Source organism: Calliphora vicina, chromosome 1 (genome assembly GCF_958450345.1).
Source record: "Calliphora vicina chromosome 1, idCalVici1.1, whole genome shotgun sequence".
Lineage (NCBI taxonomy): Eukaryota > Metazoa > Arthropoda > Insecta > Diptera > Calliphoridae > Calliphora > Calliphora vicina.
The window spans coordinates 172271896-172405386 of record NC_088780.1 but is presented as its reverse complement, the minus strand read 5'-3'; the positions used below and the strand labels follow the sequence as shown (position 1 = coordinate 172405386).

Below are 133491 nucleotides of genomic sequence, written 5' to 3'. Positions count from 1 at the left end.
AAGAAATTTAGTTTTGAGCACACAGAAAAATATACATACTCCCACTGTTGGTCAACGGTACTTTTCAAGTAAAAGCAACTTATGTATGTTTTTTTCTGCGTTATAATTCTACATTACCTTCACTTCGTAATTAACAAGTTTTGTAATCGGTCGCTTTTATTTTTTGTAAAGGTAGGATCACACGATTGCCGCAATGCACCAATTATTGGTCTATTTTATACGTCAATCGTGTGATTTCACAACTTATTGGCTCATATGTCAAACCACAACAATATTGTGCTTATTTGGCCCAATCAAATGCAACCCTGGTACGGCAATCATGTGAATGCTTGATAGGCAACATGCACCAATAAAAAAGTTAAAAATACACCAATATTTATTGTGTTCTAGTGCGGCAATCAAAGAAGACAATTAGCGCCAATATTAATTTTTGTAAATGAAATATTGTTTTTGTCAGCCACTCTCTGACCCACATACATCTTTTAACATTTCTTTATTAATTTTTTTATATGATAATTAAGGCCGACGCAATTTTCTTTTTTTATTTAACAAATATTTTTTTCAAAAATAGATTGTTTTTACATTTATGTAAACAAAACAAAATTTAAAATCTAGCACAACAGCTGTTTCTCTGAGTTGCCGTAAACTAGAACAATCGTGTGACTGAAATGCGACAATTATTGCCACTAAATCGCTTTGCGCCAATTTACGACAATCAAATTTATATAAAATGAAGCAATCATGTGACTGCAGAGAATTTGATTGGGACAATTTCTTTATTGGGCCCCAATTCAGCACAATAAAAATTGTATTAAATTGGTTCATTGCGGCAATCGTGTGATCCTACCTTAAGAATGAGTCCAAAAGTTAAAGAAATTAGCTTAGATATAAGAAATCTAATTGTGCAGCATCAAAAAAATGGAAAATCGTTGCGCAAAATTTCTGAAATTGTTGGCTACCCAAAATCTAGTGTATAAACCGTGTTAAGAAATTATAAAACAACAACAGCATAACAAGTAGACCAAGAAGTGGCCGTCACCCAAAAATTACAACGCATAAAGCGACACATAATAAATGAAATTGAAAAAATCCGAGAAAAACGGCTGTTGACATAGCAAAAGAGATGGAAAATATGTCCATAGTCACAGTCCATCCTGAATCAGTACGCAGTGTATTGAGAAGTGGAGGTTATCATAGCCGCGTGCCGTTCATTAGTGAAATTAATAAAGCCAAGCGGTTGGAATTCGCTAAGAAGCATATAAATAACGATGAAAGTTTTTGGAAAAATGTAGTCTTCAGCGACGAAAGTAAGTTTAACTTATTTGGATGCGATGGGAAACAAAAAGTCTGGCGCAAAAAGAATGAACAGCTTCAAACTAAAAATCTGATCCCCACAGTAAAACATGGTTCCGTTATGGTTTGGGGATGTATGTCGGCGGCAGGGGTTGGTAATTTAACTTTTATTGAGACAACGATGGATCGTTTTATGTATTTGAACCTATTAAGAGATAATTCAGTATCCAAAATGGGCTTGTCTGGAAGCTGGGTCTTCCAACAAGATAACGACCCCAAACATACTGCGGCCATTGTAAAGGAATGGCTGCTGTACAATGTACCAAAACAGCTGCACTCACCACCTCAGTCGCCTGACTTAAACCGGATTGAAAATTTGTGGGATGAATTGGACCGTAGAGTAAGAAAAACAACGATTAAGAGTAAATAGGACCTAAAATATTCTCTAATCAGAGAATGGTCGAAAATTTCTTCGGAAACAACCAGTAAGCTGGTCTATTCCATGAAAAGACGTCTAAATGCTGTGTTAGAGAGTAAAGGAGGTGCAACAAAATATTAATAAATCATTTTTTTTTTATGAAATAGAACTTTAATGTATAGAGTTTGTTTCTGAAAAAAAATTTATTTTGAAATAGTTTAGTTTTTTTGCAGGGAGTGGTACAATATAAATTTTGGTAAAATTTTTTTTAAAGTTTTGCATAAATTGCAGTTTCTTAGGAGGATGTATAGTTTTCTGTGCGACTGTATGTATGTACATTTCAAATAAGGTTATTTAAACCATTTGTTGTTAAAAATTTGTAGATTAGTTTTATATTTTTATCACTCGTGTGTCTAAGGAGATCAGTTGGATGAATTGTATGTAGGGCACTCGTCAAGAATATGGGCTGTATTAAGGTGTGTGTTACAGGAGGAACATACTGGTGCTTGAGTTCTTTCGGAAATATGTTGATGGGAAAGTTTGCAATGACCGATTCTAAGGCGCACAAATAAAGTAGTTTCATTTCTAGGGCAGTTTTTGGGATATAATGGTTTGTCTCCCGTTGAGTTGATGTGTTTGTAATTGTGCTGGTAATCAGCCCATTTTTGTGCTTTTGTAGATGTGAAAAAGGTATCGATGGTATTAAAGATATCACCAGTTTCCCTAGTCGGATATTTTATCAAAGGCTGTTTCGCTTCTTCAGCGGCAGAGTCAGCGTATTCGTTGCCTATAATGCCAACATGGGAAGGAACCCACATGACTTTGATGTTATATAAATTTTGGTTGCAAATATTTCTTATTTGGTTGATAATCGGTAAATCGTACCGTGAATTTTTGACGGCGAGAATTGTTGAGAGACTGTCGGAGCAAATTACAAATTTGGAAATATTTTTTGTCGCGTATTGTACTGCAATGAGGATGGCTAATGCTTCAGCTGTAAAGCTGGAGCAATAATCGTCGATGAAACCGGTGTTTATGAGACTGCCATCTTGAGTAACTATGGCAAAGGAGGTGTAGTCAGTTGATTTGGATCCATCTGTGTAGAGAAATTTCCAGCTATTTGCAGAAAGTGATAGCTTTAAACATGGTTTTGTATATGTGGGAAGAAGTAGTTGCCTTAGGCAGGAATGTTCATTTGTCAGCCATGGTGGTTCATCATGATGGGTCATAAGTGAAGGGCGAATCTGTAAGTTTAGTTTTTTGGAGAAATCTATGCATCTTCTGATGGAGGATTGAAGTCTAGGTGTTCTAGTTCTATTTATAGTTTTTTTAACTTCTTCCAATAACATTTTATTGCGGCAATTGAAAAGCTTGGGGATAAGTTTATATGTTAAATAGCTAGTTCGTTCCATGATAGAAGGCATACCTGCTTCTGCCAAAATAGTTTTTGTGGGGCTTGTCGGAAAAGCACCGATACTTCGACGTACTGCGGCATGATACGGTGATTGTATTAATTTGATTTGCGAATATATATAGGAAGTGTGTAATCAATTTTTGAGAGCATAATTAACTGCGTTATGTTTATCATAGTGGTAATATGAATTCTAAAATTTTTTGACGTTAAGTATATTATAATATTTAGTCTTGAATTTAGGTTTTTTCGCAGTTGTGAACAATGTTCCTTAAAAGTAAAGCCTTTGTCGAAAACTATGCCAAGAATTCGTAAGTTATTTACCCGTTTAATTATTACGTTCCTGTACTCGACGTCAGAGAACGTGCAATTGTGTTTTTACAGATGTGCAGAATATTGCATTTTTCTATAGAGAGTTTAGCTCCGGAATTAAGACACGATTCATCTATTTTTTTAAAGTATCTTCGAAGATCATTTTAACTTTGTTGTTGTCGTTAAGTTTTGTAAAAATAACTGCATCATCAGCATAAATTGCATGTTCTATGTGTTTTTGAGCAGATACGATTTTACTAAATTCGTTAAACGCAATAATAAATAATATCACTGACAATGGTGATCCTTGAGGAATGCCGTTATTTAAAGGTGAACTTTTAGAAAGCACGCCGTTGATTCAAACTTTAAATTTACGGTTACATAAAAAGTTTTTTATTGTAAAAAACTTGTTTTACCTATTTTCCATTTATCTAGTTGCTTCAAAATTATGTGAACACCTATTCTGTCGAATGCTTTTTCAAAGTCCGTGGATAAAATACTGACATGGTTTTTTCTTTAGCTATAAAATGTTGGAGGTAAAGAAGGACATCATCTGTACCTTTCTTTTTCATAAATGCCACTTGATTTGGTGTTATAAAATTATTTGATTGGACGAACCACATTAATCGTCTAGCAATAATTTTTTCGAAGATTTTGCTGACACAAGGAAGCAGAGAAATCGGTCTGTATCCAGAAACCATAAGGTGATCTTTGTTTGGCTTTGGGATTGGGATAACAATGGCAGTTTTCCATGGTTGTGGGATAATATTGCATGTGAGTATACTATTGTATACTGAAAGTATATGTCTTTTAGTTGACAGGCATAGTTTTTTTAGCATCGCATATGAAATACGGTCTTCCCCAGGTGTTTTACCATTTGCTGAATGCAAGGCATCTTCTAGTTCAAGGATGCTGATGGGATTTTCTATTTTTTGGCATGTTTATTATAGTTTTGGTGGTTGTAAAAGTGGTATGTTGAGCTTGCTTTGTTGTCACGAAAAGCTGGAGAAAAATTTCTATCTTCTGATTGTGCAGACCAATGTGTTGCAAAACAATTTGAAATTTCTACTGAATCTCTGATGCGAATTGAACCTGATTGTATGATGTTAATTATGTTAGTATTTTTTGCACCTGTTACACGTTTGATATCATTCCAAATTCGTTGTGAGGAAGAGTTGGGGCTAATTTTGGCAGTGAACTTTTGTAAGCATGCGGCTTTACTTTCTTTAACAGCTCTTCTAAATAAGGCGTTATATTTTTTATATTGAGTTAGATTATAATCGCTTCTATCCCGCTTAAAATTGTGCCATAGTCTTTGTTTTTCTTTGCGTAATACGTCAAGATTTGAGTTCCACCAAATTATATGGCGCTTAATGCATTTATCACGAGTTTGGGGAATACTAACTTTGGCTGCTGATCTAATGCATTTGATCAAAAGAGCAGCTTGTTGGCTTTTGATAGATGTTCTTTACATTTTTCATTAAATAAAGGCCAGTTGGCGCAATCTGTTTTGAATTTGGGTATAAAATTTGTTTTTGTATGAGGTAGACTTTTTTGCACTGTTATTAGGATGGGATAGTGGTCGCTGCCATAAAGACTAGATAGGGTTTTCCAGGAACACATAGGCGCTAGTTGGGAGGAACAAAACGTGATATCTATATGCGAAAAAGTGTTATGCGTGGAGAAATGGGTAGGAGATCCATTGTTTAGAACGATGAGGTCTTCATTAAGAACGAAATTTTCAATTATTGCGCCACGAGGATTGGAGTTTAATGAACTCCAGATCGGGCTTCGTGAGTTGAAATCAACTGTGATTAAGAATGGGTAGCTTAAATTGTTGATTATTGTTTTTAAGTTTCGTTCGGAAACATTTTGTTGGGGTGAAATATATATGCACGCTACACTGAATTTTATACCGATATTAATTTGTATAGCAATAGTGGCTATGTCACTATTAGTATATATAAGACTATTCGGTATGTTTATTTTTTTGACGAGGATGCCAATTCCTTGCTTAATTGATGTGTTTTCAGCTAAGTTGTGGAAGTAGCCGTTGTACTGTTTCGGGAAGATTATATTATTCTGATTAACTGGATTGTGAGTTTCTTGTATGGAAATAATGTCCGGATTAAATTCGTTTATAATAAGTTGTAATTCGTGGTAGTTATTTATAAGTCCATTCAAATTCCACTGAATTATTTTTAAATCCATGTTTATTTTATAGTGAATAAATTATTCTTCATCTACGAACATTATTTCCTCTTGTTCATTGTAAGAAGAGCTGTGTGTTTGTCGTTTAGGTAAAGCTAGAACCAAAGAATATAAAGTATAAAAAATGTGCGTTTTAACAAATATTGGAATATTTTTCAAAAATATTTCATGTCGCGGGGGGAAAGATAGAAGCAAGCGAATTTATACAAGGTGGAGTCAGTCAATCAGCTGATTACTCTTTTTTCGCTTGTTTGGTTCTAACATCTGTCAAAGCTTGTTTTTATACTTCAATATCTATATATTCAAAGCTAATTAACAAAATATTTATATTTTGCATAAATAAGTAAAGCTCTCACTATTAAATTATCTAAACTATATTTAGTTTTAATACATATTTGTTTAATTTTTAATTTCTGTTTTTTGACATTTGTTAAGACCATTTCAAGGTGCATTTAATAAGGTGCCATCGGCAGCACAGCTGATTATAGAAATAGCACGCACAAATGTCAAACTACATATATAAAAAATATCCTCCCGTTCGCCCGTATGTCAAACTCTATATATAAAAAATAAGTGAATTCGCCTGTATTTATTTCAATTCGCCACTGCTGTCACCTTGTTAAATACGCCTTGGACCATTTGTTGTTTTTGTAGAACTACCACCACCATGTATAAATTCGCCTTGGATTGAAGGAAAGGATACAGAAACAAAGAGCGTAACAATGCTCTCGATCTCTTGTTGTTTATGAGATCTTTTAATTCTCATTTATCAGCCTATACATCAGGGAAAGGCAAAACATGGGCGCCGCGTTTTTCATTTACTCTTCTCTTACGTACGTGTGCACACGCATTGTAGAGAAATAAACAACTTTTAACCAGTCTAGCACAAAGTATACAGAGGCGACACGACAAAAAAAATATATTTGTCTCTTTCGCTCGAAACAATTTCAACTGGTTTGGTTTTGTGCTTATTTATATAGTTGTTTGTTTTAACGCACTGTCTGTATTAAACCGCAAATTTGTTTTCTCTTTCTATCGAAACAATTTCAAAAAAAGCTGATTTTAGTGTTTTTGAACTGTCAAATTTGACGCCTCTGTATACTTTGTGAGACTAGCTTGAGAACTCAAACAAGCAGGTTGTGTCACAGAATATACAGAAGTGTCAAATTTGACGTTTAAAAAACGCCAAATCAGATGTTAGGGCAGTTCTCATAAAAAGAGATAGCAATATATTTTGTACTACAATATCAGTGATGTGTTAAAGAAAAACGCTATATACAACACGAATTTGGTAGACAAAGAAATGTGAACAAAACAAACAAATAAATTCGTAAGACAATTTTTTCGTAGTCTGTGGCACAAAATTTTTTAAAATGGAAAATTATAAAAATGTGTGTATTGTTTACGTGTAAATTTAAATGAAACAAAATTCTTGGTTGTTTTTTACATTTGCAAAATAAAACTCCACATGTACAATGGCAATTAAAAGTGAAATATTACAAAAATAAATGATTGCACCAAACTAAATCGGAAAGAAATTGAATTATTGCGGCAGAAAATTAAGACTAAAACAAAATGAAAAGGGCAGTTACTAAAAATGAAACAAATATAGAACTATATTATTTTCTGTCTTGTGACGCCTCTGTATACTTTGTGGTTGTGTATCGTTTTTTTATCGCACAATTTAAGAATCAGCGTTGCCAGTGAAAAAAAAAAATGTCCCAACTTTTGAAGATGTATGATGAACAATATGAGATTTTACATTTTTAATTGCGGAAAAGAGACGAAAGTTTACTGGCAACACCGATTCGTGGTGAGAGCGGAGAGAGTGTATAACTAATACAGTCGTAAAATGCAATAGTATAGGCAAGGCGTATTTAACAAGGTGACAGCAGTAGCGAATTCAAATAAATACAGGCGAATTCACTTATTTTTTATATATAGAGTTTGACATACGGGCGTACGGGCGAATATTTTTTATATATGTAGTTTGACATTTGTGCGTACTATTTCTATAATCAGCTGTGCTGCCGATGGCACCTTATTAAATGCACCTTGAGTATAGGTTGCCTTTCCCTGCTATACATACCCAGCGGGAAAAAGATGCAGTAAAGAGGCCTTCCTAAAGGCCTTCTTTTGCAGACACAAGGACTTCTAGCCGCATTGCAAAATCATTTCAATTTTACACGGCGTGTCATTGCGAGCCAAGGCCTTGCACACTCGCTGCTGTTAGAGGGCTGAGAGAAGGCCTACTTAGGAAGGGGTACTAGAAGGCCTACTTTGCAAGGGCTTCTAGAAGGCCTAATTAGAAAGAGCTATTAGAAGGTCTACTTTGGAAGGGCTATTAGAAGGTCTACTTTGGAAGGGCTATTCGCAGGGCTGCTATATGGTCTCATGCCTGTACAAAAACCTGTTATTGCTGATCTAATGAAAGGCCTGTAGAGGAATGTCATATGTAATGCCTAGAAAGGTAGGACTACTGCAAATCCTGCAAAGTCTTATTGAAGGGCTACATGAGAAGGCCTAATAAAGTGCCTAAAAGAGAAAAAAGCATTAAAATAAGACATCAAAGGACGGCCTATGAAAAGTCGTGCATTTTCAAGTTTTATAGAACGTCTACCATGGAAGACCTGTTTAAAGTCTTATTAGAAGATCTAAAATAAAAATAAGAATTATAATGAAGTTGTTTGTTTAATTTTCTGAAACATGATAATTTCTGATTACATACTTAAAAAACAACAAAAATAAATAAGAAGCCACATCAAGCAATTTATTGTTGTAAATTTTGTAAAGAGAGTTAATCAAAGAGATGCAGAGTATGTTATTTTTTGATGTAGACTATTTTTATTTAACCACTTGTTATTTGAAGGGGATTCATAGGCCTTCTTGAACACCTTCTAAGAGCAGGCAGTGTGGAATGAGTATCGGATCTTTTAGAATGTGTAAGTATGCCTTTTAGAAGGCCTACAAACTGAAGTCCTATCATTTTTTCCCGCTGGGTATATGTGCTTGTGTATGTATGTGAGTAAAAATAAAACGAAAAAAAAACGTACAAATAAAACAAAAACCTAACAACCAAAGTAAATTAATAAAGTAGCGACAGTACTACAACAAATACAACATTTACAAAAACCACAAGCAATTTTGTTTTTGGTTTAAGGTCTGAGCTGTCAAAGTTGCCTGTTGTTGTTTTTGCTTTTGGGCTTGTTGTATTTTTCGCCACAACAACCACAAGTGAATTGACAGTTCAGACCAAAGTAAAAAAAAATAGTCAGCTGTTCTACTGAGTCTACTTTATTAATTTACTTTGCTAACAACAGAATTTTTGTTTCTTGCAATTTTTGTGCAAATAACCAAAGTAAATTAATAAAGTAGACTCAGTAGAACAGCTGACTATTTTTTTATTCAGTCTGAACTGTCAATTCACTTGTGGTTGTTGTGGCGAAAAATACAACAAGACCAAAAGCAAAAACAACAACAGGCAACTTTGACAGTTCAGACCTTAAACCAAAAACAAAATTGCTTGTGGTTTTTGTAAATGTTGTATTTGTTGTAGTGCTGTCGCTACTTTATTAATTTACTTTGCAAATAACCAAGGTGCATTTAATAAGGTGCCATCGGCAGCACAGCTGATTATAGCAATAGCACGCACAAATGTCAAACTACATATATAACAAATAGTCGCCCGTACGCCCGTATGTCAAACACTATATATAAAAAATAAGTGAATTCGCCAGTATTTATTTCAATTCGCCACTGCTGTCACCTTCTAAAATACGCCTTGCAAATAACCTTCTTAAAAACAAATGTGACTGATTGTGTAATTGTAGGGCAAGAGCAAGGCGAATTCATACAAGGTGGTGTCAGTTCTACAAAAACAACGATTGGTCTTAACAAATGTCAAAAAACCAAAATGAAAAATTAAACAAATATAGTGTAGATAATTGAATAGTGAGGGCTTTACTTATTTATGTAAACAATAAATATTTTGTTAATAAGCTTAGAATATGTATATATTTAAATATAAAAACAAGCTTTGTAAGTTCTTAGAACCAAAAAGCAAAAAAAAAATTATCAGCTGTTTGACTGACTTCACCTTGTATAAATTCGCCTTGGGCAAGAGTATGTGTTTTATTGTTGTACAGATAAAACTATATCAATTCGCACCGAAATGAAGATGCTGTTTTTATCTAAAAATAAAGGAGTATAGGAATATAAAAAAAATAACAACATAAACTGCCTTGTTCATAAAAAATATTTTATGTTTATTAAATCGGCATGGCCACACAATGCTTTTGGGGTCTTTTGCAAACCATTTTGAATATTTATTTCACAGCTGTGCAGTACAAATATTCTTATTAAAGATATTTAAATAGAGATTAAAATAAAACATAAAATTGTACTTGACCGACATTTTTGCTTTTTAACATAAATTTGTTGATATTTTATAATAAATTGCATTACAATTGCATTGGATAATGATTTTGTGCAAATATACAATAGCCCTATATTAACCAATCATTCAAGTTTAATCAACAAAATCTGAAACGTAAAAATAAACATAATTAAATATGCATTAACATTAAAGCATTTCATCTGCTTCAAAAAATGCAGTAAATTTCGAGCATATGTTTACATTTTGTGGCTGATAATCATAAAATATACGTAGAAAATTTTCCCAGGAAAATTACAAACATTTTGAAACAACATAAAAATATACATAAATGAAAATTTAATATTTTTTGTCATGCCTCCTTATTATTTCAAAAGAAAATATATGAACAAAATCATACTATTTATGAAACTATTTATAAATGTTATGAATTGAAAATCAATGGAAATCAAATCATACTTTTTATGTAGAAACTATTTTCTACATTCAAAATGAATTAATTCAAAATTTAGCTAATTCATAATGAATTAAAATCAAAAAAGAATGATTCATTTACAGCTCTGAAATGTATTAATGTACAAACTGTTTTATATAGTTTATTTCAATTATTATTAAAAGTATTCGAATGACGAATATTCTGTGATAAAATAAACATCACTGTTATATAATTTATTTTTATTGACATTTTGTTAAATTTTAACAAAATTTAATGAATTTCTATGTGGAAACAGACAGTTATAATTCCGGATTGGGTATATTAGATTGTGTGGACCTTCTTCCACAATGTTTACACATTTTATTACTATATAGCGTTGCAGGTTAAAAGTAAATGACAAAAATGCCAATCAAACTCACTTGTGAACCTCATGTACCTCACTGAAGGAGGAATATCAAACAAAATCATATACTATTGAAATGGAACTTATTCGCCAGCGGAGTGGAAATTGTGTTTAGCAATTGCAATAGTATCGTCTGTTATTCCAAATTTATCCTTAAAATCCTCTTTTTTAAGATAAAAAGTAAAAACAATTCCTTAAAATAGGTTTAAAGTAGGGTGAACCATTATTAAATTTCATATATTTAACAATGGTTTACTACAGGTGTTTTAAGCTAATTTTCGTTTTTGGATATAGAATTTAGCTTAACAACGGTTAGTAAGCATGTTGTAAGTTTTTTTGCATAGTCCCCTTTTACAATGCAGAAATTGAAAGGCAGACATTTTTTTCATTCTCTTTTGAACTAACCTAAACCTGTGTAAAACACACTCTACCTCTTTAACCCCTTGCCCACAAACTTCGTCTGTCTGCCTTTCAATTTCTGCATTGTAAAAGGGGACTTAAGACTGTTATTTTTTAATTTTTCATTTTGGTTTTTTGCCATTTGTTACCCCAGGTCTCCACGTAGCAATATTTATTGCTGCAATTGTCAAATTTGATTGCGTCAATGAAATTTGCGAGTGTAGACGGCAAATTGCCATATGTAGCAATCCATTGCGCAATGATTGCTCTACTGATTGCCTGAGCAATTATTGCTAAGCAATAAGCTGTCATTTCAGTTGTCATTAATGTAAAATTTCTTCTTTCTATGATTCGGTGCGATTAATTTATACATATTTAATTTATTTAAGTATCAAAAGTAAAAAAAACAAAGAAATTAGTGAAAAAAATCATTCAATACAGAATATGAGCAAAATACAACACAGTTTTTCATAGAACTTCTCGCGTTGAAAATTTTGTATTTGTGACGAACGTTTTCTCCACCTAAAGCAATCAGCAATCACTCTGCTGTTGTTCTGCCGACGTTATTGCTTGTACTTGGCAATAAAAATTGCTACGTGGAGACCTAGGGTTAAGACCAATCGTTGTTTTTGTAGAACTGACACCACCTTGTACGAATTCGCCTTGTGTGTGTTGTTTAAGGTATTTATAGACGGCAATACTGAGTATTAACACTTTTCAAGTTTAAAATATTATTGAAATCTTTCGGTATGTCAAGAAATCGTTTCGAAAAATATATTTCTTGTTTACACTTGTTTGATATTTTTCTGCTAACTTTATTTTTATATTATATTTTCTTTACATTTTTGTTTGCCATATTTATTTTTATAAATACTAGAGCCCTGCATGGGTGACTCTATTTGTCACACACAATGAGTAATCCATTGCTTTGTACTCAACTCATATGTTGTTTTGAATATTATTTACAAAGTGTACGTACTTTTGATTTTAATAATTCAAATTTTTGTTCTACTCAACCATTGCGAGTATTATTATGTATGTGTACGTCTACATTCAAATCGAGTAAGTAAACAACTTACGTATATAAAAAGAATACAAAATAAATATTCTGAATCGAGTGAATCGAGTTTTAAATGCCAAAAGAAAAATAATTAAAGCAAATAATAATAAAAAAACATGAAATCCATCGTATACAGAATATTGATTTAAGAAATATAACTGCTGTTTTCGACATAATTCGACCCTTTGAAGAAGCCTCGAAGATACTAGAGGGTATTTCTTAGGCTTAGGCACTACTTGGAAACTGTCGTTTTTTCTAATTTGACCATCTGGCATCGAGTTGCACTATTTCTGTTCCCACCTGCAAACAAATTGCTAAGTTTCTCTGAAGAAGATCGAAATCTTATACAATTGAAATGTATTGAGTTGATACAAAGCCTAATACAGAATTGTGAGCCTATGACAGAACCACAATAACAATCAGTAGCTCCAATCTCATCGAAAAATTTAGAACTGTTTTCAGATTTTATTCGATCATCTGATTTTCATACCAACGAGGATTCAGTGGCCTCAGAGTTGAGACGATACTTAACAACAGAAGTGTCCTTTTTTGATGATTTCGACGCACTTAAGTGGTGGGATTCGCATAAGAACGAGTTCCCCTTTTTACACAAATTGAGCTGCCGAATCTTAGCAATACCTATAATTATTACATGAGTTAGATTAATAAAATATACATGTAATCAATAATGCGCATTGTAATCTCGCTATAAAAATTCATAAGAATAGTAAATCGTTCAAAGAATTTCATTATAATTAAATCACATAATAAAGCCCTCTATGATTCGATTCACTCGCTGTTTTGCACTCGATTTGAAACACAGAAACACTCTCAATACTAGACTTGCCAACCGTCCCGTTTTCGACGGGACAGACCAGTTTTAGAGTCGAATGTCCCGTGTCCCGGCGATACTCTGAACGGGACGCCATTTGACCCGTTTAAAAAAAAACATAACTTTTTCATTAATTAACACAAAAAATATAAAAAACTCAAAAATTGGAAATACCGATAACCAAGGATGCTTTATTTTCTGAAATATAGTATTTTCTAAAAACTGAATATCACTATTTAACAATATACATACATAGGTACTTAGTGCATTAACTTCTATGAGTTTCAATAAACTCATTAGTAAACATTATTTAACTTTCATGAAAAATAAATGGCACGATACTCGCTCTAGGATGCTTGTACCTTTAGTTAAAGGTGAGTTGTTGGTCCATTGAAATGGATTGAGTTTGTTGAAGTTATTACTTCAAATAATAATAAAAAAGCTGATAAATGCGATTAAAAATATAAATTTAAAATTATGGACTGAAATAGGTAAACTTTATTAAATAACCCGCTGCGCTTCGTTACTCCTACGTAGTAAAATAAGAAATTTTAAATATTTTTTTAATGAGGTAAAACAAATTAGGTAAAATTATAAAAAATAAATTTTCAGACAAAGTTTAAAGAATCTCGCAATTTTAATTATACAGATATTCAAAATTTACTATGTACTTTGAATGGAAAGTTTCACACCCACTGTTCCGATCTAGACCATTTTAGCTAAATTCTGTACAGTGATAAGAATTTGATTCATACAAAGTTTAAATACATTACAATTAAAGTACTCCAGATATTCGAAATTAACTATATACTTTGTATGGGAGGTGTCACTCCCACTAATCCAATCCCGACCATTTTACAGCCAAACTATATAAAATGATAAGCGAGCTTTCGGACAAGTTTGAGGAATCTCGCAATTATAGTTCTGAAAATATTTATTTTCCTTTGTGTGGTAGGTGACTTAAACCTTGTTCCGATTCTTCCCAATTTGGTTAAAATTCATGTCGTGATATGAAATTGATTCATATAAAGTTTGAAGAATTTCACAATTATAGTACTCCAGATATTCGAAATTAACTATTTACTTTGTATGAGAGATGCCACGCCCACTAACACAATAACATTTTCACCCAAAAAATTTAGAATAGCAAGGGTGATATTAGGGCAAAATTTTAAGACTTCCACAATTATAGTTCTCCAGATATTCGAAAATAACTATTATATAAAGTTCGAAGACTTTCACAGTAATAGTTCTTCAGATTTCACACAATTGAAATTAATGTGTTATTGTTGATTTTAATAAATAAAATAGGATAATAACACTGCTTCAAAATAACACTATTTGTCAGAACTTGAAAAGCGACCTAATGGAGGTTGTATGCCTAGGTGAGGACATGCTAACACAGTTTTCAAAGATTTTATTAAAAAAGTCAAATTTTTTTTTTATTTTTTTTTTCGTAATTTTTCAAATTCAACAATAGTTATTTTAATTTTTTTCTATGAAAACCAATTTTTTTTTGCACAGTGCTTTAAAGACAATTTTATATAGACAAAAAGGAGATATTACTTATTAAAATCGGTTTATATATTTGCAAAAGTTATTAAACTTTTTCGAAAAAAGTTCGAAAATATTTACCCTGTTTTTTTTATATTTATATGCGCTGTGGGAGAAAATACTCAAAAAGGTATTAATGAAAAGTTGAATAACTTTTACAGTTTTCATCCGATTTGAAAAATTAAAACCATGTTTTATTAAGAACTTTTCTTTATACATTGATATAAATTTGTATAAGCAATGAAAAAATAAGCAATGAAAAGCGACACAAATCAAAAAAGATCGTAACAAAAACAATACTTATAACTTACAAATGTATCAATAAATGCATGTCATTTTGAAGCGTAATGAGTTTTCTTTCCCAACACGTTAAAAAAAATAAAAACTGAACAAAAACTGACTGAGTTACAGATCCATAAGTTGAAAAACATCACTGTAAACGGTTTTTTCAGAACAACTTCTGAATTTGAAGGTGTTTCTAAAATAGTTTGACACAATTTGTAATGTACTCAGCAAGTCCTATAACCCACGCTAGGTCATTTTCCATGTTTTTTCCATCGTTCTCTGATCATTTAGTGGTGTCCCGTTTTAGAAATTTCAAAAGGTGGCAAGTCTACTCAATACATTCATGTATTTTGCTTTATTTGAAATTTTTGTCAAATACGTTTTTGTTTTGAATAAATTATTATATTCATTCAAAAAACAATGAGTGAGTCAAAAACAGTGCTTGAAAAAAATTAAATGTTAAAATATTAGGTCTGTTCATTTACTTTCCCAGTAAATACTTGCAACGAGAGAATAAAATCAAAATTTACAAAATTACTCTCTTAAATTCTCAAAAATGGTAAAAAGTAAATGAACGATTTTCCAGTAACAATTGTTTTATACACACAATAAATACATACATACTAATAAATCTAATCTAATAAATACATACATACCCGATACATATGAAAATAAAAAGTTTTTGAATTGTTTTAAACAAATTTTCAATACCGAACGCAAATCAAAAAAATCATTTGTATTTTTTGAAAATCTAATACAAATTTTGTTTAGACGATGAAATTGTATTATGATACTTGAGTTTTTGACAAATATTAATACTCAGTATTGCCGTCTTTAAATACCTTTAAAAGCAGTGTGTTGAATGCATAAAGAATAGACATAGAGCGGAAACTCTCCTGTCAAAGACCTGACTCAGTTGTCAGAAACCTAAGTGGTGAGAATGTATTAGTAGAAAAAACTATGTGAAAACACAAACAACATTATTTTGAGTAATTTTTTTGTTTGAGTTTTTTCTAGTTTCCACTCCATGTTTCTCTATGGTGGAAGCACAATAAACTAGGGTTCTATAGCTGAAACAAAAAGTCGACTTTTCGACCTTTCGACTTTTTCCGTTTTTTAAAAAGTCGACTTTTCGAACTTTCGACTTTTGGTAATTTATAAAGGTCGACTTTTCGAACTTTCGACTTTTTAGTTAAATAGACTTTTTTCGACTTTTCGACTTTTTTAGACTATTTTCGACTTTCCGACTATTTTCAACTTTTTACCATTTCTTGTAACAAATACATAGTTTCTACTTTTATTGATGCGCCTTTTGTAATGTTTAGCAATAAAAATGAAATTTATCAAGGCGATAATAGTTAGAAGAATGTTGTGTAGAAAAAACTTTAATTTATAAACATTTATTTATTATTTATATTAGCATACACTACAAAAAATGCAAGTGTACCAAATTGCAATAGTTTTAGTGTAATGTTGCAATTAAATATTTTTTTTAACATTCTAAAAGACTTTTATCGACTATTCGACTTTTATCGACTATTTTCGACTTTTGAGATAACATTTCGACTTTTTTTCAGCAAAAAGTCGATTGTTCGAATAATCGAACAATCGACTTATAGAACCCTACAATAAACGTTGTCAAATTGATCTTGTTAAAAATGTATGCATGGCGTAATGATTATAAGGTGTATGCGTTACGCCAACAAATACAACAATACAAAAACAAATAACTTTTATAGTGTCAAAAACAACTGACATAATGTATACAAACTACAGCAAAAAAAAATTTTGACAAGATTGAAGTTGTAAACAAACTCGAGCAAAAAAATAATCAGCTGTTTGATTAATGTCACCTTGTATATCATTACACCATTAATGTATGCGTATTTAAACATTGCCTTTTTTCTGTACTCAAGAGGTACAATGGCCGGGAATGGGTTAATTGACCAATTTAATACGTATGTATCTTGCTCATACATATCTATAATGTTTATTAATTGACGTTAAATTATTAAAACATTTGAAACCTAATTTAAAAACGAAAACCTTGGGACTACTAAAGTCCTAGGAAATGAGTTTGAATGATTTTTAACTAATAATGAACAATATACATATCTGAATTATAGTTAATTGAGCTTGAGGTAAAATTTATAAAATAGTTTGGGTTTTTTTTCAATATTTCGCTTCTTTCTGAAGATGCTACATAATTGTTGTTGTTGTTAAATATTAATAACAAAATTATGAACGATAAAAAAAATGCACCTAGCACCGGCAATATCTCAACTTCGTTAACGAAATTACTCTTTATTGAACAAGAAATTTCAAAATCATTAAATGATAATTTTTTATCCTGGCTAATTCGTTGTCTTGGGAGACTCTGCAAACTCTTCAAATTTATTTTTGGCCTTTTTTAACATTTGACCAGTGTAACAAGGGAGCATCTCAATAAAATTAAATGATTTTTTAACACCCTCGTTGTAATAGTGCTTCGATACGAAACAAATTTCTCCAGTCTGTGGTAACGCAGGAAAATCAAATGGCATTTGCTTTTCTAGCCTTTGCACATGAGGCCGTAATTCATTTTTAATATCATTGTAAAGTATTTCGGTATCATTAGGACTTCCCCATACACCTGCTTTTTTAGTATAATAAACTGCACCAACCAAGAAACCAGAACGTATTAAAAATCTGCAAAAAAAATATATTGTTTTTGTATACACCAAAAAGATTACGTAAACCTCAAATAAATTTAATATTTCATACTCATATGAACTTACCCTACAACCATTTTTAATTAGGCAAAACAAATTAGACTTGAAATAACTGGATCAAATATTTTATGTAAATTTTAATTTGATGTAATTTTATTTTTCCAATATAGAGTAAACACAACAGATACCTAAGCAGACTAAATTTCACCACGGCGGCAGCTGACTCAAAAATAGGTCCAAGCCGATGGGAAATAATCGGCGGCGGCGGATTGAGCAAAAATTACCGGCGGCGGCTCTAAGCCGGCTGAAGCCTATTTTTTATATAAATAATTAAACAACTTTCTAAAATAAACTATAAAACGCTTAAAGCTTAAAGCATTAAAATCCAAATTTAGAACTTTAATACAGTTCAGAAATAAGGACTATTTTTGATTAAACATTAAATAAAGATTTTTTATTTAAAAATTTCTCAATGATTTTAAAAACTTTAAATTTAGTTAAGAAAAAAGATTATTTTTGATTCAAAAACTGTACAGGGAAACACACCAAAATTTTCCAGACTTTTCTCCATTGTTTTTGATTAAATTGGGAGTGCTGATTACTATGTCATTATTTTCTAGCAGCTCTAGTTTTAAAGATATAGTGACATTTAATATTTGCATAATTTACACCATTTGTTTTAATATTCGCTTAATATTAAAATCTCCTTCGTTTGAGTACCTAGTCACATTGATGAGTATATCAGGATATCTAACTTGTATAGCAAGGATGTTAAAAATTATTTTAGGTTAGTCCTTAAAAATAAAATAAAAATAATTTTCTGCAAGTTTAAAAAAAAATTTATCTTCACATAAAAATAAAATATTATTTCAAAATTTATTTTTCAGCCAATGTGATACGTACACAATGTTCTTTTATACGATTTTCTTGAATAAAAAGTCTGCTTAGCGAATTTAGATATTTTGAGTTTTAATATAAAAAATCCATTTTTGTTCTGAAATATGAGTGATCACAGATCGAGTTCCTTTTCTTGATTAAACGCTTATTGTCCAAGTTAATAGCGAATTAAGATATTTTGAGTTTTTATGTAAAAAATTCATTTTTGTTCTGATCGAGCTCCTTTTCTTGATTAAACGCTTATTGTCCAAGTTATTAGCGAAATTAGATATTTTGAGTTTTTATATAATCGATTTTTGTTCAGAAATATGAGTGATCATAGATCGAGTTCCTTTTCTTGATTAAACGCTTATTGGCCAAGTTAATAGCGAATTTAGATATTTTGAGTTTTTATATAAAAAATAAATGTTTGTTCTAAAATATGACTGATCACAGATCGAGCTCCATTTCTTGATTAAACGCTTATTGGCCAAGCTATTAACGAATTTAGATATTTTGGGTTTTTATATAAAAAATCAGTTTTTGTTCAGAAATATGAGTGATCACAGATCGTGCAGCTTTTCTCGATTAAACACTTATTGGCCATGTTACTAACGATTTTAGATATTGTGAGTTTTTATATAAAAAATCGATTTTTGTTCAGAAATATGAGTTACTTTAGATATTGTGAGTTTTTATATGAAGTAATTAGCGAATTTAGATATTTTGAGTTTTTATATAATCGATTTTTGTTCAGAAATATGAGTGATCACAGGTTGAGCTCCTTTTCTTGATTAAAAGCTTATTGGCCAAGTTATTAGCAAATTTAAATATTTTTTTAGTTTTTATATAAAAAATATATTTTTGTTCAGAAATATGAGTGATCACAGACCGAGCAGTTTTTCTTGATTAAACGCTTATTGGCCAAGTTATATTTTAGATATTGTGAGTTTTTATATAAAAAATCGATTTTTGGCCAACGCAAATACTTAGAAGCACTCATCGTTTCTCGGATGGACCTAACGCGTCGTTGGAAAATAAATGGGGGAAACCTGGAACTGGAATTCCTTGTTTCCGCCTTTGAAATTTCTTTGACGATTGATTCCAAGTATATGGCAAGATATTAGCATTTCGGAGTATAGCAGGTTCGGGCCATGTCACTACCTTTGGTCACATATTTAAAACATTTGATAAGTGGTCGTATTATTGGGCGTAAAAAGCTTTTGTGTGACTATTGCGAACATTTAAAAAAAATAGCCAAATCGTAATTTCCAGGCGTTATGCATATTTTAGATATATCGGAAAAAAGGTGGTCGTGGTAAATTTTTCTTACGAATTTTACTACGAATATTTAAAAAAAACTAGCCGATTTTAGATAAAAACAGTGGGCGTAAAAGTGGGCGTGGTCAATTTTTCCTTCAGTAAAAACATAAATTGGATAACTACGAACATTTAAGCAAAAAATTACCTAAATCGGTGTAGCCGTATTCAGATTTTAGATAAATCGAAAAAAAGTGGGCGTGGTCAATTTTTCGTTCCGTAAAAACCCAAGTTGGACTACGACCAACATTTAAAAAAAAATTGTCTAAATCGGTCCGGCCGTTCTCAACTGATGCAATTACCAACGAACGACAATTGATTTTTATTTATATAGATTTTTTATTTTTTTTTTTAATATTTTTTTTCGAAAGATTGAAGAAAGAGCTATCTAAGCTATTTGGGACACATTTTGCTAAGAATAATAGGTAATAAGATACATGGATAAGAAAAAACACCTGCTTGGCCAAAATGTTTGCTCTCACCTCACAGGCGAATTCACTTATTTTTTATATATAGAGTTTGACATAGGGACGTACGGGCGAATATTTTTTATATATGTAGTTTGACATTTGTGCGTGCTATTTCTATAATCAGCTGTGCTGCCGATGGCACCTTATTAAATGCACCTTGACAGCAGGCTTCACGAAAACACGAATTCAAATGCTGCTGGCTGAAGTTGCAGTCGTGCGGCACAACGCGTATTCATTAGGGATGCCAATCCCGAAATCCCGATCCCGAAAATCCCGGGATTTTTCGGGATCGGGATTTCCCGAATCCCGGGATTTGTGAAAAAGAATCCCGGGATTTTTCGGGATTAACAAATCCCGGAATATTATGAGATTTTTGATATTTTAGGAAGATTTTTGAAGCACCCAAAATACCTAGAAAGCTAAATTTCAGCATATTTATAATTAGTGACCGAATTTTACAGTTGTGGGTACAATATTTTGTAAGGGGTAACTAAAGTTTGGTTGCCTCAACTGAAATTCTTCTTTATCAACTGACTTTCTGTTGTTAGAACTGAAAAATTCTATGTGTGCAACCGAATCATTCGATTGGCAACAAATTCGGTTGCTATCACGAATCTGTTTTCTCTGTGTACTAATCTCGCTTCAAATCCAAACGCAGACAGATTTTTTCATTTGAATCAGGGAGCAGCACGTCTACCTTGCATTGACAGACTTTTACACAATTTACACTTTTTCGAAATTTATGTTCTAGTTATTTTCTGAAGGGGACTATGGGCAAATGTAGCCCGATTTCCGCAATGCTTTACAGTATAATTTCAGAGTACTTACAACTTATTTTGTGCAAAATTTTATAGGGATATTTAGGACTGCTCAAACAGTACTCCGGGGGATAATTGTATGGATGTAGGGAAAATCATGGACCATTATATTTTAATTCAATGCATTAGTTTTAGATTTGTTATATTTTTACTTAAATATATTAATGAAATTAATAGTTTTTATTCTTGAATTTGATGTTTTTGACGTTTAACTAAAATCCCGAAGTCCCGAAATCCCGGGATCCCGAAAAATCCCGGGGTCCCGAAAAATCCCGGGACCCCGGGATTTACATTTCAAAAATCCCGAATCCCGGGATTTGTAAAACCCAGTCCAGTTTGGCATCCCTAGTATTCATACAAGGTGGTGTCAGTTCTACAAAACCAACGATTGATCTTAACAAATGTCAAAAAACCAAAATGAAAAATTAAACAAATAAGTATTTATTTTCAACGACGAAAATCGGAAAAAATATTTTCCGAAAATATTAGCTGAAACTTATTCGAATGAATTATAAGTTGACTTGTAAAACCTAATCATTAGTTATTCAGCTCATAACTAACTTATAGTGCCCTCATACTTCATGTGCCACAATCTAAAGGCCTAGTTAGTTTGTACGTTCCGTTCCGAATCAGCTGTTTTGTTTTTAGCATAGGGAAAGTTGTGTATGTCGTTAGTTTTTCTGTAACGTTGCCGTTCTGTTGCGGATGAATCTGTTGAAAACAGAATTTTGTCCGCAACGTTAAGTGACAGCTAAAACAGCTGATATCATATATACACAAAAATGCCAACAATATGAAAGCAGTGGTGCCAACATTATTGAAAGGGAAATATTTTTTATTAAAAAAGAATAAAAAATATAATATTTTCAAAAAAAACATTGAAATTTAATAAAAAAAATAAATTTATTTTAATGTATGAACAGAACAGAACAGAAACGTTACAGAACGCAAAGACTAATGGAGCCTTAACTCATAATGAGCTAGCTTGTGGTTAGCTGATACCTATGCATAGTGAGTGAGTACTGACTCGCTCTGATGACACTACATGGAAAAACTGAATAGGAATTTACAAGGGAAATGAGCTAGTTTTTTAGTCACTTGTGACTCATTTCTGATTGATCATCGATTTTTTATATAAAAACTCAAAATATCTAAATTCGCTAATAACTTGGCCAATAAGCGTTTAATCAAGAAAAAGAGCTGGATCTGTAATCACTCATATTTCTGACAAAAAATCGATTTTTTATACAAATACACAAAATATATAAATTCGCTAATAACTTTCCCAATAAGAGTTTAATCAAGAAAAAGAGCTCGATATGTGATCGCTCATCTGCGATCGCTCATATTTCTGACCAAAAATCGATTTTTTATGTAAAAACTCAAAAATCTAAATTCGCTAATAACTTGGCCAATAAGCGTTTAATCAAGAAAAAGAGCTCGATCTGTGATCGCTCATATTTCTGACCAAAAATCGATTTTTTATATAAAAACTCAAAATATATAAATTCGCTAATCAAGAAAAAGAGCTCGATCTGTGATCACTCATATTTCTGACCAAAAATTTATTTTTTATGTAAAAACTCAAAAATCTAAATTCGCTAATAACTTGGCCAATAAGCGTTTAATCATGAAAAAGAGCTCGATCAGTGATCACTCATATTTCTGTCCAAAAATCGATTTTTTTTATATAAAAACTCAAAATATCTAAATTCGCTAATAACTTTCCCAATAAGAGTTTAATCAAGAAAAAGAGCTCGATCTGTGATCACTCATATTTCTGACCAAAAATAGATTTTTTATTATTAAAATGCAAGCTGTTTCGATGATCTTGATTTATGACCAAAATTATATTATTCAACATTTTCTATAGGAAATTCACCAAAAGGATACCAAAAGTCTTTTTTGTACAGAACTTTATATAACAAAGTAATGTAGTAAAAGTGGTGTAAGTGGGTTACACTTGGGTTGCCAGATAACAAAAAACTGGACCATAAGACAAATTTAACTGGATTTTAAAAAAATAACTGGACAATTTAAAAATTACAAAAATAAAAAAAATAACATTTTTTAGGCAATCTTTATGAAAATTTAATAAATTACATTTTTTAATTTAAATAAGTATCAATAAAAAATCCTTTTTTATTTAAGATTTTTTTCATACAAATTTATAAATAACGCATAACATAAAGTGCACTTTGAAAAGTGTACTTTTTTATAAAATATATTAATAGTGTTATTGTAATCCAAATTTGAAAATTTTGTTTCAATATCACAAGTAGTTTTAATTTTATTTATATCGTTTTTTGCTTCTTCTATAAACTTGTAAAGAGTGATGTTACGTTATTTCGAATTTTTGGTGAAGATATGTATATTAATTAATAATATAGAAAGTAAAACAATTTTATTTGCCACATACTATTGAGGGATTCAAACGGTCTGCTATTATGTCGTATTGTCATAATGTCGTAAAATATTGTTACGTTTTAACCTTCTCAAAACGCTAGTTTATTTCCTTTAAATAACCCGGATACTTTTGATTGCAAATAAAAGCCGTTTAGTAGTTTGAAAATTGTAACAACTCTTTATTTATTTTAAAATGTACAACAACAGAATTAAATAGTCACTCAATGTTTTTTTTTATACACGTTTATAAATTCTCAGTAATACAGACACAATTTATAATGTAACGCTGCTACAGCTGTGGATAATTTGTCTTCTGTATAAAATTTAATTATTCAATATACAAAATTATAAGTTTAAATAAAAAATAGTTTGGTAATAAAATAACGTATTTTATTCACACAACAACTATATTGGTGACCCCGAGTACAAAGAAACACTACGATTTTCAAACAGATTGTGGCGAACAACAAAAAACATTTTCTTAGAAGCAGCGCAGCAGCAGCGTATTTGAAATTTTAACGTTCAAAAACACAACGGAATTAGTTTTGCACGAGCAGGATCATTTTCTGTTTATGAATTCTAACAATTACAATTTGAGAAGTAAAAAAACTGTTCTCCGTAAGGAAAGTTCTTCAAGTAGCGACGGAACTGAATTTTTTGAGACATCAAATTTGTTACGAGAACAGCGGGGACTTACGAACGAGACGTCGAGATCAAATCTTCAAAAGGTCCATATTCCCAAGTTTAACAAGAATAATCCTCACTTATGGTTTGCTCAGATCGAAAGATCATTTTCTTTATGCAACGTTACTTCGGATACTGATAAATTTGATTTTGTGTCTGTTCATCTAGAAGACGATATACTTCTATCTATTGAAGACTTAATAACAACCCCACCTGGGAGTGAAAAATTTAACGCTTTAAAGGAAAGATTGGTATCAAAATTCGCTGAATCGCCCGAATCAAAACTGCGACGTTTATTACAAGGTGTTGAAACTGTAGGTATGAAACCAACCGAAGTTTTAGCTCACATGAAGCGTCTTGCACCTGGTAAAGGTAATGAGACAATTATTCGCACACTTTTTCTTGCCCGATTCGATCCGACCACTTTTAAGTATTTGGGAAGAAGACGATTTAGACAAACTCGCAAAAACGGAAGATAAAATGCTAGATGCAAACACGAGAACGGTGAATTCTGTATCACAAAATTGACATGGTAAGTCAATTTTTACCACTCTTGATCTCACTAAAGCATACTATCAAATTCCTATGGCCGACGAGGACATTGCGAAAACTGCATTGTGTACCCCCTTTGGATTGATAGAACTTTTATACATGCCTTTTGGCCTTCGAAACGCCACGCAGACTTTCCAAAGGTTCATGGACTCTGTTCTAAGAGGTTTTGATTTTATTTATTGCTACATCGATGACATTATTATAATGTCGGAATCAGTTGAGGAGCTTCATCGTCACTTACGTTTAATTTTTAATTTTTTTTTTTTTTAAAGAAGCTGAAAATGCGTTTGACGCTTGTAAGAGGAGTATTAGTGAAGCTACAATGCTAACGCACCCTGCCCCAAACTCAAAATTAACTCTGGTTACGGATGCTTCAGATACAGCAATCGGAGCTGTACTTGAACAGAAGGTTGGTGAATACTGAAAGCCGCTGATAGGGAACTACTTGCAATTTATGACGCAGTAAAATATTTTCGACATATGTTGGAAGCACGTCATTTTGTCATAAAAACTGACCAGAAACCGGAAAAGCCGACCCCTCGTCAATTAAGACATTTGGATTTTATCTCACAGTTCACGACGGAAATTATTCATTTATCCGGTTCCGAAAACACTGTTGCTGACGCATTATCTCGTTTAAATGCAATTTATGACGCAGTAAAATATTTTCGACATATGTTGGAAGCACGTCATTTTGTCATAAAAACTGACCACAGACCACTGATCTACGCATTTTCTCAGAAACCGGAAAAGGCGTCCCCTCGTCAATTAAGACATTTGGATTTTATCTTTCAGTTCACGACGGAAATTATTCATTTATCCGGTTCCGAAAATACTGTTGCTGACGCGTTATCTCGTTTAAATGCAATTTCGATGCCGTCAATTATTTCAAATGAGGAATTACAATCTGCACAGGAAACAGACGACGAATTGAAAACCTTGCTTGAAGGAATCAACTCGTTGAAACTTCAAATTGTCCATTTTGACAACTCAACTATATTTTGTGACATATCAACTGGCTACGTTCGCCCATACGTTCCAGAAAACCTGCGACAACATATTTTTAACTCAATACACAATCTTTCACATCCTAATGGTAAACCTACACTTGAACAGATCCGTAAAAAGTACGTATGGCCCGGAATGAAGAAACAAGTTATGAATTGGTGCCGAAATTGCATGCTTTGCCAAAGAGCGAAAATCGTCAAACATAATCGTTTAAACCATGTACATTTGGATATAGTGATAATGCCACACAGCTCATACAGTTGCAACAGCGTTTTGGAATCATTGGATATCCCGTTTTGGTTGCCCAAAGACCATAACAACGGATCAAAGAACCCAATTTGAATCCGCTCTTTTCAAATCATTGGCTAATTTTACTGGTTCGAAACGCACTAGAACTACTGCCTACCATCCACAATCAAACGGTATGATAGAGAGATGGCACAGATCGTTTAAGGCAGCTCTCATGTGTCACCCTGACACATCTTGGGTTGACATACTGCCTACGGCCTTACTTGGTCTCAGAACAGCCTTCAAGGATGATCTCCAAGGTTCTCCTTCGGACTTACTTTATGGATCACTTACGCCTCCCAAATGAATTTTTTGATAATTCAGTAAACTCTACTGATTCCGGTGAATTTATAAGGAAACTTCGTCATCATTTTAATATACTTCGACCAACACCTACGTCTCATCACAACAAGAACAAAATCTTCGTGATGAAGAATCTTAATGATTGTACGCATGTGTTTCTTCGCACGGATGCAGTTCGGCAACCACTTGAAGCTCCTTATACTGATCCATACGAAGTCATTCAACGTTTATCCGATCGTTTATTCACCATTAGAATCAAAAAGAATAGTTTGGTAATAAAATAACGTATTTTATTCACACAACAACTATAGCATTATGCTACTTTTAAATCAGCCCTTAAAATCGTTATATTTGAATTCAAGTACAATTTCGTAACAATATTTTTTTAGTTTAAACAAATTCTTGTTGTGCTGCAAACAAAGCATTGTTGTTGGTTAGTTTTTGGACGAAGCATAGCAAACACACGCTTTTCAATTACAATTGAACACAAAACAACAAAGTCAGAAATTTTGATTTGATTTTTTCTTATTATTTCATCCAGAGACCGAAAATAACGGATTCACTTTCATTTCAATAGTAAATTCTCATTCGCAGCCATTTAAAAATAATTTTTTCTGATATATTACTGAGAGAGTGATTTATTAGAGAACATTTTAGGTTACGGGTTGAGAGAAACAGAAAAGAAACAAACACAACTAATCAAAGTAAATTAATAAAGTAGACTCATTAGAACAGCTGACTATTTTTTTTACTTTGGTCTAAACTGTCAATTCACTTGTGGTTGTTGTGGCGAAAAATACAACAAGCCCAAAAGCAAAAACAACAACAGGCAACTTTGACAGCTCAGACCTTAAACCAAAAACAAAATTGCTTGTGGTTTTTGTAAATGTTGTATTTGTTGTAGTACTGTCGCTACTTTATTAATTTACTTTGCAACTAATCTAGATAAGTGATTTATAATTTATTTTTTTCGTAAAGGTTAGCTTGTGACTTTTATTTGCGAACATGAAAAATAAATCGCAAAAAATCATTTGATGCAAATCAAGGCTTAAATATATAAAATTTATCAAAAGATTTATAACAAATTAAAAAAAACAATCTTATTTCTGTTACTCAGAGTTCATTACTTCATACTTATCATATTATTTCCATAATTTGTTAAAAATTACTAACAATATGTTATTGTATGTAAATAAAAAAGAAAGTAACAGTTATTAAGAACAAGAACAAATGAATTGTTTATCTCACACCAATCCATTAAAAACAACAAAAACGAATAAAGGTCATTCATACCAAACCATTTAAATAAAATTCATTTTATAACTGTTATTTTCAGTGATTTATTTTTATCACAAAAATATAAATCACAATATGGGTTTTTTTGTATATGGACGAGTTATTTTCGATCTCTGATTTTATCACATTAAAAAGTTCGCTATATTTTAAGCTGAGGTACATAAATGAAAAACCGAAACGAAAAATAAAAAACAATAAATTTAGAAATCATTTATTAACACTTTTCATCAATGAAAAACACAGCAGTTCACGACCAACATTATCTAAAGCTTATGCGCAGTTTTTATTTATGGAAAAAGTCATTAATTTGAGGTTAAGTTATAATTATACGTTTTGTTAACAAAAGCAATAACGTCCACCAAAATATTTAGTTTTTTTGTAATTACTTACTATCCCCTCTCTTTACCGTATTACACAGAAAAAACTGAAATGTGATTTCAATTACGAAAATCACATTTTCAATTATTTTTTTATTAAAGTTCAACCAATGACAAAAATTGTATATTCAATTATTAAAATTGTTTGTAATTTAAGAAAAAGTTTCAATACTAAGTATAATCAAGTGAATTATAATTGATAATTGAAACAAACGAAATAAATTAATCACTGTTTCAATCAAAATTTTTAAAAAAGTAATTGATTATTGGACAAAGAAGCAATTATTATTTTTATTGGTGGTCAATAAATAATTGATTATTTTCAATAATATAGGTATTTGAAATGTCTAATCCATATTGAAATAAAACTATTATTTGTTTTTATTTAAATGTTTATTTTATTTATATAAATTTTTAATGAACAAAATTGCATTATAGATTGTATTTAGGATACTAAATTACATACAGTATGTCAAAAATGAGTTTACACATTGAAAATAAATTTATATTTTCGAGTTTGATTACATGAAAATACCACTTATTCTTTCATTACATATATTTTTTTGGTTTGTTATGAATATATAGAGTATATACAAAGCTTACATAAGGAAAAAGTTGAATTACAATGTAAAATAGACGGAAAAAAAGTCAAAAACAAACATTACTTAATTTTGGTAGTGTCAATTAACTCTTTTCACAACCACTTTTATTTGTGTTTTTTGGTACACACTTAATGATCAATGGTAATTTACAGATAATTATGATCTGTATTCTTCTTCTCTATAAATTTGTTAGTTAGTTCGCGATCGATTTTTTGTTTTGTGGTCATCATTATGTAAAATATTGTTAAGAAAACTTCCAGGAAGAAGAATATCTTACAACGTGACTCTGCTAATTTAAAGTATACAGGAGTTGTTGGGGATGTTTTTGGCAACACGAAATATAATTTATAGTGTTTGAGAACGAGCAGAAATGAGGGTAGAGGAGCGTTAAAATGTAGAGGTAGCCCTAGACCTAAAATAACTGAGCGCCTAATGTCAGACAACTTCATTAAAACGCTCAGATTTCAACCAGAACTCCTCCGAGGGAACTTAAAGAAGAATGTGATGTAGTCATTTCCCATGAAACAGTTAGACAGACCATAATAAAAAACGAATATTCAACCAGAGTAACATATAGGGTTTTTATCCCGGGAATGCCCGGTACAAATTTCCCGGGAATTTTGCCAATTTTTCACTACCCGGAATTAAAAACTGAGTAAATACGTAGAAAACAAGTTGGAACTCTATTTTTTTCACCAATAATAGAGCGCTATTATTATTATTTATTTTGGGTTTTTCGTATGAAAATTTATAAAGTGAATTCATTATTTATAGAAGTTATTTCTTATTGAATCATTCTAATTTCTTTAAATTTCTTCTTCAAATCCATAACAAAATAGGTTCAAAAATTTATTAAATGATTAAATTTTTCTTCAATTCAAATCTAGTTTAAAAAGGATTAAGACAATATTTTCAATTAATTTTGTAAATGATTTGATTAAACAAAAATTTAATCATTCAAAGTTTGAATAAATTCTGTTATTAATTAACTTTAAAATTAATTCAGTTTAAACAAAGGCTTTGTAATGAATCTAGAAAATTCAATATTATGAATGGATTTATGGAATGAAATGCTTAATTACTGATTAAGATTTTAGTGAATTAAGCTCAAATTTATATGAAATTTGGCTATAAGATTCCTAATTTACAGTATCATTATATATGTATTTCGGGAATAGCCGGGTACCCGCTGCTACTTTTTGTTGGGGTGGAAAAATATAATGAAAATACCAAAAAATGGCAAATATTTTTGATTCTGTGAAAAAAGAAAATTAGCATTATATTACGAAGGCAATTGAAAGAGTTAAACATTTGTTTACTTAAAATATCAAAATATAATTAACTATAAAATAAAAAATCTACTTGTAATTCATTGTTACCTTCATTAAAACGTTTTTACAACCATGGAAGATGTAATTTTTGTTTTCAAATAATGAAATATTTTATTTTCACAAAAAGACCATCTCCATTTTAAATTCTTTGCCATCGGGAATTTTATTTCAAAGTCTATGTTAATCTGAATATACGAAAGGAATTTATTAACTGTAATTCATAATAATAAATAAAATCTTACCAAATTGGTAGCGGATGACTTTGTGTACTCCGGCCATTGTTCCATCAAGTTTTTGGTTGATTCAGACTCTTTTATTTGTTTAAAACGGTATTGAGCAGACTGCATCCAGTAAATGTCAAATTCTTCATCAGTAATGGTTGGAGATCTTAAATTATTTAAAAGAAGTGGTTAGTTTTCTTCAGGCTCTATAAAAAATAATTAAATACTAAAATTATTAAAATAACAAATTGTGAATATAAAAATACCAAATGCATCTGATTGATTATCATCTATACTCTGTACTCGTTTAATATTCGACAATTTATTATAAATTTTGCCTCTTTTGCCGGATTGATAAAATTCCTTAAAGGAATATACATAATATAATGAAATGTATAGTTTCCAATTTTGTATCAAAAAATAATATTAATAAAAAAGACTTACAAATTTTTCTGTTGGGAATAGAGAGAAAATTTCCTTTTCCAAATCGGAACAATGTGAAGCCGAGCATTATTTTGTGTAATATTTTAAAATTACTTTGTGTATTATCCAAAATATCGCTAACGGACAAATGGTTGCGAACAGGAGTGATTTTTTCTTGATGACAAACTTCGTGTTTATTTATTTTCCGCTTTATATTTATCCAAATGATGTTCAAACAGAGCCTATTCATCTATTTGACCATTGGAAAATATTTTGCTGATGTGGTGTTGCTTTAATACTTTTATAACTTCTATTGTAATGCGATGCGTTTAATTGACTTATCTTACCATGAAGAATATCATATAGATGTGGAAGATTCCAAGATGTTAGTAATTGGTTTTATAAAAGGGTTTGAGTTTTATGAATGATCTCTCTTGAAAAGTAATAAAAAGTTCAACAGGTGGCCCAACTATGTCTGATAAATTTAAAATTGTGTTTTCATTTAAAACATTTCCACATTCAAAAGACGCGTAATGGTGATTGTAAATTTTATATATTTCATTACAGCAAAGAAAAATTTGATTACTTTCAGTTTTTAGAATTGAAACTATGTTAAATAATTTGAAATTGTTATCAAATTTAGCCACATAATGTTGAGTACTATATGTGTATCCCCATATCTCTGCCTCAAAATATATAGAAAATGCCTGGCATGGAATTTGTAGTTTATTTCCAATTATAGTCTTTATTTATATCCAATTGTGGTTTCTTGAAAACAAATTCCTAAAGTGGCTTTTTTTCTAATAGAATATTTGAAAAGTACATCTGCTGCTTATAGGAAAAACTTAGCATTAGCATATATTTTAAATGGTTTGAGCTTTCCCTCATATTTAAAAGACCACAAATTCCTTAGTGGTCCTGATTTATGAAATTTGGGTGTCAATTTTTTCATAAATAGTACTTGATAGTTGTTGTTTAAATTTTCAGCTTTAATTATAGAGGGAAATAATGACAAAATGATAGCATTTGCTTAGCAGACATTTTAAGTCTATGCTTTTTTAGCTCGTTAATGCTAATACTATTTTTTTCATTTCCTTTATTGCTGTAATTCATTACCTTTGTTTGCTGTAACTTGACAAGTGTAATCCAAGTGTACAATTTAATACCAAATTATCTCCAAGCAAAAGTCCCATTACATAGTGAACCCTTTATTTTTGATGTCAATTCCTTCAATCTCTAATTTTTTTAATCTGTTAACTAAAGGTATTGTCTAAACCTAAGTTTAGACAATAAACATAATAAACATAATAAAAGAATTTTTATATTTTATCCTTGAATTGAAAATTGTATGATTTAAATTTTGTAAAATTATATATATGTATAGTACCATATATGAATTCCAAATGTACTATTTATCTAAACATATATTTGAATTGTTAACTGAAAAATATGTATCACCTTAATTTAATTAACGAATTTGAAGTTGCTAGCAACATATAGTAACGGGAATGTTCCAAAAATTATTTGTATTTGAGAACAGAAAATGTTGAAACATAAAATATAATTATAAATCGGTCACTTGGCACTTAGCAACAGGCTGAACAACTTCAAATTCGGAATTTCAATATTTACCTGAATTTTACTATATTTATATATTCAATTTTTTAAATACTTACCGTAAATTTAAATACTTACCGTAAATCTAAATACCGTAACCTTAAAATATATACTTACCGTAACTCTAAATCATATACATACTTACCTTAACACAAACTTGTACTTGCCACAATTGAAGTTCTTCACCTACATATAAAACAAAACAAAAGGTAACAAAACCCCTGAAATAAAATCATTATAACGTTTTGAAAAGAAACTATTAATCTCTTTTTATTTCTCTTCAAAACTCTATATAATTTTAATCAGGTATATAACCAAGGTTGCCAATTTAGCCATTTTCCGGCTAGATCTAGCGATTTTATTTTCATTTAGCCATAAAAAAATGGCTAGATTTAATCTAGCCGGAAGATCTTGCCATTTTATTTTGTCTTAGCCATTTTTATTTTATAATTTTCTTAATCATTTTTGGAATTTTTTAAAAATAAAACAATATTTTTTATCAAATGACAAAGAAACTTTTTAAACAAATTCGTCTATTGATGATTTATTATTGATTTTATTTTACTTCGAAATTGTTTTCAAAGCAAACATATCAGGATATTAATCCTTATCCCCATTTTCTCAATCCCCATTAACACGAAGTCGGTAAAAATTATTTTTGAAAACTGTCAGTGTAAATGTAACACATAACCAGACTTCGTGGTAATGGGGGCAAGAAATGTAATATTTATGAATTTGTATTCAGTTATTTTTGGGTTTTAGCCATTTCTAGCCATTTTTAATTCAAAATCTAGCCATTTTCTGAGCTGAAGAGTTGGCAACCTTGTATATAACATTCATTTTTATACTTTTTTATATCCGATGATTTTAGAGAGCATGCATGGAAAACTTCATTTAATTTAGAAGATTTTTTTCGGAACGCATGAAAAACTGTAATAAAAGTTGCACATTGAATGCTTGTTAGACTTAGCCCCAAGTGGGTTATTAATACCGAAGTCGTCCGTATAAAGAAAGTACGGTATTATAATCTTATTCGGGTACAACAGCTTTTTTTGTTTCCACAAATCACCCTGAATAAAATTAACACAATTAGTGTTTCTCTCTATATTATGAATATGTGTTAGAACATCATCCAAATAGTTGTTTTGCTCAAATAGCTTTTTAATTTGAAGTTACAGCGGCATTATAACTCCTTTAGAATATGAATTAGTATGTATTACATGGTTTTTTCTAACATGAATTCAGATCTTACATCTGAAAAAATATTTTTTACATCATCATTCATACATTCTTTGATGAATTCAACGACGGGGTTTAGCACTAATTCTAATACCGAATTTCTTATGCAGTTAATGTCCGATCGCGAAATGTTGTTGAAAGAGTTTAATTTAATTATAAACTTATGCCCAGTTTTTGACTTGTTATTTAAATACGTATTTAGTTAATTTTAACTTAAAATTAAGTTGTATTTAAATACAGTTTGAGTTTTTCAGTGCTACATAATTTGTCTTATTTAAATAAGATAAAAGTATGGTAGCACTACTAAATATCAAAAATTTATCGATAGTTTTGCTTAAAACAGCTGTTCAACCAAAACAATAATTGATACATTTTGCCCAATAAGAAATAAAAGTTTATTAAACAATAAAATATTGGTAGGAAAATGCACAAAAGAAGCTCCAATTGCCCCGCATCGGAATTGTAGTTTTTGCAAGACGCTTTTTTTAGCAAGACGCTGTTGTTTGTTTTTTTTTACTACAATAGAGTGAAAAAAAATCAAACAACAAAAGTCAGCTGTCAAAAACATATGGTAGTATTTGACGATTTTTTAAATCTAAATGCCGATAAATGCCGATTTTTTTTCACAAAGGTGCCGATTTTCCTTCAAAATTATCTGGCACCCCTGCGTACATGTGAAAACAAAAACAAGAGAGCTCATTTGAGAGCTCACTGCAGCTCGCTGCACTAAAATTTAGTGACTAAATAAACATTTTTCAGCGAATACAAATTTTCATTAAATTCAATGTTACGTTGGGCCACCACGGGCATATACAAGCGTCTGGGCAACGAAGCAACTATATTTTCCATTCTTCTGGAAGGTTCTCATTTAACATTGGTGCACAAGTAATAAGATGTTTTCGGATCTTCCGTTGTAGAATTTCCCACACGTGCTAAATAACATTTAAGTCCGGGCTTTGAGGTGGTGTGTACAATTGTCATGGGGCATGGTAGAGTAGCCAATCTTTGACAATTTGAGACCAATGTTTCGGATCGTTATCTTGCTGAAAAATCCAACTTTAACCAAGAGTTAAAATATCAGCGGATGCTCTCAAATTTTGTTCCAAAATGGATTTGTACTGATAACGATCCATATTATCCTCAATAAACACTAACTTTCCCACTCCAGAAGCAGCGACAGTACCCCAAACCATCACACTGCCAACACCATGCTTAACTGTAGCGAGTAAGTTTTTCGGATTCATTGCTGTATTTGTTTTGCGCCATCTCTCCCATCTCATCCAAATATGTTATACTTCAACTCATCAGTGAACAAAATTCGCTTCCAGAATTCCATGTCCTTTTCAAAGTGCTTTTGGGCGAATTCCAAACGAAGTTTGCGATCCGTTCGCTAATTTACGAGGAGTTCTGCTTTCATTATTATTTAAGGTTCTTTGAATTGTTCGTGGATGAACCAATTTTGTGGTATTTACTTTTGAGTTTTTGTTGACTTCTTTTAAAATGAAGATCACATCTCTACGATGTAGTTTCTTTGGGCGACCACTTCGCAGCTTGTTTTAACTCTTCCAGTGTTTTCAAAGTTACTGAATATTGTTTGAACTGTAGACTTAATAAATTGCATACTTATCTCTTAGTATTTAAAAAAACCAGGACATGCTGTGGTCGTATGTAGACTTTTGTCAATGTTTTTTTATTGTTTTTTATGAATAATTTTGCAAGTTTACATTGCAACAACATTTCTTTTGGTGCATAGCAATAACAATAGATTTCAAACAAAACTGCATTATTATTTTTTTATTTACCGGGTTTTTAAAGTGGCAAAAATTGTGGTCGTATGTAGACTTATGTCGACCACTGTATATATACCTTTTTACGTCGATGATATTTTGATAGCTACCAAAAATAAGTCAATTGATAATATTGAAAACTTACTAAAGGAAAATTTTTAAATTAATAATCTTGGAGAAATTCGTCATTATCTAGGTTTAGAAGTTGTAAAAGATAAATATGTATTTAAATTTTTGTATTCGACAGAACAATTACATCAAAAACTTAATTAAAGAATACGGTTTGGAAAATGCAAAAATATCAAAATTTCCACTTGATCCTGGTTATGGAAAATCATGATCTGAAAATTTGGCTTGCAATGATGATGAATACAGAAAATTAATTGGGTCTCTATTGTATATTAGCGTAAACACTAGACCTGATATCACATCCAGTGTTTCAATACTTTCCCAAAAGGTTTGTTGTCCAAATAAAGAGGATTGGAATGAAGCAAAACGCGTACTCCGATATTTAAAAGGAACCGCTAAATTATATCTAAAACTCAGCGATAATAAGTCAAATTACAATTGTCTAATAGGCTACGCAGATGCTAATTGGGCTGAAAATTATACTGATCGTAAATCTAATACTGGATTTATTTTTCAGATTAATAATGGCAGTATTAGTTGGTGTTGTAAGAAGCAAACTTGTGTATATGATAGCTGATATGCTCACCAAACCCCTGAATTCAACAAAACTAGAATGTCACAGAAACAATGTTGGTATTCAAGTCGTTTGGGGAAGGGTGTTAACAATATTTGTTATATTAAATAGTTTTACAAACAACTTGTATTATAAAATACTTTGTTAAATAATTTTATTTTAAATCATTTTAGTTTTGTGAAATTTATTAAACTTTGTCAAATATTTTTCAATAAATTGTTCAACCCATAGATAAACACATAGAACGGAAGGAGAGAGTAATATATATTGAAAAATTACTCTCTTTTCACACATACGGGCGACAGCGTTGCCGCTTTGGTCTAATAGGACCAAAAGTGGTAGATTTTATTTACAAGTACAACGATTGGTAGTTTGGTTGGTTTGTTAAATTTTTTTTAATATTTTGGTAGGAAATACAATTAATATTTTTAAAATTCATAGTTTTTAAATTTAAAGATAACAAATAAAAAACATGTGTGAAATAAAATAGTTGGAAAAACCTGATTATTGAACTTAACGCCGTTAAATGTATAACATCTTTGCATTTATATGAAAAACATCAAAATCATAGTGTCAGTGCAAATTAAATGTAAACAAACACTTGTATTTCTTAAACAAAAGGCCGCAAAAAAGTAATTTTTTTTTTCAATTTTATTTAATAGTTAAAATATGTAGTATTTTTAGATGTCTTTCAAAAACTCCAAGACTGGCAATTGATGCTGATGGAGAAAACCAAACATCAAACGGCAATGATAGAAAATAAATATGAATAAAATACCTATAATTTTACTTTTTTCTAGTGAATAAAATTGCAAAACAAAGCGGGAATTTAGGAGTGAGTGGATTCAACTTTTTGATTGGTTGCAGGAGAAAGATGGAAGTTGTTTTTGAATTGTATGCTTCAAAACAATCTTAAATCACTGCTCCCACATAAATAATGGAATTTGCTTCGGCTAAGTGATATATCTTTAGATATTAATTCTCGCATAAATTTGTTCGGGAAAATGTAAGCACACACACAAAGATGGATTCAATGAACTCTGTTATAGTGACATATGTAATTTTATTTTTAATATACTTTAACTTTAACTTGCTGCTGCAGAACGAAAACATAATTTATGACAAACCCTAATATAATAGCAACTTAACGACATATATAAAAATCGATTAATTATTTTCGAATTTATTCACAATTAAGTGAATTCGCTCATTTTCACAAAATTTTACTTTTTTGTTTGATATACATAGAACTGAGTAGGTAATGGTTCTTATTTCGATTGACTGAATTTTGAAAAAAAAAAATATATTTTTTATATAAAAATATCCAATTTTTTGTTAAGAATTATTTCATTATGACAAACCCACATGTAATAGCAACAAAATGATTTTGTTGCCCTGTGTAATCAAATGCTTATATTTATTTAAAATTAAATTTTTGGTAGGATAGGACAGAATTTGGTAGGTTTTAGAGTGTATGTTGGTAGGAACAATATTTTCTTTGTGGCAACGCTGACGGGTGATACAATAACAAAATACATACAATACATTCTCATGAATTAGGTTTTTGGCTCTCAGTTACCTATCTAGTTGTTGTCTATGGTTCAACCCTTGAAGAGAATAGTTGTGTCTTAACATAATACTTGTGTGTCTTAACAAATTGTTAGTGCAAAAAATTATTTTTGGCCAAGATATTGGGTCAAATTACCTAATGTGAATGAAATATGTATGTTAAGTATGTAACAATTCTCTAAGTAATTTATCTATAAAATAAAAAACAGGTTTTGCTAGGGTGCATTAACAAATTTTAATATGTAGAAGTTTTTATTAGGTTATAACTTTTTTAATTCTTTTATTTACACTTATAAATTTCTTTTGTTTTAAATTCCGGTTTAAAAACCTATTCGGAAAAATGTTCTTCCTAAGACCATTTTTTTGGTTAACTTTGGTTACAATCTTTCGAAAATAATTGTAATTTTTTTTTCGAAATATTGAAGAAATAGCTATCTAAACTATTTGGGACCCACATTGCTAAGAAGAAATGGAAATAAGCTACATGGATTAGAAAAAAACACATGTTTGGCCAAAATGTAAATGTTTGACCACCTCTAACTCAGAGAGTTCTTGATCAATCATGTTGAAAATTGTGCCTGAATTACTATCCAATAGGACTATCATTGGTGCAAATTTCATCACGATCGAAAGACATCGATTTCAAAAGTTGGTTACTTGACATGAAATCCCCCATATATCATGATTAATAGATTTGGCAAGTGAAGCATTCATATGTCAGTTAATCATCTAAGCAACGACGCTGTCCTTATTTTGTTTTTAAAAAATATGGTCATATTCTGTAAGTAAAACATAAATATATTTTAGTGTACATACTTAATTGTTTATTGTCTAAAATTTATAAAAATCCAGAACGATTTTATGTAGGTAAGCGGCATCATGTTTTGATTTTCAATTAGTATATCTTTGTCTTAATATCACAACACAGCTGCTATATGTTTTTATACCAAACAAATTTAACAAGGTTATTATCCATGTTCGTATATTTAAATGGATAGCAATATAATAACGGAAAGAATACCAGCCAAAAGAAGTACTGGAGATGAAGGTAGTCCAGAATCCGATGATATAAAAGAAAAAGAAAAAAAGTTATATTAATTTAATGTTAATATCTCATAGGAAATATTGCAGTTGTTTAATAATAACGCGTGCTACAGTGATAAATACTTGCCAATAAACGAAAGTCGAGTACTTTTTTTTCTCGAAAAATTTCGAATAAAAATCACCTACAGTGAGTGTCACTCCAAATCGTACAATATATATTTTTTAAATATTATGAAATTATACAGGCAATAATAGGTGATTATATAAAAAATTAAAAGTAATTTTATTAATTGGAACAAAAAATATGTATTTCAACAAAAAAGTTAACAAAACCTCAATTCGTTAAAAAAAATATTGATGAAAATTAAAGAACATCACAAAATACATATTTCACTTAAATTCGTACAATTATATTAAATTATAATTAAAACTTTAAAAATTAAAAAAAATGTTAATATTAAATAATCCTAATACTTTGTAGGGTATCATTTGCTATTTTTTAGTGCCTTTACAATTTTAAATGAAGCGTTGATATTCTGGGCACTGACAGTCTTACCCAATTTTTTTTATTTGTGGATAAGGGCAATTAAAATTATACCCAATTGTCTGATAGGTAATAGCACTCACAATATAAAAATAGCATTTTAAAATATTTCCAAAATATCAACTTTCTAAAAGTAATGAATAAAATTTGACTACGATGGTGTACGATTTTAAGTGACATTCACTGTATTATGAATTAATGGCTAATTAAAAAGCAGCTATGGCGTTATTCTATAATTGTTGTTGTTCATTTGCTGGTACGATGCTAAGACCCCTTTCACACTAGGCAATTTAGTTGCGCAAGTCTCTTGCCCAACAACAAAACAGCATTTACATTTTTCTTCTCCTTAACCCGACATTACCTCTGTCATCAACAAACACAAGAGACTTGCGCATATAAATTGCCTAGTGTGAAAGGGCTCTAACTATATCTTAAACCAACAGGCCCAACTATAACGTGCATAAGCTAGCTTAAGTCAACTTTGCGAATACATGTAATAATATTGTTACGTTGTACCTTTGTATAAACCGGATTCTTTTAAATTAAAAATAAAAGCCAAGTAGTATAACAATTATAACAACTCTTTATTAAAATTTACATAATAACAGTTTAAATAGTCACTCTGTGTTTTGAATCTCAAATACACTTTTATATTTCACAAGAATAAACACACTTAGGGCTATTATTACAACTTGCATTTAAGTTCGTAATAGTAAAAGTTAGCTTTAAGTAATAAAAAAGGTACCCTTAAAGTTAACTTTTACTATTACGAACATAAAAGCTAGTTGTAATAATGGCTTGATATTGACTCAATCAAAATTCACGATTGGTTGCTCGCGCTTCATGTATTTATACAACAGTGACATCTCCAAGTAGTTTAATGAACTTTATAAAGGGAAAAAACTCGAATGTTCTATTTCCACAATGATCACCTAGAGCTTATAAACAATGTTAAATCAGCGTGTTATCATCGTTGTTTATAATTTCAATAGAAAAGTTTTTAAGTCCCCTTTTACAATGCAGAAACTGAAAGGCAGACAGACGAAGTTTGCCGAGGGATTGAAGAGGTAGAGTGTATGGTACACAGGTTTAGGTTAGTTCAAAAGAGAATAAGAAAAATGTCTGTCTTTCAATTTCTGCATTGTAAAAGGGGACTAAGCATCATGAATGTTGCAAGCAACCATTAAAGACCGTTAAATTCAGACATCTGGTTATCGTTATTTCAAACCAAGATGACCACCACCAGACATGTCTTCCAATGAAGTCCTTTCATCACTCGTTCCATTAAACGCTCTAATGCGGCTGGAGCATTGCGGAGTCCAAATAGCATCACATTAAACTGTCTTATCCCATCAATTGCGCCTTGTATTTTTTCGAAATCTCTACTTGCCAATAACAATTTTCAAAGTCCAATGTGGAGAACCATTTTGTTCCATCATGGGTGTCGTCAATTCTTGGTAGCGGGTAGCTGACCTTCTTGTTAACGTCGCAGAGTGGGTTGAATAGCATGTAAAACTTGTGTTTAACCGTCCGTTAGTCGCAATCATTTTCAATCGAGACTTGCCACAATATATCAAAATTGATATCAACAAAAGAAAGGCACGTTTGAATAATCTCTTCACTTTTAATTTGGAAAACATAAAAACAATTTTAAATTTAAACCCCCGTATTCATAAAAAAATTTTAAATTTAAACAATGTTTTAAAGCAAAATTTCCATACAAAATTTGATTTTAAAACGTTGTTTAAATTTAAAATTTGTTTATGAATACGGCCAAAAGTATTTAAAAGAGCGACAAAAGTAAAATCGCAGTAAAAATATATTTTTATCAAAAAATAGCTTAAAATTTAGAGTGTTTAAAAAAATGTACAACAAAAAAATGTTTGCCTGTATCAACCAGATCAGTTGCGACTAACGGAAGGTTAAAGTACAGGTCGCAATTTTGAAGATATTTCGATAAAATTCGGTACGTGACTAAATCGGTCCATTTCCTCCATAGTACTTACGTTGTAGTGCAACCATTATGTCATCATAAATATTTCTATTGCTAATTTGTACGCTTAGAATTACAATAAATTTCGCTTAAATACACCTCGTTACAAAAATTTAATGAAATAATATGAGAAATAACAGTTTTACAAGCAATTGTATTAAAAAGTTACATTTTGACAATACAGTAGTTTATATTATTATGTTTTTATCTTCTCGTGTAAATTTCATATTATTTGAGTTGGGACTTTCTGCATGACACCAACGATATGCAAGTCCGTTAGAAAATCAGAAGTAAAATATGTTATTAAAAGAAAAAAATCAAAATGATTATTGGGATATTTTTGAACCATGGCAGAATCAACCTGGTTGATTCTGCCATGTTTTTGAACTACCTATTTGTAGGAGAACAAGACACGGACCATTGATTTGTTCCCAGTAGCAGTTTATACTTTCTTAATTTTTTTTCTGTTAATATTCACCGGCATTGCTGAAATCACTTTTTCTGTATATCATAATATGTATCCTGAATTACTGTCATATACCTAAATTCAAAAAGTATAATAAAAATAATAAATAAAAAAATTTAATATAATAAACATTTAAATTTTCTCTCCGTTCTGGACTAAAATACATTTCCCTGTCAGACGGATTCGGATTCTATCCTATTTGACCTATATTTCTTCTGTACTCTGCCAACATTTGAATAAAAAGAAACATGAAAAACAACGAGAACACACATTTAGTTCAAACAAATGAATCGTTGAATTGAACTAGTTCGTTCATGAACTACCCAAGATTAGTACGCAGCTTTATAATAATTTTATGCTCTAAATTGGTTTGTAGTGCTTACAATATAAAAACAAATTTAAACATACCATCATATAAGTCAAACTTCTCAGTATGTAAAGAGAACACTTCGTCCATGATAGTTGATTTCGGGCACACAAAATTTATGTCTGTTGCAAAACTGTACCCGATTAATTGCGGCAATATGTTTCGTATATGTAGTGTTCTTGGTGTATAATAACATTAATGAAAAATTAATTAAATACTAATTTTATTTTAACCACAATTAAAGAAATATTACATATCTAACTTTTACTGTTCTTGTCAAAAGTGTAAACACGATGCAATTTGTACTAAATATATCAGAACATCTGAAGGTCTGATGTAATATTTATTTGAAATCACATGCTTTGTGTTGTAAATAAACAATATTTGCTAACAATTACTATTTCCTTCTAATTTTACAATATGATCACCCTTTGTTAAAATTTAGAATGTTCTTAAATATAATACTAATATTTTTCTCATATTTTGGTGTTTCTTTTGATGTTTTGTGTTATAGATTTATATTCAAGACGAATTTATAGAAGGTGACGAAAGAACTACAACATGTACAAAAACAACAGGTACTTTCAAAGTAAATAAATAACGTAGCGACAGTACTACAACAAATACAACATTTACAAAAACCACAAGCAATTTTGTTTTTGGTTTAAGGTCTGAGCTGTCAAAGTTGCCTGTTGTTGTTTTTGCTTTTGGGCTTGTTCTATTTTTCGCCACAACAACCACAAGTGAATTGACAGTTCAGACCTAATAAAAAAAATAGTCAGCTGTTCTACTGAGTCTACTCAAAGTAAATTAATTTACTTTGAGTCTACTTTATTAATTTACTTTGCGTACTTTGTTTTTCTCAAAAGACAGTTGACGTTGCTGTTCAAGGTGCATTTAATAAGGTGCCATCGACAGCACAGCTGATTATAGAAATAGCACGCACAAATGTCAAACTACATATATAAGAAATATCCGCCCAAGGTGCATTTAATAAGGTGCCATCGGCAGCACAGCTGATTATAGAAATAGTACGCACAAATGTCAAACTACATATATAAAAAATATTCGTCCGTACGTCCATATGTCAAACTCTATATATAAAAAATAAGTGAATTCGCCTGTATTTATTTCAATTCGCCAATGCTGTCACCTTGTTAAATACGCCTTGTTGCTGTTTTTGCTTTTAGGTTTGTTGAATTTTTCGCCACAATTTAATTGACAATTCCAAGGCGTATTAACAAGGTGAGTGCATAAAATCAGCTGCTTGTTAATTCGCTGTGGTTTTATGTACACTATATGTCAAACTTTGTTTATGTTTACATTTGTTATTGTAAATAACAAAGTAATATTTTAATTCGCCTTGATTTTGACATTTACGTTCATTTTAACAAAAACAAATTGCCTGTTGTTTTTGCATTGTTGTATTTGTTGCCGGGACACACTCACCTTGTTAATACGCCTTGGAATTGTCAATTAAATTGTGGCGAAAAATTCAACAAACCTAAAAGCAAAAACTGTATCAAGGCGTATTTAACAAGGTGACAGCAGTGGCGAATTGAAATAAATACAGGCGAATTCACTTATTTTTTATATATAGAGTTTGACATACGGGCGTACGGGCGAATATTTTTTATATATGTAGTTTGACATTTGTGCGAGCTATTTCTATAATCAGCTGTGCTGCCGATGGCACCTTATTAAATGCACCTTGAACTGTATGTACGGTAAATGTCAAAATCAAGGCGAATTAAAATATTACTTGTTATTTACAATAACAAATGTAAACATAAACAAAGTTTGACATATAGCAAGGCGAATTCATACAAGATGGTGTCAGTTCTACAAAAACAACGATTGGTCTTAACAAATGTCAAAAAACCAAAATGAAAAATTAAACAAATAAGTATTTAAACTTAATATAGTGTAGATAATTGAATAGTGAGGGCTTTACTTATTTATGTAAACAATAAATATTTTGTTAATACGATTGGAATATGTAGATATTTAAATATAAAAACAAGCTTTGACAACTGTTAGAACCAAAAAGTGAAAAAAAAATTATCAGCTGTTTGACTGACTCCACCTTGTATAAATTCGCCTTGACATATAGTGTACATAAAACCACAGCGAATTAACAAACAGCTGATTTTATGCACTCACCAACAAGGTGCATTTAATAAGGTGCCATCGGCAGCACAGCTGATTATAGAAATAGCACGCACAAATGTCAAACTACATATATAAAAAATATTCGCCCGTACGCCCGTATGTCAAACTCTATATATAAAAAATAAATGAATTCGCCTGTATTTATTTCAATTCGCTACTGCTGTCACCTTGTTAAATACGACTTTCTCACCAAGGTGCATTTAATAAGTTGCCATCGGCAGCACAGCTGATTATTGTAATAGCACGCACAAATGTCAAACTACATATATAAAAAATATTCGCCCGTACGTCCGTATGTCAAACTCTATATATAAAAAATAAGTGAATTCGTCTGTATTTATTTCAATTCGCAACTGCTGTCACCTTGTTAAATACGCCTTGGCTCACCTTGTTAATACGCCTTGGACAATTCAAACTTATAAACAGTATGGCCAGGTCTCAAAAATTTTTGCAGGTAAATCCTAGCCAAAATAATGCTAAAAAAATGCTAAATGGATTTTTAAATGCCAAAAAAAATGCTAAATTTTTTTTTTAATAATATTATGAAGAAATTCTTCACTATTTGTACCGTTGTTTCTACAAATTATGTTTGATTATATAAATAAAACAACATCGAACTCAAAAACAAAACAAATTATTTATTCTTGTGGATTAATTCTTTAGTTATTTGAAAACTTTGGCAGCATTTATTAAATCTTTTCAATTCACATCTTCTATAGAGGAGTGAATTCATTGTATTTAATATTATTCTATTTCTTATTTTATTTTTTAAAAGATTCATTCAGCTAAATACACGTTCAACTTCTGCATTACTAAATGGCAAAACTAAAAATTTCATAACAAAATGGGAGGGGTAAAAATGAAAAATAAATTGAAGCTAGAAAATGCTAAACAAATTATTAAAAAATGCTAAATCTGGCTGCAAAAATGCCAAAATGGTCATACTGCATATAAACAAGTGAACAAGGCGTATTTAACAAGGTGACAGCAGTGGCGAATTGAAATAAATACAGGCGAATTCACTTATTTTTTATATATAGAGTTTGACATACGGACGTACGGGCGAATATTTTTTATATATGTAGTTTGACATTTGTGCGTGCTATTTCTATAATCAGCTGTGCTGCCGATGGCACCTGATTAACCTAGCGTTTACACATGCAAGTAACAGTTCGAAAAACACAATACATACATACTTTTGCACTAACACAATCACACATGCAGCCACTTGCAGCTCACTGCCTACTGAATTTAGGTGGACAGTGATTTTCGACACTTTCATACAAGTGATGACAAATAGAGTTGCCAATAAATAGCTTTTAAAAAATTTATCAGAAGGTGGTAAAATAATAATTATATTTTTAACTTATTTTATGTATTTTTGTAAAAGAAAATAGTACAAATGACCACTAATGCTTATCGTTTTCGTAAAAATAGAAATTTCATTAGTTTTAATAAATAAAATTGTTACTAATATCTATAAAAATTGTTAACCTAACATTTTCCCCAGAAATTTTTATATTTGAATATCATGGTAACACTTTATTGTTATGAATAAAAATAATAAAATTTGGTTTCAAGCCGCAAATGGACTTAAAAATAACAAATGCTGATATATAAAAGGTTTATTTATCGAATTAGCTGTAATATTCTTATATTTGTGGCATTTTGAAGACATCATTCTCCTTCGCTAACATTTACAAAATGAACTTTTACTTGCATGTGTAAACGCTCAAGCAACTTGTAGACATTTCGATGTATTTTCGACATTTTCGATAATAATACGTATTATCAACTTTCATCAATCTACTTGCATGTGTAAACGCAGCGTAAATGCACCTTGCAAGTGAACAAATAACAAATCTAGGCGTATTTAACAAGGTGACAGCAGTGGCGAATTGAAATAAATACAGGCGAATTCGCTTATTTTTTATATATGTAGTTTGACATAATGGCGTTCCGGCGAACTAAATGTAATAAACATTATTTAGTTTATTAAAAATTTATTTTTTTTACAATTAATGTTTTTTATTTTAAAACAACAGCAAAAAAAGTGTTGACAAGATGAAAGTTGTAAACAAACTGCAGGGCACACTTAGAAAGGTGACTGCGATGAAACAGCTGATTATTTTTTTTATTCAGTTTGAATTGTCAATTCAATTGTGGTTGTTGTGGCGAAAAATAAAACAAACCCAAAAGCAAAAACAACAACAGGCAACTTTGACAGTTCACCTACTTTTTAACAAAAACAAAGTACCTGTTGTTTTAGTATTGTTGTAGTGATGCAGTCACCTTTCTAAGTGTGCCCTGACAAACTCGAGCAAAAAATAATCAGCTGTTTGATTAATGTCACCTTGTATATCATTACACCATGGTCTTAATCATAAATTTTTTCGATAAGTTACAACTCTGACAAAATATTACATCCATTTAAATACAACATTGTATAATAAATGGTAATACATTTTCAATTCAACCCTGCTTGGAAATATGTTCAACATATTTGGTGAAATTGTGGAGAAATTCACCATGATTAGTGCTGATATATTTATACGTAGTTAACTGCTCAGTGAGTATATGGCTCGTTGGTCTAGGGGTATGATTCTCGCTTCGGGTGCGAGAGGTCCCGGGTTCAATTCCCGGACGAGCCCAAACTTGTGAATGTTTTGTTGAGCGGTTTTTAAAAATTGACAAAAAAAAATATAATATTTCTTATCATGGTTTTTATTTTCATAATTAGTTTGTAACAAAGCAGTAAAAAAATGATATAAAATTATTTTTCAGATTTTAAATTTCATTGGAGTCAGTCACCAATCTATTCATACTCCAAAATATTTTTATGATAAAACAGCAAATAGCTAAAAAAAAAGAAAATGGGTACACAACATTATAAACAATTTATAAAACATTAAATTTGTATTTACCCTTCACTGTCTAAGACCTGTTTTAGAGTTGCTGTGGTTATTATATGGTCGTCACATTTAACCCATGTATCCTTGTGATGTCTGACATAAGCGGTATAATGACCGGCATCGATAGTTCCAACATGATTTACCACCGCATACAACGAATAACGAAAATCACCATAGGCATTATTTTTATCGGACATAAATGGAGTCATATCAAATTCCACGGGAAATGATATGAAGGTAGAAATTTTCTTATCTATGAGTGACGAATGTTCGAAGCGTTTTAAATGAAAACTAGCCACACTGGGTAACGTACGCAAGCTAAACTGCTTAGTTGACTCTTGATAAGATTTACATGTTGAACACTTTATCTTTGCACTTGACCCTAAGTGTTCTGCGCGGGTATAACGTTCTAAACAATCAATCAGAGACTTTGGTGTGGCACCACCATGTGCCGTTTCACCCAAATCTAAGGAAATATCCCAAAATGGGTCGATGGTTGTTGATACTCCATTGCAAGATTGGCAAACTACATCACTTTGCAACATGCCAGTAAAAATTTGATCTATTATACAGTTACACTGTGTTAGACAATTCGTATGTGTTGTGGACGAGGTTGATTTGTTTGCACTCTCAGACTCAGATTTTGCTTTTAAACAATGTCTATGTAAGACGTCCAATGTTGCTATAAAGAATTCATGCGCATCTTGTTGTTCGTAGCCTGCCAAATGTTTGGCGTGATTCCATATTAAATGCAATAAGCGATGTAATGATAAAGGCGATCGCGAACCAGAATAAAATTCCTTAAAATTAAGAATTATTTTTTATAAACACATTTATTAAAGGCTAATTTTACCTGAAAAAGTCTCGATACTTCACAAACTAAACACTTCAGGGATGATTTTGCATTACATTCGTGACGATCGGATAGAAAGTAATCACTTAACAAAGGAGTGTGTATTAAAGCCTAAAAAATAAAGTCACCATCATTTGCAAACAAATATACATAGATATGTAGTAAATCAAAATTCATATGGATGCCTCTTTGGCAACATGATTAACACAATTAAAATGTTTTAGATTTTAGTTCTTAATTATTTAAGGTCTCAAAAGGAACTTTCTTCAAGTAATTTTTAACAAAATATTTGAATAATGAAAATAATAAAAATATTTAAAAAATGTAGATTTAGAAAACTTTTAAAGTTCTTCTTGTTGTTATATTATCATAAAAAATCTAAGTTTCTAAGATCTTATCTCAATTTTAGTATCTTCTCTAATAACACTGTGAACGAAATTGACACTTTTTTGTTGTCAGTTTTTCCAACTTGCATAGTAGCTTGACAGTTTTTCCAACTAGCACAGTGTAATTAGCCAACCACGAAAAAATCATCAAAAAGGACTTGAATTGGCATTTATAAGATATGATTTTTTTGATAGTTAAAAATAATTATGATTTTAGGTTTGGCGACTGTGAACTCTCAGCAAAAAGATTCGTATTTTAAATATGTTCTACTTTTTAATTATATGTAATATAATTACTAATTATATGTATAGTTAAATATTAATCGAATTATTCGAATAATTTAAATTTTTTTAAAAAAGTAAAGAATGAAGTTTTGATGTCGACAATGGATCATAAGGTCTATTTAGATAGACATTAAAAAAGGTCCAAAATTGCGCCCTATATTTTTAAAAAAGCGGACCATGGTATGGCAAAATTTTAAAATTTGAAATGCCTATAACTAGGAAATTATAAGAGATAATAGCACACGCAAGCATGTTTTTTCAAGATCTAGCCGAGCGCTTTCCAAAAATATAAATCGGATGGGAAACAAAAAATGGCACGTGTTTAAAAATTTTATATGTCGAAGGTACCCTACTTTGAGCCCCCATACCGCCGCCCCTGGAGCATTTGTAGGGCCCATTTTAATAACTTAAACTCGAATACTCCTTGGCTACGCCTAATTCAAATTTAATTCTGCCCCACTGTGCATTTTAATGAAAAATCTTACCTAAAGTGATAGCAAATTGGGCATTGAAGATGATTATATATTCCTGCAAGATAACGACCCAAAGCATACTACACACAACACAAGGCTTTGGTAGTTGTTTAATAAAACAAAAACAATTGAAAACTCCTCCCCAGTCACCAGACCTAAATCCCATAGAACATTTATGGGATTTGCTGGAGTGAAAAATACGAAACCATGTAATAACATTGGAATGGAGAAATATTAGTTCCAAATACAGCGAAAAACTGGTTTCATCAATGACAAAACGCCTTCATAATATTCTTGGACGTCGGGGTTATCCAAATAATTATTAAAATACAGTTTAATTTATAAAAATCAGTAATATTTTTTTTATGTACGCAAACTTTTTTACCTACATGCGGAATTGAATTTTGACCAACCTATATGACAAACAATGTCATCAAAAGGGTAGTCTACACACTATCCGCAAATTAAACTTCAATCGTATATACTATTTTGGCGCCCCAACCAATTGCACTAGTGCAACATGTAAATCAAACTCTAAATGTAACTCGAAACAACACGACAGCTTACTAAACAACACTTGATGAATTCACAAACATAAAATAGTCAAGACAGTCTCATAAAATCCACAACAACAGAATGAAAATAAATTAACATGACAATGACTAACAATGCAGAAAATCATATGACAATAGAAAAAAATCCATTAACAATGTTTACATTAATTGCCCCATAAAGAACCACGATTGATAGTAGTCAAAAAAGCATAAGCGGATCAATGATAACCAAAATTTTATCATTGCCAAATTAGAGTTAATATCTACAGAATATACCAACATATTAGGAGCAAAAATAACTGAAAGGTTGTCTTTCAGTTATTTTTGCTCCGGAAAATAAAAAAAACCGAATAAATTACAAGAAAACAAAGCAAATGACACATGACTATGAACAAAGAAAAGAACAACATTAAGATTAGCCCGTCAAAAACTTAAGAATGAGATAGCAGATGGGAATGACATTATTAAGAGTGCCAGTCCTGATGATCAAGACCATTCCCTCTCTATAATCAATCTGAGTTTAAAAAAAACATTAATGAAATTTCCACAAACCAAATGATGAAAACTTTTATGTGCAATAGATATCAATGAAATGTTATCTGTCTCCAGTGTTGCCATTTCATGGCGAACAAAAAGGGCTAAATACTTAGAAAAAAGTGGCTAAAAAAGGGCTAAAATTTTTAATTAAAAAAATATGTACATACATTTGACACAAAAAACAACTTGGAATGTTACATTTGGCTATGCCGAATAGACAAACAAAAATGTATGAATATAACACACGTTCAAATACAAGAAAATAAGAATATTTATTCCTGTATGTTGATCCTTATCATTAAAATAACGTAATATGGAGCCACACGTACATATATCATATGCCGATGTTTTTAAAGCTTCGTATTTATCACCTGGCCTGCAAAATGCTCCTAATTAGGCAAATTTTTTTATATGAAAGACAAATTATGTATAAAGTTATCCTTTGTGATAACTTCGATGGAGAATATGTTGATAAGTGAATATATGGCAAATATAACTCTCAATGCAGAAAAAAATATTCTAAAAATTTTACACGTCGCCGGACAAAATTGATTTTCATTGGCAAAAACATAAATTTTGCCATTAGTTAGTGAACATATCAAAACTAAGGTAGCCAAAATATGTAAACATAAATATTTAATTTAATTTTGGACAAAAGTTAATTTTCTATATTTTATCAGATAAAAATTATCATAGCTAAATTATTATCGATAATGAACTGAATTTTTCATTCTAAATTGGTTGGATTGTAGTCTTTGAAAACGGTATACTACATAGCATGTGTTATAAAATATTTGTTAAAGTACTATATTTACGTCAATACATCGCCCAGATAATGTTAAAAGTATTCTCTTTAACCTTATATATGATTTTATAAACGCCCGGACCCGCGCGTAAAACATTAACATATTTATTAACAATTTTTATTCAAATAACGTCCATTTTCTCTATATTAGTTATGGCATTTTTTTTAATGTATGGAAGGTCCAACAATTTGTATGTGCTTAAATTGTTTACTGGTTCAACATTTTTAGTTAATTTTTGTCATAATATCCCTGACAATTTTTTGAACTGATTTTACTAATTTTCAACAGCAAAAATTTCAGATCATTAGAGTAAATATATAATTTTCATTAGAGTAAATGTATATGGCTAAATGAAAATAAAAAAGGCTACAAAAATGGCTAAAGGCTAAATTAATTTTTTTGTGGCTAAACAAGATTGAAAGGGCTAAATTTAGCACATAAAGGGCTAAATTGGCAACACTGTCTGTCTCTATCAATATAAAGAAAATGTTTGAAGCAATAAAAATCAACTCACAAGTTTATTACAATGATATAATCAATTATATGCAATATACAATACATTCACTCAACACAACCAAATCCACTTGTAGTAAATCTTTATATATATTTCCTATTACTATTATAAACTTTGTTACTTTTAATTTAATACTCATTGAGATTATGAATTTTGTTAATTATTTTTTTATCACATAAATACATACACATCTGCTCAAAATAATAGATACACCTAATTGGAAAAAATTTAAATGGCGGTAACATTGAAAATTTCCTCGCAAGCGTTAAGAATACATCATATTATTAAAATTTCTATCTGGCAATGTCATGTCAGTCAAAAATCTGGCAACTATTTGCTTTCATGTTGATTTTTAAAAACGAATTTATTTGAATTACAAAAAATTATTTGCTCATAAAAATAGATACACATCAGTAATTTGTAATTTATTTATATACAATTTTTTTTTTGTGCAATTTTTTGTTCCTATTTACGTGAAACAGTAAGTATAATTTAAATTTTAGCAACAATTTTATAAAAAATAGGACTCTTTTGAAGAAAATGGGACGAAATCATCATTGTACCGAAGATGAGAAAAAAATTGTTCAAACGATGAGAAATCAAGGAAAATCATTACGGGAAATAGCAAAGAGCATAGGAAGATCTTTACATTTTGTCCAAAATGCTTTATCTAAAAAACAAAAAAAAGAAACTCGCGGTAGACCAAAGAAAACCAGTCCAGAAACAGATAGGCGGATCGTCCTTATGGTTAAAAAAGACCCTTTCATATCATCGAAAGCTATTTCTGCGGAGCTATGTAACGAAATCAGTCCACAAACAGTTCGTCGTCGTCTTTTACAAGCTAAATTGCCGGGAAGAATTGCCAGAAAAGTGCCACTAATGCGCCAAAAAAATATCAAGACAAGATTAGAATTTGCTAAAGAGCACTTACAATGGTCCGTGTGTGAAGGCGAAAAAAATGGAGAAATATTTTATGGAGCTACGAAACAAAAATAAATTTGTTTGGAAACGACTGCCAAAGAAATGTACGCCGACCAAAAGGAAAAGAATTCCACGTTAAATTTACAAAAAAGACGGTAAAACATGGCGGGGGAAACATAATGGTTTGGGGTTGCTTTTCATGGAATGGTGTTGGTCCGATATTCCGAATAGAAGATACCATGAATGCTAGTGGGTATAGAGACATATTGGAAAACGTAATGCTTCCATATGCATCGGAAAATATGCCATTAATATGGACATTCCAGCAGTACAACGACCCAAAACATAGTTCAAGATTAGTTAAAAACTGGTTCTTGGAGAATAACGTACCTGTTTTAAGCTGGCCCAGCCAATCCCCTGATTTAAACCCAATAGAAAACTTGTGGAGTGAATTAAAGATAAGGCTTTCGAAGGAAGTTTTCAAAAATAAAGACGATTTATGGGAGAAAACGCAAAAAATATGGTACGAGATTCCATTGGAGAAGTGTCAGAACTTGATATCCAGTATGCCCAGAAGAGTGGAGAAAGTTTTACAAAACAAAGGTGGATATACTGGATACTAGCTTTACTTTAATAATAAACTAATTTTTTTAAGATAAAATTTATTAGCTTTTGTTTAATAAGAATTTTTAAAAATGTATCTATTATTATGAGCACCAAATTTTTCGAAATTTAAGAAATTTAATTTACTTTATAATATTTATTATTAATTATGAAATATTTTGTTTTTGTTTTTTACTCTCCTTTTAACTATAAATAAAAATCGACTGAATTTTTTTATAATTTTACAATATACCATTATTTTTTTTCGTTTTTAAAAAATAAATTTTGGTGTATCTATTATTTTGAGCAGATGTGTATGTAAAAATTTTCATTCGAAACTATTTCTCAAACATATAACATTAAAAATATTATTTATAAAAAATATAAATATTAATTCTAATCATTAACCCTCTAACCGGCAAGGCTGCCTTTAGGCGGGTATGTTAAATGTATGTAATGCTGCTTTATTTGGTTATTTTTCCCGTTATAACGGTAAATATGTGTAAAGGACAAACAATTTAAGCACGTAAGCACGAATTTGTAAAAGCAATTTTGAAAAAGAAAAGATCAAGATCCAGAAACATATTTCCCTGCCTCAAATTTAAACTGAATATCATTTAGAAAAATCAAATATATATCATCAAACGAAAATTTATCAAAATAAGTATACTTTCCATATCGTAATTTCCTTAACATCATTATTAATATAAACTCATTACTAAAAAAAACTCACAAATTTGAATACCTTAGTATATTGTTATTATTTGTTCACGCGGAAATGCAATTTGCAACTAAAAGAGTAACACAAGATACACCTAAATATGAATACATTATTACTGTGTTACCTCAGGATGTTATCATAACTGTACTTGATTTAATTCAAAATCCTCCTTCAGGTGAACGTTACGAACATTTAAAGAAAATTCTTATTGATCGTCATTCCATGAGCGAAACCAGAAAATTGGATAAAATCTTATCTGTTTCTGAGATCGGAGACCGTAAGCCATCTGAATTCTATTGATCGTTAGCCTTACTTGCTAATTCAAATTTTAGTTCAGACGTTCTAAAGAAACTGTGGTTAAGAAAATTACCAACAAGTTTAAATGTTGCCTTGACTGGTTCGAATTTGACAGATATTTACGAATTAAAACGTTTAGCTGATAATATATGGGAAGTATTGCATGGTAATGAAATTGCTTGTGTTAGAGACGCTGCTCCTACACAATCCAATTCATCGAACATAGAAAAAAGTAGTTGGGAATCTGGTACAACTACTGCCAACATTTGTAATAGCTTCAATAATCTTTCATTAGATATCACCTCAATTAAAAACAGTTTAGATGGTCAACAGTATAGACATTCAAATACACGTTTTAGTAGAAGTAGAAGTCGATCTCGTTCTAGATCTAATAACAAAGACTGGGTTTGTAGATTTCATTATAGATACGGAAGTGAAGCAAGAAAGTGTGAACAACCTTGCTCTTCAAACAAAAAGATGATTCAGCAAACTAATTAGTTCCATTATCGGAGCGACAGATAATTGGAATTTGGACTTATCGTTTACGACAAAAGCAATAAAATTAAATTTTTAATCGACAGTGGAGCTTTTCTCCCATCTTCAAAATTTAAAAACAAAAGACAGTTTCTGACATCATACTAACGGCTGCTAATGGTTCAAACATATCAACTTACGGTAAGAAAATGTTGCATGTAAATTTAGGATTACGTCGCGAGTTTCAATTTGTTTTTATCATCGCTAATTTCTTCGAAAAGAAAGATAATGGTTTTGGAATTCCATTTTGGATTTGTTGTAGAACACTACCAATTGCTATATTAGAAAGTCAATTCGGCTTCGTTATTAAAATGATTTAATAAAATACTTGAAGCTAATTGATCTTTAATGATTTCTAAAGCCATACAACTCTCATTGTCCTATTCTACTAATTTATTTTTGTTTTTTAATGCATGTGTAATCATTGTTTGGATTGGACTAGATAATTCTGCTAACTTTTGAAAATATCTATGATAATAATTTACCATTCCAGTTTTCAAAGAGGATTTAAAAGCAACTTCCGCCGAAATGCTGTACGGTCAACACATAAGATTACCTGGAGAAGTTGTAGTTTCGAACATGGAAGAAACATCTTTTAACTTTTTAAATAATTTAAAAGAATATTTTAGAAATGTTCGTTCTAATTTATCACATCACAAAAACAATAATTCAGATGAAAGATCTCTTAACTTGCAAATATGTATTTGTACGCGTAGACCAAAAAAGATCCTTACAACAACCATTTGAAGGACCGTACAAAGTAATTGAAAAAGATAAAAAAAATTTATGTTAGATATGGACGGAAAAATCAGAACGATTTCTATCGATAAACTGAAACCTGCTTATACCGAAAACCCAAATACAGAACAGACTTTAAATAGAACTATAAAGAGAGTAACATTTAATTTATTAAATATTAATCTTTCCGAAGGGGAAGTATTGTAGTAGATCTTTATATATATTTCCTATTACTATTATAAACTTTGTTACTTTTAATTTAATACTCATTGAGATTATGAATTTTGTTAATTATTTTTTGTCATATAAATATATAAAAATTTTCATTCGAAACTATTTCTCAAACATATAACCATAGGGTAACATAGAGACGAGACGTCATTGTCAAAAACCTAACTCTTGCAACAACAAAATACATACTAGTCAATGTATTTTGTTGTTCTATCAGACATATGATTTTTTGTATTTTTGTTTGACAAATCGGAGTGTCTCGTCTCTATGTATAATTCTCTATGCATACATTAAAAATATTATTTATAAAAAATATAAATATTAATTCTAATTATTATTTTATATAAAATAATATTACCCACACCACTTTTACATAATATTGGCAGTTGCTAAATAATTATCAAATAAGGAAGAAAACTTCTGTAATAGCATCAATGAATTTAGATCTATATCACATTCCATTATCAGTAGTGAACATCGCATAAAACTCAAACCAGGAACATATATTCAAAAATGTTAAAAACCAAAACAGTGTCAAACGGCACTCAAATGTAATTGAACTACCACCACATAACAACCTGATAAACTGACAACAAAAAAGATATAAAATTTGTAGCAAAGAAAGTGTTAAGACTTACTGAAGCAACATTTAAGGAAATCGATTGAAAGTTTTTATTCCTTTAAAAATTTTACTATTTAAATAATAATTTTTAAACGTTTGAACAATATAGGGTGAATACTAAAACGCCGGTTTGCAAAGTAACCCAAAAATTTTTTTTTTTTTTTAATTTCGAAAAATGTATAAAAGTGTAAAAAAGATTTTTTACATACATACATATTTAACAAAACGTTCGCTTGATTTGGTAAAGAATGCAAATAATTTGAATGTTTTGGAACTATCTAATACTTGGAACTGTTGGAATTTTTCGTTATTTTACTCATAATTTACCAGGGGGTTACTCCCTAATTCGATTCGAAAGAAAATCTTTTCGAATTGCAATGCATTTAGCACACATTTTCGAATTCGGATTGAGTTACGCATTTCTGTGTTTAAAATAGTAGTTTACAAAACGTTTGCATGCAATAAATCAGTTAAACTATGTACTATAGAATAAAATAAGACCCACCCAAAGCAAAGTTACCTGTACAATGCAATTCATGAAACACGTAGACCCTAAGTTGATAAGTCCCCTTAAGCCAACAGTTTCATTAGCTCTAACATGTCTACGCCTTGGATTGGCCAACATTAGATTCGTTTCTTTTGGTGTTGGTATCCATGGTGTCCAGCTAAGACTCTTTTGCAAATCCTTTGTCTCTAATTTTCTGTTAATTGAAGCGATTTCTCGACATCTTGCATCATATATAAAATCACGACATGAACTGCAAAATAATGTGCCGTGGGAAAGCTCCAAAGCTATTGAATGTTTCTTTGCACGTAGATGAGAATTTATATGTGAACCGCGACAAGCAAAGTATATGCAATGGAGACAGGCCAAAATCTGTATACCAAAACTGCCACATTCGAAGCAGCAACAAGTTAAAGCCTGCAATAAATAAATATTTAGTAATTTCGAATATTTGTAATTTATATCTTACCTTTTTTTCTCTCGCGTCTCTATTTATGCAAGCGGAAAAGTATGCATCTATTATTCTGTATGTGTCTAAACCATGCTCTTTGACAAATTGTTGAAAATGTTTACATCCTGTCTCCGACATTTCGTTGTACTTTTACTGCATCAGTTGTATTTATATGTGGCTTAATATATATCCAGCAGTCTAAATAACTATTTGATATTATTCTTAATTTGATGTATTCATAAGTCTTACTTGTTCTTTAAAAATTTAGACGATAATTCAGTCAAAATTTTCAATTTCGCTAATTTGTTCTTTTAGTTTTAATGAAAAGACATTTGGATGATTCAATTGTTATAGTCCAATTTTGTTTAAGTTGATGTGAATTTTAGTCTCGAACTGAAATCTTTTTTGAAAATTATGTTAGGCCCATACAAGATTTTTTTTCTTTGTCGAATTTTTAGTAAGCTTACTGTAATTACAATAATCTAAATAAAATGCTAAAGAAAATTGTTAAATAAATCTGAACAATTTGTTAAATTATTATCCACCCTAAAACAACAAGAAACACTTTCTGTATATAGCAGGGAACCAAAGTAAATTAATAAAGTAGCGACACTACTACAACAAATACAACATTTACAAAAACCACAAGCAATTTTGTTTTTGGTTTAAAGTCTGAGCTGTCAAAGTTGCCTGTTGTTGTTTTTGCTTTTGGGCTTGTTGTATTTTTCGCCACAACAACCACAAGTGAATTGACAGTTCAGACCAATGTAAAAAAAATAGTCAGCTGTTCTACTGAGTCTACTTTTTTAATTTACTTTGCAGGGAACACTTAACAAGATGCAAGGTGCCATCGGCAGCACAGCTGATTATAGAAATAGTACGCACAAATGTCAAACTACATATATAAAAAATATTAGCCCGTACGCCCGTATGTCAAACTCTATATATAAAAAATAAGTGAATTCGCCTGTATTTATTTCAATTCGCCACTGCTGTCACCAAGGCGTATTTAACAAGGTGACAGCAGTGGCGAATTGAAATAAATACAGGCGAATTCACTTATTTTTTATATATAGAGTTTGACATACGGACGTACGGGCGAATATTTTTTATATATGTAGTTTGACATTTGTGCGAGCTATTTCTATAATCAGCTGTGCTGTCGATGGCACCTTATTAAATGCACCTTGGCTGTCACCTTGTTAAATACGCCTTGACAAGATGGTTGCATTTCTACAACAAAATATACATATCAAGGTGCATTTCAAGGCGAATTTATATTTCAGGTGGTGTTCAAGGCGAATCTAATAAGGTGACCTCACGAGAAAAGCTTATTACAGAACTAACACGCGATAATGTCAAACTGCATATATAAAAAATATTCGCCGGAACGCCATTATGTCAAACTCCATATATAAAAAATAAGTGAATTCGCCTGTATTTATTTCAATTCGCCACTGCTGTCACCTTGTTAAATACGCCTTGGTGGTGTTGATAGCACAGCTCAAGGTGCATTTAATAAGGTGCCATCGTCAGCACAGCTGATTATAGAAATAGCTCGCACAAATGTCAAACTGCATATATAAAAAAATATTCGCCCGTACGCCCGTATGTCAAACTCTATATATAAAAAATAAATGAATTCGCCTGTATTTATTTCAATTCGCCACTGCTGTCACCTTTTAAATACGCCTTGGCACAGCTGATTAATGTTGTTTAGATCAAAGTAAATTAATAAAGTAGACTCAGTAGAACAGCTGACTATTTTTTTACTTTGGTCTGAACTGTCAATTCACAATACAACAAGCCCAAAAGCAAAAACAACAACAGGCAACTTTGACAGCTACTTTATTAATTTACTTTGGTTTAGATGTTTGAGCTGTCAATTATTTTGTGTTTGTTGCGGCGAATGCTACAAGAAACATAAAAGCCAAGGCAAGGCGTATTAACAAGGTGAGTGCAAAGTAAATTAATAAAGTAGCGACAGTACTACAACAAATACAACATTTACAAAAACCACAAGCAATTTTGTTTTTGGTTTAAGGTCTGAGCTGTCAAAGTTGCCTGTTGTTGTTTTTGCTTTTGGGCTTGTTGTATTTTTCGCCACAACAACCACAAGTGAATTGACAGTTCAGACCAAAGTAAAAAAATAGTCAGCTGTTCTACTTAGACTACTTTATAGATGTACTTTGGGTGAGTGCATAAAATCAGCTGTTTCTTTATTCGCTCTGGTTTTATGTACACTATATGTCAAGGCGTATTTAACAAGGTGACAGCAGTGGCGAATTGAAATAAATACAGGCGAATTCACTTATTTTTTATATATAGAGTTTGACATACGGACGTATGGGCGAATATTTTTTATATATGTAGTTTGACATTTGTGCGAGCTATTTCTATAATCAGCTGTGCTGCCGATGGCACCTTATTAAATGCACCTTGCTATATGTCAAACTTTGTTTATGTTTACACAAGGCGTATTTAACAAGGTGACAGCAGTGGCGAATTGAAATAAATACAGGCGAATTCACTTATTTTTTATATATAGAGTTTGACATACGGGCGAATATTTTTTATATATGTAGTTAGACATTTATGCGTGCTATTTCTATAATCAGCTGTGCTGCCGATGGCACCTTATGGCACCTATATATAAAATATAAGTGAATTCGCCTGTATTTATTTCAATTCGCCACTGCTGTCACCTTGCTAAATACGCCTTGAGCAGTGGCGAATTAAAATAAATACAGGCGAATTAATTTATTTTTTATATATAGAATTTGACATACGGACGTACGGGCGAATATTTTGTATATATGTAGTTTGACATTTGTGCGTGCTATTTCTATAATCAGCTGTGCTGCCGATGGCACCTTATTAAATGCACCTTGGACACCACCTTGTATATAAATTCACCTTGCACGCGCACCAACACAAACATTGACAGTTTGGATAAATCAGCTGGGCTAATGAGGACACCTTATATGAATTCGCCTTGCCCCTGTCCAGGGCACACTTAAAAAGGTGACTGCATAACTACAACAAATACAACAATACAAAATTGTGAATTGACAATTCAATCTGAATAAAAACAAGTAAGAGTGCTATATTCGGCTATGCCGAATCTTATATACCCTTCACCTTTGTTGTGGATGCATTATTATTTTTTTATAATTAGTATATACAGTCAGCGTCTAAAGAAAGTGTACAACTTGTTTTTACATTTAAAACATTTTATTTACATATTAAAAAACAATTTTTTCTCCAAAACATTTAATTGTTCTCTTGCAACAAAACCAAAAATACTCCATTTTTAACGCGTCAGAAAAAAGTGTACACATTTAGAATTGCAATAAGATTTTTCTAGCTACGTAAAAAAATATATTGTTATTCTTTATTTTTGCCTAGATTATAATTTTTTGTGGATCTTGCTGTTAGTCTCGAGATTTTAAGATAGTAGCTTTTCTTGTTTGATCGCGAGAACTTTAAAACCAAAATGGGAAAACAAACTGCAATTGAAACAAGAAAGTAAGTCATAAAATTTAAAAATGAAGGCAAATATTCACGTGAAATCTCCTCTGTAATAGGAAGAAGCCATAATACTGTAAAAAAAAATTATAGACAAACAAAAAAATTTAGAATTTTAGAAGATCAGCAACGTGCCGGAACACCAAAACGCCTTAACAACCTTGAAATACGATCGATTGTGAGAGCAGTGAAGAAAGTATTCACACTAAGTGCAGTAAAATTATGCGAAGAATTAACAGATTCGTCTGGAGTGAGAGTTAGTAACAGTACGGTTCGCCGAGCGCTACACCCAAATGCTCTATATGGTGGAGTTCCGAGAGAATAACCCCACATTTCCAAACGAAATAAAGAGCGACTTCGAGAATTCGCAAACAGGTATAAAAACCAAGAAAATTGTTTTGGAATAATGTGCTGTTTACGGACGAAAGCAAGTTTGAGATTTTTCGAAGTAAAAAAAGGAGTAAAATTTGGAGAAGCAAAAATCAAGAGTTCGACCAAAAAATGTACTATCCACCGTAAAGCATGGTGGTGGTTAGGTGATGGTGTGGGGGTGTATGGCTGCAAGTGGCATGGGAAAACTCATATTTATTGATAGTTTGATGAGCAAAACCGATTCTTATAGAAAATATGGAACCCATCATTAGAAAATTAAATCTAGATCGAATCTGGATCTTCCAACAGGACAACGATCCGAAGCATACTTCTTAACTTGTTAAAGAATGGTTGTTGTGTCATACACCGAAACAACTGGAACACCCCCCACAGTCACCGAACATTAATCCCATTGAACATCTGTGGGAGCATTTTGACAGACAGATCAGAAAATGAAATATTACCAGCAATGACTCTCTACACGAAATCCTGAAGGAAGAGTGGTTCAAAATCCCAACATAGGTGACATCAAAATTGGTAGAAACAATGCCAAGGAGGCTTGCAACTGTTTTAAAACCCAAAAGATGTCAAATAAAATACTAAACACGTTTTTTCTTCTAATTTCCCTAAACTGTACACTTTCTTTTGACGCGTTAAAAATGGAGTATTTTTGGTTTTGTTGTTACTGTTTTTGTTGCAGTTGAACTAGTTTAGTTTTTCGTTTATATATTGCAAGAGAACAATTAAATGTTTTATTAAATATACTAGAACTGGAGAAAAAATAGTTTTTTAATATGTAAATAAAATGTTTTAAATGTAAAAACAAGTTGTACACTTTCTTTAGACGCTGACTGTATGTATGTACATTGCCCACTTTCAGCGTACATCATCCTAAATTTATCAAGAACACAAAAAACAACAACGCCAAACGAAACAAAACACCAAAAGAAAAAACAAAATACGCGAGCCAATGAAACCAAAGTAAATTAATTTACTTTGAATGAAACCAACACACATCCAAACATACGTTTAATTGTTTAAAAAACAACAACGCCAAAAGAAACAAAACACAAAAGAAAAACAAAATACGCAAAGCATGCACATCCAAACATACGATTTGTTGCTGTTTTGTCAAAAAAACCAACACACAACCAAACAAACGTTTAGTTGTATAAAAAACAACAACAACGCCAAAAGAAACAAAACACAAAAAAAAAAACAAAATACGCAAAGCATGCACATCCAAAAACATACGTTTTGTTGCTTTTTTGTCAAAAAAAACCAACACACAACCAAACAAACGTTTAAAAAACAACAACAACGCCAAAAGAAACAAAACACAGAAAAAACAAAATACGCAAAGCATGCACATCCAAAAACATACGTTTTGTTGCTTTTTTGTCAAAGCATGCAATACATTGTGTTTTTTGATGAAATTTTCAGAGGTTGTCTCGGATTTTTGCTCATATCTCCGTTATTTATGGACGGATTTTGCTGATTTTAAATAGCAAAATTCTCGAAAGTATGTCTGACAGAATTGTTGAAGATTTGGATCCCGGAGATATCTGGGGCCTTCAGAAAATTGATTTCAACAGACAGACGGACAGACAGACGGACATGGCTTAATCGACTCCGCTATCTATAAGGATCCAGAATATATATACTTTATAGGGTCGGAAATGAAAAATGTAGAAATTACAAACGGAATGACAAACTTATATATACCCTTCTCACGAAGCTGAAGGGTATAAAAATAATCAGTTGTTTCATCGCAGTCACATTTTTTAGTGTGCCCTGCTATTGACGTTTATCATGATAAAAAAATTATCAGGTATATGTGAACGTGGTCACGTTACTACTATTTTATACTACCGTGATTTCTATCATTTTCTAATATACCGGTACCAAAGTAAATTAATATAATTAATTTACTTTGACCTGTACTATTTACATTTATTATTATTTATTACATCAACCACATTTATTTCAGTTACATTGTTTAAATAAACTTTAAAATATAAATTATAATTAAATAAAACCAATGTTTTATTTAAAGTATAAATGTTTTATTTAAAGTATAAAGTATAAAATTTTTTTTGCTATCCAAAATTAGGGCCTAATTACAGACGATCATAAAAAATTATAATAACACCAATAGAACCGAAAATAAGCCAAGATCTGGCAGACCTATTCCTAGCTCTAACTAGGCAATGACCCATAACCAGGGCAACCAAAAATATGCAATATCATATTTTTTGCTGTGCGTCGTATAAACATATGAGTTAGTTATATATCCGTTTCAGTCAATTTTAAGAATTTTGGCATCTATTTGTTAGTGCATATTTTGCTCTTTACTGCATATTTTGCGTTTTATAGCATATTTTTGCATATTTAACTCATAACTGCATATTTTTGTTGCATATTTTCTTTTATTTTTCATTATTTTATTTTCCTGATATAATTTTATTGTTTGTATTGTAATTTTTCATTTCTATATTTTACTATTTTGTTGAGGTCCAATGATAATTGGTCTAAGCTACTTAAATACAAAAATAGAGTACCCATAATCGACTTATCTTCATAGAATTTTCGTTGACTTAAGGGTGCTTAGTTTACATATATTTCAATTAAATTATAAATATACACACACAAATATTAATATTTAACAAATAGTAAAAATACGTAAAAAATTAAAAGAAAATTCCAAAATTGTATGTTATTATGGGCAACTTCATAACAAATTTTTGGATACATTTAAAAGAAGGAATTTAAGGCAGCTTGAGACAGCTACATATTTATTTTTATTTATTTAAAACAGTAATATAAAAAGCCTCTTAAGGCCAATAAACTTATATTACAAAGATATACTCCTGAATAATAAATAACAATTCAAAGAATAATTAGTTTACACAACATTTAATCTGTGGTTCCCAAACCTAAAAAAGTAAAAGTTAGATGAAAGAGTTTTTGCAAAATAATCCCAAAACAGCGTAAAGGCAAATTAAATAGAAATAAATATATATATATCAATATCCGAATCATAATTTGACTATATATTAGATAGAATTAGAGAATTGACTACAAATTAATAAGACTTTGAGACAACTTAAGACGAAAAGCATTGTTAGAGTGAGAAAACACACGGAGTTCCAAGGGCAAATAGTTCCACCGACGAGCCACTCTTACAACAAATGATCTTTCAAAAACGGAGTTATTAATCCTCGGTATAAAAATCTGTGGGTTTCTAGACGAATGCAAAAAATTAAATCTTGAGCAAAATTGTTGTGGGACCCCTCTTCTAATGGCCCTGTTGAAAAAAAGCAAATTACGCAAACGCACAAAATTATCAAAAGTACAGCCAAGAAATCGTTGCACATACCCCGATATATGGTCACGCCTACGAATACCATAAACATATCGTACAATCGTGTTTACAATGCGATTCAATCGAGAAGTAATAGAGATCAAAGTACCCGAAACATTCTCAATGCCATATAAAATCTGCGGCATCAACACAGTACGTGCCAAAAGTGTTCTAACACGACAAGGCAAGTAAATGCTCGTTGAATAAATTCTACGCAAAATACCAGAAATACGGAAACTAATATGATCAACATGGCCAGCAAAATTTAAATGCCCATCAATATATATACCTAAACATCTCATCCTATTAACAATATCAATGATAGTTCCCCCAATAGAAATATCAAAGCCATGAAAATATCTCTCAGAATCTCCAAACAAAATAGCTTTAGTATGGTTGGGCAGTAATAGTTTACCACTAATGTAAAATTGAATAAGTATTCAACAGATGTTCAGAATATTAAGATCCATCGAAAATTTCGCGTTCAAAACCCATTGATATATGTATTTACATAACTTGTAAAAAAAAGTTATTAAGAAATCATTAAAAAACAATATACGTGGATATCGACAGACGATACAATGGATAAGAAAGGGAGAAACATGGAAATTTTGAGTCCCAATGTTAAAACTTGAATAAAAAGTTTTTTATATTTTATTATTGCAGTCATTCCACTATTGTAAGGCTTTTTTATAATTCTATTTAAATTTTAGAAGCCGTATTCAGATATTAATAAAGTTTAAAAGATGAGACAAATCAATTGATTAAGATTGTCTAAGAAACTCGGAAATCTAAAACAAAGATTTAGTTTAAACATTTTAAAACTTAAGTAAACACATAGTAATTTATTGCTAAATATAATAAAATGAATTGAATCAAACTATTTTCATGTAGTTCCAAATTCACACAGTTTCTAATTATTAATAGGAAAATAGTTTTTTTAATAGTTTAATATTTTGTGGAGTAGCCTATCCTTTTAATGACTTCTTTTAATCGTCTTGGCATTGAATCGACCAATTTTTGGTGACGTCAGCTCCAATATTTTGTCATTTTTAGAAGCCGTATTCAGATATTAATAAAGTTTAAAAGATGAGACAAATCAATTGATTAAGAAATCTAAAACAAAGATTTAGTTTAAACATTTTAAAACTTAAGTAAACACATAGTAATTTATTGCTAAATATAATAAAATGAATTGAATCAAACTATTTTCATGTAGTTCCAAATTCACTAAAATCGAAATTAAATCCTATAATAACCAATTTTAATTTATGAGCTCAATATTTTATTTACTTCATATATATTTTTTTAATGAAATTTTGAAATCAAACAATAACCAACTATTTTTAAGTGCATATTTTTTATATTTTAATAGCATATTTTTCGTTTTTAAGTGCATATTTTATGCGCATAAAATACTTTTTTTAGAGCATATTTATGGTTGCCCTGCCATAACTATACCTATGATAAACCTAATACATACTAATTTCGCCCGGTAACACTCTGATACCTGCCGTTTAGTTTTTACCAACAAACATTTCAATAATTGGTTAGCCTTTAGCTTAGACTTGCCACCTTTTGAAATTTCCAAAACGGGACACCACTAACCCATACAAAGTAAATAGTCAATTTTGAATATCTGGATAACTAAAATAACGAGATACTTCAAACTTTGTCTGAAAATTTATTTTTTTTCTTTCACATTTTTTTATTTTAACGAAGCGCAACGGGTTAAGCTTGTAATTAATAAAGTTTAATTATTTCAGTCCTTAATTTAAAATTTATATTTTTAATCGCTTTTATCAGTTTTTTTATTACTATTTGAAGTTATAAATTCAACAAACTCAGTCCATTTCAATGGACCAACAACTCAGCTTTAACTAATGGTACAAGCATCCTAGAGCGAGTATCGTGCCATTTATTTTTTATGAATGTTAAAAAATGTTTACTGCTGAGTTTATTGAGTGCGTTTTTTCGGAACTCATAGAAGTTAATGTACTAAATATATTGTTAAATATTGATATTCAGTTTTTAGAAAATATTATATTTCAGAAAATAAAGTACAGGTAGGCCTCCATTTACGCGGTTTGTTGGGCCCAAAAAAATAGCGTGTAAATCAAATTCGCGTAAAACGAGGTTCTAATTTAGAACGAAATGCTTTTGTGGGGCCAATAATTTTTTATTTCGCGTAAAACAATACAGCAGTCACATAAAAAAGAAATTGGGACAACTCAGCTTTAACTAAAGGTACAAGCATCCTAGAGCGAGCATCGTGCCATTTATTTTTCATGAAAGTTAAAAAATGTTTACTGATGAGTTTTTCGGAACATAAATAGTGATATTCAGAAAATAAAACATCCTTGTATTTCGGTATTTCCAATTTTTTATTTTTTTATATTTTTTGTGGTAATTAATGAAAAAGTTATGTTTATTTTCAAAATGGGACAAATGACGTCCCGTTCAGAGTATCGCCGGGACACGGGACATTCGACTCTAAAACTGGTCTGTCCCGACGAAAACTGGGCGGTTGGCAAGTCTACTTTAGCTAAATCTCCATCAATGCATGTGGTAGTGTTTGAGTGGTGGTTTCACTAACTCCTCCGTCACATATAAGGATAATTCCGAATTTTTTACCCTTTTACAACTCAGAAATTGAAAGGTATACAGACGAAGGTTGTTAGCGAGGGGTTGAAGAGAATGAGAAAAATGTCTGCCTTTCGATTTCTGCATCGTTAAATGGGACATTAATTTTGATTAAAATATTTCAAAGAAACATAGTACGTATTAGTACCATATTATTAATGTGTATATTTAATATTAAGACAAATACAATTAGATTATTTAACATTGGAATTCGAAAATATATAAAATGTAGAATATCCTAAATTAAGAGAAAAATATTCTTATTCAATCATTGTTCCTCCACAATAAATACATTGCAGATTGCAGTTACTAATTTTTAAAACGTTACAATAGTTGTAAATTCTTTAACATGTTTCTATGTGTACATATACTTCAAGATTACTGCAGAGGTTCTTAAGTATTGCGTATTTTTCCGGGAACATAATTTTTATCGATAACACTCTCCTGTAAAAACATATGAAGACATCTTTCATTCTGAGCCAAAGGGTGACCGGCTATTTTGTTTATAAACGCCTCTAAACCTTTGCGTCGTTCTTCGATAAAATTTTCGTCAAAAATTCCTTCGTCGTTGCGGAACGGCATTTGTCTTTTCCAGGCTTTTCCAGGCAATGGAGGTACCACGATCTAAAAATAACACTAAAAGTATGTAAACATTTTATTAGTATTTGAAATATCGATCTTACTTTGCTATCACGTTCCAACTCATTTCTTAGCCATTCGAAATCGCTATAGCGACGGCGAACACTAGAATCCTTAACTTTGAATACAGGAAGATTTGTCTGAAATATTAATGAAAAATAAATTACTGAAGTTAAAAACATTCAAGATGTAATGATAAATTTATGGCATTTTCAGAATACACTAGTTTTCTACTTTATTCAGATTTTGATAAAATAAACGAGTAAGAAAGTATAGTCGATCAAGCCCGACCATATGATACTCTACACCAATTTAATTATGGACCAATCGCCATAAAATTAGGTGGCATGACAGAAATATGAAACCTATTTGTGTTGAATTTTATTTGAATACAATCACTTTTAAGAAATCGATACTCATTGAAAAAAGTCGGCATTATATGGGAGTTATAAAATTTAGTGACATGACTTTTGTATATACAGTGCCGGACTTAAATATTCACACAGCATACAGATTTATCTTTAATCTTCCATATTTTTTAAACGAAGGCAACAACTTTCGTACGGGTTTCAAAAAATTATTTATTTACGTATAACTTATTGAAATATATGGAAAAACTAAACATAAGTTGGAACATTTCAGAAAAAAAATTTAGCTAATGATTCGATTTTAAGGGGACAAAAATATTCACACAGTTTCTAATTTTTAATAGGAAAATAGTTTTTTTAATAGTTTAATATTTTGTGGAGTAGCCTATCCTTTTAATGACTTCTTTTAATCGTCTTGGCATTGAATCGACCAATTTTTGGTGACGTCAGCTCCAATATTTTGTCATTTTTGTAACAGGACTTCTTTAAGTTGTCTAATAATCTTACTAATAATATGGTGCTTTCCTACACGTTCGGCAAATTTATCCCACAGATGTTCTATGGGATTCATGTCAGGTGATTGCGGAGGAGTCGGGAGAATGTGGGGAACATGATGCACCATTCATATTCGGACGTCATGGGCTGTGTGTTTGGGCTCATTGGACTGTTGAAAATAGAACCGTTCCCAAGCTTTAACTTTAGAGCGCATTGTAGTAGGTTTTCTTTTAAAATAATAAGGTACACTGTTTTGTCCATTGAACCGTCGATGAAAACTAAGTTTCCTACACCAGATGCAGCCATACAACCCCACAACATGACCCCTTCTCCACCATGTTTGTCAGTGTTTACTACATTGTACTTTCCCAATTCAGTGTTTGGCCTTCTCCAAACTGTTACTCTGCTGTCCGATTAAAAAATATTATCTAAGAATAGTATTACGTTCCAGAAATCTTCAGATTTATTTTTGTAAGATTGTTTGTAAGTATTTTTCAATCGGACGACAGAGTAAGAGTTTGGAGAAGGCCAAACACTGAATTGGAAAATAACAATGTAGCAAACACTGTCACTCTCAATTTTTCTACAACAACAACTTCTCTCTCTTCTCACATACAAGTATGTGAATCAGAGATGTCCGAAGCTAAAACTGTAGTTGTGTTGGTGAGCGAAAGAGAGATCCACTGAAAGAAAAGTTTAGTGAACTAAATAAAAGATTTTTAAGGCTTTATTTGTTAATAATAATAAAGTCAACAATCTTAATCAAATTGTCGGCGACATATTATCATAGCTAATTAATGGAGATTTCGATATTAATCATTTTCGACAAATTTGTAAATATTTAAAATATGAAAAATATTTTTTGCTTATTTTATTAAGTTGTTTCAATTAAAATCATTTCAAATCTGAAAAAAAAATTGTTCACGGAAGTAAATGGAGGTGAAAAATAGACAAAACTTCAATGATTTTTAAAAGTTCAAAATATATTAAAAAAATCCAAATATTTCTTTCAGTGATCATGAACAAAAATTTAAAATAAAAAATAGTAATACATCCACCTAGCTGTTCATTCGTCGCTGTCTCAGTGACTACTAAATCAAAAGGAATAAGAATCTGTGTGTGGTTAGCTTGCAAAATTGTGCTATGAAATCGGCCTCTCTGATGTGAATACAACACACTTGAGAGAGAGATTTAACTTCAAAACTTTTTCTTGAAAATTGCAATTCTAACACACTCTTTCACAAACACTTAATATTCTTTTATTTTTTCCACACATTTAAACCATTAAAGTAACCGAAACATGTACAGTTTGTCAATAAATTGTTTTCAAAACTGAATATATTCAATATACACATCTGCTCAAAATAATAGATACACCTAATTGGAAAAAATTTAAATGGCGGTAACATTGAAAATTTCCTCGCAAGCGTTAAGAATACATCATATTATTAAAATTTCTATCTGGCAATGTCATGTCAGTCAAAAATCTGGCAACTATTTGCTTTCATGTTGATTTTTAAAAACGAATTTATTTGAATTACAAAAAATTATTTGCTCATAAAAATAGATACACATCAGTAATTTGTAATTTGTTTATATACAATTTTTTTTTTGTGCAATTTTTTGTTCCTATTTACGTGAAACAGTAAGTATAATTTAAATTTTAGCAACAATTTTATAAAAAATAGGACTCTTTTGAAGAAAATGGGACGAAATCATCATTGTACCGAAGATGAGAAAAAAATTGTTCAAACGATGAGAAATCAAGGAAAATCATTACGGGAATTAGCAAAGAGCATAGGAAGATCTTTACATTTTGTCCAAAATGCTTTATCTAAAAAACAAAAAAGAGAAACTCGCGGTAGACCAAAGAAAACCAGTCCAGAAACAGATAGGCGGATCGTCCTTATGGTTAAAAAAGACCCTTTCATATCATCGAAAGCTATTTCTGCGGAGCTATGTAACGAAATCAGTCCACAAACAGTTCGTCGTCGTCTTTTACAAGCTAAATTGCCGGGAAGAATTGCCAGAAAAGTGCCACTAATGCGCCAAAAAAATATCAAGACAAGATTAGAATTTGCTAAAGAGCACTTACAATGGTCCGGGTGTGAAGGCGAAAAAATGGAGAAATATTTTATGGAGCGACGAAACAAAAATAAATTTGTTTGGAAACGACTGCCAAAGAAATGTACGCCGACCAAAAGGAAAAGAATTCCACGTTAAATTTACAAAAAAGACGGTAAAACATGGCGGGGGAAACATAATGGTTTGGGGTTGCTTTTCATGGAATGGTGTTGGTCCGATATTCCGAATAGAAGATACCATGAATGCTAGTGGGTATAGAGACATATTGGAAAACGTAATGCTTCCATATGCATCGGAAAATATGCCATTAATATGGACATTCCAGCAGGACAACGACCCAAAACATAGTTCAAGATTAGTTAAAAACTGGTTCTTGGAGAATAACGTACCTGTTTTATGCTGGCCCAGCCAATCCCCTGATTTAAACCCAATAGAAAACTTGTGGAGTGAATTAAAGATAAGGCTTTCGAAGGAAGTTTTCAAAAATAAAGACGATTTATGGGAGAAAACACAAAAAATATGGTACGAGATTCCATTGGAGAAGTGTCAGAACTTGATATCCAGTATGCCCAGAAGAGTGGAGAAAGTTTTACAAAACAAAGGTGGATATACTGGATACTAGCTTTACTTTAATAATAAACTAATTATTTTAAGATAAAATTTATTAGCTTTTGTTTAATAAGAATTTTTAAAAATGTATCTATTATTATGAGCACCAAATTTTTCGAAATTTAAGAAATTTAATTTACTTTATAATATTTATTATTAATTATGAAATATTTTGTTTTTGTTTTTTACTCTCCTTTTAACTATAAATAAAAATCGACTGAATTTTTTTATAAAGAATTGAATGTGTTGGTGAGAGGATTTATTTTTGCGAACCTCTGAACTAGAGGCGCAACTGAGATTAAATAAATACTCTCTTCACACGTACTTGTGATATGTGAATTCAGCATACTTGTGAGAAAATTAAACACATACAAATACTTGAAATTTTAACTTCGATATTCCGATTAAATAGAGACCGAAATAAAAACAATGCAATTAGAAAAAATTAAATTAACTCACGAAAACAATTCCTGATTAACGACACTATTTGCAAATAAGATTTTAAGCATTGCCATATGTTTTAACGTTTTTAGTTTTTTAAATATTACATTGCGTTTTTGCATTAACTGACTGGATTGCAAGACGAACAAGAATTTTTGATTCTTTAATTTTTAAATTTAAAAAAATAAAAAATTTATCATATTTTATTCAATAAAAGAGATACCAAATAATAAAATTTTACCATCCGGCATCTCACAAAAACAAGAATTTTCCGTAACCAATGTGACATATAAACAGAGAGTTAGTTAATTGCAAATTATTTTTATTTGTGAATAGGCTACGTATAAACGTAGTAAGAAAAATGTGATCAATAGCTAAAGGCCCAACTATAATATGCATACACTAGCTTAAGTCAGCTTAAGCAACTGTGCGAATACATATAAAATGTATGTGACAAACTATAATATACTTAAGAGAGTTTCGTCAAGTTTCGTCTAATTTTATTTGCTTAAGCAAAGTGCGAAGCTGGTCGCACATTCCGTACGGAATCAGCTGTTTGTTTATTTTATACAAAGAAAATAGAGAAATAAATGAAAAGGATGAAGAAAATGAATTTATTTTGATAAAATAATAAGAAATACGTATTTTTTTAATTGCATGTTGCACATAAATGTGCAAATGGAGCTAAATTGTTTTGAATGCACGTAAGTACATTATGGTCATCTAAAAGTTTCTTCGGATTTCCTTAAGTATTTGACAGACTTTTCGTTCGGTTATGACATTACCTTAAGCTAGCTTATGCATATTATAGTTCGGCCTTAAGTGTAGTTTTTAATCTACATTTTGCCCGAAAGTAACGGTATCTTTATAGTTATTCGCGATGAACATTTGTTTTTATTTAGAAATTTTTGAACTGTTTCATGCGAAACAGATAGTCCACATTAATTTTTAAGATCCTTTGCATGCCTGTTTGTGGATTTGTTTCAATAGTTATTATTTTCTTTCAGTTCGTTTTGTATGAGCTTTTTTTCTGCAAGTTGATTTATTTAATTCTAGTTATTCTTCCTTCCCAGCACGGTTTATAATGTTATACACAGCTCTTAGTTGCAAATAAAACATTTTCTAAAGTTTTTTTAGGAGATTTTCCTTATAATATTGATAATAAACTTATTGAATAATTTTCAAAAAGGTTCGCTTCCTGGCATCTTTATATTTTATTTTTTTGTTACAAAACTTTGTTATTTTGATTGCTGTAGTTCAAAGTTAATGTATGTCAATTGGCGTCATCAGTATTGTACAAATATGAAAAAAATCGAATTAAAATTGTCCGTGTAACAATTTGAAAACAATTGTTTGACACAATATTATTGATGTTTTTTTCCTATTTATCCTCTTTCTTACAGCTTCGTTTTGATAATAATTTATTTTTTTCGCATATTTATACTTAGATAAATAAATTAAAATCATACTAAGATGAATAATAAAAAAACTTAATACCTATTTGTTAGTGTTTGTCTTCATTCAAATTAAATGCTTAACAATATTTTTGTTTTGAAAACAAACGAAAAATATTTTTTTTTAATTTTTGGGTGTTGAAATTAAAACTGAAAAAAAAAACACATTTTTTTTTTTTATTATTTATTTTCAACCACCTAGCCTATTGGCCATAATCGGTTATAAATTTATGTGGGTGAAGTTAGCTACGAAAGTTAGCTCCGTTTTTTAACATTTCTATGTTAATGTATAAACTAACATAGCTCCTACTCAAAGACTGTTAAGTTAACAGAGCTGCTTTATATTACACTCAGTAAACATTTTATCAATAAAAACAAAAAAAAGGGGTTTACCGATCAGCTTTCAGCTTTAATATATAATAACATTTTTTTTTGATAAAAAAAAATAAATATTTATTATGAAAATGACTTATTATGAACTGAAAACGCATTATACCCTATAGGTCTTTGAAATATCTATCATTAGATATCCATATTGTCTATATTAATGACTTAGTAATCCAGATATACATAGGTCAGAAATAGGTAAAAAATCGATGTTGTCCTGTATTTTTCCTTATATCTCAGCCATTTGTGGACCGATTTTCTCGATTTTAAATAGCAACAGAGCCGGAAGAGATATTGATGTATGAATCGTATATGTAAGTGATTTGGGGGCTTCAGAAAGTTGATTTCAACAGACGGACATGGCTTAATCGACTCCACTATCTATAATGATCCAGAATATATGTATATACTTTATAGGGTCGGAAAATTATATTGTCGAAATTACAAACGGAATGACAAACTTATATACAGTGACCGACAAAAGTCTGCATACGACCATTATTTTCGTAACTCGGACTTCTAAACCATAATAAGTAAAAGTAATGATGTAGTTTTATTTCAAATGCATTTTTAGTAATATAACAAAAAAATATCGCTAAATTTATAATTAATTTAACTTTTATTCACAAAAAATTAAAAAAATATGTTGACAAAAGTCTACATACACTAAATAAAAATTTTTCTGTGAATACAAATTTTCTTTAAATTCAATGTTTCGTTGGGCCACCACGGGCATATACAAGCGTCTGGGCATCGAAGCAACTAAATTTTCCTTTAACATTGGTGCCCAAGTAATTAGATGTTTTCGGATCTTCCCTTGTAGAATTTCCCACACGTGCTCAATAACATTTAAGTCCGGGCTTTGAGGTGGTGTGTACAATTGTCATGGGGCATGGTCGAGTAGCCAACCTTTGACAATTTGAGACCAATGTTTTGGATCGTTATGTTACTGAAAAATCCAACTTTAACCAAGAGTTAAAATATCAACGGATGCTCTCAAATTTTGTTCCAAAATGGATTTGTACTGATAACGATCCATATTATCCTCAATAAACACTAACTTTCCCACTCCAGAAGCAGCGACAGTACCCCAAACCATCACACTGTCAACACCATGCTTATTGCTTTAATTACCATTATTATTTAAGGTTCTTTGAATTGTTCGTGGATGAACAGTAACTTCTGATCTTGTTGCGAGTTCATTGGCCAATTTTGTGGTATTTACTTTTGAGTTTTTGTTGGCTTCTTTTAAAATGAAGATTACATCTCAGCGATAACGATAAACCTCCAATTAACATTTGTTTGTATGTGAACTGTCAGTTTATCGTCACGATAAAAAATAACCAGAGTTTGAGAAAATGGGGGTTAGTCTCCATTTACACTTTAAGATTTTACTACTATTTTATTATTCTTCTTTAAACTTGCATTCGCGTTTACACACAAAGATTTTTATTGCAGACAGTTTGCACATTAATGTCAATGTTTGTGTGTATGTATGTAGGTATTACGAACGAAAACACAAAACGAATTGCATGTAAATCAGAGTGGGAACCCCTTTATATTCCTCTTGCCTCTCTTGCCAATAAAATAAACTTTCGTGCGAGGAAAATCTGCATGTGTAAGAGACGCGCGGCGGCGACTTAATAAATTGCATGCTTATCTGTAAGTATTAAAAAAAAACTAGGACATGCTGTGGTCGTATGTAGACTTTTGTCAATGTTTTTTTTTATTGTTTTTTATGAATAATTTTGCAAGTTTACAACATTGCAACAACATTTTGTTTAGTGCTAGCAATAAAAATAGATTTCAAACAAAACTGCATTATTTTTTTATTTACCGGGTTTTCTCTAATAAAGTGGCAAAAATTGTGGTCGTACGTAGACTTATGTCGACCACTGTATACCCTTCTCACGAAGGTGAAGGGTATAATAAATATAACAACCCGGATTATTTAAACAATAAAGTACATTACAATATTAGTGTTTCTGATTTTTGTTTTGTGATTTGTAAAAAAAATTTATAAAAAAACTAAATATTAGGGTATTCAATCGATTAACCGTTAATCGGTTAACCGATTAATTTTGGACGGTTAACTGTTCGAATAATTTAAAATTGCCGATTTTCAAATAACAAATAATCTGATTAATTTGTGTCGATTAACCGATTAACCGAAATTACTTTTTTTACAATTTGTTTGTATTAATTTTTACCTATCAATTCAAATACAAATTTCATATTAAAATTAGATATTTTTTGAACATCCAATAAACATGATTAGTGAGTAGTATAACAACTGACATACATATATAATTTACATGTCTTTGAAACTTTGAATTTACATTTTTAGACGAACATTTTTTTGAAATGAGTCTTTTATCATTCATAACTAAACGGAACTATTAAATAAATCAAAATCTAAAACAATCCAAAAAGGAATATTCTTTATCATGCTTTTGATTTCTGAAACATATACAATCAGCGAGAGTTTTTTTCCAAGAAAAGTTTTATTAAATCTAAAGAAAAAAATCGTTTAAATTATATTCTTTTTAGGAAAGATTATTTCAGAAGATCTCACTAAAACCATAAAAACTCAAAAAAAGTCGTTTCGAGAAAAACGTCTTTGAATATTTTATGACATTTTACTATTTCTTAAATAAATTTTCAACAAGTCATGCGATTTCAGAAATATAAATAGTAGATGACTTTCTTTCTAATCTGTATTTAACCCAAATTTTTATCTATCAAATATACGAGAAAACATGAATTTTAATTTTGATGTTTACAACAAAAAACACACTGTTGCAGCAAATAGTCGATATGTTTACAAAAATGATCTCAAATACCTTATTTGCTTTTTTTTATTTATATTTTCAATTTAAAATTAAAATAGGAATTATTTGGTTAATCGAACAATTTTATATTAACCGATTATTAACCGAATAAATCTAAACCTCGATTAATTATTTGATCAATTAACCGATTAAACCAGAAACCCGATTAATTGAATACCCTACTAAATATTAAAGTTTAAAAAATGAGTTTCCTGCTTGTTTTTTCTTTTGTATGTATGTGTTTACATTTATTGTGTTTTGCAACTAACTTCACTATTAAACGCGCTGTGTAAATCGGATTTTCCAATATCATTTAGGCAACTGACAACGCAACTGAAGTTCGGTTGCCTTCCATAATCGACACATTAGGTTTTTGACAACAGTTACCTATCTAGTTGTTGTCTATGTTCATAGGCTTTCAAAACTAAAATTTTGTTTACATATCGCTCATTTGCTGCAACAATGTCATAACTCAAAATCCGGGTGTTTGGTCTTTCATATAATAGTTTTATCAGTTTTAAAAAAGGTCAATTATTTTTTGTATGAGAGTGTTTTTTGGGTTAAATATCTACTATCTAGATATAGTTTCCTCAAGAAACCATAGGTCTAAAATCAAATCCTATCTTGCGCATTTCGTCTTTTACCCAATAAAAACAAATTATGGGTATTGATAGGTAGGATTTGATTTTAGAATTATGGTTTCTTGGGGAAAATTTCTTAGAATTTTCAATAGAATGCGTTTCTGCTATACGATTTTTTGTCAAAAAAAATCGACCCGCCCTAATGTTCATATTTGAATTATGTTTACATTAAAGATAATAAATTGAAATAAAGACTGGATTAGTTTAGTTTTTAATTATCTTTGCCTGCCACTGATTACAGTCGAAGAATGATGATGACTAATATTTTACGGAAACAATTTCTATCACAACATTTTGTGTATGATTCTCAAAATCAAAATACACTTATCAGTATTTTTTGTATTAAACGTCAATACGCCCAACCATAATAAAATTGAAGTGTTTTTTAGTGAAAATCACTGACAGGAAATATATATTTTGTATAAATTGTATTGCTTTGGCATTTTTAATTCCATTACTCCTTTCAAAATGTTCCCTACATAGATATGGTTCTGTATATGTATTCATAGAAAACTTACTCGCATTTTAACTTCATAATCGGTGTATCTTTTCTTTCCTGCTGTCATGGTAGTTTGAGGATTCACAACATCTATTTCCAAAAAATTCGCAGGCACCGCATAAGCATCGTCCAGCGTTTGCTTTTTCACATTAAGTCTGCGAGTAGCATCAGTATTACCATCAGATTCCACCATCATATCGTAATCGTTAAATCCCAAATCTAATATCTGATTCTTTTTGTAAAAAATATATTTTCATAAAAAAATATTTTCCAAAACTTCAAAGTTGCTTTTTTGATTGGATATTTGTTTATAGCTGCAAAACAGATATTATTTTTGCTGAGATTATTAATGTTAAAATATATTAAATGTTTAGTAATTATTTTACATGATTTGTTTTTCTGTTTCTTTTTTAATTAAGAAATGAAATTTTTGTATTTTTTTGCTAGTGATATAAAATATGGAATAACGAATGAGTCGAGCTAAAAAAATACCATTTTAATCTCATAAAAATATCCCGCAGTGTTGTATTAAGAACAGAGATGTCATATTTTTTAAAACAAGTAATACACTGAAATAAAACGCATTCGAAAGAAACGTACATAAAGAAACGTAAATTAATTGCTGCAGTATACTAAAACTAAATATGACAGAGATCGAAAATAACTCGTCCATATACCAAAAAACCCAAATTGTGATAAAAATAAATCACTGAAAATAACAGTTACAAAATGATTTCTATTTAAATGGTTTGGTATGAAATTTATTTGTTTTTGTTGTTTTTTAATGGTTTGATATGAGATAAACAATTCATTTGTTCTTGTTCTTAATAACTGTTACTTTCTTTTTTATGTGTGGGAAAATGGGAAAAATATAGTTTTTGTATGAAATTATTAATTACACTATGCACTAAATTGACACTTTTTTTCTGTCAAGAGGAGCACCCAGCGGCATAAACTAATTCGGGTACGCTGAATTCAGTGGTGCTAACCCTTTTTTTAGGTTAGCTCAAGGTGCATTTAATAAGGTGCCATCGGCAGCACAGCTGATTATAGAAATAGCACGCACAAATGTCAAACTACATATCAAGGTGCATTTAATAAGCCGCCATCGGCAGCACAGCTGATTATAGAAATAGCACGCACAAATGTTAAACTACATATATAAAAAATATTCGCCCGTACGTCCGTATGTCAAACTCTATATATAAAAAATAAGTGAATTCGCCTGTATTTATTTCAATTCGCCACTGCTGTCACCTTGTTAAATACGCCTTGCTACATATATAAAAAATATCCGCCCGCACGCCCGTATCAAACTCTATATATAAAAAATAAGTGAATTCGCCTGTATTTATTTCAATTCGCCACTGCTGTCACCTTGTTAAATACGCCTTGCTTTGGATGTGAACAAGGCGTATTAACAAGGTGAGTGCATAAAATCAGCTGTTTCTTAATTCGCTGTGGTTTTATGTACACTATATGTCAAACTTTGTTTATGTTTACATTTGTTATTGAAAATAACATAGTAATATTTTAATTCGCCTTGATTTTGATATTTACCGTACATTTTAACAAAAACAAATTGCCTGTTGTTTTTTCATTGTTGTATTTGTTGCCGGGATGCACTCACCAAACGTAAATTAATAAAGTAGACTCAGTAGAACAGCTGACTATTTTTTTTACTTTGGTCTGAACTGTCAATTCACTTGTGGTTGTTGTGGCGAAAAATACAACAATCCCAAAAGCAAAAACAACAACAGGCAACTTTGACAGCTCAGACCTTAAACCAAAAACAAAATTGTTTGTGGTTTTTGTAAATGTTGTATTTGTTGTAATACTGTCGCTACTTTATTAATTTACTTTGCACTCACCTTGTTAATACGCCTTGGTCTGAACCAGGGCACACTTAGACACTATGACTGATAAGAGACCTAGTGAATTGACCAATTGACCTTGTAATTTTTAAAAATTGATTGTTATTATGTTTAGATTTTACAACACATAAGATTAATTTGTAGTCACTGATCACGAAATCATATTTTTCAAATTAAATAATTTTTACAACATTTTGAATGATTAACGTCTTATATACATTAATAGGCTTTTTACACTGAGCTTCATCTTTCATCTCTCATCAATTGGCAAGATGACAACATCTTCCCATAAGAAATATACAGAGCAAAAAAGCGTCATCTTTCATCATCTTCACAAGATGTTCCTATCTCATTTTGTTCCAATCATCATCTTTCGATAATTTTAGTGTCATCACTAAAAAAATGACATTTGTTTATATGTATAAAAAAAATAAACGTCACAAAATGAGCGGGACTGAACAAAGTATGTAAATTTTTGAATATATATAAATTAATGAAATAAATATTTTAATAATATTTTTTTAATATTTTATAGCGAAATAAATACAGGCGAAATCACTTATTTTTTATATATAGAAATAAATACAGGCGAATTCACTTATTTTTTATATATAGAGTTTGACATTGGTGCGTGCTATTTCTATAATCAGCTGTGCTGCCGATGGCACCTTATTAAATGCACCTTGCGCCTTGCTTTGTTACAAGGTGCCATCGGCAGCACAGCTGATTATAGAAATAGCACGCACAAATGTCAAACTTCATATATAAAAAATATTCGCCCGTACGCCCGTATGTCAAACTCTATATATAAAAAATAAGTGAATTCGCCTGTATTTATTTCAATTCGCCACTGCTGTCACCTTGTTAAATACGCCTTGCTTTGTTAAATACGCCTTGACTCAGTAGAACAGCTGACTATTTTTTTTATTCAGTCAGAACCAAGGTGCATTTAATAAGGTGCCATCGGCAGCACAGCTGATTATAGAAATAGCACGCACAAATGTCAAACTACATATATAAAAAATATTCGCCCGTACGCCCGTATGTCAAACTCTATATATAAAAAATAAGTGAATTCCCTGTATTTATTTCAATTCGCCACTGCTGTCACCTTGTTAAATACGCCTTGGTCAGAACTGTCAATTCACTTGTGGTTGTTGTGGCGAAAAATACAAGCCCAAAAGCAAAAACAACAACAGGCAACTTTGACAGCTCAGACCTTAAACCAAAAACAAAATTGCTTGTGGTTTTTGTAAATGTTGTATTTGTTGTAGTACTGTCGCTACCAAGGCGTATTAACAAGGTGAGTGCGTCCCGGCAACAAATACAACAATGCAAAAACAACAGGCAATTTGTTTTTGTTAAAATGTACGTTAAATGTCAAAATCAAGGCGAATTAAAATATTACTATGTTATTTACAATAACAAATGTAAACATAAACAATGTTTGACATATAGCAAGGCGTATTTAACAAGGTGACAGAAGTGGCGAATTGAAATAAATACAGGCGAATTCACTTATTTTTTATATATAGAGTTTGACATACGGGCGTACGGGCGAATATTTTTTATATATGTAGTTTGACATTTGTGCGAGCTATTTCTATAATCAGCTGTGCTGCCGATGGCACCTTAAAGGGGGGTCAGACGGCATGTATTGCTTGTGTTTTGTGCCATGTATTGGGACATTTTTCCATATGTAAACATATACATGCCGTGTGATCCATATGAAACTTTGTGTATGTAAAATACATGTGTATTATAGGGGGGTCAGACGGCATGTATTGCTTGTGTATTGGGACATGTATTCGATACATATGGAAATCCATGTGTATGTCAAAATTCACGTTATACATATGATTCATAATTTCCACGTTCAAACGTACATATGTAATTGCATGTGACATAACCTCTATTAGTTTATATGTTTGTTGTTTTTAACAATATATTTATTTAAAACATTTTTAAATCACAATATATATATTTAATGCAATGAAATTTATTTTGTTATGATTTTTCTTTACTCTTTTTTGTTTTGTTTTTTTATTTTGCACTCACACAGTGTTGTATTTCAAAATACAACTCTGTTATACACACGAAAATAGAACATGCTCTAATTGCCAAAAATGTCACGAGTAATACACATGTATTTTACATACACAAAGTTTCATATGGATCACACGGTATGTATATGTTTACATATGGAAAAATGTCCCAATACATGGCACAAAACACAAGCAATACATGCCGTCTGACCCCCCTTTTACTCGTGACATTTTTGGCAATTAGAGCATGTTCTATTTTCGTGTGTATAACAGAGTTGTATTTTGAAATACAACACTGTGTGAGTGCAAAATAAAAAAAACAAAACAAAAAAGAGTAAAGAAAAATCATAACAAAATAAATTTCATTGCATTAAATATATATATTGTGATTTAAAAATGTTTTAAATAAATATATTGTTAAAAACAACAAACATATAAACTAATAGAGGTTATGTCACATGCAATTACATATGTACGTTTGAACGTGGAAATTATGAATCGTATGTATAACGTGAATTTTGACATACACATGGAATTCCATATGTATCGAATACATGTCCCAATACACAAGCAATACATGCCGTCTGACCCCCCTATTATTAAATGCACCTTGACATATAGTGTACATAAAACCACAGCGAATTAAGAAACAGCTGATTTTATGCACTCACCAAGGTGCATTTAATAAGGTGCCATCGGCAGCACAGCTGATTATAGAAATAGCTCGCACAAATGTCAAACTACATATATAAAAAATATTCGCCAGTACGCCCGTATGTCAAACTCAATATATAAAAAATAAGTGAATTCGCCTGTATTTATTTCAATTCGCCACTGCTGTCACCTTGTTAAATACGCCTTGGCACTCACCTTGTTAATACGCCTTGGTCGCTACTTTATTAATTTACTTTGTGTAGTACTTTAAAATACATAAATACAGTTTTTGTAGTCGTCGCACATGTGGTTTTTAATAAAAAATTTAAATATATAGGCTTTATTATAGTACATCTACATGCAAGCATTTTGTATTTACTATAAAATATGGATCAAACTGAGGAAGTAGTGACCCTAGATTTACTAGCATCGCCAGATAAAGTAAGGGCTGATGCTCACGACTATCTCTTAATAACAAAAGCGATTGATGAATTTGATAGGTATGAGAAATGCAAACAAAATATTTATGAATTTATGTATGTATATTAGAGTGACAATCAGTTGTATGGAATAAAATTGTTAAATCATTGTTAAACAAAAAATATTGTGACACTAGGTCTAAAAGTTAAATTCTGAAAATTTGAGCCAAATCGGACAACGATTTCTGGACGCGCATCGAGGTCAAAGTTCAGATATATGCAAAATGTTACTATTTATATGGAATAAATATGTGAAACTCGTTAACTTTCTGCATTGTTTTCTAGAAATATGTACAGTGCCGAACTTAAGTATTGGCACAGGATGCTCATTGTACTTTAAGGTCGATTTAAAGGCCATATTGTTGACATTTTTAATAAAAAAATATATTTATCAGATAGATTGATGAATTTCCCACAAAATACCACCAACTTTATTTCAACATATTGCAATATTATTTACTGATAATAAAAAGACGAAAAATTCCCCAATTCCGTCGAACAAATCAATTGGCACACTTAACCAGATTCTTCAAATTTTATCAATCTGTCAATCTAATTATTTAACAGTTTTCGTTTCTAAAACTGTTAATGTCAATTTGTAAAAAATTTGCACAATAATTATCAATTTTGCTAAAAATACTTAACAAAAAAAAGGAAACAACAGAATCTGAAAAATTAGCATTTTTCTCTAATTTTGGCGATAATAAATTTTTTGGGTCATTTTGACCCAAAGGGGATACAGGGTTAATTTCAAAAAAAAAAATTTTAATGTAATATTCATTAATGTAAATAAATCTACATATTTCTAGAAAACAATGCAGAAAGTTAACGAGTTTCTCCTATTTATTCCATATAAATAGTATAATTTTGTATTTATCTGAAATCGTTGCCCGATTTGGCTCAAATTTTCGGCACTTAACATTTAGGCCTAGTGTCACAATATTCCACCGGGCACTCATTGAAATCTAAAAAAAAAATCGGCTGTCACTCTAATGTATATATTATGAACTCAATAAAATTTGTAGATGTAATTATGATGCCTGCATAGATTTTTTGGAACAACTCGAGTCGTTAAAGGATCAAGACATTAAATTGCACCACAATAAGGCGGTAGCGAAATTCTACAAAGATAATTGTAAGGAATATATGACCTTGTTAGAACAACTCCAGAAATTGGACACAAAAGAGGTACGTTTGGTATAATATTTACATATGTAATCGGTCCCATATCTTGTATATATTATTCACTCCAAAACCAAAAAAAATTTTCACATGTTTGTTTATCATTATGGTTAAATTCATTGCAGAGAATAACATGCTATTTTTCAATCATTATTTATATGATAAAACCAACCAAGTTTCGTGCAAAGGGAAATCGCGAGATCAATTTTTTTTGATAATCGATGAGTTGAATTTTATGAAGATCGGCCTATAATTGGTCATAGCTCCCATATACGGACCACTTCCGAAAATCTCATTAACCTCAATATCAGGCAAGGATTTCTATGCAAATGCATGTTTGTAGTCAAAATCACTTTTGACAATTTAACTTTCCGAATCGAAGAATTTGCAACAAAATGGCATCGATTTGTTGTTGCATATTTTGTTATAAATGCATATTTTTTATTTTTTTAAAAAAGAGAAGTAACACTCAGGCAATTAACATGCCTATATATAATTGTGTTACTTTCTTTGGTAACACAATTATTATATTGATTGCAAATAAAAGCCGTTTAGTAGTTTGAAAATTGTAACAACTCTTTATTTCTTTAAAATGTACAACAACAACATAATTAAATAGCCACTCAATGTTTTTTATACACGTTTATAAATTCTCAGAATTACAGACACAATTTATAATGTACACGAATTTACTTGAAAAACACAACACACTTTAAGGCACTTAGATGATGTTTATTCGAAAAGCGTCTCTGATAAACTCACTAACGACTGCAACCTCTGCCACTATTTATAACACTGCATTACCATCTAGAAAGATCTTTAACTGTAAAAGTTCGAATATTCTAGATCATACGCCATCTGTGGTGTACTTTCTACAATGTTCTTTAACTGATTATTCGAAATCGAATACAGCGTTGCCAACTTACAATCAAATCAACTGAAAGCTTTTATTTAACAATGCCCACAGATGATTACAGTTTTACAGCACTGTTACTTGAAAGCATTATTTGAATTCAAGTACAATTTCGTAACAATATTTAAATTTAAATTTAATATTTAAAATTAGTTTCTGTTCATGTGAAAAACATGGATTTTCTAGATTTCTAGACAAACTTGCAAAGAGTGACTGATCAATTGTCATTGCAAATACTAAGCAAATAGGAAACTGCAATCGATTAAAATCAAATGGCATTTCCGAAGTTATAATTCCCAGCTATAAAGGTCGCTCCGATGCAATTGTTCATTAATTGCCTTACTGTATGTCGAGTGTCATTACAAATACGCAAAAAATCATACAAACAAACACACATTGACTTTTATATAGACTGAATCAATTAAGTCTCCATACAGAAATACTTGTATATAAACTAGAAATTTATGGTTTTAAAATTAATTGCATTTAATATGTTCCTTTCTGAGCAATTGCAGCAATTAATTGGAATTGACCAGCTTTGTTGTTGTCAGAGAATGCAAAAATAAGCAAATTTCAATGGATAGAAATAAAATTATTATTTGCCTTCATTTTTACATGTTCCAACTTTTGATGCGTGTAACTTTTTATAGGGACGACATAACTGTTAACAAGTTATTTTTATAGTATTCGAAATTATATCGCAAATATTGGTGATATTTTAAAAAAACAATTTCGAACCACCGTAGGCCCGACAAATCTAAAAAATTAAAAAAAGATGGAACAAATTAAAAAAATAAATAAATAAACATAAATAACTCTTGACCTCAAAGTGATAATTTACATATGTATGTATATATATTTTTTGTAGATCTTCTCTAGGACTATTTATATTTTAAATATCAGCTCATTCGGATCATAAATAGATTTTTTGTGATTTTTTTAAATGTTGTGAGACCCAAGGTGGCGTGTAATCTTACGAATTAAGCGTAAAGAGCTTTATTTGGAACTTAGGTATCTTTGGTGACCCTCACTGAAATTTTTCGTAGAATATTTGAATCCTTAAATGTCCTTTTTGAAAGGACTTTATTTGATTTTCTCAAAAAAGGGTCACATTGACCCCTAAAAAGAGGAGCTAAAGGGTTAAGATCTTCCACAAAAATGATCCCCATAAAATTCCATAATATAACTCTGACTATAAGAATTCTCTCAGATATTAACTTACAACATTTTTTTCAGTTAGTATACTGCTCCCTTCGATCAAAAAATGAAAACTTTGACCCACTGTAAAAAAAAAATTCAGACCAGCTGGACTATAAGTTTATTCTACAAAAATGCTCTACTCAACATGCCCTTTCAGAATTATAGGGTCGCTATTCTGTTCCAAAAATGCTGTTGGACAGTGTAATCGAAAGGTGTTGAAAGTGATGGCGACTGTGATTTTGAAACGGCCGTCGAAAGTGATATTGAGGATGTCATTTATAATGATATATACATACATATATAAGTGATGTTATTAACATTTTAATAAACTTTTTGCGTATTTTTAAATGCGTCAATCATGCACTGTCTGACTTCAAATTAGTCACTTTCACTGACAATGATATCAAAAGTTGGACATATTTGTGTATTTTCCTAAGACCACTTGATTAATCAAGTACTTGAATTCAGGATCATGTCCAACTAGCTCAAATTTTATAAAGCATAGCTCCAAAACGGAAACTAAAGAGTTTGCTAGTCAATTGTTTTGTAGATTTTTCGGGAGAGAATCTGATCAGAATATTTCTGATGAAAATTTAATAATGGACTTTGTTTTAGAATGTTTATTAACATTATCAATACTTGAATTGTTAATTTTAACGTTATTTTTTGATTTTCTTTAACAATAAAATATTAAAAAACCTACATCAAAACTTTATTCTTACTTTTAAAAAAAAAATTAAATTAGTCGAATAATTTGATTAATTTTAAACGTGTGATCGAATTATTCGAACAAGTTAAAATCTCTTATTCGTTTTATTCGAACAACAGAAAAATCGAATAATTCTTATACCCTAGTAGTTAACCATTCTATATATGTATATAAAAATGAAATGGTCCATGTAGGTAATGGCATCACGTGAGAACGGCTGGAGCGATTTGGCTGATTTTTTTTATTCGATTCGAAATTTTCAGGAGATGGTTTGTAAAGACAAAAAAAAATAATTTTTTTGGTCAATTTAAAAAATTATGTAAGTTTGAGAGTTATTTATGTCTATGCTGATTTGGCCAAACCATGTATTTGTATGTCGAAATTTTTTCAATGGATCATTTATGTTATTTTTAATTATAAACCTAATTGAAGCCATATACAAAAATTACATACATACTTTTTTCGATACTTTTATAACGCCAATGTTTATTTGGCCAACTCCTGTATGCAATTTCTAATATTTTTTGCGATGGATCAAGTGTGTTGTTCTTAAATGTACATAAAATTTCTGCCTGTATATGTATTACGAAATTTGTACGACCATTTTTTTCAATCGCCTATGCTATTCTTCATTTTTGGACTAAATTTCAGGCATTTACATGAATAACCTAATTTTTTCGATACTTTTAAAACGTCCATGATTGTTTGGCCAAACCCTATATATGTAATACGAAATTTGAATGACCAATTTTTTTTCGATTACATATTTTATTCTTTATTTTTGGACTAAATTTCAGCCACTTACATGCAATTTTTTTTGATACTTTTAGAACATCCATGCTTTTTTGGCCAAACCCTGTATTTGAACATCGAAATATTTATCGATCGATCGGTTATGTTATTCTTATTACAAATACCAAATTTCAAACATTTTTATGAAGAAATAAAGAAGTTATGGATTTTTGGCCGGAATTGACCACCGTGCAATCGTGTAAAAATTGGTAAGGCAGTTTTTGTCGAAAATGTTTGTTCCCTCCCTATATCTTATCTTATATATAAATAGGCCACACGTTTTTTTGTGGTACACTTTTAAGTATTTTATTGTCCACCAATATTGATGAAACATATATGGTTTAAAAGGTTTTTTTCTCTAGATGTGCACAATGTAAACAAATATTAAAAAAAATTCTTTCCATAAAAGTGGTAAAACCCGTTTTAAAAGATGCTACCAGGCGGTACTAGTTAATATTAACAAGGAAGAGGGCTAAATATATTCGGCTGTGCCGAATGAGCAAAAACATTATATCGAAGTTGCGTCTTTTTAATATTTCTGTGATTTCGAAGTTGCGTCGTTTTTGTTTCTGTTTGCGTCGCATGTTTCGGTAGTTTCATTTATTATTTTTTGACAAGAAAGGGGATTTTTGAAGTTTATTTTAATTGTAAATATTCAGGGAAGCGTTGCCACATTTAGAGAAAGGTTACAATACTCCGAGAAATTTTCAATGAAATATGTGTAGTATGTAACAATTTTCAATACTGTGTAATTTATCTTTAAAATAAATAAAAAAACTGATTAATCTAAGAAGTTTGGCTTTATATCACATAGGCCATTATAATGGAGAGCTGCCAGAAGATAATGCAATCTGTTTCCATCAGACTTTTAAAAAATGGATGGTTTTCAATTTTTCCGAGGAATACTCATTGTAACGTTGCCCCAATTGTTGCATGAAAAGGATTATGTGGTCGACTTACTTTTATAAAACTAGCCTGTGCTACAAACTTGTCACTGCAGTCTTTGCTGAAACTACTTTATGTATTGGCTAGAGATTTACGAGAAGATTTTTATCTATAATGTGTCCCGGATAGATTAATATGTTTGCTCAATACCCACGATGCTGACCAATTGGAGTGGACTTTTAGTGTGTTTGGCTTATCTATTTAAGGTTCTAAACTTGGAATCTAAAGCCTTATTTGAAACGCAATATAGGCTCTGTCGTCAATTGTATACTACCCTTGCTGGGCGAAAGACGTTATACAATTGCTAGTATAGGGACAATTCCATTCCATTACCGACGACTTTTTGCAGTTTATTTTCAAATCTTTAGTGGAGGATAAGAAAAACTCACAACAGAGCCAGCTGATGAATGATATAGGTTTGTGTCCGCAAATAGCTGTGATATTTAGTTGCCGATATAACCAGAATCAAGCATAAACAAAATCCTTCTGCTAACGATACTCAGCAATTTAAAACCTTGGCCAGAATTGTGTCGATGCTCAATATTTTTTTTAATACAATTGTATTATTTTATTTATATTTGAAGTATGTTTACTTCAATAAAGGCAAAAATGGGATTAATTTTTATGAATATGGTATACATAAACTTCAAATCTCCTTTATCGTCAAATGCTTAATAAGGCTGACATAAAGAGAAAATGAAACTACCTTGTATTTTTTTATATCACGGTTGAAATCATGATATAAAAAATACAAGGTGGTTTCATTTTCTCTTTATGTCAACCTAATTAAGCATTTGACAATAAAGGGGATTTGAAGTTTATGTCTAAAACAAAGCTACCATATTCATTAAACTTAATCCGATTTTTGCATTCACTGAATATTTACAAATAAAACAAACTTCAAAAATCCCCTTTCTTGTCAATAAAATATAAATGAATCTACCTTGTAATTTTTTTATATCATGGTTGAAATGTTATACTTTGGTTGAAATGATAATCGATATAGACTTTTGATTTTATTCTAAGAATTCCTTATTTTTAATTTTAATATTTTGGTTATGTTTTTTTTTTGCATTATTCCCATGAATTGTTATTTTTTTACAATAATAAAAACTATTTTTGGAAAAAAATTTAATATTTTTTATTGAAAAATCAATTTTTTCAGCTAAAATTATGAATCTCGGAACCAATTAAATGAAAATCAATACAAATGTATGGAAAATCGTACTTCGTTTATTAATTTCTTTAATAAAAAAATTTGTGTTAAAAATTTAATTCATTTAAAATGCAAAATATTTTAGTAATTGTGCTTAAAGAAACAAACAAAAATTAAATTTCTTCACAGTAATTTCTGCTGGGAAGAACTTTCGACAGCATCAAGTCAATATCAGATAATATCGTTACTTTTACAATAAAAATATTAAAAAAAAAATAATTTCCCCAGGAAAGAACTTCCGGCAATATGATGAACTTCAGACAAATTTCGCCAACAAGTTCATGTGCATTTTGAAGTCGCAGCAGATAGATTTACCGCAAATGTTACAGATTTTGAAGAATACAAGTTTTTAATTACACTGTGCAACAACCAAAATTGGAATGGGATGAAACCAAAAGCAAATTAAAGCTTACGTTTTCCATAACAAAACCCTCAAGACTTGTTTTTAGTTCAGCGCTAGATTTTTTTACACGCATTTGAAGTTAGTGATTTTGGAACGCTGGCTAACAAGAAAAAATTATTAAAAATTTGATAAAATAATGCCTATTTATTTTTATTATCCCGGAAAGTTGTGATATCTTACTATTTTTGGGGTCGGGGAATCCATTTATGATATTTATTTTTAAATAAAACTCACGCTAGATGGCGCTGTACTGTGGTGTAGAAAAAAAGAGGGAAATAAATCTGTAACTTCTAAACGGTTGGTCCGATTTTAATGAAATTTGAATTTTAATGAAATTTAAAAAAAAATGGACATTAAAACAATTAAGAGTACTATATTCGGCCGTGCCGAATCTTATATACCCTCCACCTAAATATGATGGTATAACAACTAAAATAATATACTTAACAATTGTTAGAAATACTAGTTTACGCAGAAAATATTTATTTCAAAAAAAAATTGTATCTAATTCAGCAATTTATAATTGAAATTCCTATTGGAACGTCATACGTTTTAAATTTAACAATTTACATATGTATATACTTAATAATTAGTTAATCTCAGGTGAAGAAACAGAGTATAAAAAAGGGTATACAAATAGATTTAGACAAATTTAAAAATATTGGTTTATGGGATTGTCATAAAATATTTTAACGTGATTTTTATGTATTTACTAGCGCATAAAAATCACGTAGCTGCAATTACTGAAGAAGCTGGATGTCTTTCACGAATGGCAAATGAAAAATGCGCCAAATTGCTTCGTTACTGCTAACATAGCGGCCCATTTCAAGTTGATTGACTTCATCGTTGGAATTCTCCGCAATAACTCAGCCAAGTCACTACCTTTGGTTACATATTTGATAAGTGGGATAAGTGGGCGTGGAAAATTTTTTTCTTTAAAACATTTTGTGCACTATTGCGAACATTTTAACAAAATATTACCCAAATTCGTCCAGGCGTTCTGCGATTTTAGATATATCGAAAAAGTGGGCGTCGTCAATTTTTGTTTTAGTAAAAAGTTAAATTGGATTACTACGATTATGTAACAAAACTTGGAAAAATTGGTGCAGCCGCAGTAGGCGTGGTAATTTTTTCTTTCAGTAAAAACTTAAATTGGATTATTGAACATTTAAAAAAAAATTTAGCCATATTCGTGCAGCCTAGGGATGTCAATCCCGAAATATTATGAGATTTTTGATATTTTAGGAAGATTTTTGAAGCACCCAAAATACTTAGAAAGCTAAATTTCAGCATATTTATAATACTAATCTCGCTTCAAATCCAAACGCAGCCAGATTTTTTCATTTGAATCAGGGAGCAGCACGTCTCCCTTGCATTAACAGGCTTTTACACAATTTATACTTTTACGAAATTTATGTTCAAGTTATTTTCTGAAGGGGACTAGGGGCAAATGTAGCCCGATTTCCGCAGTACTTTACAGTATAATTTCAGAGTACTTACAACTTATTTTGTGCAAAATTTTATAAGGATTGCCGCATAATCAAGATATTTATGACTGCTCAAACAGTACTCCGGGGGACAATTATATGGGGAAATCATGGACCATTTTATTTTAATTTAATGCATTAGTTTTTGATTTGTTATATTTTTACTTAAATATATTAATGAAATAATAGTTTTTATTGTTGAATTTGATGTTTTTGACGTTTAACTAAAATCCCGAAGTCCCGAAAAATCCCGAAATCCCGAAAAATCCCAGGGTCCCGAAAAATCCCGGGATCACGGGATTTAAATTTCTAAAATCCCGTTTGGCATCCCTAGTGCAGCCGTTTTCCAATTTTAGATAAATCGAAAAAAGTGGGCGTAAAAGTAGGCATGATCTGTGTACTATTTTGGTTCAATATATGGAAGCTATGACCTATTATGGGCCTAAGTATTTGAGGGCTATTTTTGTAGAATTTCATATAAACAACGCTATTAACAAGAGTGGACCTTATATGAGTACAATTCTTGGATACAAATTACTGACCGGCGTAAAATTTCAGTACAGTACAGATTATTTTGGATATTTGTTCAGGTTAATGTGTGTTGTTAATTACACGGTGCTACGATGGAAAAAAAACTTGGAAAACGACCTAGCGTAGGTTATAGCGCTTGCTGAGTTGAGTACATTAGAAATTGTGTCTAAAAAATTTACAAAACACCTTCAAATACAGAAGTTATTCTGAAAAAACCGTTTTCAGTTATGTCCGTGAACTTATCGATCTGTAACTCAGTCTGTCTCTGTCCGACTTTAAATTTTTAAACGGGGTTAAAAAGAAAACTGATTACGCTTTAAAATTACGTGCATTTTTGATACATTTGTTAGTTATAAGCAGGGAAACCAAAATATGCAAATGCATGTTTTTTCTGGTGAGTCTAATGAGCACATGGATAAGATATTTACACGTTTCAGAACTATTTAAGAATTTTGGCATCGATTTGTTAGTGCATATTTTTGCATATTTTATCCTTAAATGCATATCTTTGCATATATTTGTTTTAAGAGCATATTTATGTCATATTTTTGCGTTTTTAGAGCATATTTTAATGTTTAATAGCATATTTTGACTTTATCGAAAACTAATTTTGTCTTACTTATTTTGCGCTGTTGTGTTACAGGTTTTTACTTCCTTTGTTTAAAATTGAAAAATAGATGGCTTTTCACCAAAAAAAAATTAAAAAACAAAAAGGGTACTCATTTAAACGCTTAAGTTTCCCATTTGTGCAAATGGGCAAATTTGCGCGACATGTTTCATGAACCCACCTTTTCAATTTTGTGCAAGTTTATACAGAAAATTTATATTTGTCAAATAAAAATACATAAATTCAACAAAAGCTTTAATAATTTTTTTTCAAATTGTATAAATTTTAATTTTAAAATGTTGAATGAAAGTTAAATCTTTGGAACAAACGGTGGTATACATAGTTTGGAGGACTTTGTTTATGTTCTAGCTGTTGGTTAATGTTTTCATACACAATGTCATTTAATACAATCATTCTGTTCCAAACACAATTTTCACATGCACAAAATTTTATTTGATTTTTATTTCTTATAAATAAAAGTAAACAAAAGCAGCTGATTCATCAAATGCACAATAAATTCAAGTTTGCGAGTCTAAATTGTCGCGCAAACTTATCGGAGTTGTGCAAACGAATTTCCATACATTTTTTGACATTTCATTTGCGAGAGTGTAAAAATGCACAGATTGCACAGTTTGCCAGGCTTTTAAGCGTTTACATGAGGACCCTTAAAATTTTTTTTAAATTTAAAAAAAATTATAATATAACAATAGAAAATTTTTTTTTCTTCCAAATAATTAAAAAACTGAAAAAAAAACTTTTTGTTCACCTAAAAATATTTAAAAGTATAATTTACTGAAGGGTATATAAGATTCGGCACAGCCGAATATAGCTCTCTTACTTGTTTTAATATAAAATAAGCTCTATTTTAATAATAGCGCCAACCGTTTTAAATGTTAAAGAAATATTGTCTTTTAAATTTGCTCCTATAAGATCAGTTGATGTCGAAGGAACATTTTCTATGTATAAAAATGTTTTCAGATCCAATAGACAACGATTTTTAATAAATTTATGTAAATATTTTGTAATTTATTGCAATAATAACCTTAATTAAAGAAGTGACTTTATATTTATATAAAACTAGTTGATCTCCCCGGCTTCGCCCGGTAGCATTTAGAACTAACATTAGGTTCTTCAATAAAATATGTAAATTTGTACTGCATACTTTAGGGAGCTTTTTTTTATTACAGTTGACTGGACTCACAAAAAAAAAAGAATTTCCGAGTTTTACCCGGAATTTTTCAATTACTTTCCTACCGATGTCGTTAAGTAACGAAAACTATCGGTTGCTTTAACGAATTTAATATTCACTATTTGAAGTTAACGATATCTCTTGGTAATAAATTTTAACGACGAATATAGTTAAAAATATAAATGTCAATATTTTTAAAATTAAAAAATCATAATAATATTTACTATTTTTTCGTGTTTGTAGATAAATTCGTAGTCGTGTGAATAAATACTCGCATTTATATATAAAAATCAAGCATCAGCTCTCCCAAATATGTTCGCGAAACCTACTGAAAACAAAAGAACAAGATTTTTTTTCTAAAAATAAAAGTAACCCTGTGTAATACATATGTATGTCTATGCCACCACAAGTTATCATTAATTCAGAATTTAGATATGTGTTGTTATAAGGACAGTCGACAAATACAGATGAATTTCCATCTTAGAATACTGTCTTAAAAACGATTTTATAACTTTTATATAAGTTTATAATTGTATCACATCGCCAAAAATGGAAATTGAATATAGGGATAAACATTATACACTCCAGAAATGTGTTAATTATGGATATTATGCCCCAAATAAAAGTTGCTCCTAAAATTCGAATATTATTTTCTAAAATTAATATAATTGGTCAATTCACAACGTATCTTATCATGTCATATTGTCCTAATATTTCACAGTGGTTTGTATTGCTTTTCAAAATAAATATAATTGGTCAATTCACAAGGTCTCATAATGTCCTAATATTTCACAGTGGTTTTTATTGCTTTCAAAAAAAAAAGTTGACCAACCGTACTTTCAAAAAACAACTTATTTCGAATATTTATGTTACAAAACTAACTCCTAAACAATTATCGTTATGGCTTAACTAGAACATTTTATTTGTCATTAACCTACCGACAAATTTCGTTATCTACCGACTATTTTTAACGAAAATAATCGGTAAAATTTAATTCGGAATATCTCTTAACGATAAATATTGTTAACTAACGAATTTTGATTACTTAACGACAAAATTTTGTCGTTAAAAAGTTACAGAATTGCGGTACAGATCACGTCATTTGATTTTCGGGTATCATCATTTTTCTGAAGGTTTTTGCGCAAATAAAAATAATGGCGTCCGTTTTTTTTGGAAAATTTTCACTCCTTGTGGTGGTTCAACGCACCTAAAGACGCGCATTTTGAGAACATTTTTCTGTAGAGCAAAAACGGTTGAATATATTGCAAATCTGATTTCACTAGACGATTGTGCATCAAAAATTAATAGAATTGTTGTTTTTTGAATCCTTAAAAATAGTTCCAAAAACACACAACAGGGGGCGCAAATTTCATAAAAAAAAATAAAAAAAGGATTTTAGAATTTTTAAAGATGCACTATGAAAGGGCATTTTAAGCTTATCAAAACGGTACCAATATTTCCTTTCTATGACAACCCGTTAAAAAGTTATGTGGCTTTAAAAATGTTTTGCTAAGGCAAACTAATAAAACAAATTCTAAACTTTTTTTTTTAGCAAATATTATTTTCTTGTTAATATTGGTGCCGTTTTGCTAAGCTTAAAATGGCTTTACATCGTGCATGTTTAAAAAAAACTAAAATTGTTTTTGCTATTTTTTTATGCAATTTGCGCCCCTGTTGTTTGTTTTTGGAACTATTTTTAAGGATTCAAAAAACATCAATTGTATTAATATTTGATGTACAATCGATTAGTGAAATCAGATTTGCAATATACTCAACCGTTTTTGCTCTACAGATAAGGACGCCATTATTTTTATTTGCGCAAAAACCTTCAGAAAAATGATGATACCCGCAAATCAAATTTTTGAAATTAACTCTAATAATAGTGGATGTACGTAAAACTTGTCAGAGGGTGGATTATACAAACCAAACACCAGTTTTTTAAGCCTTTTGGAACGTTAAAATTAATTTTTTTTAAAATTTAATGAAAATTCTTTGTCAGGTAGCCCAAATTATATAGCGAATGTTAGGAATTGAATCATTAACTTCCAACACAACATACTTAATACATTTTTATTTAAATACTAAATTATAAATTACACATTTTTTGTAAAAAATTTCTCTAAAATAAAAATCATTTTTAGGAATGTGGCAACGCTTTTTATAATGCTCACAAAATAAGGAAACTTCAAAAAACCTTATTTGAAAAAAAAAATTTGATTGAAACCAAGGTGTATTCAATAAGGTGAAGTTACGAGCACAGCTGATTTTTGTTTGTTTATTTATGTTGTGTTTGAAAGTGTCAAAAAGTTGTTTACTATTTGTTGTTGACATTCGAAATATTTAAAATGAAAATAATAAAAATCTGAAAATTGTTTAAATAAATTTGTTCAAGCAAACAAAAACCATAATATCTGCAAGAACAAAAAAAGCAATATTGGAAATTGATTGGTGAAAATGCATCACATTTATAGCTTTTGCTGAATTTTAATACCAAACTCCTTAGAAGAATTTGGTTGTGTATTTTGGACGTGGTTTTGTATTTAGGACAGACAGACGGCCATATGTACATAAATGGATAGTTTGATAGTTCCGCTGGAATCACCTAGCATACCATAGAAATATCCCCGCTGGCCGTTTTTAATATTAAATCTTCAAAAAAAAACAGTGCAAACTACAAATAATTGATTTTTTATTTGTTTGTTTTTAATATTTTTCATATAAAAACTTGTAATTTATTTATTTTTTAATTGTTTGTTTTTTATATTTTTTGACATTTTCAATCTCTAGACAAATAACAAATATTGTCTTTGTTGTATTTGTTGCCGAGACGCTCTCACCTGATTAATACGCCTTGATTGAAACTACCTTCTATATTTTTATCATGATTACAACTTCTATTTTGAACTCGTAATAGTTAGCAGCTTATATTTTATATGTTTTGTGTTATTATTTATTTATTTAAAATATTATTTTTGTGGTGAAAAATGTCAAAACAAAAGAATTTTCAACAAAATTGAAGAAAATGTGAGTATTTATACATTTTAAAAGGAATAAAATAAGGAAATTGTGTGTATAAAACAGTGGTGCCCGAAATCACAATTCACTAGCACGCGTAATAGGGCAAGAAAATTCTGCTGACATTACCTTGATACACATACACTATAAGCTTACTTGTGCGTTTTCTTATAATGATCATGTGTTTGTTGCTTTGATTTCATCTCACAGAACAAAATCAAATTAAATTCTGCGCTGTTTTACCAACACAACCAAAGCTTTGATGGTATGTGTTCGGGCACCACTCCCAGCAGTTCTAGGAGCCAGTACCGAACTAGTGATTTTACCCATCATTTAGGGTGGGAGCTAGTTACTTCAATAGCCACGTGACTAGTCATTTTAACACGGGCATGTCCTAGGCAGAGGGTCAATTGTCTCTTTTTGATTACAATGGGACTGTCTAATAGCTGGTCCAAAGTAGGCAAAGATTGGATTCGCATACTGGTTACATAGCGTCAGTTACCTTACTAGCTTTTTAACTGGTTACTTGACCAGCTACTTGACTAGTTATTTTAACACGTGCATGTCTTAAGCAGGGGGTCAATAGACCCTTTTGATCACAATGTGACTATCTGATAGCTGATCGAAAGTAATTAACGCTTCTGGTGGGTAAAATAAAGCGCAGTACAAAAAAAGTTTGAAGTGACTTCACCATAGGTTACTAAGAGACACTAAAGTGACTATTGACTTCATGCTATGTTACATGGGATATCAGTATACTTAAGCAAAAATAAAAATAAACTGTATGAGAATAAAACCAGTTTGTACGAATTACTCACAAAACGTTTAAAGTGACTACACTCCAGATTACATAGAGACACTTAAGTGTCAATTGTCTTCACGCTAGATTACTTGGGATGTATAAAGTAACCAATTGTCTTCTCTCTGCACTACAAACGTGCACACACTTGTCAAATGACCAAAGTATATAAAATGGAGTCAGCCAAGTGATAAGACATTTGTGACAATTACTGTCTTTAAGGGATACATTGACACTTGCTTAACTGCTGGGCTGGTATAAAACAATTGTTACTGGAAAAGCGTTCATTTACTTTTTACTATTTTTGAGAATTTAAGAGAGTAATTTTGTAAATTTTGATTTTATTCTCTCGTTGCAAGTATTTACTGGGAAAGTAAATGAACAGACCTTATGTAAATGTTTGTTTTTTTAAGAGCATATTTTTTAAATTTTAAGTGCATATTTTAAAGTTTTTACTGCATTTTTAAAGCGCTTAAAACGCTTTTTTTAGAGCATATTTCCGGTTTCCCTGCTTATTACCTATTGTTCTTAGCAAAATTTGTCCCACAGGAAATAGGAACAGTAACACATTTTTTAAACTCAATAATCTTTAAATTTTACTTCATTTTAATTCTACTACGACTACGGTATTTGCAAGGTTCGGAATAGACTAACAATCAGTAGCTATGAAGGTTTTGTCTTCTGTTTTTATATTTATCTTGTACATTTCCGAGTAACAAGAACATAACAATTTTTTAATAACTATGTGCACATGTTTAAAATATCATTTTAGTTTCTTTCTGAAAAAGACATAAATGTATCTTCGTTACCATTTACAATTTATAATAAAGCAGTAATTTATTACCATCGCCACATGCATAATGCTGCTCTTGATATACTTGAGCCCCTATTCTATAAAATGGACTCATACGATGAAAACGTACTTACAATGCTTGGAATTTTGGAGATGAGACTTCTTTTGGCGTCCAACCAACCGGAAAAAGCTTTATTTTTTCTTGAAGTATTTCTAAAAAAATTGGGGATAAATATATTGCATCTAATAACAGATGATTTGAACAGCCATGAGTCCATACCCAGATTAGATGAGAACGTAAGCAAAAGTTTAAAGCTGATGGCATTAATAACTCAAGTTGTAAACAAAAAGCTCGTAGTGGTGCCAGAGGATGTTGTAAGATTGACGCTTAACTAAAAAATATACAGATAAATAAAAATAATATATTTCTTTTTTAATATTAGTCACCTGCGTTTTCAGCATTAAAGGCTCATCAATATTACATAATGAAAGATTTTCAAATGGCGGCGAAACAATTAAATAAGATTAACGTGTCCAGATATATGAATGGGTAAACAATTATACATTTTCAGTGCTTTTTGGGAATTAAAATTAATTTATTGTTGTTATTAATTTGTTTGTTTAATACCAGAGACCGAAAATAACGGGTTCACTTTCATTTCAATGGTAAATTCTCATTCGCAGCCATTTAAAAATATTTTTTTGTGATATATCACTGAGAGAGTGATTTATTCGAGAACATTTTAGGTTTGGGGTTGAGAGAAACAGAAAAGAAACAAACACAAATAATCTGGATGAGTGATTTATAATTTATTTTTTTCGTAAAGATCAGCTTGTAACTTTTATTTGCGAACATAAAAAATAAATCACAAAAATGCATTTGATGCAAATGAACGCTTAAATATATAAAATTTATCAAAAGATTAATAAAAAATTAAAAAAAAATTCTCATTTCTGTTACTCAGACTTCATTACTTCATTACTTCATATTTATCATATTCTTTCCATAATTAGTTAAAAATTACTAATAATATGTTATTGTATGTAAATAAAAGAGAAAGTAACAGTAACAGAACAACAACAAATGAATTGTTTATCTCACATCAAACCATTAAAAAACAACAAAAGCGAATAAAGGTCATACCAAACCATTTAAATAAAAATCATTTTATAACTGTTATTTTCAGTGATTTATTTTTATCACAAAAATATAATTACAATTTGAGTTTTTTGGTATATAGACGAGTTATTTTCGATCTCTGTTTAATACTAATCTCTAACATATGAATTTTAATTGCCAACAAAGTGCTGTTTGTTAAACTAATATATTATATTATATTATTAGTTTGATTTAATGAACGTTTTTAGTTTATATAATCAAGAATTAAATACTCTGATCGCCAACAATATGGGTGTTATCCACTTACGTGTCCGGCATTATGCGATTGCGGCCAACTTTTTTCAAAAAGCAATATCTTTTGATAAACATATAGCAGTTAATCTTCGCAATATCCCATTACATCACATGAGTTCAGCGAAATCTTGTGAGATTCTCTACAATTTGGGAATAGCTATGCTGCATTTAAGACGACCAACAGAAGCATTTCAGTGTTTTCTTGTGCCTTTAAAAACCTATCATAGTAATCCGAGACTATGGATTAGAATTGCGGAAGCCTGTATAATGGAACATGAAATTGTAAGTATTAACATTTATAATATGAACAGTGGTCATTTGAGTGGTCCAGATATATTTTATGTGCATTATACATATATATTTCATGCATGTGTTATAACCTTGTTTAATTTAGTAATATTAATTGTAATCATATCCATAAATATATCATATACATACATTAGGGTGGCCCTTAATAAACGAAAGTTGGATTTTGGCCACTCTCACCCCCCAGTTTGGTGAACATTAGTAAAAAAATCATCCTGAAAAAATTTTAGGTAAATCGGTTGGGGTTAAGACGTGCCGCAAGCCCTCTGAAGTTTTGATATGCATTTACAAGGGGAAAAAATGCATTTTTTTCAGTTTTTGTAAAAATGTTGTCATTAAAAAATTACTTTTGTAATTTAATTTAAAAGAAGCGAAATGTGTACGTAATTGTCGTTCTAATGAGACATAAAAAACAGAAATTGGTCAAAAAATGTTAAAGTTATTAAAAATTCGCCAGGCCATTGGCGAATCAGGCCACTAGAACAAGAAATGTATGAACAAAATTCACGATTTAAGGGTTAACGTTTTCCGATTTTAGTAAAAGTTTCAGAGTATATTTAGAATTATCTGGACTATAATATTCTCAATAGGTTTTACTTAAAATTCATAATAGTAAGGAAATAGAGTTCATTGGCCTAAAAATTGCCAAATAATTGGTTTTTCTCGAAAATTTCAAAATTTAAATCGCAGGTACGGAAAAACTATAAGAGATATTTTCATAATTTTTTCACATTTTTATTCCCTATTATATTCTTAATAAATCCCAATGAGATGACCAAAAAATTCTGAAATTTGTTTAACAAAATTTTTAAAAATTTGAAAATGGAGTTTTGAAACTGCAGTTAAAAAAATTTTATTTTTTTGTTCATAACTTAGAATAGGTTAACGGTATCCTACGAAGACAAAAACTCATATACAAGTAAATATGGACATATTTTAAGTAAAAATGAGCTTTTATTTTAATATTTATCAAAATATGTTAATTTTGTTCCTACATTTCTTGTTCTAGTGGCCTGAGACACGTTAATGGACTGGCGAATTTTTAATAACTTTAACATTTTTTGACCGATTTCTTTTTTTTTTATGTCTCATTAGAACGAATTACGTACACATTTCGATTCTTTTAACCCTGCATGCCCAAACATATTTTTTATGCGTTATGACCAGGGAAACCAAAATATGCAAATGCATGTTTTTTCTGGTGAGTCTAATGAGCACATGGATAAGATATTTACACGTTTCAGAACTATTTAAGAATTTTGGCATCGATTTGTTAGTGCATATTTTTGCATATTTTACCCTTAAATACATATTTTTGCATATATTTGTTTTAAGAGCATATTTATGTCATATTTTGCGTTTTTAGAGCATATTTTACTGTTTAATAGCATATTTTGAGTTTATCAAAAACAAATTTTGTCTTACTTATTTTTCGCTGTTGTGTTACAGGTTTTTACTTCCTTTGTTTAAAATTCAAACTTGAAAAATAGATGGCTTTTCATCAAAAAAAAATTAAAAAAACAATTATTTTTTTTTTTTTAATCTAAAATAACAATTCCAAAAAAATTTTTTTATCCAAAAAATTAAAAAACTGAAAAAAAATTTTTGTTCACCTAAAAATATTAAAATTTTTTATTTTGAAGTATAATTAGTAGAGTGACAATCAGTTGTATGGAAAAAAATTTTTGTTAAAATTTTGAAGAGTGCCGGGTGGAATATTGTGACACTAGACCTAAATGTTAAGTGCTGAAAATTTGAGCCAAATCGGGCAACGATTTCTGGACGCGCATCGAGGTCAAAGTTCAGATATATGCAAAATTTTACTGTTAATATGGAATAAATAGGTGAAACTCGTTAACTTTCTGCATTATTTTCTAGAAATATGTAGATTTATTTATATTAATGAATATTACATTAAAAAAAAGTTTTGGAAATTAACCCTGTATCTCCTTTGGTTCAAAATGACCCAAAAACTGTATTATCGCCAAAATTAGAGAAAAATGCAAATTTTTCAGTTTTTGAAAAAAATTTGCTACTAAATAAATACTTTTGCAATTGAATGCAAAAGAATCGAAATATGTACGTAATTATCGTTGTAATGAGATATAAATGACAAAATTTGATTAAAAAATGTTAAAGTTATTACAAATTCGCCAGACCATTACCGTGTTTCAGACGACTTGAACAAAAAATTTACAAAAAAAATTTAGATATTTCGAGAAAAATTAAAATAAAAGCTCATTTTTACTTAAAATATGTCCATATTTACTTGTATATGAGTTTTTGTCTTCGTAGGATACCGTTAACCTATTCGCAGGTATGGCCAAAAAAAATAATTTTTTTTAACGGCTGTTTCAAAACTCCATTTTCAAATTTTTCAAAATTTTGTTAAACAAATTTCAGATTTTTTCGATCATCACATTGGGGTTTATTGAGATCAAAATAGGGAATAAAAATATGTAAAAATTATGTCAATACCTCTTACAGTTTTTCCGTACCTGCGATTGAAATTTTGCGTTTTTCAAGAAAAACTAATTTTTTGTCCATATTTAGGCGAATGAGTCCAATTTCCTTACTGTTATAAATTTTAAGTAAAACCTATTCATAATATTATAGTCCTTGTAATTTTAAATATGTTCTGAAAGTTTTACTAAAATCGGAAAACGATAACCTTTGAATCGTGAAGGTCAAAGGCCAAATTTTTCAATATTTGGAATTTCTAATGAAAAGATAGCGAAATGTTACATATTTTTGGGCCGATTTTCATGAAACTTGAGGAAAATATATATTGGGGTCTAGCATTTACAACAACAGTGCAAAAATGAATTTTAACCTTTAAGAGGACTTGGGGTCAAAATGGTTGTGTTTTTCTTGATTTTAAAAGTTGAGAATAATTTGGACCCCAAGTGCTGCTAAGGGTTAATTTCCATTTTTGTGCTGTTATTTTAAATTCTGGACTTTATGTTATATTTTCCTCAAGTTTCATGAAAATCGGCCCAAAAATATGTAACATTTCGCTATCTTTTCATTAGAAATTCCAAATATTAAAAAATTTGACCTTTGACCTTCACGATTCAAAGGTTATCGTTTTCCGATTTTAGTAAAACTTTCAGAACATATTTAAAATTACAAGGACTATAATATTGTGAATAGGTTTTACTTAAAATTTATAACAGTAAGGAAATTGGACTCATTCGCCTAAATATGGACAAAAAATTAGTTTTTCTTGAAAAACGCAAAATTTAAATCGCAGGTACGGAAAAACTGTAAGAGGTATTGACATAATTTTTTCATATTTTTATTCCCTATTTTGATGTCAATAAACCCCAATGTGATGATCGAAAAAATCTGAAATTTGTTTAACAAAATTTTGAAAAATTTGAAAATGGAGTTTTGAAACAGCCGTTAAAAAAAATTATTTTTTTTGGCCATACCTGCGAATAGGTTAACGGTATCCTACGAAGACAAAAACTCATATACAAGTAAATATGGACATATTTTAAGTAAAAATGAGCTTTTATTTTAATTTTTCTCGAAATATCTAAATTTTTTTGTACATTTTTTGTTCAAGTGGTCTGAAACACGGTAATGGTCTGGCGAATTTGTAATAACTTTAAAATTTTTTAATCAAATTTTGTCATTTATATCTCATTACAACGATAATTACGTACATATTTCGATTCTTTTGCATTCAATTGCAAAAGTATTTATTTAGTAGCAAATTTTTTTCAAAAACTGAAAAATTTGCATTTTTCTCTAATTTTGGCGATAATACAGTTTTTGGGTCATTTTGAACCAAAGGAGATACAGGGTTAATTTCCAAAACTTTTTTTTAATGTAATATTCATTAATATAAATAAATCTACATATTTCTAGAAAACAATGCAGAAAGCTAACGAGATTCACCTATTTATTCCATATTAACAGTAAAATTTTGCATATATCTGAACTTTGACCTCGATGCGCGTCCAGAAATCGTTGCCCGATTTGGCTCAAATTTTCAGCACTTAACATTTAGGCCTAGTGTCACAATATTCCACCCGGCACTCTTTGAAATCTAAAAAAAAAAAATCGGCTGTCACTCTAATAATTAGGTGAAGGTGAGCTAAGATTCGGCACAGCCGAATATAGCTCTCTTACTTGTTTTAATATAAAATAAGCACTATTTTAATAATAGCTCCATCTAAATATCAAATTTTAGTTCTAATTCAAACTTAACCGTTCTAAGTGTTAAAGAAATATTGTCTTTTAAATTTGCTCCTGTAACATCAGTTGATGTCGAAAGAACATTTTCTATGTTTAAAAATGTTTTCAGATCCAAGACAACGATTTTTATTTGAAAATTTAAGTAAATTTTTTTTGGTTAAAAATTATGTAAAAGTTTGTTTTTTTAAGAGCATATTTTTTAAATTTTAAGAGCATATTTTAAAGTTTTTACTGCATATTTAAAGCGCCTAAAACGCTTTTTTTATAGCATATTTCCGGTTTCCCTGGTTATGACCAATGTTAGTTGATTCGACTAACATGCGCGAAAAATCGATTCTGTGGAACCGGCAATGCGCCTACTTCTCAAAAAGTACTGAAAACGTAAAATACTATACCTCTTTATAAATAAAAATGAAAAACATTTATATTTGCTATGGTTTTTGATTTATTTGTAATTTAAACAATTGGCGTCTTTCTTCAGTATTAGCAATATCACTGGAGTTGTTAAAAAAAATAAAAATAAATGAAATAAATTTAAAAACTTAAAATGCTTCCTGGCATTATAAAATTAAGGTAATGCTTTAAGTAATTAATGCTGAAACAAAGTTGTACTTCAATGTTTTGCACAAAAGGCGCAAAGCTCAACTTTGTGTTCGCCACATATATTTTTTCGCATTTTGAGCATGCAGTCTTTGTCATGCTGTGTTTCTGATAGGAACATAAGACGCAAATTTTTCTTTTCTTAATTTTCTTGGAGCTGTATTTCGTCTCCTGAGCAATAATGTCACTTGGTTATTCATCGCTGTCTTCTAAATCGTGACCACTGCTTTCATAATTGTCACTGTCCACTATATCTTCCGAATAACTTTCTTTAGATAAACGTGGCGCGTATTCGCTCTCGGAGGTACTAAAATCTTCTTCATCATCATCGGATATAGCCAATATTCTTTAAAATTCATCATCAGATATTCCAGTTGCAGTCATTTTGTAAAGAAAACAAAAATTGCAATAATACCAATGTTAGTCGTTACGACTACGCTGTTTTTACAAACATATTCATACCACTTAAATGAGTTACACAACAAGTTAGTATTGATCGACAGCAGTCTTACAACTAAATCAAAACTCTCAACGTAAAAAATGAGAACGATACAGAAAGAGAAAAAAAATTACGACAGGAAAAATCAATGATGTTAGTCGAAACGACTAACAGTGGGCATGCAGGGTTAAATTAAATTACAAAAGTAATTTTTTAATAGCAAAATTTTTACAAAAACTGAAAAAAATGCATTTTTTCCCCTTGTGATTTTTTTTACTAATGTTCACCAAACTGGAGGATGAGAATGGCTAAAATCCAACTTTCGTTTATTAAGGGCCACCCTACATACATACATACATACATACATACATATGTATATCTTAGAATTTCGATCTGAAATTTGGAGATTGCTGTGTTTGTTTCAACAAAGTGGACATTGTTGCCTTTGAAATAACCAATTTTGGAGATAGCATACTTTGTTATAAAATAATAAATACCAAATCGATTTTTTTTTTACATAACTTTGCTGAACACATTTTATACATAAAATGTAAGGATCACATGGTTTCTTATGACGATTAACAATAAGAATGTGCCAGAGTTGAGAAACTTTAACCCCCCTCAAATGAAATTCAGATGTAAACTTTCAAAACGCCGATACACGTGTTTTTTTTTTGTCTCCTCTATCAAAATTTATTGGTCGGACCTTGTAATTTTGGAAAAAATTGGATTTTGTTGTATAGTGTTATGTACCGATTGTTACAAAATATGGTAATGCGAGTTCGGCTTATATAAAACTTATTTGCGCTGAATTTGGTTTGGATATCATCTATTTAACTAAGATATTTATGAGAGCTTAACTATTTTCAGATAGTTCAATCCTATGAGGGCTAAGATGAATAATGGAGCGATTCTAACCAAATTCAATAAGCTTTGTCCAAATTTTGCCGACTTATCTTTGAAATTGCGACCTGTAGTTTGATTACAAGATTACGGACGGACGGACGGACATCGATTAATCGGTTCAGAAAGTGATCCTGAGCATATTGGTATACTTTAAGGTGGGTGTTGGGACAATATTTTTACACGTTACCCAATATAGTGCTGTAGGGTATAACTAGTTCTAAATTGGCAAAACTCAGGATTAACCTTGGTATGTTCTATTATGATTTTCCAAGCTGCGTTCAACGTATATACTTCATATTGTTATATTCCTTGATGTATTGGATTATGGAAATATTTATAATTTTTAACTTTTTTTCAGAAGAGATCATTTGACGAAAAACGTTTGGCGAGCAATGGTGCCAGAACTTTCTTTTCAAATAGAATATCATATATGTAAGTTACGGTATACATATGTATGTACATTGGAGCAATAACCACATTTCTGTTCTATAAAAAAATTCACAATGAATATATTGACGTCTTGTTAATGTTTATTTTTTTACTTAAATGTATATATGTAGAGCTCAATATTCTCTAATTGGATTTAATTAATATTGAGTGAATCTATTTTAAAAAAATAAGAAACTAATATACTACAGAAATGCATGCTTCATTAATATTCGGTTTTTTAGTTTTACCATAAATTTCAACGCTGTAATCAGCATATTTACATAAATTATTTGTAAAACATTAATTCACATCAAACAAATAAAGTTAGCTGAATAAACATTGTTCTTCTCAAGTTTAGAGCAAAGACAATTAGTGATTTTTCAATACAAAAATGGAAAAAATATTGCTGAAGCCAAATACTGTCGAATCGTATCGAATTGATTTAAAAAAATAAACTGAGCAGCCAAAAAAGATTACCGAGATGGAAGAGCGCCGTATTGTTAGAAAAATCAAGGCTAATCCACGCTTAAGTGCCCCAAAATTGTTACTGAAGTTAAGGCGGAATTGTGAATTAGGAGTTAAAAGGAAAAATATTACTCCAACAGTTAAGCATGGAGGAGGAAGTGTAACGGTTTGGGGATGCATATCAGCGAAAGGTGTTGGGAAACTGGTATTTATCGAAGGCATTATGAACAAGGGTGTTAATTTGAACATTTTGAGAGTAAATTTAAAACAATCTGTAGAAAAATGGAAATTGCAAGAACTTTTGAATTTTATCAGGACAACGACCCCAAAGTCCCCAGACATGAATCCCATAGAAAATTTATGTGACCATTTAGATCGCCGAGTCCGCGGAAATCCCGTTTCTTCGAAAAACGAACTCAAAAAAGGCCATAGGAAGAATGGGATAAAATCAGTGTAGATTAATTGCAAAAAATTATTTATAACATGCCAAATCATCTTTCTGAGGTTATAAAAAATAAAGGCCTATTATATTAACCAGGTATTAATTTATTTGTTTAAATTTTTATTTAAACAATAATATTATACATATGTGCTAAAAAACCGAAAATTAGCAGTGTGAATTATTTAATTTTTTTTTATTTATGTTGTTTGTTCAATAATATTCAGAATTCTGAAATAAGTTTTTTTTGATCTGTTAATATATCTTATGAATAAAAAAATAATATATATTCTAGAAAAAGTATATTTCGTCAAATAAATTTGTAATATTGAATTTAGACATTTAAATATAATAAAATATTGCTATAGTTTTGTATGTTGCTTTTTTAGAAATAAGTATGTATATTGTTTTTGAGAAGTGTGGTGAAATTAGTCTGAGCACTAATACATATGAGGATAATATTACTAATACATTCTTTAAATTAGGTTTTTTCTGATAGTAGAGTTAGATTTTTTTGACAGCGTTTCACTTCTTGTTATTCTTTGTAGATTTGTTCCAAATTGAAAAATTATGAAGAGATTTATATCGTGAACAAAATATTCATTTATATTCATCATCGTATTACCTACTCATAATGTGCTTCTGCTTATTTATAAAAAGCATGTTGCAGTATGGATATGTCCGATTTGGTATATTCGAATGTTATAACTCCAATGTACATATTGTCTTTACGCCAACAAAAAGTCTCATGAACTACTTGTTGGCTCATGGACGATATTTAAGCATATATAAATAAAATGTATAACAATCCGTTTTCTTAAGGGAAAATAGCCAATCATCAGCTGTACTTGAGCCTACCATGGGATTCGCTGCATTAAGTTTGCGTAATGCTCTGACTCTTACTCAATTCTATCTTAAACAATTTAACACATCACAGACAAATGAAGATTTTATGAATAACACACCGCAAAGTCAAAACTGGCGTACACCTAAAGACAACAATTTTTGTCCTCCATCTCGACCGATATCAAAACAAACCTTTTGTATTTTACTCTCATCTATATATGCGGCTTATAGTTACGTTTCATTAAGATTGGGTGACTACGTTACAGGCTTAGAAATGGCTGAAGAATTATTAAAAACGGAATCCCTTTCAGATGCCCATAAGTGAGTATATTTATATTTCAGAAAAAAAACAATTATATTAATACTAGCATGATAGAAAAATACAATGTGGTCTCACTTTCTCTTTTTGTCGCCATATTAACGTTCTGACGTTTGTTGGAATTTTAAAAAATGGAGCTACCATACACCTCTCAATAATCCCATTTTTATACACTTCACCTTCGAGAGAAGGGTATATATAAGATTGTAATTTCCACAATATTTCCACAAAAAAATTAAAAAAACAAAAAACCAAAATTTTAAAATTAAAAACAAAAATTTAAAATTTAAAATAAAAAAAAAATAACAATGAAAAAAAAAAATTTCCAAAAAATTAAAAAAACAACTTTGGAAAAAAATAAAAGCCTAAAAATATTTAAAATTTGTATTTTGAAGTATAATTTGGTGAAGGGTATACAAGATTCGGCACAGCCGAATATAGCTCTCTTACTTGTTTATTTATAATTTGTTTGTTATATTTCAAATTGAAAACTATAAATATAAGTTTTATGCAATTTTAAAATTGAGAATTTACATACATACATATCGATCAATTAATCGGGTTTCTGGTTTAATCGGTTAATCGAGCAAATAATTAATCGGGGTTTAGAATTATTCGGTTAATAATCGGTTAATTTAAAATTATTCGATTAACCGAATAATTTTTATTTTAATTTTAAATTGAAAATACAACTACGAATTTTGTGTACAAATACATAAAAAAACAAAACATAACAATTCAACCAAAAAACAAGTAAGAAAGTATAGTCGGTCAAGCCCGACCATATAATACCCTACACTAAGTAAAAGAGCAAAAATATTTTTCTTTTAAAATTTCAATAATTTATATTTTTGAGTGATTTTCGGAAGTGGGCCTTATAGGGGGGCTATGACCAATTGTGGACCGATCACCATGAAATTAGGTCGTGTGATTTATGTCTATATGAAAGTTTACTATGTTGAATTTTGTGAGTATACCAACATTTTTAAGCGATTTATGCACGTTAAAGTGATTTTCGGAAGCGGGTCTATATGTGAGCTATGACTAATTATGGACCGATCGTAAAAGTTTTTAAAAGTTAGCTCGTGTTTTAAAGTTATTCTCCTTTAAAGTTTTTTTGAGTAAAAATTTTTCATATATATTTTATGAATAATCTATTGAAGTAAGTCAATATTTATATAAAGTAATTTTAGTTGAATGTTCTAGTCCTAATATACTTAAAATTCATTAATTTTAACACTTTTTGCAGATTTTTTTATTTTTATAGTTTTTGGTACTTAGATACGCAATTACCAATTTTTGGAGAATTGCTGAATATTGCTGTAAAAGTATTGAGTAGTGGGTATCGTGTATCGAGTATTCGCCATATTGTGTGCAACTAATAGTGCAACTTTTTGTGAATTTGTGAACCATTATTTGTTAATAAAGTGAAAAAAAGTTTTTAAATAAAGTTAATTACTAAAAAAAATATTTGTAATTTAATAAAGTTTGTGAAATGTCTTGCAATATAAACAATTTTTGTTACGTTTGTGGCCATTTCACACCACAAATGTTAAAACATGGTTCGTTTACAGAAGAATTTATATCTGTTGGGTAAAACTAGGTCTGACAGCTATCAGATATCTGTTAACGCAACGATGAATGAATTCAAACACATACTGACTTAACAGAAATTTTAGTGTAACAGATTTTTGCACGCATTATATGAAAAAACGTACAAATTTGCCAAAGCGGGCAAGGTTTGTGGAACTTCTGAGGAGTAAATAAAGGCTTTTTATATAAGTATTGGATACTGTTGAAAACATTATGACCTGAGGATTGATATTTTAGTAAAATTAAATAATTTTATAAAATTTTGGGTCTTCATTTACCTTAAAAACTAAAAAAACTTTTATATGGTGATTTTCCACGAATAAAAATATAAAATTTGATTTAATGTAAAATTTTAACGGTTAAAGATATCATAACAAAATTGGGAACTAATTTAGATCCAAATGTCCTTAAATTAATGACATTATAATTTTTGACATTTTTTATTTTCCAAAAACTGTGTTCCAAAAACTGAGTTTTTTTAGAAAAGTGCCTACTGTGACGCTATTTACCGTGTGATAGTAAAACAACTTTCTAAGTATTTAAACAACATATAGGGTTATACAAATACGGAACTTTTTCGAGGATCGGTGCTTTGCCTTTTTAGAATTTTTTACTGAAACCTAAATATTTTTTTTAAAATTGTCCAAGTTTGGATAGATCTGGGGGATACTGTGTCCGCTTAAGTGAGCCCAATTTTACTTTACATGCTTTTGCATTAAGTTTTCTTTCCGGAACATATAAAAATTGTATATAGTCCCAAAGAAAATTTGTTTCTACAAAAGAAAAAATATAGGGACTTTTTTAGGAAAAATCGTAAAAAATTAGGCCCATTTTACATGTTCCAACTTTGGATGCGTGTAACTTTTTACACGGACGAGATAACTGTTACCAAGTTTTTTTTATTTTATTTAGAATTTTATTGCCAATATAGCTGATATTTTGAAAAAAAAATTCGACCCTCCGTAGGGCCGCCATATCTAAAAAACCAAAAAAAATCGAGCAAAATTAAAAAAAAAAAAATAAATAAACCTAAATATCTCTTCAACTGAAGGAGATAACCTACACAAGTAAGCGTATTTTTTTGTAGATCTTCTCAAGGACTATTTATATTTTAAATTTCAGCTCATTCGGATCATAAATGAATTTTTGGGGATGTGACCAACTTTGAGGGGGCACAAACTGGCCCGTATTACCCCTAGGAAGCTGAACAAATGTAATTCGACTCAAAAACACCTCAGTTCTAACCATGTGAAATTTTGTAATAATATCTCCAATAGTTCCCGAGATACCGAATTATTTCCAAAAAAAAAAGTTTCTAAACCACTGTGCTTCGGTCAGCAACTAGCGACCGAATCAGATGAACAAGGTGAACAGTACCACCAAATTGCAATGCCATTTGAAATGAGGTAATTTTTAATATACAGTATTGGCCATAACTGTGCATTTTTTTCATATGGTATTTTTTGTATAAAAGCAAAGTTTTAAATATCTATTATGTATTATTTTCATTTGTTAATATGTTTAGTGTTGATAAACAAATACTTTCAAAGTTAACCATTCTATAAGAGGTAACTTAAAATCAAAAAATATGTTAAGGTAGAAAATGCAACGGACAAAATTAAAGCACCCCTCAAGGATAAACTATAAAAAAAAAATTTAGTTAATTTTTTGTTGCAAATCCTTTGTTTTGGATGGCACAAGAACATCTCTTGGCATAGAAGATATTATGTTTTTATGGCGTTTTTCGATATTCCTTTCCAGGCTATTTTAACGGCATGAAATAAATCGTGAAAATTTCCGATCCTTATTTCAACAATTTTCACGATTTATTTTCATATTAACAATGTGCCACAAGTTCTCAATAGGATTGAGATCGGGAGATTGACCAGGCCAATGAAGAACTTGAATCTTATTGCAGTGTAGCCAAGTCTTACAAACTTTGAAGGGGTGCTTAGAATCGTTATCCTGTTGAAAGCTCCCTATAATTGGCATCTCTTCACGGGCATAAGGCAACATTACAGCTTCCAATACATCACGGTACATGAACCGATCCATAATCCCATAAATTTTGATTTGGCCCAAATCCTTGACCAGAAAAGCAACCCCAGACCATTACATTACCTCCTCCATGTTTAATTGTTCCTTTACAATACTTAGGATTCAGTCTTCCTCCTTTTGGTCTGCGTACACGCCTTATTCCAGCGGAATAATCGGGCTTCTATTACTCTTCTACGGATTGTTCTTTCGCTAACGCATAATTCTAAACTTGTTCGTACTTGAATAGCTGATGCTGCAGGATCTTTTTGTATTGCTCTTTTGATCAAGGAATCATAATATCGTGTTTTCTTTCGCGAACGACCTCCAGAATGCACCGGAGATTTTCGACCAGTCTTAAAAAATTTTGAAACGAGCCTGGAAATAACTGATCTGTTAATTGAATATTTTTTACTAAATTCATGTAGTGATAAGCCTGTCTTCCAGTCTTCAATAACTTTAATTTTAAATTTACTGGAGTACTTGTTCCTTGTCATTGTTTTTTTCACAATAAACTGTATAAAACTTAAATTTTGCACACTACGTCTTCCAATATTTTTATCTTTTGGAATTTTTAATTCACATTCCAAATATGCAGTACAGAGTCAAATTTTTAAACATCTTATAAGAGGGTGCTTTTGTTTGTCCGTTGCGTTTTGAGTTTTTATATGATTTATCATTTTAAATTAATTTTTAATAAAATTATCTTTTACCAAATGAATATTAAATGAACATTAACAATATTAGTTAATAAAATATATACAAAATACATCCCAAAAAAGCCGTCCATTGAGGGGGTGCTTTAGTTATGGCCAATACTGTACATATATTTTTTTCCCCAATACATTTTAACACAAATTTTGCAGATATCGAGGAAAAAAGTCTCCCGATGCTGTATTAGCCGAAATTTGTTGGTGGAGCAAGAACTTGCATTACGATGATGGAGGAGAAGAAAACACAGGAAGTGAACTACAAAATTTGTCTACTTCAAATTCTGGTTCTATAGAGCATCCACCAGAGCAGAAAAGACCTCGAACTATATAATGTAGTTCATTTTTATATAAACTATGTAAAAAAAAATACAAATACAATTTTAAAAATTAAATATATGTATATGAAAAATTTTTACTCAAAAAAGCTGAACTTTAAAGGCGCATAACTTTAAAATACGAGCTAACTTTTTAAAACCCTTTGGGGGTTTTGGTCTACTGATGTTCTACTATCACTTCCCGTTGGTCTCATTCGGGAAAGATTTAATGACCCGAAATTTGATGCACAGTGTTATTTATATAAAAACTCAAAATATCTAAATTCGCTAATAACTTGGCCAATAAGCGTTGAATCAAGAAAAGGAGCTTGATCTGTGATCAATCATATTTCTGACCAAAATTAGATTTTTTATATAAAAACTTAAAATATCTAAATTCGCTAATAACTTGGCCAATAAGCGTTGAATCAAGAAAAGGAGCTCATTCTGTGATCACTCATATTCTTAACCAAAAACGATTTTTTATATGTATAAAAACTTAGAATATCTAAATTCGATTTTTATTCATATAGAACATAGAATAACAGGCATTTTTTGGCTTGGACAGGACAATGTCTGTCGGGTCAGCAAGACTTAGGTTTTTGACAACAAACTTAGGTCCTTTGTCTCTCAGTAGCGCTTCTATGTATATTTTATTCTATGTCATATATACAAATTATCATTCAACAATACGTTTTTTTCTTTTTAACAATTTTTACCCTTTTCAAACCACTTCTCACAAATCGAACACAAGCTTTTTTTGCTTTTGAATTTTAAAAAAATTAAAAAATGCGATTTTTCGCTATTTTTTTCTGAAACAAGAGAATGTATAATGAGTTTGTACTTTTTGGAAAACTAACTTTACATCAAATATTTTAAATGAAAAAAAAATTATAATTTTTGATATGGAGGTGGGACCAGGTCCATTCAAAAAACGCCTATTTTGTATATAAAATTCTACTTTAGGGCAAAAGTTCTCAAATCGCATAGTCGATATCTAAATATAGTAACCTATTTTAGATGGCCCAATATGTTCCTAATTATTTTGCAAAGGGTTCCGATAATCCCGCCCTGCACAGTGGGGCAGAATCCGAGCGGGATAAAATTTGAATTGGGCGTAGCCAAGGAGTAGTCGAGTTTAAGTTATTAAAATGGGCCCTACAAATGCCCCAGGGGTGGCGCTAAGGGGGCTCAAAGTAGGGTACCTTCGACATGTAAAATTGTAAAACACGTGCCATTTTTTTGTTTCCCATCCGATTTCAAAGAATTTTATATTTTTGGAAAGCGCTCGGCTAGGTTTGCTTGCGTGTGCTATTTATCTCTTATAATTTTCTAGTTATATAGGGCGCACTTTTGGACCGAATGGACTCGAATTTTTTTATTAGTTAGACAACTAAATTACCAATAACATACAAAAGATTTCAGAGCAATATCAATTACGAATCCAAAAATAACCGATTTTCAATTTAAAAATTCAAAAAATAGTATATTTTTGCTGTTTCTTGGACAAAAAGGTGACTTAACTCTTTTTTTTTATTAAAAACCAACTTTCTTTAAGAACGTATAACAATTTTATGTTTTTCTATAAAGTTTCTTTACGGAGAACATTTTGGTATAAAAAACATGTCCCATTTTTAGAACATATCGGCCCTACGCCCTTTAGAAATTGACCTATTTTTTATCAAAATTTCAAATTTGGGCCACATGTTCTAAAATCCCAAAGCAGGAATCAGAAAACGGAAAGCAGCTTTGGAAACTCTGATGTGTTCCCTATTTATCCCTAAAGTATTTTCCCAGCCCGAAGGAAATGTGGAAAAAATACCATTTTTGGGATTTTTGGTCCAATTTTTAGGAATTGCGGGATTCCCTTTGACCTTTTGACAAGTTTTTATACACCTTGTTATTTAGAAACTTAAAAAACTCTGAAAGTTTCATTGAGTTTCGTTAATAAATAAAGATTTTATTATATATTACATATTCATTGAGTTTCTAAAACTAAAATTTATATAAAAACTAGCTGATCCGGCAAACGTTGTTCTGCCATACAAATTATTTCTAGTGAATATTTTGGTTGTTAAATAAAAAATAGCGAATGTATTCTAAGTGAAGTTGGCATTATAGATATTTTTGATGCCAAATGAAGAGAAATATAAACAAAATTTTTTGGCGAAAAATATTTTAAAAAATGGGTGGATAGGGACATTCTGATGTCCTAGCGGTATGATATATAATATTCTCGTACCTACCAAAAATATATACAAAATTTCATAAAAATAGTTAAATATCGATATTTGGATATTGCTCATACAAAATACTAAAATCTCGGCTAAAAAACGGGTGGGTGTGGGTCGGTTGATGAAAATTTGGGGTTATAGGTATTTTTTAATGCCAAATAAATAAAATGCGAAAAAAGCTTTTGGCCAAAAAATGGTAAAAATAAATTCTGGATAGGGTCACCCTAATGACCTAGCGGTATGAAATATACTTTACGACCTATTCTCATACCTACCAAACATACATACAAAATTTCATAAAAATCAGTTGAGCCGTTTCGGAGGAGTTCAAACACTAACATTGTGACACGAGATTTTTATATATTAGATTTTAATAGGATTGCAAATATTAGGAACAATTTGATCCACATTCATTCCGAGCTATATTTTTTGGTTTAGATAAGTTCATTTTTGGTCTTACAAAAAAAATTTAAAGTCAATATCTCAATTAGATTCAAAAATATGCCACTTTAAAACTCCGTCCTTCAAAAAATTGCACTTTTTCTGGTCCCCTCGGTATCAAAAATTATAATTTTTTTTTGCTTTTAAAATATTTGATGTAAAGTTAGCTTTTCAAACAGTACAAATTCATTATACATCCTCTTAGACATTTTTTAGATAACTTAAAAAGAATAAAAGTACTTTTTTTTCCAAAAAAATAGCTCTCCTTTTTTTAATTTTTTTAAATTCAAATGCATATAACTTTGGATTCAGTCATGATTTTTAAACAATTGTTTCTTTATATGATATATACATCTGTTTTTAATCTTACAAAAAAAATGGAGAAAATCGGGAAATATTTGGAACCGCGGTCATCAAAAAACTAGAGTAGGGTGGGTAAAAATGTTAAAAATTTAATTTTCAAATGCGAATATCTCCTAAGCTATAAGAGATAATTGGTTTTATGTAGTGCTCGGCAAGAAGATTCTATATGTGTAATTGAAATATGAACACAAACGAAGAAATAGGATAAGTTTTAAAATTGAACATACCCAAGGTGTCCTACTTTGAAGACCCCTGGTCCCGCTCCTGCTGGGCTCATTAGGTGCAAATACAAAACTTAAACTCGAATACACTTCCTCTTTGCGCATGTGAAATTTCATTCAATCGGACTAAGGGTTTAGAAGTTACAGATTTATTTCCCTCTTTTTTTTCTCATACCACTGTGCATCGTTTAATAGACTCAGAAAGTGATTCTAAGACTTAGAATCTAAGTCGATCGGTATACTTTAATTAGAAGGTAAAATCACTAGGGAGAGAGTTTAAAATGCTATGCCTTGTTACGTCAAATAATAGAAAAATAAAAAACAGAAATTCAAAAACACGAATAACAACAAATGAAAATTGAAAAATATTTTGTTTATATTTGAAATACATAATTTATTTGCATACGAAAAAAAATCATTTACGTCTTTTACTGGCTCAAGAGAAGGAGTCGCATTTGGCATTAGACGTGCATGTTTTGTGGCTTCATGCAGTTCAATATTATCGAAGTCATTGAAATGATGCATGCAAATCCGGGAGTGTTTCTTCAGCTCAACACCGCAGGCTGCACTTCATTCTTTAATTTTATTTTCAGGACATTTTATAAATCTTACGAGATTTTGTTCAAATGAACATTTTATTATGGTATAGGGTATAAAAATGTTTAGTTTTATTTGATTTATAATTTTGAAAATTTAAAAATAAATTCAAAAAAATGTTGATCTCAATTGTGTAGCATATAACGAATAATAAAATAATATATATGTTATTCCACAAGTTATATTAACAGATTGATAAAATATGGTATTGTTATCTATGCAATATGTTGCCCACCCATCCTGGATCATATTTATTGACTCCGTTGAATTAAAAGTAATAAAAACTAACTAATATGATCCCCAAATATTCACACAACCAAGTTGTACTACAAGCTTTTCAAAATTAAACAGTCATAATGTTAGATTTATTCACTGATCATCTTCATGATTTTATTTTGCAAATTCATAAATCGAAATATAGTTTTAACATTTTATATATTATCAAATTTTACTATTAATTAAGATTAAGATTAATAAAAAAAACAATATAAATTAATGAAAATTGATTAACTAAACTAATAATTAAAAATTTAAATAAAAAAACGTAGCAAGTGCTTCACGGGTTAAAAAAAATCTACAAGGTCAATGACCAAAGATATAGAAATCAAAAGAACCAAAATATTTTAAATGAATATAAAAAAAAACATAAGCAAAGAATGTAAAAATAAAATTTGACTTACATTACGTCGTTGTTGCTCCCACGCCGAAAGTACTTTCGTTGAGTGCAGATTACGATCAGGGCTGTCAGATGTATTTGGCGATTTTTTAAATTATTTGTTTTTCTTGGACTATTTTTGATATTTATTAACCCAATAGTTAATAAAATTAATCATTTATAATCTGATAATATGGATGCAGGTAGCATACATTATCAAATAGTTTCAACAATATTAATTTTTTCTTCTTAAATGTTTAAGCCGTCATTTTTAAGTAATAATGGAAATATTGATAACTTAATATGCTTAAAATTGGCTATTGGTTCGACGGATTCTTTGGAATCAGGAATCTATCGATTTTGGCACAGAATTTGAAATGGAATTACAAAATATAAAAATGGAGGAATATGATGTAGAAATTTTAAAAGAAAATTGTATTTTGTACATAAAAAACTTTTAAAAGAAGCTCTTTTTAAAGTGTATAATGAATTTTCAATATTGAAATGAAAATTTTAGGTACATAGTTCAAAATTCATTAACTTTATTTTTCAATCCAAAAGTATCTGCAGGGGAATATAAATTGCAATGGTCAAAACTAGCATATATAAATTGGACTCAGATCTTTAAAGGTGAAATTCCAACAAAATTTGTTAGATTTTTGGCCACAAATTTACAATTATTGAGATGCAGGTTTAACATTTCACTTTAAAGACAGCATTGACGATGCTGGTTAGTAAAAATGTTATTTTTACTAACCAGCATCGTTTGCGTAGAAAGGGAATTTCAATATGAACTTTTAGATTCATTGATAAGAATAGTAAGTTATATGAATGTTAATAAATTTTGTTGCAATTCATTTCAGCCTACAGATAAAATGTTAAAAATGTTTAATTCTAATACAATGTATACTTTTATATCAATTTAATATAAATAACTAAATAATAACTAGATTTAAACCGAAATAAATTGACTTTATAATACATAAAATTAGTATGTATGTATTTTACAATATAAAACTCAAAAAAAAAAATATTTTGGCGATATTTGGCCATTTTTCGTTTAGCTTTTGGCGATGGAGATAAAAAAAATCTGACAACCCTGATTACGATGGAGTTGTTGAGAGAGAGATATTATAATTCGGATTTAAGAGAGCTTGTGATTTTTATACCCTACACCACCATAGTGGGGAGGGTATTATGCGTTTGTGCAGATGTTTGTAACGCCCAAAAATATTAGTCTAACACCCACCTTAAAGTATACCGATCGACTTAGAATCACTTTCTGAGTCGATTAAACGATGTCCGTCCGTCTGGTTGGCTGTCCATGAAAACCTTGTGCGCAGAGTACAGGTCGCAATTTTGAAGATATTTCGATCAAATTTGGTACATATTACTTTTTCGGCCCAAGGACCAAGCCTATTGAAACTGGCTCAAATCGGTCCATTATGTCACCTAGCCCCCATACAAATGTCCTCCCGAAATTGGACTTTATCGGTCATAAATGTTTAATTTATCTATGTATCTACACAAATTTCGCTCCAAATAAGTTTTATATATACAAAATTCATGTCACCAAATTTTGTTACGATCGGTTCATAATTAGTCATAGCTCCCATAAATCGCTTAAAAATGTTGGTATAGACACAAAAATCAACATAGTTAACTTTAATATAGACATAAATCACACGACCTAATTTTATGGTGATCGGTCCATAATTGGTCATAGCTCCCATATAAGGCCCACTTCCGAAAATCACTCAAAAATCGAAATTATTGATATTTTAAAAGAAAAATGTTTTTGCTCTTTTACTTAGTGTAGGGTATTATATGGTCGGGCTTGACCGACCATACTTTCTTACTTGTTTTTTCTATATAACCAATGAGGCACTTTAAATATAAAATTAATTATTTTTAATATTAAATAAAGCAAATCTTAAAAATCTTTTATTTTGTTTTTTTTTTTTTTACAATTTTTTTTTAAAACTTTTTTTTTTTTTTTGTTTTCACTAACGAAATTGCATTTCATACACAAATCAAAAGAGCTTTTGCGACTCAGTGCTGTTAATAATGCCACTGTTACCATTCAATGTATTCTTAGACAAAAATGTTAAATTTAACTTCTTAAATATATGTAAATTGATTTGTATAAGTATACGTTTGTTTGTGTATGATATGCAATTACATTTAATTTCTTTTCGTAATAATTAAAGCATGCAGATAACTGTTTTTTTTTTAAAGAATTTAAGAAACACTAGACAACAAATTTAAGTTTTTATAATATTAAACAAATTATAACTAAAACAATATATATTTTTTTTTTCTAAAGTTCTTTTAAATTTAATAAAGTGAGCGAAAAATAAAAGTTTAGCACTAATCAAATGAAGTTATTAGGATATTGATGTAAATTACTTGTGTTAAAGAACAAATTTTCTTGACACTTGTAGGTCAGTGTATTTTGTTTTGTATAATTGTTTTTCATCAACATTTTTTTTTTTTAAATAATTTTTTTTTCTTTAACAATTCAAAATTTTTGATTTAAGTATTTTCTTTCATTTACACTTTTTTAACACTGTCACTTTTTCCATATATTTTTATTTTTCCTTTTTTTACACCGGCGGTCTTTTTGCTCAATCGATCTACCACGAGTTAAACTTCACCATCAACTAAACTCATTGACTTAAGACCTCTGTATAGCACTTAAAAGCTTTTTGTACATCAAGCCTAGCTAATGAGAACACAGAATCCACCATAAACCAGGAGTTTTCTTTTGTTGTTTTATAATTTGAGCAATAGGTGCCAAACCTAAATTAATTTGAGACAATTAAAAGCAATTAAATACATTAAAACAATATTTGGTGAACTCCTGTATAAATATTACCTTAATTTGGTAGCTTTTAGAGAGTGTAAGATGACCACATGCACAACAACAATGTATATTGTATTTGTTTTGATCAGCAATATATTGGTGATTAAATCAAAACCCAAATCCAACGAATGATGTTGGAATCTATCGCCAAAGAAAAATACTCATCTGATTCAGGTCAAGAATGATCCTAACTAATGCAGAAAGTAATTTGTTCTAAAAAAAAATCAGTAGATACATTGCCAACAGGACATACTTACAGTTTGTATTTAATTGTAGGGAGCTTAATTTTTGTTTTATAGCTTTCTAAGAAAAATCTAATAGTTAGCACAATAAAGCAGTAAGTATAAGAAAAATTTCTTGTTTAGCTTTAAAGATAATTCTCAATTAGAGTTAAATTTGCACCAAAACTTAATCAAGTCTACTTGACGTGGTATCACCAACTATATCTCGCGTTTTTTTTCAAATTTTGCAAACTAGAAGACTCGGTTTTCTGTAAAACAGTACTATTAACGCTATATTTCCATATTATTAACATACATTTTTCATAAACAAATAAAGGTGTAGAAATAATGAACGATACCTAAACAGACAACATAGTTGAGTGGTGAATTTTATCAACGTATAGATGACACTGATGACCGTTAAAATAAATTGAGATTTGACTGTTGCAAATAGAAACTGAGGCAGGCAATATTACAATTGGCTTTTAAAATCGAATAAAATAAATCTTAATAACAGTTTTTTATTTTAGTTAGGCTAACAGTTAATTTATTTTTATTTACTATCTACTCCTAATAATTAAATTTTGACCGCTTATGAACGTGTTTTTTTTTTCTTACAAGAATGTTGGCACATATGTACGCCGGCGAAGCTCTGATTATGATGGATAAATTGCCTGATGCCAGATCTCATTTGGAACCTACATACGTTTCTAATCTAAATATTTTTGATTTTGAAACAAAAGATTGGCAAGTTAAATCTGTAGATGCTGCGCAAAATATCGTACGTTACAATTTGGCAGTGGCTATGTTTTTACAAGGGGATGTCGAAATGTCCCGAAGTCTTTTGAATACGTGCACACATCCTATAGTATCACAAAAAGTATCTCTTTTTAAAAAAATGCAAGCAACAATGGCAACAGCTTCAGCTACTTCAAATATTTACTTTGCGCCTAGAATCTGAATAAATTTCAATACAATGGCGGTTTTAACATTGTAAACATTTTTATTATAAATGAAGATAAAATACTAATATTTAATACATCAAAAATCAATAAAGCTAGGTTGTTGAAAATAAAATAAAAAAATAAAAGCATCAAAATGTATTAACCTGTATTTTACTACGCTGACTTTAAAATACTACACAAAAAGCTATAGTAAAAAGATATTGGTAAGTTTGCAAGAAATGAAACATCATCATGAAATTGTGTATTAAATATTTTATTGATGTAAAAATTTAATTTTTAAACATTAAAATATACTGATATTAAGCAGTGATTTGAATATTCAATTTGATCATATTAAAATATATGGTTTTATCTGTCTAAGTGTTTTTTTTTTAATTTAATTAATCTTATTGGCAGAAGAGCTAGAATCAGTTGTTTAAAAAAAAGCATTCAGCTTTGTAGTCAAAAGTCATGTGAATTGAAAGCTTAATCAAATACTAAGAACAAAAAGATATATATTTTTTTTAAATACTCGTTAAACGAATTTATACCCATTATATATTTGCCGACAGCCGGCAAATATGAAACGCTCAAGGCGAGACTTATCGACGAATTTAGTGAATCAGATGACTACCGTTTCAGACGCTTGTTCGGAAAGAAACCTTCAGCCTTGCTACGTGAAATCAAGGATTTATCCGGGAATAAATTGGACCCGGAAATTTTAAAATCGTTATGGCTGCGACAATTGCCAAAACAGGTACAACAAATTTTGGCAACGCTAGAAGGTGACGTAAATGTTCTTGCAAAAAAGGCCGACTGTATGACGGAGATACAATATCAACCGAAGGTGAACGTTGTCGACGAAAGCGGACACATACACAAGGCCATAGCCGAATTAACGAAACGATTTTACCGCTTAAAGCAAGGCGACCGGGATTATCATACACCAAACCGACAACAACGATCACCTCGACGCAGAGGTTCATCTCACCCACGTTCATCTCGTTCACCATCGAACGGAATCTGTTGGTATCATCGAACATTCAAGGAAAGGGCAACTAAGTGCCGATCACCTTGCAATTACATATTTAACCCCATATGCATAAACAGTTTTTAAATTTTTCAAAGGTTTATAAAACAAATTTTGAATGGAAATTTTGTTTTGATAAATTTAAAAATTGTTTATGCATATGGGTGTTAGAAAATACAAAAAACACCTTCAAAATATATATTTTTAAGGCGACTTTAAATTACTAAAGTATTCTTCTTTGTTTTCTATAACAACTCTCTCTTAAAACAGAGCGAAATCAATACTGTTTAATTGTTTCTCTTCTTTATTTACAACAACAAATTGGACAAACACATGAATGAAATACACAAGATTGCGACATGAATGAAATAAACAAGATTACGCCTTCGCTCTCTTAAAAAATTCTCTTAAGCTCAGTGACGTCAACAATGACTAAAACTGATTGTATTATATGAAAATTGTATGTGATTTATAATGGGAAAGTGAATAATTATATTTAAAAGTTATTTATGTTTAATAAAATAAAATGTATTTTAGGTTTTATGTTATTAGACATATTTTACTTCATTAATTTTCAATATTTTTGCTATATTTTAGTTCACGATTTTGATTGTTTATTATTATCTTATATATAAATAGGCCACACGTTTTTTTGTGGTACACTTTTAAATATGTTATTGTCCACCAATATTGATGAAACATATATGGTTTAAAAGGTTATTTTCTCTAGATTTGCAGAACATCATATTTTTTTAAAAATTCTTTCCATAAAAGTGGTAAAAAGCGTTTAAAAGTGGTCGAATTTCGGCCACCGGGCGATCCTAGTTATTATTATTATTGCAATTTTTGACTGCACACCACATTTTAATTTTTAATTAATTTTTTTTATTTATTTTTCACTATTTGTTTTGAAATTTCATATAAAAAGTAAGTATTTTACATTCAAATTATGTTCTGCAAATCTAGAGAAAATAACCTTTAAAACCATATATGTTTCATCAATATTGGTGGACAATAACATACTTAAAAGTTTACCACAAAAAAACGTGTGGATAGTAATAAAAAATCAAAATCGTGAACTAAAATATAGCAAAAATATTGAAAATTAATAAAGCAAAATATGTCTAATAACATAAAACCTAAATTACATTTTATTTTATTAAAAATAAATAACTTTTAAACATAATTATTGACTTTTCTATTCTAAATCACATACAATTTTCATATAATACAATCAGTTTGGGTAACTGTTGACGTCACTGAGCTTAAGAGAATTTTTTTAAGAGAGCCATGTCGCCATCTGTGTTTATTTCTTTATGGGACAAACACGCATTGCTTTGTTTACTTTTTAGCTTAAGGTTCACATGTACACGTTTTTGCATATGTGTTAGTAACATCTTTAAACGCTTATAACTCCTAAAAAAACTGAACCGATTTCAGTAAAATATATATTCTGCACTTCTGTGAATAAATGCCTTTAAAATGGTATATTTCTTGCCCAAATTGAATGTATAATATATAAAGAAATCGAATTGCCTATTAATATTGTTATGAAATTGTACTTGAATTCAAATATAACGATTTTAAGGGCTGATTTAAAAGTAGCATAATGCTTTCAAATAACAGTGCTGTAATGGCAGACTGTAACATATCTGTGGGCATTGTAAAATAAAAGCTTTCAGTTGATTTGATCGTAAGTTGACAACGCTGTATTCGAATATTCAGTTAAAAAACATTGTAGAAAGTACACCACAGATGGCGTATGATCTAGAATATTCGAACTTTGACAGTTAAAGAGCTTTCTAGATGGTAATGCAGTGTTATAAATAGTGGCAGAGGTTGCAGTCGTGAGTGAGTTTATCAGAGACGCTTTTCGAATAAACACCAACTAAGTGCCTTAAAGTGTGTTGTGTTCTTCAAGTAAATTCGTGTACATTATAAATTGTGTCTGTAATTCTGAGAATTTATAAACGTGTATAAAAAACATTGAGTGGCTATTTAATTCTGTTGTTGTTGTACATTTTGAATAAATAAAGAGTTGTTACCATTTTCAAACTACTAAACGGCTTTTATTTGCAATCAAAAGTATCCGGTTTATTTAAAGGAAATAAACCAGCGTTTTGAAAAGATTAAAACGTAACAATATTATGATGATTAGGTATACATACACACATGATCTTTACCCTTTCCCAGCTCTGAATAAAATAACTTATCTCGAAATGTTATTTAAATAAATATTTTTAATCATTATCTTTCGATAAGATAATTATTAGCTCTATCCGTTTCGAATGTTATCGCCAATTGCCAGTTTAATGTGAATATATATTTAAGAGGTATTGATAGTTACTTGCGACTAATAAGTGAAGATAGTTCGCGATGAAGCAGTTTTTGCTAATTCTGTTTACTTTAGCTGTCTCAGCAACAGAAGAATTGAGCGATTTTGATCCTTTTATTGATATTCCGTTTAAACCAATCAAAAGTTCAGTAAGTTATGTTTATCAGTTTATATAAGTTGTTCACTAGAGTATTCAAAAAACCGATTTATTTAGAAAACCGGTTTTTGGGTTATTCGAACACTTGTATTTTCTAAAAAAAACGGCTATATTACTTATTTTTTTTATTTTTACTAGAAAAAATTAGATTGCATTCGTCATATACATACATATTTGTACACATAATTAACAATTTCAATTTGTTATTCTTTAGTTTTTACGACATACATATGTATGTATGTACATTAGAGGTGCCCTTAAAAAATAGATTTGCTTTGGATGGGTATTATTTTGTTCATTAGTAGTTAAAACTAACTACTGCAAAATTTAAGTGCAATCGATTGAATGTTGTAAAATTGGGTAAATAATGGTACTTTTTTTGATATCTTAATAAAATTCCCTATTTAAATACTAAGCTTCTAGACAAAATTATCTTTCTAACAAGATATAAAACATGAACATCGAGTTAAAAATAACCAAGTTATTAGCATTTCCCTACATCATATATACCAGAAAAACGACATTTTTGTATTATTTACTCACTGTTTTGCATGCAAAAGTTATGTAAACAACTATGTCAACAACAGAAATTCGTGTAAAATATGCGTAAGTAAACTAGTACTTTTTGCTCAATATTTGCTAAAATTTTTTTAAGATATCGAAAAAAGTACCATTGTTTACCCAATTTTACAACTTTCAATCGATTTCCAGCACGTTTTCTAGTTATCCGATTGCACTTAAATTGTGCAGTAGATAGTTTTAGCTACTAATGAACAAAATAACTTAGACACATCCAAAGCAAATCTATTTTTTAAGGGCACCTCTAATGTACATATTTTACTCAGCGTGAGTGATGTATGATAAGAATATATTGTCAAAAACTAACCGACACAAAACAAAAGAAAAAAAAACCTGAATGTCGAATTATTCTTGTCCTTGTCGAAAATACAAAATATTCGAATCCGGTTTCGGTTATTGAATACTATAATGTTCACTTAATAAGTATTTTAATCACAGGCTGATCGTATACGTGCACAAGGTTATCCTGCTGAGTCACATTTTATAGAAACAACAGACGGATATGTTTTGAATATGTTTCGGATACCATATTCCCCTAAATTAAATAATAAGGGTGAAAAAAACCCGGTGGTATTTTTACAACACGGTCTATTTTCATGTTCAGACTGTTTCCTATTGAATGGGCACGATGATTCTATTGCATTTAACTTTGCTGATAGCGGCTTTGACGTCTGGCTTGGAAATGCTCGTGGAAATGTATACTCACGTAATAATACCAGAATATCTTTGAACCATCCTAATTTTTGGGCATTTAGTTGGCACGAAATTGGTAACATTGATATTCCAGAAATGATTGATTACATATTAAATAAAACTGGCGAAACCAAAGTGCATTACGTTGGACATTCTCAAGGAAATACAGTGTTCTTTGTTATGGCTTCAACTCGTCCCGAGTACAATACAAAAATTAAAACTGCACACATGTTAGCTCCACCAATATTCATGGGTAACGTAACAGATGGTTTGATAGTGGGTCTGGCCCCCTATGTTGGCAAACCTGGGAAAGGCTCAAACTTTTTGGGTAATCAACAATTTATACCCTACAATCCGTTTATACAGCGTTTGTTGGATACGGCATGTGGAGATAAACCCGCATTTCCAAAATATTGTTCAACATTATTTTTTCTATGGGCTGGATCGGAAAATAGAAATTTAAATACGGTAGGTTTGATTAATATTGAAAAACTTTTTATTATATTAACGTTTGTTTTGTTTGTAAATTTTATAAGACATTGCTTCCCCAAGTGGCCGAAACTCATCCAGCTGGTATTTCAACAAATCAGGGTATTCATTACATTCAAGAATATGTTAGTAACGAGTTTCGACAATTCGATTACGGCAAAAAGAAGAATAAATTAAAATATGGCCAAGTGGAACCACCAACATACCCAATTGAGCTAATCACATCCAATACGTACATTTACTACGGCCTTGCCGATACTTCAGCAAATTATAAAGATATCCAACGTCTTCGTAAGCGCTTGCCTAATATAAAATTGTTTTACGAAGTACCGGATTCTAGCTGGGGTCATTTGGACTTTATATTTGCCCGTCAAGTAAAGAAAACAATAAATGATCCTGTAATCCAAATTTGTAAGGGATACGAAGAAAATAAAAACGCATAAATACAAAGAAACTTTGTTTACAGTTAAATCGTATTTTTATTTTGAAGATTCAATTTATCCATATATCATTAGTAAGGGTCTTCCAATAGGGACTTCCGAACTTTGACAGTTGATAGCGGTCATACTTGGTTGCGATTATACGTAATTAGGCTCAAAACGGACGGTATTGTGTTAGTGGACATGACTCCTCTTATATAGATTAGATAGTTATTTTCAAATATCTGAATAACTATAACACTCTTTAATTTTTTTTTACATATACATTTCCTATCACTGAACGTACTAGATGAAAAACTAGTCAACATTTTTAGTACTTTAAATTCATGCCACGGATGTTTCTAAAACAATAGTGTGACTTATTTGTAATTTATTACCAACTAGGTTTACATATATCATTTTGAGACAGACTCTGGAAATGCGAGAGATCATTGTAATGTACACTTGAGCTGTCTAATCTCCAATTTTGAGTATTTCGCTAGATACAACAATTGTAACTCTATTTTTATACCCTTCACCATGAGTGGCAAGGGTATATATAAGTTTGTCATTCCGTTTGCAATTTCTACATTTTTCATTTGCGACCCCATAATGTATATATATTCTGGATCGTTATAGATAGCGGAGTCGATATAGCCATGTCCGTCTGTGTGTTGAAATCAACTTTCCAAATCCCCTAAATAACTTACAAACATGATTGATACATCAAAATTGGTCCACAAATGGCTGAGATATAAGCAAAAAAACCCAAAAACCCATGTATTTTGTTAGTGTTTCATATGTATGTATGTATGTATGTATGTATGTATGTATGTATGTATGTATGTATGTATGTATGTATGTATGTATGTATGTATGTATGTATGTATGTATGTATGTATGTATGTATGTATGTATGTATGTATGTATGTATGTATGTATGTATGTATGTATGTATGTATGTATGTATGTATGTATGTATGTATGTATGTATGTATGTATGTATGTATGTATGTATGTATGTATGTATGTATGTATGTATGTATGTATGTATGTATGTATGTATGTATGTATGTATGTATGTATGTATGTATGTATGTATGTATGTATGTATGTATGTATGTATGTATGTATGTATGTATGTATGTATGTATGTATGTATGTATGTATGTATGTATGTATGTATGTATGTATGTATGTATGTATGTATGTATGTATGTATGTATGTATGTATGTATGTATGTATGTATGTATGTATGTATGTATGTATGTATGTATGTATGTATGTATGTATGTATGTATGTATGTATGTATGTATGTATGTATGTATGTATGTATGTATGTATGTATGTATGTATGTATGTATGTATGTATGTATGTATGTATGTATGTATGTATGTATGTATGTATGTATGTATGTATGTATGTATGTATGTATGTATGTATGTATGTATGTATGTATGTATGTATGTATGTATGTATGTATGTATGTATGTATGTATGTATGTATGTATGTATGTATGTATGTATGTATGTATGTATGTATGTATGTATGTATGTATGTATGTATGTATGTATGTATGTATGTATGTATGTATGTATGTATGTATGTATGTATGTATGTATGTATGTATGTATGTATGTATGTATGTATGTATGTATGTATGTATGTATGTATGTATGTATGTATGTATGTATGTATGTATGTATGTATGTATGTATGTATGTATGTATGTATGTATGTATGTATGTATGTATGTATGTATGTATGTATGTATGTATGTATGTATGTATGTATGTATGTATGTATGTATGTATGTATGTATGTATGTATGTATGTATGTATGTATGTATGTATGTATGTATGTATGTATGTATGTATGTATGTATGTATGTATGTATGTATGTATGTATGTATGTATGTATGTATGTATGTATGTATGTATGTATGTATGTATGTATGTATGTATGTATGTATGTATGTATGTATGTATGTATGTATGTATGTATGTATGTATGTATGTATGTATGTATGTATGTATGTATGTATGTATGTATGTATGTATGTATGTATGTATGTATGTATGTATGTATGTATGTATGTATGTATGTATGTATGTATGTATGTATGTATGTATGTATGTATGTATGTATGTATGTATGTATGTATGTATGTATGTATGTATGTATGTATGTATGTATGTATGTATGTATGTATGTATGTATGTATGTATGTATGTATGTATGTATGTATGTATGTATGTATGTATGTATGTATGTATGTATGTATGTATGTATGTATGTATGTATGTATGTATGTATGTATGTATGTATGTATGTATGTATGTATGTATGTATGTATGTATGTATGTATGTATGTATGTATGTATGTATGTATGTATGTATGTATGTATGTATGTATGTATGTATGTATGTATGTATGTATGTATGTATGTATGTATGTATGTATGTATGTATGTATGTATGTATGTATGTATGTATGTATGTATGTATGTATGTATGTATGTATGTATGTAGATCAGTGATGTTCAAAAATAAAAATGAAGATGTATTAGTGAGAGAGCTACCCAGCAAACATAATGTCAAACACTTAAAATAAGAACAAAATAAAGAATGTTTAGATTTAGAATTTTTGCCAGATATAACCAAGTTATTAAATGAATGTAATATAAATTTTAAGGAAATGAAAGAATATACATTATACGGCCTAAATTCTCTCAAATTGTTTATTTATTTTCGACTTTGTCTTTTTTGTGTTCAATCGTAATTGAAACGCGTGTGTTTGCTATGCTTCATCCAAAAACCAACCAACAACAATGCTTAATGAATTTCTTTAAAAAAAGAGGCATTTGTTACGCTCTTTAAAAGAGCACAACATTTTTTAAACAATTGTTGTATGGGGTGAACATCACTGCTTTTAAACGATTTATAATACAATTTACTATATTTTTTTGCTCGATATCGAATGCCATAATCTCGAATGCGGTAATTCGGACAAAATTATTATTGTTAGCACTGTGACGAAGAGATTGTATTCATGTATTTTTCTTTTAAATCAGACAGCAAACGAAGAAATAGTATTGTATTAAATATTTAACATACCGAGGTGTCCTACTTTGGGAACCCCTGCCCGCGTTCTTGGTGGACCCATGAGGTCCTAATTCAAAACTTTAATTCGACAAGACTTCCTCTTTTCGCGCGCCAAATTTCATTAAAATCGGACCAACCGTTTAGAAGTTACAGATTTATTTCCCTTTTTTTTCTACACCACTGTGCAGCGCCCTCTAGCGTGAGTTTTAGGTAAAAGTAAATATCAAAAATGGATTCCCCGACCCCAAAAATAGTAAGATACCATAACTTTCCGGGATAATAGAAATAAATAGGCATTGTTTTATCAAATTTTTTATTATTTTTTCTTGTTAGCCAGCGTTCCAAAATCACTAACTTCAAATGCATGTAAAAAAAATCTAGCGCTGAACTAGAAAAAAGCCTTGAAGGTTTTGTTATGGAAAACGTAAGCTTTCATTTGCTTTTAGTTTCATCCCATTCCGCTTCGGAAAGTTCGAAAGTTTTTTAATTAAAAAAAAACTTTCTTTAATATTTAAATTGAAAATCGTTTATTTTTGGATCCATAATTCATATTGCTCTGAAATCTTTTATATGTATGTTATTCGTAATTTAGTTGTCTAACTAATAAAAACATTCGAGTCCATTCGGTCCAAAACACTGTGGTTCCAAATCAAAATCTGGGTGGACAGTACCCTACTGTAACTTGATATACTAGATATATAAAAATCATTAGTACAAAAAAATTAAAAAAATACGTTTTCATGTGTTTCTGAAACTAAATTTTTAAAATGATCTGTATTTACTATATTTCAAGTTACATAGGGTCTAGATATATAAAAATCAATAATAAAAAAAATATATTTCTAAAAATTCTATTCCGTAAAAATTAAAAGAAGTATTTCGGCGGGTGCTGGCGGCTACAATTTTTTTACAAATACATTCCCCAGAAGTTTCTTTAAATGATGTACATATATAGTCATTGGACGTGCTACGACGGTCTTTTTTTTGGCAAGCTATATAATATTCTTAGAAAAAAATATATAATAATTAATAGACCCAAGTTTAAAGGACTATAACAGGAAAATGGAGAGGCCCATAAATATAAGATATATACTTCATAATTGCCTATATCAATGTTTATCTATGTTTTGAAGTATGAATTTCTATATGGTAAAACAATTGACATATGGGGCATTTCACGTCAAGTGAACCTACTTTTGAAATCGATGTCTTCCGATCGCGATGAAATTTGCACCAATGTTAGTTCTATTGGATAGTAATTCGGACACCATTTTTCAACAAGATCGGTCAAGAACTCTCTGAGTTATAGGAGGTCAAAATTTGACATTTTGGCCAAACAGGTGTTTTTTTTTATCCATATAACTTATTACCTATTGTTCTTAGCAAAATGTGTCCCAAATAGTTTAGATAGCTATTTATGCAATCTTTCGAAAAAAAAAAATTAAAAAAATTTAATAAAATATTTTTGATTTTTTTTTTTAAATCAAAAATATTTTTGACTTTTTTTTTTCAAAATGGGCCCTTTTTATTTTTTTTTTATTTTTTTTAAGAAAGCTTAGGTCTTTTCCTAAGCTTAGTGGGATGCGAGTGGGATATCTATCAAAAAAAATATTTTGTAACTCAAGATTTAAAATTTTTGAATTTTTTTGGAAAATCAAAAACTTTGTTGACTTTTTTTGAAAAAATGGACCCATTTTTTAATTTTTTTTTTTGCTCAGAAGAAAGCTTATGTGTTTTCCTTTAACACCCTTTTTGCCGCTTAGTGGGATGCGAGTGGGATATCTATAAAAAAATGTTTTGTAACTCAAGACATACATTTTTTTACTTTTTTTTGAAAAATCAAAAACCTTTTTGACTTTTTTTTTCCAAAATGGACTCTTTTTTTATTATTTTTTTTTCTCAAAAGAAAGCTTAGGTCTTTTCCTTTAAAACCTTTTTGGTCGCTTAGTGGGATGCGAGTGGGATATCTATCAAAATAAATATTTTGTAACTCAAGACAAATGTTTTTAAATTGATTTTTTTCATATTTGTGTGTAAGTGTTTCTAAAACCTTAAAAATAAAAACCACAACAACTGACCGATAATAGCCACTGGAGGGGTGCAATATGAGGCCGACCGCTATTAATTTTCCACCCCCAAAATTTGTCTGAGTTTTGTATCTTGCGGCTTTTTTAGTCAATCCTAGAGGTAGTTTTCAGCGTACGTGATTTTCATTGTTAAAATATAAGGTGCCCCAGAAACAAATTTTTGGAATCAAGTGGAAATATTTTATGGCCCTTCTCCGAAGTACCAGTTTATTTATTATTTTATGACATTTGACTTTAAGAAGTGGGTGGAGAGGTAGAAGTTGACAGGTAGGTTATTTATATGGTGGTTTATTTTTATTATTATTTGTAACATTTGGTTAAACTAGGTACTTTAGTATGTAAGCCCTTCTTGACCCTAATAAAAGATTTTAGACTCATTCATTAAAACGTACTACCTATATGATCTTAAAAAACTATTTATTGTCATTCTGAAGACATACGGAAATCAGTTTTTTAGAAACAGCGTTAAAGTTAAGACGTGTGTTATTTACATAAATACTTACAAAATTCAAAATGTCTACGACTTCTAAAAAGGCTAAGGTTGAAAATGAAATTTATTCGTCTTTTTGTTTTAATCTACTAAATTACATATATATACATATGTAATTTAGTAAAGCAGTAAAATATTAAAAAAATTAACGAAAATATGATTAAACATGTTTTGAACTTCTGGCGCTTCTGTCGAGAAAACGAAATGTCC

General features: G+C 30.1%; 6 protein-coding genes and 1 non-coding gene across 8 annotated transcripts; 3 read left to right on the top strand and 4 right to left on the bottom strand.

The window, feature by feature from the left end:
• Window positions 1-17291: 17291 nt before the first annotated feature.
• QIL1 lies at window positions 17292-17931 on the bottom strand. Its single transcript, XM_065512764.1, has 2 exons — window positions 17785-17931; window positions 17292-17695 (listed from the first exon to the last, which is right to left on the bottom strand). The coding sequence occupies exons 1-2, from the start codon at window positions 17793-17795 to the stop codon at window positions 17362-17364; spliced, it is 345 nt and encodes a 114-aa protein (XP_065368836.1). The 5' UTR covers window positions 17796-17931; the 3' UTR covers window positions 17292-17361.
• A 20478-nt stretch (window positions 17932-38409) lies between these two features.
• On the bottom strand, window positions 38410-42543 carry LOC135961259 (uncharacterized). The gene is made up of 2 exons (XM_065512759.1): window positions 42064-42543; window positions 38410-38644 (listed from the first exon to the last, which is right to left on the bottom strand). The coding sequence occupies exons 1-2, from the start codon at window positions 42110-42112 to the stop codon at window positions 38595-38597; spliced, it is 99 nt and encodes a 32-aa protein (XP_065368831.1). The 5' UTR covers window positions 42113-42543; the 3' UTR covers window positions 38410-38594.
• Window positions 42544-46773: 4230 nt separating this feature from the next.
• Window positions 46774-46845, top strand: TRNAP-CGG (transfer RNA proline (anticodon CGG)). Its single transcript has one exon. It is a non-coding gene; the product is annotated as a tRNA-Pro (tRNA).
• Window positions 46846-46897: 52 nt separating this feature from the next.
• Window positions 46898-57576, bottom strand: not (non-stop). Its single transcript, XM_065498251.1, has 6 exons — window positions 57387-57576; window positions 57156-57335; window positions 56702-57103; window positions 47960-48070; window positions 47119-47906; window positions 46898-47052 (listed from the first exon to the last, which is right to left on the bottom strand). Exons 2-6 carry the CDS (start codon window positions 57273-57275, stop codon window positions 47010-47012), a joined length of 1464 nt encoding a protein of 487 aa, XP_065354323.1. The 5' UTR covers window positions 57276-57335; window positions 57387-57576; the 3' UTR covers window positions 46898-47009.
• A 9587-nt stretch (window positions 57577-67163) lies between these two features.
• Window positions 67164-77794, bottom strand: Snx3 (sorting nexin 3). The gene is made up of 3 exons (XM_065498250.1): window positions 77513-77794; window positions 67728-67823; window positions 67164-67668 (listed from the first exon to the last, which is right to left on the bottom strand). Exons 1-3 carry the CDS (start codon window positions 77687-77689, stop codon window positions 67438-67440), a joined length of 504 nt encoding a protein of 167 aa, XP_065354322.1. The 5' UTR covers window positions 77690-77794; the 3' UTR covers window positions 67164-67437.
• A 4536-nt stretch (window positions 77795-82330) lies between these two features.
• Not10 (CCR4-NOT transcription complex subunit 10) lies at window positions 82331-122050 on the top strand. 2 transcript variants are annotated; one of them, XM_065498249.1, is made up of 8 exons: window positions 82331-82566; window positions 83571-83733; window positions 98306-98701; window positions 98770-98876; window positions 99695-100022; window positions 106559-106629; window positions 108353-108697; window positions 121569-122050. In XM_065498249.1, exons 1-8 carry the CDS (start codon window positions 82454-82456, stop codon window positions 121906-121908), a joined length of 1863 nt encoding a protein of 620 aa, XP_065354321.1. In that variant the 5' UTR covers window positions 82331-82453; the 3' UTR covers window positions 121909-122050. The 2 variants fall into 2 exon arrangements, with proteins under 2 accessions (XP_065354321.1, XP_065354320.1); XM_065498248.1 differs by having other exon boundaries at window positions 82333-82566; window positions 106556-106629.
• Window positions 122051-125263: 3213 nt separating this feature from the next.
• Window positions 125264-127639, top strand: LOC135961227 (lipase 3-like). Its single transcript, XM_065512723.1, has 3 exons — window positions 125264-125405; window positions 126431-127153; window positions 127222-127639. Exons 1-3 carry the CDS (start codon window positions 125298-125300, stop codon window positions 127615-127617), a joined length of 1227 nt encoding a protein of 408 aa, XP_065368795.1. The 5' UTR covers window positions 125264-125297; the 3' UTR covers window positions 127618-127639.
• The last annotated feature ends 5852 nt before the right edge of the window (window positions 127640-133491 follow it).

Coding starts and splice junctions, on each gene's coding strand:
- Snx3 (XM_065498250.1), bottom strand. CDS start 77,689: ATGATGGTGGAATCTGATGGTAATACTGATGCTACTCGCAGACTTAAT. Junction 67,824..77,512: donor ATTATGAAGTTAAAATGCGA/GTAAGTTTTCTA, acceptor TTAATATTTCAG/ACAAATCTTCCTGTATTCAA. Junction 67,669..67,727: donor AGTTGGAACGTGATAGCAAA/GTAAGATCGATA, acceptor TGTTATTTTTAG/ATCGTGGTACCTCCATTGCC.
- Not10 (XM_065498248.1), top strand. CDS start 82,454: ATGGATCAAACTGAGGAAGTAGTGACCCTAGATTTACTAGCATCGCCA. Junction 82,567..83,570: donor GCGATTGATGAATTTGATAG/GTATGAGAAATG, acceptor TAAAATTTGTAG/ATGTAATTATGATGCCTGCA. Junction 100,023..106,555: donor GTATAATGGAACATGAAATT/GTAAGTATTAAC, acceptor ACTTTTTTTCAG/AAGAGATCATTTGACGAAAA.
- LOC135961259 (XM_065512759.1), bottom strand. CDS start 42,112: ATGGACGAAGTGTTCTCTTTACATACTGAGAAGTTTGACTTATATGAT. Junction 38,645..42,063: donor GAAGTTTGACTTATATGATG/GTATGTTTAAAT, acceptor CTTCATCTCCAG/TACTTCTTTTGGCTGGTATT.
- LOC135961227 (XM_065512723.1), top strand. CDS start 125,298: ATGAAGCAGTTTTTGCTAATTCTGTTTACTTTAGCTGTCTCAGCAACA. Junction 125,406..126,430: donor TTAAACCAATCAAAAGTTCA/GTAAGTTATGTT, acceptor TTTTAATCACAG/GCTGATCGTATACGTGCACA. Junction 127,154..127,221: donor AAAATAGAAATTTAAATACG/GTAGGTTTGATT, acceptor AAATTTTATAAG/ACATTGCTTCCCCAAGTGGC.
- not (XM_065498251.1), bottom strand. CDS start 57,275: ATGTCGGAGACAGGATGTAAACATTTTCAACAATTTGTCAAAGAGCAT. Junction 57,104..57,155: donor GAGACGCGAGAGAAAAAAAG/GTAAGATATAAA, acceptor TATTTATTGCAG/GCTTTAACTTGTTGCTGCTT. Junction 47,053..47,118: donor CAGGTCTTAGACAGTGAAGG/GTAAATACAAAT, acceptor CTTTTTTTTTAG/CTATTTGCTGTTTTATCATA.